The sequence below is a fragment of the Macaca fascicularis genome, chromosome 7, assembly GCF_037993035.2.
Source record: "Macaca fascicularis isolate 582-1 chromosome 7, T2T-MFA8v1.1".
Classification (NCBI taxonomy): Eukaryota; Metazoa; Chordata; class Mammalia; order Primates; family Cercopithecidae; genus Macaca; species Macaca fascicularis.
The window spans coordinates 69,045,548-69,187,108 of record NC_088381.1 but is presented as its reverse complement, the minus strand read 5'-3'; the positions used below and the strand labels follow the sequence as shown (position 1 = coordinate 69,187,108).

The 141,561-nt window shown below is 47.5% G+C and overlaps 2 protein-coding genes, 1 long non-coding RNA gene, 2 other non-coding genes and 1 pseudogene across 10 annotated transcripts in view; 2 read left to right on the top strand and 4 right to left on the bottom strand.

The window, feature by feature from the left end:
* Nucleotides 1–60,845, top strand: part of ALPK3 (alpha kinase 3) — a 61,338-nt gene extending 493 nt beyond the window's left edge. Inside the window, exons 1-15 of one of the 4 annotated variants that reach the window (XM_045395940.2) lie at nt 1–202; nt 5,903–5,941; nt 9,288–9,429; nt 10,056–10,177; nt 21,847–21,964; nt 22,565–23,819; nt 43,832–45,977; nt 46,690–46,837; nt 47,229–47,356; nt 47,490–47,525; nt 50,034–50,314; nt 50,935–51,023; nt 51,830–52,053; nt 54,707–54,755; nt 55,503–60,845. The exon at nt 1–202 is cut by the window's left edge and continues 493 nt beyond it. In XM_045395940.2, the coding sequence (XP_045251875.2) occupies nt 1–202; nt 5,903–5,941; nt 9,288–9,429; nt 10,056–10,177; nt 21,847–21,964; nt 22,565–23,819; nt 43,832–45,977; nt 46,690–46,837; nt 47,229–47,356; nt 47,490–47,525; nt 50,034–50,314; nt 50,935–51,023; nt 51,830–52,053; nt 54,707–54,755; nt 55,503–55,848 (5,325 nt within the window). In that variant the 3' untranslated portion in view covers nt 55,849–60,845. The remainder of the gene's footprint in view (nt 203–5,902; nt 5,942–9,287; nt 9,430–10,055; nt 10,178–21,846; nt 21,965–22,564; nt 23,820–43,831; nt 45,978–46,689; nt 46,838–47,228; nt 47,357–47,489; nt 47,526–50,033; nt 50,315–50,934; nt 51,024–51,829; nt 52,054–54,706; nt 54,756–55,502) is intronic. The other 3 variants (XM_065548340.2, XM_045395938.2, XM_045395939.2) reach the window with 3 other exon arrangements.
* On the bottom strand, nt 39,913–40,030 carry LOC123574986 (small nucleolar RNA SNORA25; annotated as a pseudogene).
* Nucleotides 60,846–73,582: 12,737 nt separating the features above from the next.
* SLC28A1 (solute carrier family 28 member 1) lies at nt 73,583–139,428 on the top strand. Of its 3 annotated transcripts, none has more exons than XM_005560382.5 (18): nt 73,583–73,656; nt 74,614–74,725; nt 75,643–75,731; nt 77,165–77,256; nt 88,082–88,265; nt 97,268–97,409; nt 98,770–98,883; nt 101,816–101,893; nt 111,973–112,053; nt 114,624–114,704; nt 117,642–117,767; nt 127,109–127,239; nt 128,958–129,126; nt 129,253–129,450; nt 137,062–137,143; nt 138,200–138,298; nt 138,388–138,499; nt 138,757–139,428. In XM_005560382.5, the coding sequence occupies exons 2-18, from the start codon at nt 74,630–74,632 to the stop codon at nt 138,827–138,829; spliced, it is 1,947 nt and encodes a 648-aa protein (XP_005560439.3). In that variant the 5' UTR covers nt 73,583–73,656; nt 74,614–74,629; the 3' UTR covers nt 138,830–139,428. The 3 variants fall into 3 exon arrangements, with proteins under 3 accessions (XP_005560439.3, XP_065404430.1, XP_015308803.3); XM_065548358.2 differs by having other exon boundaries at nt 74,586–74,725; XM_015453317.4 differs by lacking the exon at nt 98,770–98,883.
* LOC141407227 (uncharacterized) lies at nt 88,940–97,758 on the bottom strand. The gene is made up of 2 exons (XR_012415310.1): nt 96,370–97,758; nt 88,940–89,790 (listed from the first exon to the last, which is right to left on the bottom strand). It is a non-coding gene; the product is annotated as an uncharacterized lncRNA (long non-coding RNA).
* LOC123574748 (U6 spliceosomal RNA) lies at nt 132,057–132,163 on the bottom strand. Its single transcript, XR_006699951.1, has one exon. It is a non-coding gene; the product is annotated as a U6 spliceosomal RNA (small nuclear RNA).
* On the bottom strand, nt 133,265–133,367 carry LOC123574796 (U6 spliceosomal RNA). The gene has a single exon (XR_006699985.1). It is a non-coding gene; the product is annotated as a U6 spliceosomal RNA (small nuclear RNA).
* Nucleotides 139,429–141,561: the final 2,133 nt, after the last annotated feature.

Genomic DNA, 141,561 nt, shown 5'->3' with positions numbered 1-141,561 from the left:
GCCTGGAGGACGGGCGAGGCAGGGGCGGGTGAGGGCCGGCGGTCGGTGAGGGCGGCGCCATGGGGTCGCGGAGGGCCCCCAGCCGGGGCTGGGGCGCGGGTGGGCGGTCTGGGGCGGGGGGCGACGGTGAGGACGACGGCCCCGTGTGGATCCCCAGCCCAGCCAGCCGGAGCTACCTGCTCAGCGTGCGGCCGGAGACCAGGTGAGTGGCACCGAGGGGCAGGGTGGCGTTGGGCTGGGCGAGGCCCTGGGATCAGTCCCTGTGAGGGCGGCCTGGTCCCTGTAGGCCTGGGCTGGGCCTGCGCCCTCGAGCCCTCTCAGCCCCAAGGCCCAGGGTCTGGGGACATGGTAGCTGGAATAGCCTTCATAGCCCCTTGTGACCCGTCCTGATCCACGGGCCTGAGGCCTCTGGCAGTGCGAAGCTCAAGAGAGGACAAAGGCTCCACTTTGGAGTGATTTCATGGAGTCTGAAGGCTTTCTTTATCTCCCCCGCCCCTACCCTGCTATTCCCTGGCTTGGGATTCCACAGTTAGAGATAAGGAAAGTCAGAGTGGCTGAAATTCCTCCCTGGCAGGTAGGGAGCGGGAGAGAACTGGTGGGGACAGGGAGAGGGTGCTGGGGGGCTGCCCAGAGTAGGGACTACTTAGCTCAGGGTGGGGAGGTTCCCCAGAAAGAAATAAACCTTTGTAAATAAGGTTCCTCTACTGGGCCCAGAACTTGGGTCCTCCCCAGGACCTGAGTTGGGGCTGGTGAGATAGGGGGTGGGATGACATACTGTCTGGGGATGTCGGGAATTAAGGACTTGCAGCTCTGAGGGAGCAAAGTGCCCTGTCCAGTTTGGGGAAGGGAAATGCCAAGGGAGGTGTGGAACTAATGAGCTCTTCACTGGTCTTCCAAGAGTTTAAGAGGTATGGAAGCTTTGGTTTAGCAGCTAGGCCACCCACAGATATAAAGACACAAAGACAATAGACACGCATCCAGGCAATCAAAGGCACACAGACGCACATGGACACGCGCATTGCCATGGAGACAGACACTTCCTGCCCCCTGTGGGCAGCTCAGTTTCCCTCCACTTCTGGAGTCTATTTTCCAAAGGGAAATGTGTTGAGATAGTGGTTGTTTCATAGCCTGAGAACTTGGCTTGTGTATTATACAGAAAACAGTCATTCCTCCAAGAGGCTGTCCAGAGACCTCTTGTTCTCCATTCTTAAAACAGCATAAAAACAGGCATCAAGGACATTCAGGAAAAGTCCTGGGCACTTCCTCGTGAATTGGCTGAGTCCTATTGACCTTGGAGTTGGGAAAGTTCAAATGTAACCGGAACCAGTTTCTGCATAAAACTCGTCAAATGGTGTCATATGTCTGGGGCAGGGCTGAGGACTGATGTTAGTGACTGAGTCAGACTCAACAAGGCCCCTGGCTGCCAGCAAAGAATACCCCTTTTTCCTACTCCTGGCTCTACAGATAAACCGGAATGAAATTTGGACATTAATTCCAGCCCTTAGAGAAGCTGACTCCCTTGTGGGAGCCTCACACTTGTCACAGTGATTTGTCTGGGCTTTGCCTCCTGTGTTTGGCCTTTGTCAATACCAGTGGAACAAACAGAAGAGGCAGAACCAGGGTCCTTCTTGGAGACAGCAGCAATGAAGGAAGGGAGGAAATAGTACCTTGAAAACCAGGCAGAATGGGGAGGGCAGGAGATCTGGGATTTTAGGAAAAGGACTGGAGAGTGGACACAGTGCTGCTGCCTGACTGTGCAGTTGTATGATAGATAAATGTTAATTGCACACCTCATGAGCACAAAGCTTGTGCCAGCCTGAGAGCTAGAGGTGGGATAGAAGTGGCTGGCTTAAGTCCCTTTGGACCTAAATGGGAATGTTCTTAAAAGGAGTCTCTTTCATCAAGTATCTGGAGGGGGCAAGACAGGAGGAGTGGGAGAGAGCTTTGGACTTTGGGCTGTGTTTTGCCCCTGCAGAGTTTTTTACTGCTCCTGCCAGCTAGCCACAGACCCCCAGAGGTTCTGAGAGACAAGGACAGCCAGATTTATCAGGCTTCTGGAAAAGCCTCCGGCCACAGTGGGGAGAATGTGACTGTGGCTGCAGTGGGGAGTGGAGGGGGCGGGGCAGTTCCTGCCTCTCTAGCAAGGCCTGACCTGTGTTGGAGGGAGCCATCGTACTGTCTGCTGTCCCTCAGAACAGCCTCACTGCCTGTGGGGGTGGGGAGAGCTCCCTAGAGACAGGGAGAAAGACAGTCCCTGGAGAATTTTGCCAACTATATTGACTCCAGCCTAGCTGAGCCCTGACTATGCCAGAGTCCTGAGTCCTTGACTGAGAGGCAAGTTCTGTCCCCACTCTCTTGGCTCCAACATGTGGGTCTGCCTTCACACAGATGTGTCATGGAGCTCTCCAGGCATCATTCTCATGGGCCCTTGTAAGGAGGGGCTGTCCCTGGGAGCTGATGGACAGCTGAACTGATGGACAACAGAGACCTTGGTGGAGGGCCCAGAACCTATCTCCCCATGCACCTTTCTCTGCCCCACAGCTCTGAAAGGGTTCTAGTCCATGTCGGTGCAAGAATATTTCCAATGTCCACTGGGGTCAGAGGTCCAACAAGCAGATAGTTCCACCAAACTGTAGGCCCAGCCCCTAGGTCACCCGGCATCTGGGACCTCACCCCCATAGGACAGTGAGATGTGGGTAGGCTAGAGAAGTTAAGGGGCCACAACAGTTGAGTAGAAGCAGTTATGATTAATTAGCTTTTATGGGATATTCAGAAGTTCCAGAAGCCCCTGCCCCCTGGATTCTTGGAGGTCCTGGTCCAGGTGGACTCAGAGAAGTCACAGAACCTGTAGCTCTGCTGTTCAGCGTGGGTCAGCCAGGCTGTCTAGGGCTTTTAGGGAACCTGAGGTATCAGGCCAGGACTGTCCAAAGGCCTTTTATGTCCTGGAATAGATGAAAGCCGGGAGGGATGGAATCTCCCAGCTTCTGTGGTCAGTTCTGGTTTTCCGTAGCCTACTTCACTCTTTTAGTGTTTGGTGTTTTTTTTTTTTTTTTTTTTTGAGATGGAGTCTTGCTCTGTCACCCAGGCTGGAGTGCAGTGGCGTGATCTCTGTTCACTGCAACCTCCGCCTCCCAGGTTCAAGCAATCCTCCTGCCTCAACCTCCTGAGTAGTCTGGGATTACAGATGCCTGCCACCGCACCCGGCTAATTTTTGTATTTTTAGTAGAGACGGGATTTCACCCTGTTGGCCAGGCTGTTCTTGAACTCCTGACCTCAGGTCATCTGCCTGCCTCGGCCTCCCAAAGTGCTGGGATTACAGACGAGAGCCACCACACCCAGCCAAGTTTAGTTTTTAATTATTTATTTTTTATAAAGATGGGGTCTTGCTATATCGCCAAGGTTGATCTTGAACTCCTGTGCTCCAGCGATCCTCTTACCTCAGCCCCACAAGTGTTGGGATTGCAGGCATGAGCCACTGTGCTCAGTCCCAGCTTCACTCCTTTATGAGGAGACCTTTCCTTTCTGGGCCCTGATTTCCAACCCCACCCCCAACTTTTTTTTCCTATTCTGCTTACGTATGAATTCCCATTTTGTGAGATGAAGGTGGCATAAAGAACTCTTTAAAGTTTTTCTGCCCCAACATTTGATGCCTCTCATTCGGCTCCCCCTCAGAGGCAGTAAATGGGGAGCTCCCCTGCCTGGGTGACAGCCCTGAGCCTAGCTGTGGCCCAGCCAGCAGGGCACAGGCAGGTCTTCCACCTTCTGAAGACCAGGTGCCTCCATTAGCCCAGGGTTTCTCCTGACCTGACTAATGATGTAAGGGCGAGGCCTAGAGAGGGCAGGATGGTTGGTCCAGGAGCAGCAGAGCTGGGGGAGGGGTCCTCTGTCCCAGCTCATTTCTTGACCCACGTGTAGGTGGAACTTGTCATTTTCCTTTCTGAATTAGAAAGCTAACTCTCCCCCTCTTCTTCCCAGGGAAGAAGTCCAGACCCAAAGAAGAAGAAATCTCCCAATCCTAAAGGAGAGGGACAAAGGAAATTTATGGTCAGGAAAGGATGGAGTTGGCCAGTGCCTTGGAACCATGGGAGGTTCTGCCCAGGCGGCCTCCAGAGGATTTTTAAAGTTCTGAGCAGAGGCAGCTGCACTCTAGCACACTCCTTTCCATCTTTTCTGGAGCAGCAGCTCCCTCTGGGGAGCAGCACCCTTCCTGCTTGAAAAATGCCTTTCTCTCCCCTGCCCTCTCTCCCCAGGCCCCCCACTCTACTTTCCTCCTCTTTCTTTTTCTTCCTCTCTCTCTCTCTTTTTTTTTTTTTTTCTCTCTCTCTCTCTCTCCCCCTTCTATAGAACAGCAGTTAAATACCCATTGTCTGTGCAGCACTGTGCTAGGAGCCACAGAAACTACAAGAACTAGGTTTGAAGGCTGGATGGGCAGGATTTAATTGAGCAGTAGGAGGGAAGAAGGACTTTCCAAACAGGGAGGACAAAAGGGGTCAGGGGTGAGGAAGGACTTTTCATGCCAATAAGGGACAGGCCTGGCTATGGTGGCACCAGAGCATTGGGAAGTAGAGGGAACCTGGTTGTCGTGGGAGTGTGAGTAGATCAGGGAGGCCCCCACCTGCCCAGTCAAGAAGTGGAGACTCAGTGTCCTCTACACTGGGGGACTGCAGCATTTTGTTAGAGAAGTGGGTTATATGAGGGGTTAAGGAGAAGGGGTTGAGGTGGTCATCAGTGTGGAGCCATGAGGGTCTAGATTGTAGTGCAACAACAAGAGTAGAGAGAAGGGGAGAAAGAAGGGACAAGAATTGTGGACGGACTGGATTTGGGGTTGGGGAAGAAGAAGTAATCCAAGATGGCAGGTTTTGAGCTTAGGAGTTTGGGAGAATGCTGGAGGTATCTACCAACCCAGGAGCCCGGGGTTAGGGGTGAAGCCAGGTTTTAGGGAAAAGGATGGGTTTGGTTTTGTGGTTATAAAGAGATGGGATCCTCATAGAGACACAGACCGTGAGCACCACTGAACAGGCTGGGCTGCTGATAAGGAAGGGAGAGCTCTTCTCATGATAGGGACAGCTGAAGGGAGTGTGGATGGGGTGAGCCCTGACATCTCTCAAGGAGCTGGGATCCAGGGCCCCACTGGAGATTTTTGTATCCGGAATGGAGGAGGGAGAGGGAATAGTTGGCTCATAGTAAGTGGGCTAGAACTCCAGTAAGGGGTGGTCCTATGTGGGTCCTCATCCTAGTGCCCTAAGCAGTAGCCTTTCCTAGCTGCCCCAGGCAGGAGGGATGATCAGGGCCTCAGGCAGAATGGGCCTTGTGTGGACCATGAAGCTGGGTGCCTCCCAGCTCCTGCTGAATTAACTGCTTTGTTTTTCTCTTTTTCACTCTCCCAGCTGGTTTGCCTTGCGTGGCCTCTTTAACCATACTTTAACATATTAATGATGGGTGTTCTCCAAGCCACCTGTCTCTCTCTCCTAGCCTCTCAGGGGATTTCCAGGAATGGGGCTCTTTTCTCCCAAAGGCCAAGAATTGAAGCAGGAGCTTGCCCCCAGGCTGGTATGCTGTGGGGTGGGGAAACATGCCAGGCAGCTGTAAGCCTCCCTCTCTGGGGCAGTGACCCAAATGCCTGGGACGCACCTTTCTCAAAGCACAGCCCCAAGGGGCCTCCTTTCTGCCTAACCATTTTCCTGGACTTTGCTGCATTTAATGAGCTCTTGGTTTCAGATACATTGGTGTCCGGTGGTCAGGCCACTTGCTAAATGGAGCAGGCCAACTAAGACAGCTGGTCCCTTTTAATAGAAAGGCTTCTGGGCCGCAGAAGGTGGCCGATTTTTGCGACTGTTGATTTCGCCTACTTCCTTCTCCTTGCTTTTTTGGCCTAATGATTCCATTTGCTGTTTTTGCTTAGCTTATCAAGCAACCGGTTGTCTCACCCCAGCTCTGGAAGGTAAATGCATATTGCACTACATTTCTCTGACTGCTTTTTTCTTGGGTCTGGGCATTGAGGGGCCACTGAGTGACTGCTCGTGCACTAACCAGGCTGCATGGGGTGAGGGGAGAGCTGGAGGGCGGGTGGGGAGAGTGCAAGAAGGTACTCAGGTGAACATGGCTCTCACAGGGGGCCAGAGTTGATGCTTGCATGGGCCATTTGAGATGGGCACAGGATATCAGGAATAGAAATATGGGCAGGGGTCTCTGAGATGCCTGCAATGACATCTCTGTGTCCCTAGGAGACACGATGGGAACAGAACAGGGAGCCACCAGTCATGTCACATGACCCACCTCTTCCCCATCCCAGGTTTTTTATTTCTTAGAGACAGGGTCTTGCTCTGTCATGTTGCCCAGGCTGGAATGCAATGGCTCCCTGCAGCCTTGAACTCCTGGCCTCAAGGGATCCTCCTGCCTCAGCCTTCTGAGTAGCGGGGACTACAGGAATGCACCATGATGCCTGGCTAATTTTTAAAAATTTTCTTGTAGAGACAGGGTCTCACTGTATTCCCTGGTCTTGAACTTCTGGCTCCAAGGGATCCTCCTGCCTTGGCTTCCTAAAGTCCTGGGATTAGAGGCGTAAGCCACTTTGCCTGGCCCCAATTCTAGGTTTTCATGTTTTTGGAGCCACATATCTAGGTGTGATATCTTATTGTCTATCTTCTTCTAACCATGGCAACTGCCTTTTAAAATTTTTTTCTGCAGTCATTTAAGTTCTCCTTTTACCTCCTGTTTCTCTGAATTTTCCTTTTCTTTGGTTCCTCCCCATCCCTGAAGACTGAACTCTGTGAGATCAGAGAATACCACGTTAGTGTATTCCTGCATAACTTATTCTCTGAATCTGCTGCAGAGTCAGGGCAAGGTCTGAGCAGGCTCATGGTCCAGGTTTGCTGGGTGAATGACTGTCTTCTTGCCTCCTGAACTGAAGGACAGCTCTTTACCCTTGGCTGAACTGACTGTTACAATCAAAATGGGAACATTTCCTGGCTCCTTCCCACCACTTGGGCCTCATCCCAGACTCTGATAGATTTGGGGAGAGTTAGCTACATTTTCTTCACACAGAGAAAGATTCCAGAATAGCTAACTGGTTTCTGAATAGCTAATGTTTACAGACATGATTAGCAACTACTATGTCCATGGTCCTTGATGGGGATGAACACTGAGGAGACTTTGTTCTGTGTGGCTCATGGGTGGAACTGAGGATATCACAACTAATTCCAAGTGGAGTGTGGTAAGCGTTGAAAGGAGAGGACCTGGGCAAACCAAATCTAACCTAAGGGCAAGGTTAGGTTCCGTTGAACATCATGAAAACCAATGATTCTGGTGTTCCTTAGAGACATATGATTAGTCTGTGATATCCTTATGAAGTCATGGAGTTGGAAGGACTCATCAGGGTTGGACAAGACCATTTCCAGATGTGTGGACTTCCTGGCTCTCCAGGGCATAGGGCGCAGCACACTCAGAGTCTATCCCACATTCGAGTGGTTTGGAGGACAGGGACAGAAAGCTTGTCGCAATGAGAAGCTGTGTGACATTCAGCAGAACATGACAGTATATAAAGTGACTCCCTGTGCCTCCAAATGTACCCCAAGCCCACTTCCCTAAAGAGAAGGCTTTCATCTAGCCACACCTTTCGGCTGTTACTTGTTTTCTAATGTAAACATTTTTGTAATACAGCTTAGGACCTAATGTGGAAAGTTTGAGAAGATATGTTCTTTTCCATTCAAAAAGAATAATGAAATAAAATAACTACTTGTTTTTTTCTTTTTTTTTTCTTTTTGAGAAGGAGTCTCTCTCTATCGCCAGGCTGGGGTGCACTGGCGCGATCTCAACTCACTGCAACCTCCGCCTCCCAGGTTCAAGCGATTTTCCTGCCTCAGCTTCCCGAGTAGCTGGGACTACACGCGCCTGCCACCACGCCTGGCTAATTTTTGTATTTTTAGTAGAGACGGGGTTTCACCGTGTTGGCCAGGCTGGTCTCGATCTCTTGACTTCGTGATCTGCCCGCCTCAGCCTCCCAAAGTGGAGGGATTACAGGCATGAGCCACCGCGCCCGGCCCGTTTTTCAATATCTAGCATGAGCATTTGTCTCTGCAAATTTTCTTAAAGCATAGCTTCCCTGTTGTCTCACTTATCCAGTAGCCGAAATGATTTCCTTAGACTTGTCCAAGCGGCTTCATACCTAGGAGTCTCAACTGAATATTGGATCCAGGCTCAAGGTCATGGATGAGATAGTATTCAAATTATGCAGGGAGGACATAATTAGGGATGGTTTGAATTAACTACAGACTCATGGAAGTAGGATTATGTTTACCCTGGTGGTTTCTAGAAACTGTTGATTGAGATTTGATATTTCCCCAAATCAGAAATTGCTGTTAGTATGATAGCAGCAAGAAACATTTTCAGATATTAACACTTCCTGAGTGTTCAGGGAGTTGATAGCCTAGGACCTGAGGACCCTCTATTTCTGAGTGGCTTAAGAAGAAAAGGAAAAGAAGTTTATTGCACAGATGAGTTGTAGGTGACAGAAGGTTGTAGGGAGTGTTACAGAATGTGTCTAACTGCAGACCTGGCTCAAATGTTCAGGTATGTGAGATTGGGATCCCCTTTATGGGTGATCTTTGTCGGGGAGGGACCTTGTCAACTCCAGGAACGCCCAGGTATCTGCATTCCTGTGGTGAAACCATAGCGGGACCCCCATCAGTCCAGAAGTCTTACTTGTTTCCAGATATTCTCTGGGGTACAACCCTTCTCTTCAAACTCAAGTCTAGAATAATATTCACAGAAAAGATACATTGAATGTGGAACCCCTCCCCACAAAGTGTGTAGGGTTCTAGATCCTGTTTGCTTCTGCTTCCACAGACTCTCTTGGCCCCTGGCAGAGAGGCCATGGACAGACAAACATTGCTCTTGGGTGACCATCCCTTCCTCTGAGGCACAGGGAAAGGCACCTTTGAATGATGTGTCTTTCTCACTACAGTTTCTCCTGCTTCTCTTCACTTTGCCCCCCTCACAGTCCTCTCTGCTGCTCACAATGGGATGTATGCCTGGGGAGGGAGGGCCGGGCATGGCTTGTGCACCACACAACCTGGCTATGTGGTGGCGCTTCACACCTAGGAACGCACTGTGTCTCTGCTGGCCCTTGAAAGGGTTTGGCATGGTGGTTTGCTTCCTGGGCCCAGGAAGGAGAAGACTGTAAGCCCTGAGCATTGTTGGTGAGTTTGTACTGGACTCAGTGCTTACTGATGCCCCTGAAATCTGGGAGATGGACTGGAGAAGGGAACTAAAAGTTCTGGCTTTTGCAGGGGTGGATCTGTTTGTGGTTTGGCACTCCTGCTTGTTGGTCCTGGAGCAGCCAACCATGTTTCACTTCAGCATGTGGTATCCAGGGATGGAGCAGGGGAGCCACAGCTGGCTTTCCAAGGATGCTTCTCAGCTTCATTTGGGGTGGGTCTCTCCTTTCTGATACCCTTATGAATTAGAGTTCCCCTTTGGGTCTAGACCCCTAGCATTGGCCAGCTTATTCTTTGTCCATTGTGGGTCTGCACTCACAAATGTAGGAGCTTTTTTCCTAAGCCCAAGCTCTAGGAGCGGCTCCTGTGCTCTTAGGACCTTGAGTCACTGAGGGTTGGCTGGCCTTCCCCTCTTGGCATGAATGGAGGCTCTGCTATGCTGGGGGTTCCATCTCCGAGGCTTGACCTACTTATCTGTGTGTCTCCCTCATGCACCAGTGTCCCTGGAGATGAAAGGTGCAGGGTGAAGTAAGGCCCCCCCCAACAATGATGGGATGGGATGCCTCAGGTGGTAGCATGGCATGCTCAGGAGCCTGGCCCATGGTCAGTAACTTGCCTATTGTAATGGGTCTGGGTCAGGATTCCATTCAACCCCTTGATACCTGGCCCCAGCCTAGCCAAGAGGCACAGGCTGCCTTGAAGAAAGACTTGCCTGGGTGCTGGAGCTCTGGCCGCAGGAAGATGAACAGGCGTGGTGAGATGGAAGCTACCTTGGACAGGCCAGGCTGTGCTGTTTGTTGTGGGGAAGGCCAGCTCTGAATAGCTCTTTGCCTCTCCTAGGAGCACCTTCTGCTCCATCATTGCTCAGCTCACAGAGGAGACCCAGCCGCTATTCGAGACCACACTCAAGTCCCGGGCTGTGTGTGAGGACAGCGACGTCAGGTTCACCTGCATCGTCACAGGTAAGGAGTCTGTATGCTGCATGCCAGGACCTCTGCAGAGAGCAGGGTCCAAGGAGGCTGTGAGGACAGGAATGGTGGGGTGGAAAGGCTGTGTGCACAAAACTATGTGAGGTGATATTTACTTTCTGAGCTTTCTCTCCAGTTTAACCTCCCTGTGTGGGCTGGTGCCTCTTGCTCCTCCCATTCTGGAGCCACATATATACCCTACTCTTCTTTGGAACCTGTCCTCGGTGAAGGTTCCTGACCCTCAGGCATACATCCATGACTAATGGACTAATTGCACGAAAAGAAGTACTCCAATGGAAAGAGATCTTTGAGGCCATCTCCCTGAGTATCCCCATGTTATAGTTGAGTAATTTGACGGTTGGGAGTCTCAAGCCTGAGAGAAGAATTGCATGTGGTGATTCTGACTACAGACCCTGGAGGCAGACTGCCTGGTTTAGAGTCCTGGCTCATCCCCTTTCCAATGATGTCACTGAGCAGATTACATAACCTCTCAGCTGCCTCATCTGTAAAGTGGGGATAATGATAGGATGCACTTCATAGGGTTAATTGAGATTGAATGAGTTAATACATGCAAAGTGTTTGGAGTAGTACCTGATGTACAGTAAGTACCATATAAGTGTTAGAAACTGACTACTGTTATTTGCATTTCACTGAGCTTCATGGTGGAATTTGAAGCAACTGTTTGGCAGAATAGGAAGCAGAGTGATACTCCTTGGAAGGGGAGGATAGTGGGTGGGAGTGCTGGAAGGGTGGTTCCAGACATTGCCTCTCCCCCAGACCACCCAGTAGAGACTCCAACCTGACCAGCCTCAGGGCCTGCAGGACCCATGAATGGGTACCCACCCCTCCCAGCTGTGCAGCTATCAGATCCCAGGCCCAGGCTCCCTCTGGAGAGCCTGTTGTTTCTGTAAGTCAAGGGCATTTGTGGTTTCCAGCTGTGACATTCCCTAATTCTGGGGGACTTGTTTACCCCAGCCAGTAAACAGCTTCTCACTTGGGCAGTTCTCACCCTTACTCAACCCTCTGAGCTGCAGACTGAGAACACTCTGCTCCGAGGGACATAGGTATTCATCCCATATCTTTGTATGGCATATGGTGAATTTCACGAGTTGTCTGTTTCCATTGTCATTGCATTCTTACAAATCCCTATGAAGTAAGTGCTATTTTTTAGTCAAATTTTACCAAGGAGGAAGCTGAAAGAGGTTGATGCATTGCCAAAGTCTGCAGCACTGGTGAGGGAGACACTGCTTTTGCTCTCGGGCATCTGATGCTGCTTCCCACCTGCATCTCTTGTGTTACTGTGGCACTTAGAGTTTCCTAGAAAAACCCAATTCTTTCACAGCTTCGTGCTTCTGCACATCTGATTTTCTCTATTTAGAAAGTCCTTAATGCTTCTTTTTAAAGAAAATTAAATTTTACTTTGTCAAATTAATATATGCACATAATTTAAGACTTCAAATTATACTAAAAGGCATACTTCAAAATACAGCAGTTCACCCCTCTCAATTTGTCTTCCCAGAAGCAACTGTTTTCAGCTTTTAGCTGTTTCTTCTGGCATGTATACATTTCCATCATGCTGAGTACTACGTGAAATTCTTCATATTTAGATGTTCTCTATTATCTTCCTGTTATGGTAGATAAGGAATTAGCTCTTTTATACCATCATTTTCTCTATTTCCCTAAACTTATCTTATTCATATAATTATGTTGACAGCAATTGTGGGACTTTGGTTCTCATCTTCTTAGTTTAAAAAGGTTTAAACAAAAGACACACAGCAAAGGAGATAGAACAATTTATTGCAAAGGAAAAAGAATACTGTAAAAGTTAGGTGCAGAATAGACAGGACACCTGAGAGAGAGAAGATTCAGCTTGGGCTTCTCGTGAGGATGAGACAGCAAAGACTGGTACCTAGGGAAACTACCTTTCTGTAAGTTTTACATGATTATTCATGAGGCGGTAGGAAGAGGTGTTGCTCGTAAGCATGTTCTGGGTGGTCTTCTGGGTGCACATGCGCAGTAGCTGTACATGCTTGTTCAAACATCATGAGTAGCTGGGACCACAGGCGCATGCCACCACACCCATGCTAATGAGACATGCATCTTAAATCTCCACCCAGGGGTGTGTTTTTTACTATTACAATGAGCAAAGGGTGAGTTTGAGGACAGGTAAAATCAAAATGCTCCTGCTTTCTTTCCCTACTGGAGATAGCTTTGCTTTAATGAACTTTACAATGCCCATGCTAGGGCTTAATTGTGTTGACTGTATGGTCCCGATGGTTGCTGTGTCCTGAGGACATGGTTACTTCCTTGACTGTTATTAATGATAGTTTTCTAAAACTATCCTGCTTCAGTTATATCATAATTTTTGCTTAAATCAATTTTACTGTTTACCTTATTATGCCTATGCAATATTATTTGTAACTGAACATTGTAGCATACTATGCATATTTTTTTTCTTTTGTTTTTCCTAAGGTTAGTACTTTCCATAGTTTTTTATTTGTTTCTTTTTTTGGTATCTGTTGCTAATTTTTCTTATACCTCCTAATAGCCTCTTAAGACAATATTCTGCAAGGTCAATGACATCAGTAATCTGGCAGTTACTTTCCTTGGAGATATTCCTCTTGGAGCTCTCCATTCTTCTTTTATCTGAACTGCTAGCCTTTTGGGGCCTGATACACAGCTGTTATCCTGGGTCTTTCCTTTGCTTTTCTGTGGGGTTAATTCAACTTCCTGGATCTCATGTCTTCCTTTGTTGGTTTATTTTTTTGCTTTATTGAATACTGCCCGAGTGGTTTCATCAGGTCCTGAAGATGGTGGAGTAGCAGAGGGCATGGTGATGGCAAGGTCTGGACCTTGCTCTCCCTTGAGTCCCTCTGCTCCAATGTGCCTTCATTTCTCCCTGTATCTGGTACACAGTTGCTATCCTCTAGATTTGCTTTACCTCTCTTCTGTGATAACTTTCCTGCTTTTTGTATTCTACATTTTTTTCTTTCTTGATTTACATTCTTGTTTTGGTAGCTTTCTAGAAAGAGTACATGGGAAACAGATGTTGGATTCCTTGTGTCTGAAAATGTTTTTGTTGGTTGGTTGGTTGGTTTTTTGAGGCAAGGTTTCCTCTGTCACCCAGGCTGGAGTGCAGTGGCATGATCACAGATCACTGTAGCCTCAACCTCCCCGGCTCAGGTGATCTTCTTGCCTCAGCCTCCTGAGTAGCTGGGACCACAGGCATGTGCCACCACGCCCAGCTTATTTTGTGTGTGTGTGTATGTGTGTGTGTGTGTGTGGTAGACTAAGTCCTACTATGTTGCCAGGCTGGTCTCAAACTCCTGGGCTCAAGCAATCCTCCCACCTTGGCCTCCCAAAGTGCTGGGATTATAGCAGGCATGAACCAGTGTACCCGGCCTCTTTTTTTCTACTTTACTTTTTCTTGGGAATTTGGCTGGGTATAGAATTAGAAGCTGAAAATAATTTTCCTTCAGAATTTTAGACATTGTTCCATTATCTTTTTGCTTCCAATATTGCTTTTCAGAGTGAGAAGACAGTTTGATCCTAATTCCTTGCATGTGACCAGTTTTTCTCTCTGGAAGCTTGTAAGAGTGTTCTGGTATTTCATAATGATGTATTTTGATATGGGTCTCTTCACCCTGGAACATGCTTAGATGCTTTCAGTTGGAAACGGAGAGCCTTTAGTTCTGGGAAATTTGATTTTATCCTCCTGTTTTCTGTCATCTTACTTTACGAACTCCTGTTTGGATAGCTGTTCCCCTGGACATGGACTTTTATTTTCTTATCCTTTATTCCCCTTTCATCTATTTGTCTTTTGCTCTACTTTCTGGGAGATTTCCTCAGTTTTATCTTTCAACTCTTCTACTGAATTTTAATTTCCAAGGGTTTTAATTTTTGTCATTTTCTGTAAGCATCCTGCACTTTTCATGAATGTAGTATCTTTTCTTAGCTGTCTGAGACGCTTATTAATGATAGTTTACTAAAAGTTTCCTTTTCCTTGCGTAGTTTTTCTTCTGTCTTGCTTTTTCTCTGTTTAATTTAATTTTGTCATCAATCTTCAATTACAGGCTTTCCTCCCATATCTAGAAATCTTTGGCTGTCAGACAATGAGCAAGAGTAGGAGACTTACAAGCTGATCAGAGGTTCTGAGCAAGGAGGAGGGGCCTGAAAACTTGGCTGTTTACTGTAGGGTGATCTAGGTAGCTACTGTTGGGAACTGCCAAGTAAGTTTCTTTAGTTTCTTCCTCTTGGACTAGTGAGGTTTCCTAGCAAAAGGTTTTCTGGGAGTTATGCAGATCAGAGGGCTGGGTGGGCTCTCAGCATAAGACATTTATTTTATGATACATGGTTATTACATTTTTCTATTTTTCATAGAATAGTCATGCCCTCAGTTATGCTGGCTTATTCTCAGGGCAGACTTTTACATTTCCAAATAATAAACTTCACCTTTGGCTGTGGTGGGGAAGGAGCAGTCATCCAGTGAGATAGAATGGGTGAAGGGTTCCAGAGATCTATTTTCTAAGCACCTTTTAACCTTTCTTCCTTCCTCTTTCTCCCAGTTCCAGAGGTACCAATTTGCCAATTCTTAGGCCCTTTGGGGATTTTCTGGTGTCAAAAGGATAGTTCTCAGTTTTCTCCACTGCTAGCTTAGGGTTGAGCTGTCTTGAGTCTGCTAAGTCAGTTTCCACTTGTCCATCTGCTTTCTAACTTTCAAAATTTTGTTGCTCCTATTAGTCTCCTTGCCTGTTCACTTCATCTTTGTTGATTAAAAAGTCTTTTCAGGGCAGTTTAGTGAGCTTCAGGAAGGGTGTGAAGATAGATGGCATGTTCATTCTGCCTTTTTACCTAGAAGCCTACTCATTTTCTGCCTGGCAAAATCCTTCTCACCTTTCAAGGGGCTTGCCCTCTGGGAGGTCATCTCCGGTGTTTCCAGGAGAGCTCTTGCTCCATCCTCCACCACATAGTTTTTTTGTTTACACATCTCTCTCCCCAACAAGATCATGACATCTACAAGGACAGGGCACACACCTGACACATCATGCCTCTCCAGAGCTGGCACAAAGATGCTCAGTACATATCAGATGACCACAGTGAACCTTGACTGTGCTGATGACAAAACCAGTATCTTTTCCACTTTCCACATTGGCTGTTCATTTCAGCCACAGCTTTGATACCTGGGTAACAGCAGCTGCAGTGGGGACCTGGGACCACTTGAGAGGTGCAGGTGTCAGAGATGGCTCTCCTTCCTCTCCTTTTCCATTCTTTTCTTTGTAGCCACGGAGTTTGAGAGCAATGTGGAGATGCCAGACATGAGTCTGGCTTATAGAATCATGAGTATTTTATCAAATATTCCCAGTGTCATCGTGGAAGTAAGCTGTTCCCTGTTTCAAGCCCAATCCAAAGGAGCAACCTTTTCTGCCACATCTCATGACGACCAGGCAGGGCTGCTCAGAGATTTATTTTATGATATATGGTTGTATATCATACAACCTACCTACTGTGTATATCATAGCACCTACTGTGCCAAGATCTACAACACTACCAATGAAGTCTGTAAGGTTTCTGGGGCTCTGGCTACCTCTGATATCCATACTTTAGTCCATTGTTGATCTTCTCCTCTCCTGCCCCCACTAATCCTCACATACATTCAGAATCTCAGCTTTCCTGAGTTTTGTGTAGTACATTAGGAAAGAGGTCTCTATGATCACCACAGTACACCTCAAACAAGCCTTTTCCAATTAGCAAGGAGAAAATGCAGGCTGTAGGAGAGGGGTGGGGGGAGAGGAGGGGCAACGTGGAAGGTTCTGCAAACTAAAGAGTCAGGGTTAGACACAGGAGCTCTCTAGACTGGAGAGGTGGATCTCTGGCTGAGACTGGCCTCTGTGTGAGGCTGCTGTTTTGCTCCTGGCTTGTCTCCAGAGTGACCACATGTGCACTCTTCCTTCCTCACTGCTGATAGCATTTCCTAAACAAGGCTAGGATGAGTGAGCCCACCAGGGCCCTGCCAGGCAGAGGTGATGCTTTCCTGGTGGTCAGAACTTAGTCCAGGTGAGGGAGAGTCATCTGTGCCAGCAGTGCTCCTGCTGGCTGACCTGTGATGGAAGCCCTTGGGGTCACGGAGAAGAGAGGCAAGGCCCTGGGGTTCTTCCAACTCACAGTAGGCTTATGGGAAGATAGTGGGCCTCCGCTAGCTCCTGTCTGCCCCAGGAGCCCCTCTGGTCAGAGTGCTACTGTCTTCCTTGAGGCAGCCCACTCTCTCCAGCACAGGGGCTTCCCTCCTCCACTCTCCTCAACTCTGTTGTAGATTCTATGTTGTGTGTGTGTGTGTGTTTGCATGTGGGTGCACATGTTCATATTGGGCTGGAAGGAGGAAGCATCAACAGTGGGCAGGTTGTACAAAGGGATTGAGTCTTCTAAAACAGGACCATGTTCCTGAAGAAACTTTTTTAGAGAAGTAAGTCTAAAAATGACTGTTGGGAGCGAAAACTTATATATTGGTCCCAGTAACCCCAGTGGAAAGAGTACTGGAGAAAGGAAAAGGAAACCTAGGGCTTTGCCACATGCTGGCTGTGTGACCCTGGGTGTTACTTAGCTTCTCTGAGCCTCATTTTCTTTTTGTGTAAAATAGGAAGTAAAATACTGGCCTGTGTTATAGAAGAGAGGGATTTGAATTCTGGCTCTCTACTTGCTAGCTAGATAACTTTGGACAAGAGCTTTAATTTCATGAGCTGGGATTTCCTCGTCCTTAAATTGGAGATTAGTAGCAGAGTGCATTCCTCATAGGATTTTTGTGAGGATTAGATGAGATAATACATGAGAAGTATTCAGCTTAGTATCTGGCACATAGTAAGTCTTCATTAATGTTAGCAATCATTTGCACAGGAGTGTTCTGAGGGTCAAATGAAATTCTATGTATTTGAAAGCTTTTTGAAAACTTTACATTTCCATTCATTATTCTTTTGAATCAGAGCTTCTGTGAACTGGGAACGGTTGGGACAAGGCTGCAAGTTTCCAAGGTGGGTTCTTGAGTCAGGTCTGCTGGCTGTGAAACAGATGTCACAGGGTGTGAAGGGGCCGAGGGAAGGCCACAGGCTCAAGTGCTGCTGTGGGCTCTCCTGGCCAGGGCTGGAAGTGTGTGCACACCTGCCTGTGGACATGCACAAATGCATAGTTGGGAGTGAAGGACCCAGAGCCCTCCTGCTTTTATGCATTTTAGGATATAGTTCACATTATTCAGGGCTCAAGGCAATGTGTTCTCCCAAATAAATTTGCTTCCAAAGCTCATTGTGGTTATGAAGCCCCTAAGCTATTGGATTGGTGCCTGCTGTGTAGAGGCAGCACCAGAGGGTGGCATGGAGGCTGAGGCCCCAGCCCTGGGGCTGTGGAGTCCATTCAGCTCCTCTCTCCTTGCCCCACCCCTGCCCTCTTGCCTGAGCATCTGGCTGGACTCAGATGCCCTGGAGACTGAGGCTGTGCTGGGTGGGTCATGGGGTAGGGAGGCTCTGAGCTGGGCCCTTGTAGGGATGAGATCATCTCACAGGATGGTGAGGACACCTGTGCTGGCTCTGGCCACACACACAGTGATGTAACCAGGGGGTTTAGCTCACAGTGGAAACATGGGGCTCGCTTTACAGCCAGGGCTGCCCAGAGTTTGTTCCTGGCCGACACTGCTGCAGTCTCGCCTCCCCTGCTCCCTGCTCCTGTACGCAGTTCCCCAGCATGCCCTTTGCTTGTCACCCTCCCCCTCTCCTGTTGGGGTTCCCTTGTCAGGCATGCCCTTCCCATCCACCTTGTGTGTTCACCCTACTCACTCATTTACTTATCGTCCCACAGATTTCTTTTAAGTAATTACCACACCAGTGTCAGGCACTGTCTTAGGTGGTGGGGATATAGCAGTGAACAAGATACAGTTTCTACCCACATGGGACCTAAGTCTAGCAGGAGAGATAGGCAAGGAAGTAGTCAATGACAGTATTGTGATTAGTGCTGTGAAGCGGAAGTACAGGTGACATGAGAGCTGAGGGGAAGCGGGAGATCAGAGGCACGGAACCCATGTTTCCTGAAATCCTGCCCACCTTCCAAGTTGAGTTCAGGTGCCACTCACTACAAAAGCTTTTCCTGAGTCTCTAGCCAGAGGTGATTGCTCCCTTCTCTGCAGCCCTAAGCACTTAGTGCATTGCTTCATTTATTCATCTATAAATATTTAATGAGTGTTGATTCCATACCAGGGACTATTCTAGGAACTGGGGACACAGCAGTGAATAACACAGATAAGTCCCTGCTGTCATGGAGCTGATGTTTGTCATGGAAAGGATGGACGTAAACCAACACACTCCTAAGTGTATAATATGTCACGTAGCAATGTGTTCTATGAAGAAGAATAAACATAGTAAGAGGAATAGCAAGTGCCTGGGAGACAGTGTTGCTGCTTTACACAGGGTGGTAGGGAAGGCCTCTCTAGAGAAGTGACAGAGCCCTGCAGGAGTCAAGGCATGGTGCTCCTATGGTGTGTGAGGCAAGCCAGCGGGACCACATGAGTGGGTACAGCAAGCTGGGGGAAAGTGGAGGGAGGTGGGGCCAGCATGGTCACAGGGCCCAGATCATGAGGGCTGCGTGAAATGGAGCTCATTGGGGTGTTTTGAGCAAAGGGGCACCATGATCTAACATTATTTAAAAGGATCACTCTGTCTTTTCTGCTGAGAATGGGCTGAAGAGAGCCAAGCAGCGAGATCAGTGAGGAGGTTATTGTAGGAATTGAGGTGTGAGGTGACGGGAATGTGGACCAAGCTGTTGGTGCGGAATGGCAAGGAGTGATCGGATTCTAGATATATTCTAAGGGAGGGCCAGCAAGATTGCTTGATGGAGTAGAGGTGAGACAAGGAAAGGAATACAGGATTGCCTCCAGGTCTTGGCCTGAACCAAATATAGGGATGAAGTTGCTATTTACTAAGATTTGTGGGAACTGGCTTGGAGGGCAGACTAAGGAGCTTGGATGGGACATGGTAAGCTTGATACCTCTTAGACCTTCAAGTGGAAATGCCAGGTATGCAGTCAGAAATAATGACTGGGGTAGCAGACTGGGCTGGAGATAGAAATTTGGGAGTCCATAAGCATACATATATTTGAAAGCCACAGGACAGATTTAGGACCTTCTGGGTTGTGAGTAGGGATAGAGTATGGAAAATGGTTCTGGGGCCTGAGCTCTGGGGCAGGTCTAGGTGGGAGGGGAGGACTGATGAAGAGCTCAGGAAAAGCAGCCAGTGAAGTAGGAGGAGTAGTTAGAAAGAGCGGTGTCCTAAAAGCAAGTGAAGCAAAGGTTTCAGGAAGTGGGTTTGGTACTGCTGATGGATTAGGCAGATGGGCATAGGAATTGGATTTGGCAATGTACAAGTTATGGGTGACTTTGACAAGAGCAATTCTGGTGCAAGAGAGGCTATAAAAGTCTGACTGGAGTAAGGAAAATGAAGACAGTGAGTACAGGCAGCTCTTTCAAAGAATTTTTCTGTAAAGCAGAGAGCAGAGAAATAAGAGCAGGGGTTGGAGGAGGCTGTGGGGTCAAAGGAAGTTCTTTTTAAAGAAGGACACAGTAGAGCAGGCTTGTACGTTGATGGGAAAGATGTAACAGAGAGGAAAAATTTGATGATGCAGGAGTGAGCTGGAATAATTGCTGGAGAAATGTCCTTGATTAGGCACGAGCAGGTAGGATCCAGTGAGGGGAAGCTTTACTTAGGAGCATGGTGTATCTGTAGGCAGTAGGAAAGGCAGAGCACCTGTGCAGATGCTAGGTGCATTGCTGCCTTGTGCGGGTGCATGCCATGTCTCACCTTTTCTTTTTTTTCTTTTTTTTTTTTTTTTTTTTTTGAGACTGAGTCTTGCTCTGTTGCCCAGGCTGGAGTGCAGTGGTGTGATCTCGGCTCACTGCAAGCTCCGCCTCCCGGGTTCACGCCATTCTCCTGCCTCAGCCTCCTGAGCAGCTGGGACTACAGGCATCTGCCACCATGCCCGGCTAATTTTTTTTGTATTTTTAGTAGAGACGGGGTTTCACTGTGTTAGCCAGGATGGTCTCGATCTGACCTCGTGATCCGCCCACCTTGGCCTTCCAAAGTGCTGGGATTACAGGCTTGAGCCACTGCACCTGGCCATGTCTCACCTTCTCTTTCGCACAATAATCTCCTGGAGAGCAGAGACCCTGTCTCATGTGGTTCTGTGTCCTCATAACCCTAGCTTGCTGTTCATGTATACTTAATATATATCTTTGAGTGAATGTATGTTAGCAGTCTCATTTCGAGCAAGTAATGCAGATCAGTCAGCTTAAGATATGAATCAGCATTCATTGGTAAGTCCAGAGGGGCTTCTTATGGAATTGACAAGAGGAGGGCAGCTGTGCCCAGGCAAGGAATGGAACTAGTACTTGGAAATATCTTGGAACTCCCTCTGTCTTCCACTTCTTATTCAATCCTGAACATCGACTTCCTTTTTCCATCTCTCACTGTAGTGTTTGCTTCTCAGTCCACGTGGCAGAACATGGCTGCTCTACTCTTTTGAAACTAAATTTCCAGACACAATGGTAGACTGTCTGTAGGTCCTAATTCCCAAATACTTGGTCAAATAATTAGCTAGATTAGCTGATTTGCTCTCCATTACTGAACCAATCAACTATGGACAGAGAGATAAGGGATATGTGACAGTAACAGCTGGGAGCTCCTCCTGTGGGTGGGCTGGAAGTGCCCGAGAAGGGGCTGGGCAGACACCTCAGTCAGTGTCACTGCAGTGACAGGGTGGGTAGGAAGGGTGTAGATGTGTGGACAGATGGACGATAGGTAAATGAATGAATGGGTGGACAGATAGATGCTTTAGCCATGTTGTCAAATAATCCTAACAGCTCAGGAACCTGAAATGAAAGAAGGAGGGCTCTTGGAAGAGATGCTCATGGTGGGACATGGGGGAGGAGATCTCTGTAGATAGAGCCCTTACTGCAGTTGAGGAAGTAGAACGGGCCACTATAGAAGGAAGCTTATTCCCAGGAGCCAGGGATTTCTGGAAACTCCTTGTCTCCCTTCCCATTAGGAAGCTAGGAAGTTTCTCCTCCATATTTTCCTTCCTACTGCTGAGGGGGAATTGTTTTCAGCTTTGACAGGGACCAGCTTCTAAAAATAAGTTGAGCTATCATACGGTGGCTCTGTTCTTCCAGCAAGCCTGGGGCAGGTGGTCCTGTCCAGTCTCTTCAGGTGGTCTGGAAAGCCATGGCCTCGTGTTCTCTCCTCCTATTATTATTATTATTATTATTATTATTATTATTATTATTACTGAGATGGAGTCTCACTCTATCGCCTAGGCTGGAGTGCAGTGGCGAGATCTTGGCTCACTGCAACCTCCACCTCCTGGGTTCAAGCGATTCTCCTGCCTCAGCCTCCCAAGGAGCTGGGATTACAGGAGCCCGCCACCATGTCTGGGTAATTTTTTTTTTTTTTGTATTTTTAGTAGAGACTGGGTTTCACCATGTTGGCCAGGCTGGTCTCAAACTCCTGACCTCAGGTGATCTGCCTACCTCAGCCTCCCAAAGTGCTGGAATTACAGGTGTGAGCCACAGTGCCTGGCCTCTTCCCATTATTTTGGAACTGGCCTTCCTGCAACCCAATCTCCTGCTTCTTTCTCAGGATACCCAGAGCCAGAGGTGACCTGGTACAAGGATGATACGGAGCTGGACCGCTACTGTGGCTTGCCAAAATATGAGATCACTCATCAGGGCAACCGCCACACACTGCAGCTGTACAGGTGAGGGAGAAGGGCCTGTTTTGCTCTCTTTGCCCTCCCGAGGGCCCTTTGGCTGGGGTCCTGCCCTCAGAAATGGAGTAGTCTAGATGGAGATGCCCAGGCACTCTCTGGGGATGGCGGGCGGGGTTCTGCTGTGTGGTTGAACTACCTGGTGAACCACATCTGCCTTCCAGTGTCTGGGAGCTCCTAAGGCCAGGGTGGGAGTATTCCTGACAGAGAGCTGGTGCAACCAGTGGAGGTCCTGACCTACAGAAATATTTTCCATGAGGTCAGCAGCCAAAAAAAGCAACTGTATCATCATGACTTCACAAGGGGCTGTGTTGGTCACATGCTTCTGAAGGGAGCTCTCCTGGGCCCCAAGTCTAATCCCTCCTGGGACAGTATGGCCTTGGTCAGCCGCCACCCTTTTGCCAGCCTCAGTTTCCTCAACTGTAATGGAGGGTGTTGTATGTTGTGACGTGTGAGATGGGGCGTGGCACACAGCAGGGCTTGCAGTGGGGAGGGGGAAGCGTGCCCGGCTCTGAACGGCTCTGGCTGGGGGGTGTGGGGGCTCTCACCTCCCAGGAGGGGAGAGGTGGCACCTCACGCTCCTACCTCTAGGTGTCGAGAAGAAGATGCTGCCATCTACCAGGCCTCTGCCCAGAACAGCAAGGGCATTGTGTCCTGCTCAGGGGTCCTGGAGGTGGGCACCATGACCGAGTACAAGATCCACCAGCGCTGGTTCGCCAAGTTGAAGCGCAAGGCTGCGGCAAAGCTGCGCGAGATCGAGCAGAGCTGGAAGCACGAGAAGGCGGCGCCAGGGGAGGCCGACACGCTGCGCAAGCTCAGCCCCGACCGCTTCCAGCGAAAGCGGCGACTGAGTGGGGCTGAAGCGCTGGACCCCTCGGTCCCTACCAGGGAGCCTGAGGGTGGGACTCTGGCGGTTTGGCAGGAGGGAGAGACTGAGTCTGCTCAGCACTCAGGTTTGGGCCTGATCAACAGTTTTGCTTCTGGAGAAGTGACCACCAACGGGGAGGCTGCCCCCGAGAATGGGGAGGAGGGAGAGCATGGCTTGCTGACATACATCTGTGACGCCATGGAGCTGGGGCCTCAGAGAGTCCTCAAAGAGGAGAGTGGGGCCAAGAAGAAAAAGAAAGATGAGGAATCCAAGCAAGGCCTGCGGAAGCCAGAGTTAGAGAAGGCAGCCCAAAGCCGCCTTTCTTCAGAAAACTGCATCCCCAACTCAGACGAGCCTGACTCCTGCGGGACTCAGGGGCCCGCGGGCGTGGAGCAGGTTCAGACCCAGCCCAGAGGCAGGGCTGCACGGGGGCCTGGGTCCTCTGGCACAGATAGTACCAGGAAGCCAACCTCTGCTGTGGGCACTCCAGACAAGGCCCAGAAGGCCCCTGCCCCGGCCCTGGCCCCTGGCCCGGGCCCGGGCCCAGGCCAGGAAATGTATTTCTCCTTGAAGGACATGTACCTGGAGAACACCCGGGCAGTCAGACTTCCGGGGGAAGACGGCCCCCAGACCCTGAGTGTCCAGGCGCCTGGAGAGAGTCTCAAGGGGAAGGCACCCATTGGGGCTAGAGATGAGGGGGTGCCTGGTGCTCCTGGCCAGCCCACACACTCCTTCACCCCCCAGCCCACTAGGCCTTTCAACAGAAAGAGATTCGCCCCTCCAAAGCCCAAAGGAGAGGCCACCACCGACAGTAAGCCCATTTCTTCTCTGAGTCAAGCTCCAGAATGTGGGGCCCAGAGCTTAGGGAAGGCCCCACCTCAGGCCTCTGTCCAGGTGCCGACACCCCCTGCCCGGCGGAGACATGGCACCCGGGACAGCCCACTGCAGGGGCAAGCAGGCCACAGGACTCCAGGAGAGGTAAGTGTGGGTGTTGGGTGCCTGGAGGCTGCTCTGGGAAGCTGACCTCATGGAAACTTGCTGCAACTGCTCCAGCAGCCAGTGAGCGGTGGGCTATTTATAGAAAGGGGTGGGGAGGGACTGGAGTGCCAGCTACAGGGACCGCAGGCATGCCCTTCGCCCCAGCCCGTTTCCTGATGCCAGGCATGTGGGCAGCACAGCCTGACTGTGACCCTCTTCTGGGAGTGTAGGAGTTCACAGCCAAGGGGACTGTGCCCTGGAGGGAGATGGAAGAAGATAGTATTCTCTGGGGTGGGAAAGGGGGTCAGTGGAGAGCTTTCTGTGGGCTTTGCTGAGGCAACAGTGTTTCATGGGGGAGATGGAGGAGCAGGTGTGTGCTCTAGTGTACAGCAGGTGGTGGCAACTTGGCTGCTCATGAGATTTTTAACAAAGCTGAATGTCCAGGAAATGCTGGTTAAATGTGGGTTTATCTAAGGTTCTGAAGTCAGGCATACCTATAAGCAAATCTGACTGCCTTAACATGGTGTGATCTAGAGCCAGTTGTAAAACTGGAATAATAATAATAATAATACCTACTTCATAGGGCTGCTGTAAGAATCTGGTGCCCACTAAGAACTAAGTAAGTGGCAGTTGGGATCAGATACGACTATGGTGTGAAACAGAAGAAAAGTGTTTTACTTGATAGCAGGAGTGCCATCACCTTCTAGGGAACAGGTAGCCCACAGAGAAAAGATGATGTTTTGTGTGGAGACAGGGGTAGTGGAGTGTCCACTCCCCAAAGAGGCAATGGGTGGCAGCATTAAGGAGCTTGAGGGGCGGGATTGAGAGGGCAGGAAAGAAACAATTTGTCCCTTTTGGTTATTGCTTCATGTTTCAGGGGCTTAGAGGGCATTATTTCACAGAGGTTTTGGGAGACAGAGTGTTTTATAGTGGAACAGAAAGAAGACAGTGTTTCTTATGAGTGACAGAAGGAGAAATATTTCAAGAGTGGAGCTGGGGTGGATAAAATAGATGGAACATATTTACACTGAGAAATACTGGTTATTTATTTGAAATCCCAATTTAACTGGGTGTCTAGTATTTCTTTCTTTGGTTTTTTTGTTTGTTTTTTGTTTGTTTGTTTTTTGAGATGGAGTTGCCCAGGCTGGAACGCAGTACAGTGGTGCGATCTCAGCTCACTGCGGCCTCCAACTCCCGGGTTCAAGCGATTCTTGTGTCTCAGCCTTCCAAGTAGTTGGAATTAAAGGTATGAGGCACCATGCCTGGCTAATTTTTGTATTTTTAGTAGAGATGGGGTTTTGCCATGTTGGCCAGGCTGATCTCGAACTCCTGATCTCAAGTGATCTGCCCACCTCAGCCTCCCAAAATGTTGGGATTACAGGCATGAGCCACCATGCCCAGCGCAGTATTTCTTTTTGCTAAATCTGATAACCTTAAGTGGAGACAGCCTCTGGTTTTGGTGAGAACTAAGATGAAACTATTTCTTGGGGTAGAGGAAGCAGGAGTTATGGATCCGGGAATGGCTTCATGGGGGAACAGGAGGAAAGCAGTGTTTCCCAGGGATAGGGACAGAGGACAGGTGGTTTCTCGGAGCAGTGAAGGGAAGCACATGAGGGACAAGCTGATACAGCACCTCGCAGAGAGCAAAGGGGAAAGGATGCTTTGTGGAGAACAGGAGGGGCTTTCCCACAGAGAGAACTTTCATGGCGGGAAGGAGAGAAAGACTAGTTTCAAGGGTGACCATGGGAAATGGTTTTATTTCATGGGTGCTAAGGTCAGACTGTAGGAACAGTAGTTCAGAGGGCTTTGGAGTGGAACAAACCTCAGAGACTTCAAACTAGACTTTCTGGAACCTGTTCCTGACTCTTGCCCCCCTCATGCCTGGTCTCATGTAGTTTTGGCCAATGGAGTGGTAAGTTCACAGTGGCCCAGGGAAGGCTTTGTAGGGCTGCTGCAGATGCCTGACAGCCCACAGGCTGGACAGCAGGGCCTTTTGGAAGAGATGGCTCTCATAGGCCCTCATAGCTCATTTAGGAAGGGACCAGGCTGTTGGCCAAGTTAGTGTGCAAATCTAGCTTCTCTGCCTAAAGGGTGAGGAACCCCATACCAGATGGTGGCATCCTCCTGGTAGGGCCAGAGGAAGTACCAGCCCCCTCTTCCTTGCCTCTCAAAGGTAGGAGGAGGGGCTCAGGCAGTGTGGTACCTGAGAGGTTGTCTGTGTTGGTTCCACTGCTCCTACAAAAACCTCATGGTTAGGCCGGGCGTGGTGGCTCACGCCTGTAATCCCAGCACTTTGGAAGGCCGAAGCAGGTTCATCACTTGGGGTTAGGAGTTTGAAACCAGCTTGGCCAACATGGTGAAACCCCATCTTTACTAAAAATACAAAAAATTAGCCGGGTGTGGTGGCTTGTGCCTGTAATTCTGGCCACTTGGGTGGCTGAGTCAGGAGAATTGCTAGAACCTGGGAGGCGGAGGTTGCAGTAAACCGAGACTGCGCCACTGCACTCTAGTCTGGGCTACAGAGACTCTGTCTTAAAAAAAAAAAAAACAAAAAACCAAACCAAAAAAAAAAAAAAAAAAAAAAAAAAACACCCACAGGCACAGAACAAAGCCAAAAACCTTTTTTTTTTAACTTAAAAAAATTGTTAAATAGGTCATACATGTGAAACACGTTTAACATCTATGTATGTATACTTTTAAGCTGTTGCTTTTTAGTGGATGAATTTGATTTTTTTTTTATTTGGGACAGGAACTTGCTTTGTTTGTCACCCAGGCTGGAGTGCCTTGGTGCGATCATGGCTCACTGCAGTCTCAACCTCCTGGGCTCAAGCGATTCTCCTGCCTTAGCCTCCCAGGTTCCGTGCCTGAGACTATAGGCGTGTGCTGCCATGCCTGGCTATTTTTTTCTTTTTTTTTTTTTTTTTTTTTGGGACGGAGTCTCACGCTGTTGCCCAGGCTGGAGTGCAGTGGCGCGATCTCGGCTCACTGCAAGCTCCGCCTCCCGGGTTCCCGCCATTCTCCTGCCTCAGCCTCCTGAGTAGCTGGGACTACAGGCGCCCGCCACCGCGCCCGGCTAATTTTTTGTATTTTTAGTAGAGACGGGGTTTCACTGTGGTCTCGATCTCCTGACCTTGTGATCCGCCTGCCTCGGCCTCCCAAAGTGCTGAGATTACAGGCTTGAGCCACCGCGCCCGGCCTATTTTTTTCTTTTTAAAAAAATTTTGTGTAGAGACAGGGTGTTGTCATGTTGCCCAAGCTGGTCTCGAACTCCTGGGCTCCAGTGATCCTCTCACCTTGGCCTCCCAAAGTGCTGCTATTACAAGTGTGATAAAACAGCCTGGTCTGTTTTTTCATACTCTAATCCTGCCAAATTTTTTTGAAAAAAAAGTTATATTTTTATTATTAAAAAAATGGTCATAGTAGAAAATATGGAGGAAACTGAAAACTTGAAGTAGAAAGTAAAGGCCAGGCACAATGATGCCTGTCATCCCAGCACTTTGGGAAGCCAAGGCGGGTAGATCACCTAGGTCAGGAGTTCAAGACCAGCTTGGCCAACATGGTGAAACCCCATCTCTACTAAAAAAAATACAAACAAAATTTAGTTGGGGGTGGTGGTGGGTGCCTGTAATCCCAGCTACTCAGGAGGCTGAGGCAGGAGAATCACTTGAACCCAGGAGGCAGAGGTTGCTGAGATTGCACCATTGCACTCCAGCCTGGGCAACAAGAGCAAAACTCCATCTCAAAAAAGAAGAAATAAAGAAAGAAAAAAGAAAGTAAAAATCCACCTATTATCTACCATCCAGAGATGATTATCACCCAAGAGATGAAGGGACATCTTGGTGTATCTACCAATCTTTTTATGTGTATATGTAGTTTATGTAGGTTTTTACACTTTTGTTTTTGTTTTTTTTTTTGAGACAGAGTCTCGCTCTGTCTCTGGAGTCTGCGTGGTCTCGGCTCACTGCAACCTCCGCTTCCCGGGTTCAAGCGATTCTCCTGCCTCAGCCTCCAGAGTAGCTGGGATTAGAGGCGCCTGCCACCACGCTTGAGTAATTTTTTGCATTTTTAGTAAAGATGGGGTTTTACCATGTTGGCCACGCTGGTCTCAAACTCCCGACCTCAGGTGATCTGCCCGCCTCAGCCTCCCAAAGTGCTGGAATTACAGGTGTGAGCCAGTGCGCTGGCCTTTTTAAGCATTTAATATGCATTTTTTCTGATCCAGTTTTATATCCTGCTTTCTTTCTTCTTTTTTTGTTTTTTTTTAGATGGAGTCTTGCTCTGTAGCCCAGGCTGGAGTACAGTGGCATGATCTCAGCTCACTGCAACCTCAACCTCCTGGGTTCAAGCGATTCTCCCACCTCAGCCCCTTAGTAGCTGGGATTATAGGCACATACCACCATGCCTGGCTAATTTTTGTATTTTTAGTAGAGATGGGGTTTCACCCTTTTTGGCCAGGCTGGTCTTGAACTCCTGACCTCATGATCTGCCTTAGCCTCCCAAAGTGCTAGGATTAAAGGCATGAGTATCCTGCTTTCTTCTCATCATTTCATGAGCATTTGCCATGATTTCTAAAAAATCTTCAAAAGAACTTTATTTTTAATGACTATATAAGATGATATAGTACAAATATTTTAACCTTTTTTTCATAGTTTTTATGCTTTCCTTCCCTGGTCTTAGATTAAGTAGTAATCTGTATTTTTGCTAATTTTTGTTGTTTGAATTCTTTCATTTGATTTTTAAGTTAATCTGAAAAGTATTTGGGTGTATAATATAGCATCAGTCTCTGGCTTGATTTTTGACTAATAGGTAATTTTCCTCAACATTATTTGTGGAATATTCAAACCATATCTATTATTTAGTTTTTCTTTCCTGATACACTAATTCTTATACATACTAGAGCCAATTTTAATTCCTACATATACATCTGTCATAATGCATTCATCTGTGTGTTGATTTTTTATAAGACAATCTTGTTTGAATTTTTACAGGTTTGCTTTTTGGCAGGGCAAGTTCTTCTCTTACACTCCTTTAAAATTTTTTCTTAACTATTATCTCTTGTTTATTCCTCTAGGAAAACTATAGAATCATTGTTTGAAATTCTCCAAACTCCTAGATACCATTGTTTTTTACTTTATAATTTTTTGTTCACCATTTTTTAAATAGTCATGAATTACATTTAACAAGATTATAAAGCCTGTTAAATCCTTTTGTGGATAACTAAAGGCATATTTGTATTTTGAATGGGCTTTTAGTAAAACTTTGGAAGAACCAATACCTTAGTATTTAGCCTTCTCATTTGGGACCACAGTCTCTATTTCCATGATCCAAATCTTCTTTCTCATCTCTCTTTTTAAGTTCTGTTTGTTTTTTAATTCATTTGAGCCCAGCGTGTCTCTTGTTAGGATTCGTTACTTTCAGGGTCCCTGTTTCTGGGATATTATGCCAGTGCCCTCTTACTCTGTCTTGATTTTCTTTCCTGGGAATAGGGGTACCTCTGGAAGCTCGAGTTAGGCGTCTCTCATGGGTGTGGATGAGGAACAGATGGTAGAGCTGGGGCATCTTGAGTTGTTAAGAATGTCTGCTTCTCCTCCAGCCCAGGCATGCTGTTCACACAGCTCTCTCTCTGGGCAGGAGGTAGCTGATGAATGGAAACTAGCCTTCAGTGCCCTCAAAGTCTGCTTTTTATGAGATTTTTTTTTTCTGGGACTGCCTCAGATCTCTGGAGCTGAGGTACATAGGGGAACATGGTAGAATGCACCATCTGCCAAAATCCTTGGAGAGGACCATGTAGGTGTGGGAGAGCCCTGCTGAATGCTTTGAGACCTAAGTGTCTCTTTTTGAGAAGCCTTGAAGGTCCTGAGGATGATCTTCCAAAGGCATAGGAACTCTCCTCTCACAATCAGGGCTCTTTAGTTTTCAGGGAGGACATGGATATAAATATCTTTTGAGAGCTGTTGAATTGAGGGAGATTGAGGAGAGACATGATCCTTGCCTTGAAGAATTATCTACTGAATTGAGGGGACTGGACTCACTAGAAAGAAGTGCAAAGAGGATGTGGTGAATGATGACAACAGAGGACTTTCAGAGAGGGAGAACGGTGTGGTCTGGAGTCACCAGTGAAGGCATCTAGAAAGAGGCCAGACTGGTTGGCATCATGTATAGATTTATTATGGGAAATGCCATATTAAAAAAAATTAATATAATTTTAAAATATAAAAGATAATATTCTCAGGTGGAAAGGAATTAGCTGAAAGAGAAAAAGGAAGACATTCTGGGAAGGATGAACAGCATGAAACAAAGGTGAGATTGTGGGCTAGAGAGGGAATATAAAACCATCCTATCCTAATTTTGATACCTAAATGCATTGAAAGCTTCTCAACATTTTTTCTTCCTTTCTATGTCTTGTGTACTGCTTTGGTTTGTTTAGCACCAATTGTAACATTATCTAAGGCCAGGAGTGACACAGAAAAGGAAGAGAACTAACAGTTATTCAATATCAGCTTCTGGTAGTGCTGGGTTAGATAATTCAACTACTGAGGACAGCTAGAAAAGCTAGGCAAAATATAAAAATATCTGCTTGAAGGCACTGGAGAGCTGACAAAGCGAAGAATTACTGGGCCAGGATCTGGGAGGAGATAGAAATCTAGAATAGTAGTCCCAGCATTTGACACAGCTTTTGTCCTGGGAGGTATTTCTTATGCCAGAAGAGGAGAATGAGAGACTGAGCAATAGTTTAGATAGTCTCATGAGACTAAGGAGACAAAAATTAGAGCCCATGGTCTCAAGAGTGGGAGCCCTTGTAAGCCCCCTGGGTTTTGGGTTGGGACCCTGAAGGTTTGTACCCTAGGAGAAAGGGGAATCAAGTAAATTACTCTCACAGTATTGAGGTATTGATGAGCTCCAAGTCATGTGGTAAGAAATATCTCAATCCCTGAAATTAGAATTAGGTGGTTCAAGATACTTAGTGCCCTCAGGCACCTGGCAGAAGCAAACAAAAATCATATCTGGGGATGACAGCATCATCTTAAGCCTCAAATTATTTTTAAAAAGTATTTCAAATGTAATATTCAGCATGAAATGAAGATAAGTCCACAGAAGATAGAAATTGGCCCACAGGTTGCTGGGCACACTGGCTCATGCTTGTAATCTCAGTACTTTAGGAGGCTGAGATGGGCGGATCACTTGAAGCCAGGAGTTCGAGACCAGCCTGGCCAATGTGGTGAAACCCTGTCTCTACTAAAAATACAAGAATTAGGCCAGGCATGGTGGCTGACGCCTGTAATCCCAACACTTTGGGAGGCTGGGGTGGGTGGATAACAAGGTCAGGAGTTCAAGACCAGTGTGGCCAAGATGGTGAAACCCTGTCTCTACTAAAAATACAAAAATTAGCTGGGCGTGGTGGCGGGTGCCTGTAATTCCAGCTACTTGGAAGGCTGAGGCAGAGAATTGCTTGAACCTGGGAGACGGAGGTTGCAGTGAGCTGAGATTGTGCCACTGCACTCCAGCCTGGGTGACAGAGTGAGGCTCCATCTCAAAAAAACCCAAAAAATAAAAAACAAAAATTAGCCAGGTATGGTGGCACATGCCTGTAATCTCAACTACTTGGGAGGCTGAGGCACGAAAATCACTTAAACCTGGGAAGCAGAGGTTGCAGTGAACTGAGATTGTGCTACTGCACTCCAGCCTTGGTGACAGTGAGATTCCGTCTCAAAAAACAAAAGAAAAGAAAAGAAAGAAATTGCCCCATAGGTTTCCAACTTTTGGAATTATTAGACGTGAATTGTAAAATTAAAATTAGTTTACCTCCTTCATATATTGAAGGAGATAAAAGATAAGATTGCAAATTTCACCAAATACCTAGAAACTATAAAAAGTGGAAAAGGCCAAGCGCAGTGACTCACACCTGTAATCCCAGCACTTTGGGAGACTGAGGCAGGTAGATCACCTGAGGTCGAGAGTTCGAGACTAGCCTGGCCAACATGGCGAAACCTGTCTCTGCTAAAAATACAAAAATTAGCTGGGTGTGGTGATGCATGTCGGTAATCCCAGCTACTCAGGAGGCTGAGGCAGGAGAATCGCTCGAACCCAGGAGGCAGAGGTTGCAGTGAGCTGGGATCACGCCACTGCACTTCAGCCTAGGCAACAGAGTGAGACTCGTCTCAAAAAAAAAAAAAAAAAAAAAAAAAGAATCATTAGAATTCTGGAATTGAAAAATACAATAACTAATATTATTTATTATAGTTATGGCAGTTTCATTTCTGGATGAGATGGAGTAAATACACTCCATTCTGTATCCCCCACTGAATGCAGCCAAAAATGTAGGCAAAATGTATGATACACCCACTTGACGACTTTGAAAAGCAAATAGTCACGAACAGATTGGGGATGAAGACCAGAACTCAAAGTACCACTGAACCTACAGTGTTTACTATTTTTTTTTTTCCCCTTCTGGCATTTCCTGGGCTAGTCTTAATGCTGTCTGAAACCCAGATGTAAACATTAACATGGGCAGAGAGAGCTCCAGAAGCTCTCTAGATCAGGCGTCAGGAATGGAAAAGAGATTTCTTGGCAGTGACAGTGGTAGCAGTAGAGGCCACAGGCGCCTAAAACTTTGAGAGAAGAGAATCTTCCCTCTCCATTCAGAGGAGCTGTGATCCTAAGAGTGGGACAAGCCCCTGTTCCTTTTTTTTTTCTCCTGGGTCTCTTCCTTGGTGCAGATCACACACTCGTGTGTGAAAGTATGTGGCAGAGAGGGGTAAAAGAAGCTCCAGCTATTTGGCCAGAGGACTGAAAAAGGGGGCCCTATGGGGGAAACTATGGAGAGGGAAAAGCTTGGGAAAATGACCTCTGAGAATCATTAATGACCTCTGGGTTTATAAACTCTTTTTACATTTCTGGGCTCATTCCCAAGCTGTTCCTGCATGGATCTGATTCTGAAGAGCATATGAAAAACTTTGAGAATGAAATACTTGGAGAATAAAAAACTTTGAGAATAAAAGCACTAATGAACCATCATTCAAGTCCCACACTGGCCACTGGGTGGCACACACACATGGCGGATCCAAATAGCCCTGCAGGCTGGGTGTGGTGGCTCATGCCTGTAATCCCAGCACTTTGGGAAGCCGAGGCAGGCAGATCACTTGAGGTCAGGAGTTCGAGACCAGCGTGGCTAACATAGTGAAACACTTTCTCTACTAAAAATACAAAAAATTAGCCAGGCATGGTGGCACATGCCTGTAGTCCTACCTACTTGGGAGGCTGAGGTGGGAGAATTGCTTGAACCCAGGAACCTGGGAGGCAGAGGTTGCAGTGAGCTGAGATTGTGCCATTACACTCCAGCCTGGGTGACAGAGTAAAGCTTCATCTCAAAAACAAGACAACAACAATAAGAAAACCCCAAATAGCACCAGAAAGGCTTGGAAAATATAACCGAGATTGAAGCTATAACCTCAGAGGCCTGAATGAAATTTGTAGCCTGAACACAACTAGGTAGATTGCCTTCCAAGACAAAGATGTTAATACTCTCCATAAGATTTAAACAAGAATCAGAGTCTTGTAATATTTAAAATATCCAAATACAATAAAAGTTATATGGCATATGAAAAATCATGAAAATCTCCACTTGCATGGAAAGACAATCAAAGAGTACCAATGCCACAGTGACACAGATGTTAGAATCATCTGACTTTAAAATCATCTGACTTTACTATAAAAATGTGGCAAGTAAGGGTAAATACTCTGGAAACAAATGGAAAGATAGAAAGTCTCAGCAAAGAGGTAAAAGACTAGCCTGGGGAACATGGCAAAACCCTGTCTTTACAAAAAATACAAAAAAATTAGCTGGGTGTGGTGGCATGTGCATGTAGGCTGAACTATTTGCAGGGCTGAGGTGGGAGGATCACTTGAGCCTAGAATGTTGAGGGTGCAGTGAGCCAAGATCACACCACTGCACTCCAGCCTGGACAAAGTGAGACCCTGTCTCAAAAGAAAAAAAAAAGAAGAAGAAGAGGGAAAAGATATGAAGAACCAAATATCAATTTTATTTTATTTTTATTTTTTATTTTTTTGAGACAGAGTTTTACTCTTGTTGCCCAGGCTGGAATGCCTGGCACACTGCAGTGGCATGATCTCAGTTCACTGCAACCTCCACCTCCTGGGTTCAAGAGATTCTCCTGCCTCAGCCTCCTGAGGGAGTAGTTGGGATTACAGATGTGTGCCACTACACTTGGCTAATTTTGTATTTTTAGTACAGATGGGGTTTCACTGTGTTGGCCAGGCTGGTCTTGAACTCCTGACCTCAGGTGATCCACCCACCTTAGCCCCAAATATCAATTTTAGAACTGAAAATTACAATAACTGAATAAAAAGACTCACTGGTTGAGCACAACAACAGAATGATAGATGACAGGGAAAAGTCAGTGAACTTGAAGTTAAAGCAATAGAAATTATTCAATCTGAACACATAAGCCCACAGAGAGAGAGAGAGAGAGAGGAAGGGAGGGAGAGAGAGGGGGAGAGAGAGAGAGAGAATCAGAAAAATCAATGAACAGAGCCTCAGAGACTTGTGGTGCAGTACCAAAAAGTCTAACACTTGTGTCACTGGATAATCAGAAAGAGAAAGAACAGTGGTGCGGAAAAAAAAATACGTAAAGGAATAATGACTGAAAACTTTCAAAATTTGGCAAAAGTCACAAACCTATAGATCAAGAAGTTCAGCAAACCCTAAACAGAAAAAGACCATAGAATTCCACATCCAGAAACCTCATAGCCAAACTGTTGGAAAGTAAAGACAATGAAAAATTCTTGGAAGTAGCCAGAGAAATGTAATATATTATTTATAGGGGAGCAATGATTTGAATGACTGCAGATTTCTCATCAGAAACAATGGAGGCCAAAAGGAAGTGGAACAACATATTTTTTTAATGCTGAAAAAAAAAGAACTTTCAACCTATAATTCTACATTTAGCAAAAATATCTTGAAGTATTGAAAGTGAAATAAAGACATTCTCAGATAATGGAAAAAACAAGAGACTACATTGTCAGCAGACCTGTTCTAGAAGAATTGCTAGTCTGGGAGCTGTGGCTCATGCCTGTAATCCCAGCATTTTGGGAGGCTGAGACAGACTCACCTGAGGTCATGAGTTCGAGATCAGCCTGGCCAACATGGTGAAACCTCTTCTCTACTAAAAATACAAAAAAAATTTGCCAGGTGTGGTGGGGAGCACCTATAATCCCAGCTACTTAGGAGGCTCAGGCAAGAGAATCACTTGAACCCAGGAGGCTGAGGTTGCAGTGAACTGAGATTGTACCACTGCATTCCAGCCTGGGTGATAGAGCCAGACTTGGTCTCAAAAAAAAAAAAAAAAAAAAAAGGATTGCTAAAGTAAATTTTTCATACAGAAAGGAAATAATACCAGAAGGAAGGAAACCTGAAACATCAAGAATGAAGGAAGGGCAATGGAAATGGTAAATATCCTGATAAATATAATAGATCATTTCATCTTGATTTCTTTAAAATATGTTTGAAGGTAAAAAGTTAAAAAAAATACATTATCTGCTGGAGGTTTTTTAATGCATGCAAATGTAATATATAAGACAAATATAACATAAAGGGGTATAGGGTAAAGAAACCTATATGGTGGTGAGATTACTGTATGGCACTTGAAGTAGTAAAATATTGACTCTAAGTAGACTGTGGAAAGTTAAGTATGTATATTATAAGCCCTAGAGCAACAACAAAAATACTATACAAAGAGATATAGTAAAAATCACACTATATAAGTTAAAGTGGAGTACTAAAAGATGTTCTAATCTAAAAGGAGGCAAGAATAGGGAAACACAGGAAGGAAAAACAGAGGAAACAAATAGCAAACAAATAATAAAATTATTGAGCAAAATCGAAACCTATAAATAATTATATTAAATATAAATGGTCTAAACATATCAATTAAATGACAGATTGTGAGACAGGACCAGAAAAACTTTCCCAACTTGATGCTGTTGATAAGAAATCCACTTCAAATATAATGATATAGATCAGTTACAAGTAAAATAATAGAAAAATATATACCATGCAAACACTAATCAGATGAAAGCTGGAATGGCAATATTAATATCAGACAGAGTAGACTTCTGGGGAAAGAAAATTACTGGCTGGGTACAGTGGCTCACGCCTGCAATCCCAGCACTTGGGGAGGCCAAGGCGGGCAGATCACCTGAGGTCGGGAGTTTGAGACCAGCCTGACCAACATGGAGAAAACCCATCTCTACTAAAAATACAAAAATTAGCCAGGTGTGGTGGCGCATGCCTGTAATCCCAGCTACTTGGGAGGCTGAAGCAGGAGAATCACTTGAACCCAGGAGGCGGAGATTGCATTGAGTTGAGATCATGCCATTGCACTCCAGCCTGGGCAACAAGAGCAAAACTCTGTCTAAAAAAAAAAAAAAAAAAAAAAAAAAATTACTAAGGGAAAAATAGTGAACTTTCTAATGATAAAAGGGTCAATTCAAGAAGACATAACAATAAAAAATATGTATGCACCTAACAACATACCTTCAAAATACACGAAGCAAAACCTGACAGAACTGAAAAGAGAAATAGAGAAAACAATAATTATAGTTGGAGACTTTAACACTCCTCTCTCAGTAATCAATAGAACTAGTAGATAGAAAATCAGTAAGGATATAAAAGAACTGAATGGCACTATCAACCAACTGTCTAATAGACATATATAGAATACTCTGTGTAACAATAGAATACTCATTCTTTTCAAGTGCATATAAAATATTCACCAAAATAGATCATATCCTGGGTCATAATATAAATCTTAACAAATGTGAAGTAATTGAAATAATACAAAGTATGCACTCTGATCAAAATGAAATTAAACTAGAAATCAATGACAGAAAGATAATAGAAAAATTTCTAAACACTTTTAAATTAAAGAACATACTTTTATGGGCCAAGAAAGAAGTCCTAAGGCCAATTAGAAAACATTTTAAATTGAATGAAAGTGAAAATACAACATACCAAAATGTTGGCTGCTGCTAAATCAGTGCCTTGAGGAAAATGTATAGCATTAAAATGTTTATATTAGAAAAGAAAAAAGATCTGAAATATCAATAACTTGAGTTGCTACCTTAGAAAACTAGAAAAAAAAGAGAAAAAAATAAACCCAAAGCAAATAGATAGAAAAGAACAGAAAACAATGAAACTGTGGAGAAAATAAACCCAAAACTAATTATTTGAAAAGATAAATAATATCAATAAACCTCTGGCAAGACTTACATAGAAAAAAAAAAGAAGACACAAAATACAAGTATTAAGAATGAAAGAGGGGCTATCACTCCAGCCCCTGTAAGGATTGACAGGGTAAAAAAAAAAAAAGACTACTATGAAAAACTACACATAAGTTTAACAACTTATATGGAATAGAGCAATTATTTAAAAATTACAAACTACCAAACTTATGCAAAAGTGACTACCCTGCCCCATCCCTGTTAAGGTCCTGGTTTTGTCCCTTGCTCTCCCAAACCAGCGTTCCAGGGCCATGACCCCTTAGAGGGTTATAAACCATACTACTTTTCATTCGGTTGTTCTTTCCTGTTCTTTCCCTTATGTGTTTGGCACTGTGAAAGATGCAAAGGTGAAAAAAACTTTTTATTTTTTATTTTTATGTTTTTATTTGAAGAGACAGGGTCTCACTCTATTGCCCAGGCTAGAGTGCAGTGGTGTGATCATAGCTTACTACAGCCTCCAACTCCTGGACTCAAGCAATTCTCCCACCTCAGCCTCCAGAGTAGCTAGAACTACAGGCATATGCCATCACACCTGGCTAAGTATTTTGTGTTTTTGTAGAGACAGGGTTTTGCTGTGTTGCCAGGCTGGTTTTGAACTTTGGGCCTCAAGCAATTTTCCTACAGTGGCCTCCCAAAGCACTGGGATTCTAGACATGAGCAACCATACCTGGCCATAGACTGAGTCCTTAATATCTGAGAATTTATGAGGGAAGAGGGAATAAGACAGGATGGCAAATTAAACCTACTAATATCATTTGTAGTAAAAAAGCTTACATAGAGCCAACTAGGTTCATTCTGCTCACACCATTTTTATTTTTAAGAAATATATGACATTCCTTCTCATATCTTTACACAGTTCCAGATATAGATGTACACACACACACACACACACACACACCCTCCATCATAATGTTTAGTAAGAGGGGTCAGCCCTTGTAGAATTGTACAGAGAATATTCAGTCATCCACCATGTATTTATTGATTTCCAACTCCTAGGCCTGTACTGGGCCCTCTTCAGAGGGGAAGAGTTCACAGATTAGCAGGTGACATATGCATGAAATAAATAACTACCACACAGAATGGGGGTGTAATGATGGAATTAGGTAAATTTGCTGTGGGGGCCACTAACGTTTTTTGGGATAGAGGAGAGAACTCAGGAAGTCTTTAAAGAAGAAAAGAAAGTTGAATGAGGTCTTCAAGGATGAGAAGGAGTCCTTCAGCAGGGCAAGGAGAAAGGTGAGAATGTCTGGCACAGAAAAAAATACATAAAGGAGTTACAAAATAGCACATTTGTCAGTACAGTTAAGTTAGTGTTGGGCGGAGGGACCCAAGAGATGAACCTGGAGAGACAGATCTGGGACTCTTGCTGAGGGACGGGCCTCACTGATCACACAAGTGTCGATTTCCATATATACTTTCATTTTTAATTGTATTTTTGTTAACTATATGTCACATGCACAAGGTATAAAATTCAAAAAGTACAAAAGATATATAGAGAATATTAAGTCTCCCCACTTTGCTATCCCCACTGCTCAGGTCCTCTTCCTGAAGGCAGTTGCCAAAGCAGGTTCTTTTTTTTTTTTGAGACGGAGTCTCGCTCTGTCACCCGAGCTGGAGTGCAGTGGCCGGATCTCAGCTCATTGCAAGCTCCGCCTCCCGGGTTTACGCCATTCTCCTGCCTCAGCCTCCCAAGTAGCTGGGACTACAGGCGCCCGCCACCTCGCCCGGCTAGTTTTTTGTATTTTTTTTAGTAGAGACGGGGTTTCACCGTGTTAGCCAGGATGGTCTCGATCTCCTGACCTCGTGATCCGCCCGTCTCGGCCTCCCAAAGTGCTGGGATTACAGGCTTGAGCCACCGCGCCCGGCCCAAAGCAGGTTCTTTGGGCATCCTTTCAGAGCTGTTTTCTTTAACATTTGAAAATATGTGTGTGTGTCTGTGTATTTTCCACACAAAGGTTGCGTATTATATTTTCTATCCTTTACCTTGCTTTTTTATTTGGATATTTGTTTTATTTATTTGGAATGTAGATATACCATAATTCATTGGATCAGTCCTGTATTGTTGGAATTTAGGTGATTTCTAGTCTATTGCTATCATAAACAATGCTGCAGTAAATATCCTTGTATATAAGTCCATCTGCACATGAAGGTACACCTGTATGATAAATTCCTAGGAATGGAATTTTTGGGTTAAAGAGTATAAGTATTTTTAGTTTTAATAGATAATGCCAAATTGCCATCTGTAGAGGCTGTGCGATGCCTGTAACCCTGGCCAAGAGAGTACAGCAGTTCACCTTATCCACAAAAGATACTTTCCCAGATCCCCAGCAGATGCCTGACCCTGTGGATAGTACCAAACCCTACATATATTATGTTTTTTCCTATACATACACACCTGTGATAAAGTTTAATTTATAAATTAGGCACCATAAGAGATTAACAACCATAATCATAAAATAGAACAGCTATAGTAATATGCTGGTATCACTACTCTTGCACTTTGGGGCCATTTATTAAGTAAAATAATGGTTACTTGCACTCAAGCCCTGAGATACCAGGACGGTTGATCTGGTAACAAGACAGCTACTTAATGGGTAACGGGCAGCCTAGTGTATACCTTGTGGTTATACTGGAAAAGGGGTTGTTTCACATCCCAGGTGGGATGGCATGAGATTTTATCATGCTGCTCAGAACAGCGCAAATTTTACAATTTGTTTTTTCTTTTTACTTTGGTTAATCTTTAAAACTCTCCCATGGCAACAATCATGGATTACTATGTCATATAACACCTAAGTCTTAAATCTCCACAGGAAAACATACCACCATCAAGTGCCATGGCATCCTATAGAGAACTTCCATCTTTGGTCACAGCATTAAGAGCTCTTGGTTTCACAGCCTCTTTGAAATGACCTATAAAATTTATCAATTGTTTCTTTCTGGAATTTTTCATTTAATATTTTCAGACCAAGATTGGCCACAGTTAACTGAAACCATGGAAAGCAAAACCGTGAATAAGAAGGGGCTACTGTGTGATTAAACTTTTTGCTCTTTGAAGCTAGGGTTTTTTGACTTTATCCTGTCAGTGATGGTAAGCCATTGAAAGGTTTTTTAAGAGGGGAGTGTTACAGTCAGGTTTGTGTTTTGGAAAGGTCATTTGGGCTGCAGTGAGGAAAAGAGTTTAGCAGAGGCAAAGACTAAAGTCATGGATATCAATTAGAAGGCTTTACAGTAGTCCAGGCAAGACAGAATTGTTGGCAGCTCCGATTAGGCAGTTTGCAGTGGAGATGAAGGAAATGGATATTGAGATAAAGAAGTAGGTTCAATAGAACTGAGGGATTGATCTGGCTGAGAGTGCGTTCGGAGTGAGGGTAGCTTTCATCAAGAAGTTCTATTTCCATGAGTCTTGTGAACAGCAACAGGCTTGTATGCACAGTCTGCACCTTCTTTGTAGATTTATAGATCTTATGTCTTTAAACATTTTCTAATCCTAGAATATCAAAAGATAAAAAAGAGGCTGTAGTATATTACTAACTGCTGTTTGTTGGCACCAAGGCAGTTTTGTCTGTTAATATCTGGTTGTCAGAGAAGCTGGAAGAGCATCTTTATTAAGATTCTTCAGTCAGGCCAGGTGCAGTGGCTCATGCCTATAATTCCAGCACTTTTGGAGGCTGAGGCGGGTGGATCATTTGAGGCCAGGAGTTCAAGACCAGCCTGGCCAACAGAGCGAAACCCCATCTCTACTAAAAAATACAAAAATTAGCTGGGTGTGGTGGCACACACCTGTAATCCCAGCTATTCACGAGGCTAAGGCAGGAGAATCGCTTGAACCCAAGAGGTAAAGGTTCCAGTCAGCCAAGATCATGCCAGTGCACTCCAGCCTGGATGACAGAGCAAGACTCCATCTCAAAAGAAAAAAAAAAAAAAAAAAGATTCTTCAGTCAGCCTGTAGTCCCAGCTATTTGGGAGGCTGAGGTGGGAGGATAACTTGAACCCAATAGGTTGAGGCTATAATCCTGCCTGTGAATAGCCACTGCATGCCAGTCTGGGCAAGATGGCAAGAACCTGTCTCAGAAAAAAAAAATCCTTCAGTCAGACTTATTCCTGATACTTGCCCAGCCAATTTTTCCCACATCCATACCATTCATTCAAAATTCTGAATTTAGGCTGGGTGCAGTAGCTCACACCTATAATCCTAGCACTTTAAGAGGCTGAGGTGGGAGCGTTGCTTGAGGCCAGGAGTTTGAAACTACCCTGGCCAACATGGCAAGACCCCATCTCTAATTTTAAAATATAAAATAAATTTAAAAATTAAAAATTTAAAAAACAGAAAATTCCTAATTTAGTAAAGTAACTTTAAATTCTACACTTAATTTACATACATTTTAATTATATATATTTAAAAGTCTTTCATTTTGTGATCTGATTGCTTTGATTTTGTGTGTGGTTCTGATATTTAAAAATATTTTTATGTTATAATTTCAGTTTTATATAATACCATTAATTATTTCATCTGTTCACTCAGTTTCTACTAATTTTTTATGATGAAAAATGATACAGTGTTTTCACTTTTTCTCTGCATTTTCTTCATTCATCTTCTTTTTTATGGGCCAGAGTTTCACTCTTGTTGCCTAAGCTGGAGTGCAATGGTGCAATCTTGGCTCACTGTAACCTCTGCTTCCTGGGTTCAAGCGATTCTCCTGCCTCAGCCTCAGAGTAGCTGGGATTACAGGTGCATGCCACCATGCCTGGCTAATTTTTGGTATTTTTAGTAGAAACGGGGTTTTACTATGTTAGCCAGGGTGGTCTCAAACTCCTGACCTCAGGTGATCTGCCTGCCTTGGCCTCCCAAAGTGCTGAGATTACAGGTTTGAGCCACTGTGCCCGGCCTTCATTCATTTTCTATCTCATATTAACCTAAAGTTTGATTTCTAAGTGATTATCCTTATGTAGGTAAATATCCTCTATTTCTGTTACTTGGTTTTTCAGCTTTGAGTAATGTCTTTGGTGCCTGGCTCTTACAGGTGACACAGTCAAGGAAGTTACTTCACTTGGTTATTTTCTTCCCCTTTCCACTTTGATGCTGGCTCTGTTGTATCTGTATCGTCAGGGCATAGAACATTGACATTCTGATTTGCCATTCTAAACCCCACTTGATTTTAGTTTTGCTTCTACAGTTATATGTTAATATGCATCAATATATATGTTAATGTAAGTGAAATATATTTAGTGCTTATCGTCAGCTCTTTTGCTGTTGTTTCCTCAATCATCTTTTGGTTGACTGCATTTGTTCCCTGGTGATTTCCTCAAGCAGGGCCTGTGGGAACAGTATTCCTTTAGTCTTTGTATGCTAAAACATAATGTTCTTGGCTTAGCAATTTTCCAGAGGTTTCTTCAGGAGTGTAGTTGCCAGTGTTTTCTGAGATCTGCCTCCTCCATTCCATCTCTTCTCCTTGTCTGCTCTGCTCAGCTCCCGTGTCTTCGGCCAGTTTCCACCCAGGCCTCCATGAACCTGCAGCTCTTGTTGCATGTGGACTTACGGGTTTATAACCATGGGATGAGACCTTTGTCTACAGTAGCTGTGATTTTGCCAGCGTCTTGAGACCTGCTGAACAGCTCCACTCCCTGCGCACTGAGCTGTGGCCCTGTTTATTTCCCCATATCACTTTGCTCCTCCTCAGCTTCCCAGTGTCTGCATCTGTTGGCTTTTGGAAGACGTTATCCTTTTGTTTGTTTTTTGAGACTAGGTTTTATTTGCCTCCAGTTCACTAACAAAGGATTTTGCTTTGTTTATTTCATGTTTACTTTAGTGGTTTTGATGATATCTTGGAGGAAAAGAGGCAAATCACTGTTAAACGCCACCATGTTTGACGGGAAGTCCTTTAAAAGTGGGTGGCAGTATGATATAACAACAAAGAGCATGGGATTTGGAGCGAAATACACCCAGCTGCAAATCTGAACTCTGCCACTTACTGACTACCTGATGGTGGACAGATCGCATGCCTTCTTGTCATTGTTATCTCTAGAATGGGGCTGATTCTCCTAAGTATTCATACTGTATGAGGAATAAGTGGGATAATATCATGTACAGGGGCCTAGCATAGTGCTTTGCAAATACATGTTCAAAAGGGTAACATTATAATGTTTCATTAATTTCCTGGCATAGATGCCATTCAGAATTACTTTAATCCTCTCTGCTTTGATGGCATCCATTATTACCACTCACTCAGTGTTACTGATGGAGGCCGGGACATTGAGGCCATTATTGGGACATCCTTTGGCACTGTCTCACTTCACCCATAATTCTATCCAAGGCAAGTAGTGCCACAGGAGAAGGACTGCTCTGGGAGCCCTGGGGAGAGGATATTCTCCTTCATATGGTAGGGGTGAGGGGTGGAATAAGCCATGAGCAACGTCTTTCAGGAAAGGCAGGATTTCTTCAGGAAGAGGTGGGAAGGGCAAGAGCTGGGTCTGGATGCTAGATATTCCCCAGTCCAGATACTGAGATCAGAGATTAGGGTAGGCGGGCATGGATGGGGCTTTGGGAATTTGTCACATGTCTTTGCCTCCCAACTTCCAGCAGACCTGAGAAACCAGGCAGCAAGATTCCCATCAGAGCAGTTGTGGATGAGGTCAGAGGAGGCTGGGATGCCAGATTGGAAAGACATCTGAATGTCCATGTAGTTAAACCCTTGCTTTTGTCCCCGTGTTCTCAGGTCCTGGAATGCCAGACAACCATGGCTCCTACTGTGTCAGCCAACAGCAGCTCTGATGTAGCTTCCATTGGTTGTAGCACCTCTGGAAGTCAAGGTATCTTTGAACCCATGGATATGGAAACCCAGGAGGATGGGAGAACATCTGCTAACCAGAGACCTGGAAGCAAGAAGAATGTGCAGGCAGATGGGAAGATACAGGTGGATGGAAGGACCAGGGGAGACGGAACACAGATAGCCCAGAGGACATGGGCAGATAGGAAGACACAGGTGTATGCTGGGACACAAGAAAGTAAGAGGCCACAGTCAGACAGGAGTGCACAGAAGGGCATGGTGACACAGGGAAGGGCAGAGACACAGCTAGAAACAGCACAGGCAGGTGAGAAGGTACAGGAAGACAGGAAGGCCCAGGCAGATGAGGGCACACAGGAAGACAGAAGGATGCAGGAAGAGACGGGGATGCAGTCAGCAGGGAGTGCGCCCACAGCCACGGAAGGTCAGTCAAAGCAGGAGGCAGTGACCAGCCTTGGCCCACCATCCAGAACCCCCGAACTCCCACCTACAGAGGGTCCTAGAGCTCCTCCAAGTATTGAATGTTTTACACAGATCCCAGAAGGGTCTTGTATCCCAGAAAAATCTGGTTTCCTGCCCAGATCTGAGGAGGCAGCAGTAACAGCCTCCAGGAACCATGAGCAAACTGTGCTGGGTCCCCTGTCAGGGAACCTCATGCTCCCAGCACAACCGCCCCATGAAGGGAGTGTGGAGCAGGTGGGAGGAGAGAGATGCCAAGGGCCACAGTCATCAGGGCCAGTCGAGGCCAAGCAGGAGGACAGCCCGTTCCAGTGCCCCGAGGAGGAGCAGCCAGGGGGAGTGCCGTGTGTGGATCAGGGTGGCTGTCCTCCAGCTGGCCTGAGCCAGGAGGTACCCACAATGCCTTCTCTTCCTGGAACTGGGCTGACTGCTAGCCCAAAGGAGGGGCTGAGCAGTACCCTGACTTCTCAGCACAGGAGCACAGCTGCCTTCCTGCCCTCTGAGGATCAGGCCCTGATGAGTTCTGCCCCAACACTGCACCTGGGGCCGGGGACCCCCACTCAGAGTCACCCACTAGAAACCATGGCCACCAGCAATGAGGGGGCCTGTGCCCAGGTATCAGATGTGGAGGGGCGGACCCCAGGTCCCCGGAGCTGTGACCCTGGCCTCATAGATTCCCTGAAGAACTACCTGCTTCTGCTGTTAAAGCTGTCCAGCACAGAGACGAGTGGAGCAGGGGGAGAGTCCCAGGTCGGGGCAGCTACCGGAGGTCTGGCGCCCTCAGCCACTCTGACACCCACTGTGGAAGTGGCTGGGCTGAGTCCCCGGACATCGAGGCGTATCCTGGAGCGTGTGGAGAACAACCACCTGGTGCAGAGTGCACAGACCCTGCTACTGAGCCCCTGTACCTCCCGCCGCCTCACTGGCCTCCTGGACCGCGAGGTGCAGGCTGGCCGCCAGGCCCTTGCTGCTGCCCGAGGCTCCTGGGGTCCTGGTCCCAGCTCCCTCACTGTCCCTGCCATTGTGGTAGACGAGGAGGGCCCTGGGCTGGCCTCAGAAGGAGCCAGTGAGGGTGAGGGAGAGGTTTCCCTTGAGGGGCCTGGCCTCCTGGGGGCCTCTCAGGAGAGCAGCACGGGTGATCGGCTGGGGGAGGCAGGTGGGCAGGCAGTCCCTGGGCAGGGACCCTCAACAGAGAGCATAGCCCAGGAACCCTCCCAAGAGGAGAAGTTTCCCGGGGAGGCTCTGACAGGTCTCCCGGCAGCTACACCTGAGGAACTGGCTCTAGGGGCCCGGAGGAAGAGATTTCTCCCTAAGGTCAGAGCAGCAGGAGATGGGGAGGCGACCACACCTGAAGAAAGGGAGAGCCCCACGGTTTCCCCCCGGGGGCCCAGGAAAAGCCTGGTGCCTGGGTCCCCAGGGACTCCAGGGCGGGAGAGACGCTCCCCTACGCAGGGCAGAAAGGCGACCATGCTGGAGGTGCCTCGGGCAGAGGAGGAGCTGGCGGCAGGAGACCTCAGCCCCAGCCCCAAGGCTGGCGGTCTGAACACAGAGCTGGCCCTGGATGAAGGCAAGCAGGAGACACTGGCCAAGCCCAGGAAAGCCAAAGACCTGCTGAAAGGTGAGCAATGGGGAGGGAGGCGGGGGATGACTTCACAGGACAGGGCCGCCATGGAGCCACGGACAGCACACCGCTGCTGCTGCTAACAGCACCACCCGATGACAGATAGCATATCCCTCCTCAGGATTCACAAATTACCTTGGTAAAGGTACCCTTCTCTCACAGCCTTTGGAATCTGAAAGGCCTAGTTCTTGTTTTGCTTCTGCCACTCCATAGAGTGGAGATAACAGTACCACCTTTGCAATGGCGTGAGGCTTAAATGGGATGGAATAGATAAAGTGCTTAGCACAGGGCCTGGCTTCAGTAGTGTTCTAGTTCTCCATCATCACCAATCCCCCTTTACAGAGTTGTCGCATGATTACAGAGTGGTGGGGACAGGATTCAAATGCAGGCTTCTAGAGTTAGGGACCTAGAATGCAAACTGAAGTTCCTGTCTCAACTGCTGTCTGGGTCCTCAGCTGGGAGCCCCTCCCAGCCTGGGGTCAAGGTGGAGTAGGGGCTTCTGTCTAGCTGAGATGTGTGCTTTGGGGGTCAGGGCAGAAGCCTGAGATATAGGCAGGAGGCACCTGGGGGCTGTGAGGCACCTTGGTAGGTCTGCGTGGAGACTTGAATCCTGTTTTCTCCCAGCCTTTCCCACCAAGGACACCCAGGAAAGCAAGGATATGGCCAGAGGAGAGGTGGTGTTCCCCTCTTGACTGGACCCTGCTCTCAGCCCCACAGGTCATCCGGAAGATTCGGGTGGAGCAGTTTCCTGATGCCTCCGGTAGCCTGAAACTCTGGTGCCAGTTTTTCAACATTCTTAGTGACTCAGTCTTGACATGGGCCAAGGATCAGTGCCCAGTGGGCGAGGTGGGCAGGAGGTAAGCCAACGATACCACCATCACCTGACCTGGCTCCCTGATTGCAGTAATACTGTTGGGCACTATCCTAGCGCTTTGAGCCTATCGCCTCATTAATCCTCACAATAACCAGGGGAGGTCCTTTTATTTCCATAGTAGAGATGAGAAAATGGAGGCTCAGCATTCTTTAAACCACTTGTCCAAAGCCACACAGCTAGTAAGTGTCAGGACTGCAAACCAGATCTGTGGGCTTCAGTACCAGCTCTTGGCCCTGGAATTGCGCTGCTTCCCCAGAGTTCTCAGAGCTGGGGTTCTCAGCAGCCTCTGAGAGTGGGCTCCAAGGATGCTTAGGACCACAGTCTGCCCCCATGCCATGGTGATGGCCCTTATGAGTAGGGTCTCCAATCTGCAGCGCAGGGGATGAGGGGCCGGCGGCCTTGGCCATCGTGCAGGCCTCCCCCGTAGACTGCGGCGTGTATCGGTGCACCATCCACAACGAGCACGGCTCGGCCTCCACCGACTTCTGCCTCAGCCCTGAGGGTGAGTGTGCCCCGCGGCCCGGGGTCTTAGCCTGGCCTGGCTCCTGGGGGGTGGGCAGCTGTCATCTTTGAGAGAAGGCACTCTCTCGGCACAGCAGCCTGAAGGCGCTGCTTTCTTCTTTTTCTGTATCTAGTGTTGTCAGGATTCATCTCCAGAGAAGAAGGTGAAGGTATGGTGCCCCCCAGGGAAGGTGGGGTGGTCCTACCCCTGCCATCTGCAGGGAGGACCCTCTTTAAGGGCTTGGAGTCTGATCCCAATCCACATACTGCTCCCCTTTGTCTCCTAGTTTAGGATATGGCTTGGGGAGATGATAGAGGAGGACTGCTGTATCAGAAGGTTGTGGGGGAAGAAGTGGCCAAGGGGGCCACTGCACCGGAGTTAGTTCACCCTTGTGCCCTTTGTCCATGTCAGAGTCTTTGATCCAGGGCAGAACCAGCCACCAGGGCATGTCTTGTCCTGCCAGCTCCTACCCAGGATTTCTCACAGTACTCTGTGGACCCCAGCATTAGATTCACACAGGGAACCTGTTAGAAATGCAGTTTCCTGGTCCCTGCTGCACTGCAGACATCTTTAATGACCTAGGAAGCACCTAGGAACATTGCATTTTCAGCAAACTCCCTGGTGATCGTGAAATACCCACAAAGTTTGACACACATTTGAAGGGCTCAAATAGGGATGGATATGTACTGCTCCTGCAAGAGACAGGCTAAGGCTTGGGACTGTGAAGGCAACCAGTGATGAAAAGATGTTTAGAGCTGTCCTTGCTAACAAATGCATTAATTCCTTCATTCACTCACTCTTTTAATCACTCATTTATCCAACTAGTGACTTTGTTTTGAGATGGAGTCTCACTGCCACCCAGGCTGGAGTGCAGTGGCATGATCTTGGCTCACTGCAACCTCTGCTTCCTGGGTTCAAGCAATTCTCATGCCTCAGTCTCCCCAGTAGCTGGGATTACAGATGTGTACCACCACACTCAGCTCATTTTTGTATTTTTAGTAGAGACAGGTTTCACCATGTTTGCCAGTCTGGTCTCAAACTCCTGACCTCAAGGGATCCGCCTGCGTTGGCCTCCCGAAGTGCCAATTAGTGACTTTTGTTTAGTAATCAAATGAAGTTTAATCAATATCAAATATAACCTCAACCTCAAAACTAAATAATAATTATTTAATATCATCAAACATCCAGTCAGATTTCCCCAAATGTCTCATATACGTTGGTTTATTTGAATCAGGAACCACTCATTGCTTTTGGCTGATGCAGCTACCAAGTCTCTCTTAATATTTAACAGTTTCTTCTACTTTATTTGTTTTCTTCCTTTGCCATGTATTTGTTAAAGTCACTGGTATAGAATTTCTAACATTCTGGATTTTGTTGATTGTGTTCCCATTTAACATGCTCCCCCATGCACATGCGTCTTCTAAATTGGTAATCAGATTTAGACGTTCGGTCAGATTCAGGTGTGATTTTTTTTTTTGCAAGAATAACTCACAGGTGCTGTGTATACCTTTTGCATCCTATCTGGAGGCACATAATGTCAGATTGTTTTCGTTTTAGTAATGTTAAGATTGGTCATTGGTTCATTCAGGTGGTATCTGTGTGATTCATCCCATTTTAAAGTTAAAAACAATCTGATACAAACCCTATTGTTATCTAGGGGTTTTAGCAGTCACTGATTATTGCCTAAATCTATTATTTCATTAGCAGTTGCAACATGGAGATAGTTTAATTTGATCTTTTCTTCTTCATTCATTAGCTGATTTTTTTCTGTAAAAAGGGGATGATTATTTGGTTATCTCAATACATAAGTTCCAACAGGAAATGAAGGATAAATATTTGCTCTTTTCCCTTTAGTTACTAGAATAATGAGTTGGTGCCCTACCATTTTCCATAGGTGACCAGTGAGGTTATTGTTTGAGGGAGGAGATTGGATTTTTTTTTTTTTTTTGGGTCACCACTATGAATACATGGATTTTTAACATATGTGATATATTCAACATGTTGCAGTAATTATTTTTGTTGCCAAGATTGTTTCCTTTTTGGCCCAAGGGAGCCCCTTCAGGTTGGCCCCTGTGTCCTTCTGCCAAGTCTCTAATAGCTTTTGCTAGCTCTCTTGCTTTCTGGTCTCACACGATATTTCAGGTCCTTGCTGTACACTTTCTGCCTAGACCTGGAATCAACCATTTCTTTAGAAAGCTCTAGTTTCCCTTTAATGGGAAATTATATTTAACAGTCACAATTTGGGCACTCACTGCTGCTGGATTTGTCCTGCAAACTTTTTGTTTCAGTCAAACATGTTGGTTGAAATGGAGTCATGTATTCATCTAATCAAAACAATGAATTCTAAAACAAAGTAATTCTGGTATTCTGTATTGATTGCTATTGCCACAGAAAACCCCTGCCTTCCACAAACGCATCCTTTGTGGAAGGCAGGGGTTATGTGATGGATACCACACGGGTATCACTAGATGGCAGGGGTTGAATCAAGTAGAGTTTCTGCCCCAAGGAGCTCATAGTCTGGTAGGGACTCAATGTGCCCAAAGAGCAGGCGTGAACAGAAAGTGAGCCCAGCAGGTTGGCAGGGTGGGAGGCTCTTCTGGCCTTTTCCTTCCCTGCAAGCCCCACGTTGGTCAGACAGGAGCTCCTGGTGTCCCACATTTCTCCTGTTCCCCTTCAGTTGGAGAAGAGATTGAGATGACCCCTATGGTATTTGCTAAGGGTCTGGCTGACTCTGGCTGCTGGGGGGACAAGCTCTTTGGGCGACTGGTAAGCGAGGAGCTCCGAGGGGGTGGATATGGGTGTGTCCTTCGGAAGGCCTCCCAGGCCAAGGTCATCTACGGACTGGAACCCATCTTCGAGTCGGGCCGCACGTGCATCATCAAGGTGTCCAGCCTGCTTGTGTTTGGGCCCAGCAGTGAGACTTCTCTCGTGGGCAGAAACTATGACGTCACCATCCAGGTACTATGTCCCATCTTCACGCCCCATCCCTTTACTCACTCACCCCCTACCCTTTCCCAGCCCAGGTCCTGTTGGGATGCCCAGTATCAAGGCAGAAGGCATCTCAATCTCAACCTTAGGAGGCTCCTAGGATGGACCTTGTGGAAGGCCTGAGATGCAGCCCAGAATTCAGATGCTTGGCCTCAGAGAGCTTGAGAGCTTCAAAACAACTTGGGCCATAGTTTTCAAACTCTGTATTTGCAGCAGAAACCTTCCCCCTGCTCCATACATAATCTCTCATGGAAGCCTTGTTTATATGTGGGATGAAAGGGGGGTGCTGTGGGTGGGGTGGACCGTCTTCCTGGTTCTCCACAGAGTGGTCTCTGGGGCACTGTCACATACCATTAGAACTCCTGAAAATAGTTTGGAAATCACTTTGAAAATCTCAGTTTGAAAAGAAGTCGAAAGCCACTTGTTATACAAAAGAGGAAAATGAGGTGCAGAGTGGGGAGCAGGGAGGAGTAAGCCCTTCCTCCCCCAGGGCTGGGATCCTCCTCTCGGTTCCCTAACAGAATAGGGGTAGACACAGTGGAGGACTGGGGAATTTCTTTGCTGACCATATTTGGTTCCCTCATCCACAGGGGTGCAAGATCCAGAACATGAGTAGGGAGTACTGCAAAATCTTTGCAGCAGAAGCCCGGGCCGCACCTGGCTTTGGGGAGGTGCCTGAGTAAGTACGCGGTGAGGAGGACGTGCAGTGTGCAGCACTGTTGCCTTGGGCTTCTGCAAAGACAGTGATTTCACAGCCTCCCAGGGGCAACCTGGGTTATGCCCATGTGCAGATAGGCTCACAGCCCCGTGCTCAGCTCAGTGGCCTCACAAAAATCTAGAAATAGAGACCTCATTTACTTCCCACTTGAGAAAAGCCTCTGCTCTGGACTTGAGTCTCCTCCTGCCCACCCCAGTTCCTCATTCTTTAGCGCCGATGTTGCTGATTGCAGAGTTTGGGCACAGCAGTTTCTGGGACTCCATGAAGGTGATGGGGTGGGCTAAGCTAGACAGGCTGGTCAGGACCCTTCTGTGGTAGGCAGGCGGAGTCAGTGTGGATTTTTGTAGGAGTCAGCTATAAATGGCAATTGTTTCCATTTTGAGACTTGAACTCCAACCTTTGCGTACCTGGGGTCCCACTGGCAGAGAACCACAATCTGGTTGAATCCTCTCTAAAGGTGCTCCTTCTGTTTGACATATACGTGCCTCAGTCCCTCACCCAAGCCACACAATCTGCCTATGCCCATAGCTGGGTTTTGTTCTAATCCCACTAACCAGGAGAATGGACAGGACTCTGAAGCCAAAAATACCATTTCCTTTCCTGAACTCAGGGTGGAGTTGCTTTCCTTTGCTGTCCTTTGGGCTCAGAGTTGAGAATTCCATTCTTGGAAGGGCCCTTCTTTTAGGTCCAATAATACAGAATTGGATGGGAGGGAGGAGTTCTCTGGGCCATACTTCCTGCTTACTGCAAGGTGAAACTATGTTTAGGATCATCCCACTGTATCTGATCTACCGGCCTGCAAACAATATCCCATATGCTACCCTGGAGGAAGACCTGGGCAAGCCCCTGGAGTCTTACTGTTCCCGGGAATGGGGCTCTGCTGGGGCTGTGACAGCATCTAGCAGCTCTGAGGCCATGCAGAAATGCCAGACCTTCCAGCACTGGTTGTATCAGTGGACAAATGGCAGCTTCCTTGTCACAGATTTGGCAGGTATGAAGGTGTAAGGGTGCGTGGGTGTGCATGTGCATGGATGTGAAAGCATGCAGAGGAGGCAGAGCCACAGTGCTTGACTAATCGTTTACAAAGCACCTTTGTCTTTATTCTTTTTTGCTTTTCACAATAATCTTGTAAAGTAGATTGGACAGGGACCATTTTGCACGCAACCCTAATACATACCTCATGTAGCCTAGTCTATCACTGCAGTTGCATTTAAAGGAGCACAGTCCAGGCTCAATTAAAATTAAAAAGGAATTTATTTCAAAGATCATTAGATGGGGTCTAATTCAAAACCCACAACCACCCTTTTCAAAGCCTCCCTTCTTCCCTTCCCTGCAGCTTTGCTGTAGACTTTCTCACTCTCCAAACTTCCCAAACTCTCCCTTCCATTTGAGCACAGTAGCTTTACTGTCTCTCCTCCTCCTCCATCTTTGTTAGCTTTTTGTTATGTAAAGCAACTTAGTCTCGCTTCTTTTCAGTTTTACTCCTATGCCCCTCATTACCCAGAACTCCCCAATAAAGGAAGGCCAGCAGGCATGAACCCTCCTTCCTTCTTCAACCAGCTCTCTCCAGGCCTACTGTCTTTAAGCAGAACTGGACAGGGGAGAGGAACAGAGAAAATGCTTAAGGGAAGGAAAGGTTGCTGGGATTATCATGCATTATTAAATCTTGTCTCTGTGGTAAATAAGTGAGAAAACTAAAGACCAGAGATATAAAACTGACTCAAATGTGTGTTTCACTGGGATTAAATTGTACGATAATTATTATATATATAACTCCGTATACTGGGGGGAGGGAGGGCTAGGTAACATTAAGCCATTATCAGTCAACCTCTTTGTTAACTTACATATTCATGCTTCCATCCTTTTTCCATCCAACCACTACTAAATATTGAAAAAATAAAAAGTTGAATTAGGAATAGTCATTGTCCTCAAGAAGCTGTGATGAGTAGACCAGTTTCTACTATAAGATGATAACGTGGTATAGTAGAAAGGTTTTAGAGTCGGCTGGGCGTGGGGGCTCACACCTGTAATCCCAGCACTTTGGGAGGCCAAGGAGGGTGGATCACTTGAGGCCAGGAGTTTGAGACCAGCCTGGCCAACACAGCAAAACCCCATCTCTACTAAAAATCCAGGCATGGTGGGGCATGTCTGTAATTCCAGCTACTTGGGAGGGTGAAGCTTGAGAATTGTTTGAACCCGGGAGGCAGAGGTTGCAGTGAGCCAAGATTGCACCACTGCACTCCAGCCTGGGTGACAGAGCAAGACGCCATCTCAAAAAAATAATAAAGAAAAAAATAAATTTGATTTATGTCAAAGCCCCATTCTCTTCTAACTGAGTCTGTTTTACAAAGAAGAAAACTGAAGTTCACATTGGTTAGGTCATTCAATCTCTCTGAGCTTCAGTTTCCTTTCCCTCTTTAGGAATAATGTCTCTCCTACCTAGCATTCAGATTTTTTATGAGGATTAAATGAGACTGTATTTGTGAAGACCTTCTACAAACTAAAATTCTGTGCAAATGAGAGAGATCATCATTATTACACAAAATGGAATGCTATGAATGCCAAAAGAGAAATGACAAAGAAATTAATATTTATCACATTACTCCTATGTTTCAGACACTAAGTTAGAGTCCTACACATATTATGATATTCTCAATACCCTGTAAGATGGTCATTACTATCCTTACCTTTATACTTGAAGATTAGAGATATGAAGTGACTTGTCGAGTTCCCACAGCTCAAAAGTGATAGAGCTGAAATGTAAATCTGGGTCTGTCTGACTCTAAAGGCCACAATTGTTATTGTCTATCATATGATGGTACTCAGCCCTGTTAGTGAAAGGCAAGTTCCTAGCAAAATGCTCTGGACAGATTGAAAATGGGGGAAAGAACATCCTAAACCTAATGTGTGAATGCTAAGATACCTGGGTGGCCTGACCACAGTGAAAACGTTTTTCTCTATCATCATTTTGCCTGACTCCAAGGCTGTCTTAACCTGGAAGACCATCTTAGCTTCTTGTTTGCTTGCTGCCTTTGTAAGTGGTGCAGAAACCAATCTTCTGTAGTGTTGCATTTCCGCTGGTCTACCCCTGATTTATCCTCTCATTCCCATCTGTCTCTTTTGTCTGCGCAAACTACTGATCTGTTCAGAGGAAGAAGGTTTTAGCTCAAAGCCAGAGGCCAGTCCAGGTTGTGACCTGGTCTAATCCAGTAGAGGCAGGATTGCATAGCTGGAAGAGTTTTGGCTCTAGGAATCCAAAAAAGCTGAACCCTTATTTTAAGTCAAATGGCCATTGCCCATAGCCAGAGCTCAATTATTGAATGACTGAGTATGACTTTGTTCAAGTCATTTAACTCTGAGCTTATCCTCCTCACTTGTAAAAATACGAATAGTATTCCTAGTAATAATCCAGAGACCTGCACGCTGTGAGACAGGCTGGTGGTGATGACCCATGAGAAGATGCTTGAAGACACACCTGCACTGACACCCAGGAAGTTGATGCCAGCTTGGGCTGGTTCTAAGCCCCCATGTCTCCAGTAGGAAGAGACGTGGTTCTAAGCCCCCCACTATCTCTTCCTGCAGGAGACGTGGGGGCTTAGAACCAGCCCAGGCCGGCATCAACTCCCAACTTTCTCTCTTTTCAGGGGTTGACTGGAAGATGACTGATGTGCAGATTGCTACCAAACTTCGAGGGTGAGTGGTTCTTGGGGACAGAATGCCCTCTGGGGGTCTTCTCTGGGTGTAAAATGTCCTAAGTCCTTCTGGTTCTCCATCCCTGAGGTGCTGGACCTGGGGCCAAGTGGTCCCAGACACACCCATGGCCATGTGGTAACATCCTAGAGGCTACTGGTCCCCACACCTTATCTCTGGCCTGGTGTGGCAGCTATTACTGATGCCACACATGGGGTCCCCTGCAATTCACAGCTTGCACATACTCCTCCCTTCTCGCTTGAGGATGGTTGCCAAGGTGCCGATGAGTAAGGGCCCTGTGATTAGAGTGTGGACCTCAAGTCTGCTCCAATTTATGTTAAGAAGCTAAGCCATCCTTATGCCAGTTAAAGTCCTGCGTGATGGATTCCATGTGTCAGGGTGTAATAAGACCACAGTTTTAAAACTGAGGCCTTGGGCTAGGCATAGTGGCTCATGCCTATAACCCTAGCACTTTGGGAGGCTGAGGAGGGAGGATTTCTTGAGCCCAGGAGTTTGAGACCAGCCTGGGCCAAGTAGACAGACTCTGTCTCTATTTTTTAAAAAAAGAAAAATTGAGGTTTTGGCTGCTGCCACCTGAGGTAGCACCCAAGGGAGACTCCCCATCACCCTCAGATAGGGTAGAATGTACCCTGAGCACGACATCCTGATGATGGCCACCCCAGAGTCAGCCCCGCAAGGAACTGTGTCTGTGGTTGGGACCCCCACTCAGCTCTTCCTGTCTGGTTGCAGATACCAGGGCCTCAAGGAAAGCTGCTTCCCTGCCCTGCTGGACCGGTTCGCCTCCTCCCACCAGTGCAACGCCTACTGTGAGCTGCTGGGGCTAACACCCCTCAAGGGCCCTGAGGTGGCCCACCCCCAAGCCAAAGCCAAAGGCTCTAAGAGTCCATCTGCTGGCAGGAAAGGCTCCCAACTGAGTCCTCAGCCCCAGAAGAAAGGCCTCCCTAGTCCTCAGGGCACCCGGAAGAGTGCTGCAAGTTCCAAGGCAGCCCCTCAGGCCTCAGAGCCAGTTGCCGCTCAGTTGTTGGGACAGCCTCCCACCCAAGAGGAGGGCTCCAAGGCCCAGGGCATGCGGTAGCCTCAAGAGGAGGCTGGGGGCCTCCACCCGGCAGCAGACCAACCAGGAAGCAGCTTGAACCGGAAGGAGACTTTCCAAAAATGGAACTAACTGGAGAAGGTACACGAAGGAGGCACCACTTGGGGACCTCTCTGAGCAGGCTCTCGTGAATCAGCTCCTCATCAGATGGTTTTGGTGCATGGCACATAGCCCACTGGCCTCTTCTGGTGCCACTGTCACCCAAGGTTCCCAGGCCTCAAGCAGGCCCCACCTCCGAGTGCCTGGCAGCCTAGGCCCTCCTTGAAGTTTACACTTTGCCACTGCTGGAGGCTCCCCTGAGTCCTCTGCATGAGTTCTGCACCCCAAGCCCTTGCCCCAGCCCAGTCAGGCAGCAGATGTTATAATCTGAGTGAGGACATGCAGGCCAGCATTTACTCCCCTGCCTTTGCCTGGCCCTGATCTCGCCTGTCCTCAGGGCTCCAGACTTCCTCTGCTAGTCTGGCCTGGTGACTCTCAGGGTATCTTCTCCTTCCAGCTACTTTGGCTCACTGATCTCAGCTTACCCTGCAACTAACCTGTCCTTGAGCCCAGATGGGGCTCAGGGCCCTTCCAGAGCCTGTCACGTCCTTGTGCAGTGGCCTTTGATGATGTGTGTTCATGCTCTTCCCCCTTCACTCACTCGCCTGCTTCCCATGCTCCCTTGCACCCCCTGGCCACATCCCTGTCTTAGGGCCCAGCTGCAGCCTGCTGCCTGCCCTTCATGACTCTGCACATGGCCCTTTGCTTGAGGGCTCCCCACTCCCTGCCTACCAATACCCAGGTGAGGAACAGAACCTCTGGCATCTCACCCCACTTCAGTACTCTCTTCCCCAACTTCTCTTGGGCTCTTTGCTCATGAGGTGAGAGCTGGCATGAGGGCTGTGTCAGCAGCTGTAGCCAGAGACAGGTGTTGACTCTGAGAGACCTTGCACTCCACACTGAAAGGAAGTGGGGTCACAGTGAATTTCACATCCCCTCTCAACCAGGAGTGGAGGGCTAGGTCCCTTCCCCATGGGGAGTACACTTGGGTGTTGGAGGGATGCAGTCTATCCATGCACTTGGGTGGAGGAGAGTCTCTGTGCCTGGGAATTAGGACTCCTGCCCCAACTATAGCTCTTGATTCTGGGGTCCCAGCTCTGGACCTCATGTATGGGCTCCCAAGGACCCAGCAGCCTGGGTCCTTCCAGAGCATCCCTCCCAGAGGCCTGGGATGGGGTAGGTCTGCAGCTAGCCTGCTCCCCTTGGAATGCAATAAAGGCAGCATTGTGTGCCCTGCTTGCCCTCATCTGGTGTGGTTGGAGGTCCACGGAGTCAGGGTCCCCCTCTCCCAGGCAGGCTCTCTGAGGGCATTCTGTAGTCCCAGGCCCACTGGAAAAATGAATCTATATTTTGGTTCCTGGGCCGAAGTTCAGTCGCAGTCTTCTGTGGCCACAGAAAGACAGCCTGTGCTTCTTGCACAATTGAGCTGCTGCTGTGTGCCCCTTAGCAGGGTGTCTGGGGACTTATGCCTTTGGAATTGCTCTTCATTCAGAAGAGGAACACAAAGGAAGCCATCCAGGAAGAAAGCGCAGAGCTGGGGGCTCTGGAAACGCCCTGTGTCTCTGGCTACAGCAAGACCAGCCCAGGAGCCCACCAGCACCTGCCTCTCAGCTACTTGCTGACCACTTCCTGCTTCTCAAGCTGCAGAGAAGCTTTTCATTCCCACCCCCACCCGGAGCCTCCCCTTGCTTACATTTCCCCTGTATGGTAACATCTCTGACTTCTCTACCTCCTCTGTGCTCAGGTCACTCCACATCTTCTGCCCCAGTGTGTCCCCACCTCTCCCAGCCTGTATATCCAGATTACTTTGGTGAACTGAGAGCTGGAGTACTGTTCATTCATTTATTCATTCACCCACTCATTCAGCAGACATATACTGAGCGCTACTTTATGCCAGACCCTGAGCTGGCAGATGTTTGGAGGCAAAGATGTGTGAGGCCATCTCAGGAGAGACTACCTGTTAGGATTCTTGAGTTTTGACCAACAGAAATGAACTTGGACCAACTTAAGCAAGGAAAAAGGATTCATGGGAAAGATGCTCGGATAGCTCACAGAACCAAAAGAATAGCTGAACAATTGGCCTTGGGAAGGGTGGAAGCTGGGGCAGCTCCAAGGCTTGCCTCCCAGGAGCTGCTATGGTTGGCATAGCTTGCCATCGGTTCTAGTGGGTCCTCTTCCACTCAAGATTCAAATTCCAAGTGAAGGAATCTGGCCTGGAGCTCAGGGCTTCATAGAGCGGGAGGGAGGCAGTTTTCCAAAGGATGCGGACTCTTACCAGAAGAATGGTGGAGTGCGGAAGGGTAGAAAGGGTTTGGTAGGCAAACCCTGAAGATGCTCCTAACACACATGCTGTTCTTCCCAGCTCATGTATGATGACTCTCCCACATATAATCAAAACCACATTTCCCTCTGCTTAGGGAATTCAAGATCATATCTAACCTCGAATTCCAGGGGTAATGACACGGCTCCTATTCTCCAAAGTCCATTGTCAATAGGGATAATCTCCCTCTTTCAGTGTTACCACAATTCCATTTTGAAATTCTACAACCTGTAGATTAACCATATTCAACCAAAATTATATAATCCAGCAAGAAAGGAAGAATGGGTAAAGTCTACAGTCCATTTCTAGAACTGGTCATGAGAACTCATGTTTATGATGATGGACTTTTAATCTGGTGGAGTGACCCAAACCTTCAGTTCTGAAGCTCCTTAGTGGTCCTACCTGTGTGACAGGCATTTACTATTGGACATGGCAGTCCCAGGACGAACTCCAGGAATCCCCCCCATGTCCATCTCTACTCCTGCCCCCTTTTACGTAACAGCAATCATATTTTCCCTTGAAAGGGTTAATCATTCTAGATACTCCCATGACCTCTTTATAATGAGCCTGAAATGGCCCGGTGGCTGCCTCAGCTTCCAATTCAGTTGAACTGCTACTACGTCTTTGAGGATGTGCTCCTTGCTGGGGGACTAAACTCTCCACACCAGCCCGGTCCCAAACCTCAGGTGTAAGAAAAACATTGAGATCTAGCAATAGCAGGGCCATCTCTACACTGCGTCCTATCCCTGAAGGAGAAACAGCGCCAGGCATGGTTGCCGGCTCCAAGCGCATGCTGCCTCCTGCAGTCCTGACCCAGCCTCTAGGGGTGTTGTTTCTAGTGCCATAGTTGAATTTTCAACAAACCATTTCACCACACTCTCAAGCCAGCTGCTGCTGGTTTGTGGGTTCCTGAGAGGATGAGTGAATGCCTACCCATCAACCCATTACTCTTCTTTTAGCTGTAAAGGGAATTCTGTGGTTGGGTGCAGTATGTAAGGAGGTCACATGATGTTCATGGCATTTGATAATTCCGTGGATATTGATGGCAGGAGACGCGTGATGGGTTAGAAAAGCAAATTCAAATCCAGAACGAGGGCCCAAAAGGGCCAAGACAAATTACTGCCCCTCTCAGAGCCACAAATGTAGAAAGGGGGAAGCTCAGCAGTATGGCGGGAGGAAGCACTGTGGAGAGTGAGTGAGCTACCCACACATGACCTGCTGGTGCCTTCAGAGCCCTAGCCTGGAGCGACAGTGTCCCATTGATAACAGAGTACACTGGCTATACCAGACTTTACGGCTAGGTGGTCAGATAACCATTTCACGAGGGGCAGCATGGCCAACGAGTGTGCCAGGGCCAAGTGTTTAGGTTCCCCCAGAGCCCAGTGGTGAGCCAGAGGGGCATTTTGCACAAGGATAATGGTTACTTGTCAGCCAGAGCATCGCTTGACTCCAAATCCTGGGTTCTCCTATCATATTTTCTTGTCAGGACTTACTGCAAGCTATATATGGCTCCCCGGTATGCCACCAATGGACAGATACCTCACGTACCATTGACCTGCCAGGTCACATGGCCTGATGGCAGAGCTGGCTGCACGAAAGACTTTCCCAGCTGGAATGCCTTCGCCTGCTCTAGGCCCACCCCAAAGCTGGCAGTGTTCTAGGTCAGTTGGTAAATGGGTTAGAACAAGATGCCCCAAAGTGACATATATTGCTTGGAATTAGGCCTTAGTGGTGAGGGATTCAACATACAGTCATTTGTCCTACATTATGAAGGAAACATTCTGACCTCAAACAGATCCCTCAACCCCTAGAACTTTATAGAAGGGGCAGACCTTGGCATTTTCACATGATTTATCTCCCACTCGGCTTCACATATGTTTGACCAAGGCACTAGGCAGCTGCCGATTTCCCATCCCTCCTGTAGTTCCAGATGAATGGATACAGATCCCTTTGGGGAAGGCTGCAAGGAAAGTTCACAACATGCATCTAAGCGTTAAGTTTTTCCTTCAAAAAGACATTTGACTTCCTCTCCATTTAAGGTCTGGAAATCAAGTGGGAGATATTGACTTTGGCACTTGAGACAGACCTGTTGACCCAGAAATCTTTAGTTAAGGTCATTACTAGGCCATATCCTAGGGGCATCTGGCCTTTTTCATTCCTGGGACCCACAGCTCAAGGTCTGATTTCCATGTCCTGCCCATTACGATGAGCACCCTGTTTTGTTCCTTCTGTCTATCTCAGCTGCTGAGATCAGGGAGCCCACATTCCCAGCAGCTCTTCCAAGCAGCCTCCCAGGCCTAGAGAGGAAAATCAGTGGAGCCTTGTGAATTTATTTGTCATAAATTCACAAGAAGGGAGCTCATCTTCTGGGTCCTGCCAGAGGGCACTGAGGGGGTTGATGGGCTGGGTGCATGCCAGGGACCCAATCAAGCATTTTTATCTTCTGAAATCTTTGAATTCCTGCCTTTCTTGGATGTTTGGTCTTTTGATATAATTTAGCATGGGCCAACATTTGGTCCAGATTAAAATAGTAAGAACTGTATCTGGCAATTTGAGCTTTTACATAGAATGTAGAATCGCTGGTGAGTGAATATATCAATAAAGACAACCTGAACCAAAATTATGTCTTGGTCATACAGCCTTTAAAAGGTCCACCACAGCCTGGGCAACATAGGGAGACTGTCTCTACAAACAAAACAAAACAAAACAAAAAAAATTAACCAGGCGTTGGGGTTCATGCCTATGGTCTTAGCTATTTAGGGAGCTGAGGTGGGAGGACTGTTTGGGCCAGGAGATCGAGGCTGCAGTGAGCTGAGATCACACCACTGCACTCCAGCCTGGGCAATACAGTGAGACCCTGTCTCAAAAAACAAAAGTCCACCAATGTACCCTATGTTTTTTGACAATGTATTTGCCAGTTCATGCAGTTTCTTCAGAATATCACTATTCTCTTTCCTGATCTGATGAAGACTCTCAACCCCTGGGATATGCTAAGTGTGGGTTCTGGTTACTGGTATAACTTGTGGTGTCGGGCAGGAGGGAAACTGTTTGCTTTCTTTTTTTATTATTATTATTATTACACTTTAAGTTCTAGGGTACATGTGCATAACGTGCAGGTTTGTTACATAGGTTATACATGTGCCACGGTGGTTTGCTGCACCCATCAACCTGTCATTCATATTAGGTGTTTCTCCTAATGCCCTCCCTCCCCCAGCCCCCCACCCGCTGAGAGGCCCCAGTGTGTGATGTTCCCTGCCCTGTGTCCATGTGTTCTCATTGTTCAACTATCTCTTATGAGTGAGAACATGCGGTGTTTGGTTTTCTGTCCTTGTGATATTTTGCTGAGAGTGATGGGGAAAGTGTTTGCTTTGTTCTGCAAGAGAGAGGTACACCTTTTCTAGTAGTGGAGTTTGGAAGGAAATATTTCTGGAGGGCTGTCCTATTTATGTCCTTTGAATACTCCCAGATATCATTAATCCAATTGACAGGATGCCACCCTTTTTTGAAACCGAATGAGGTTATGAATTCAATTGGTGGTGAATCTAGCAATTTTGCAGAATCAGACTCTGGGTTTGTTTTTAAACAAACTCTATGGCTCCAAGCCATAAGGGAATTTCTACCCAGTAATAGAAAGGTCCTGAGTTTCATTCCATGCCTTGAGGTGGGAGGATTTTAATGATCATCCTCTAGCTTCGTTTTGTGCATGTGTGACAGGGTGTCACCCAGGCTGGAGTGCAGTGGCGCACTCTTGGGCTCACTGCAACCTCTGCCTCTGGGTTCGAGTGATTCTCATGCCTCGGCCTCTGAGTAGCTGGGACTCCAGGCATCCACCACCGTACCCTGCTAAATTTTTTTTGTATTTTTAGTAGAGTCAGGGCTTCACCATGTTGGCCAGGCTGGTCTCAAACTCCTGGCCTCAAGTGATCTGTTTGCCTTGGCCTCCCAAAGTCCTGGGATTACAGGCATGAGCCACTGTGCCCAGCCCATCGTCTAGCTTTAAAAAGTATCCAGTGATGTACAAAGGCTGCTACTTTCCCATCCCTGAATAGGAACAGGAGTTTCAATGCTCTTCACCCTATCTTACCTCCATAACCAATTCCAAAACCCCTGTTATTTCCTGGGAAAAGGAGAGAATCCATGTCCTTTAACATCTTCCCTGTGAATGTCACCATCAGTTACAGTTCTCTGACTGCCAGCAATAAACTGGCTCTAACTTAAGTAAGAACAAAAGGATGCCAGGGTAACCCACTGGTCTGAAAGAAGAATTGAATGACAAGCCTAGGGGACAATGGTAACCAGGGCAGCTCTGAGGACTTTGGCCTGAGGAACTTGCTGACCATCACCCTAAGTGCACCCTTCTCATGACTCAATCCCAACTGCCTTTTGTTACTGTGTGTCTCCACTCAAGAAGGAGAATTGGATTGGCCTGGCTTGAGTCACATGTATCCCTGAGGCCTGGGGCAGCAGAGGTACTGTGGGAAAGAGGGGTGATTTCTGCCCACCCCCCACCAACCAAAAAAACAAAAAAGCAAAAAACCGGAGGGGGTAGTAATGTTACCGGAAAAACTGGTAGTACAGAATACGAAGTAAGAGAGTCCTAGCTCATTCCAACCCCAGAGAGCAGCCACTGGAAATGTGAAAGATGCTCTCAACACAAGGGTTATCACCATGGAGAGGCCTTCAGGCTGGGGCCCAAGAGGCCTTGATGAGTGGCACTAAATTGGGAAATTTACCCCAGGGGAGGGTCTGGGTTTTAGTTTTGTAACTTGATACCCCTGAGTTGATCACTGAGGGAGGCTATCTCATTCTGGTTAAATTTACAGTAAAATGGAACTTACACATGAAAAACTCACCTTGCTAATTTTCAGTGAGAGGATCACTTGAGCCCAGGAGTTTGAGACCCTGTCTCTATTTAAAAAATCAAATTTGGCTGGGCACGGTGGTTCACGCCTATAATCCCAGCACTTTGGGAGGCTGAAGTGAGTGGATCACCTGAGGTCAGGAGTTTGAGACCAGCCTGGCCAACATGGTGAAACACCGTCTCTACTAAAAATACAAAAATTAGCCGGGCGAGGTGGCAGGCACCTGTAGTCCCAGCTACTTGGGAGGCTGAGGCAGGAGAATCGCTTGAACCCGGGAGGCGGAGGTTGCAGTGAGCCAAGATTGTGCCACCGCACTCCAGCTTGGGCAACAGAGCGAGACTCTGTCTCCAAAATAAATAAATAAAATTTTTTTTTTAATGAGAAATTTAATCATTCAATAGACTGGACACTGTGTTTACCTGATAGTCAATTATCCTCTTCTTCTGAAGGGAATGGTTCAAGAAAATGCAAATTCTCAGATTTGGTGAGCTTAGGATGTCATCGAAACAGGCTCCTCCAGCTCTCTGCTCTGCCCTGCCAGCCGACGCGGGAGGAATGATTGATCCCCAGTGGAATATTATGAGAAGAACTGAGAATAGTAATGTAAAGCTAAATCTTTGTTTTTAGAGAGTCAATAGATAATGTCTAAAGTTGAAAATAAAGGCTGGACACTATGGCTCATGCCTGCAATCTCAACACTTTGGGAGGTTGAGACAGGAGGATCACTTGAGCCCAGGAGTTTGAAGCCAACCTGGGCAACATAGTGAAACCCCGTCTTTAGACAAAATAAATTAGCCAGGTGTGGTGGCGTGTGACTGTAATCCCAGCTACTTGGGAGGCTGAGGCAGGAGGATCACTTGGGCCCAGGAGATTGAGGCTGCAATGAGCCATAATCATGCCACGGCACTCCAGCCTGGGCAACAATAAATGAATAGATGATAGATAGATAGATAGATAGATAGATAGATAGATAGATAGATAGATAGACAGACAGACAGAAGATAAATAAGTAAATTAATAAAAATAGTAGCTATATTGATATTTTAATATCTATCATCTATGTATCTATTATCTATTTTATGTATAGAAGTTGCTAACAGATGCCAGGTGCAGTGGCTCACGGCTGTAATCCCAGCACTTTGGGAGGCTGAGGCAGGAGGATTACGAGGTCAGGAGTTCGAGACCAGCCTGGCCAGCATGGTGAAACCATGTCTGTACCTAAAATACAAAAAATTAGCCGGGTATGGTGGCACATGCCTGTAGTCCCCGCTACTCGGGAGGCTGCACTCCAGCCTGGGTGACAGAGTGACACTCCCTCTCAAAAAAAGAAAAAATAAATAAAAAAGAAAAGAAAAAAAAGAAGTTGCTACTAGAAGTGAAAAAACAAGAATGACTTGTTTGTAATTGGGTGGGATTTGGGGGGCAACAGAGTTGGCCTCTGGCTTCCTGGGCTCTGGTCTCCCGAAGCCTGTCTAGTGGTGAGCTTCCGTTCAACTTCCTTTGCTGGTCCCTTCTTTGGACCTTTCTTGAAATGGAAAGGCCAACAAAGCGACTCCAACCACCTCCTTCTGCTTCAGGAGCTGCCTTAGTGGATTGGGTGCCTCTCAACTGAGGCAAATCCAAGCTGCGTTGTTAAGTTTCAGTGGTGGATACAAGATGTCTGGAATTCAATGGGATGGCAGTGTCTGTCTTGAAGAGGCTCTTGGTGTTTGGGCTGGAGCTACCTCTGGACAGGAGGCGCCCCCTACTGACATCCAGAGGCCCTGGAAACTCACTTCCCATGTCTGATCTCAGAACTGACCGGGTTCAGAGATGGCCCTTTCTTATTATTTCCAAAGGGTCTCAGGGGACACACCACACATGAAGACGAAGGATCCTCACCCTGGAATTTGAAACACATTCCTGGATGGTAGAGTTTCAACAGGACGTGACTACATGGATTTCTGGGCTGAGGTAGTGTCCAGTCAACCACTCTGGACACTGGACTTTTTTTTTTTTTTTTTTTTTTTTTTTTTGAGACGGAGTCTCGCTCTGTCGCCCAGGCTGGAGTGCAGTGGCCGGATCTCAGCTCACTGCAAGCTCCGCCTCCCGGGTTCACGCCATTCTCCTGCCTCAGCCTCCCGAGTAGCTGGGACTACAGGCGCCCGCCACCTCGCCCGTCTAGTTTTTTTGTATTTTGTAGTAGAGACGGGGTTTCACCGTGTTAGCCAGGATGGTCTCGATCTCCTGACCTCGTGATCCGCCCGTCTCGGCCTCCCAAAGTGCTGGGATTACAGGCTTGAGCCACCGCGCCCGGCCTACACTGGACTTTTTTTGAGACTGAGTCTCGCTTTGTCACCCAGGCTGGAGTGCAGTGGCACAATCTCGGCTCACTGCAACATCTGCTTCCAGGATTCAAGCGATTCTCCTGCCTCAGCCTCCCAAGTAGCTGGGATTACAAGCATGTGCTACAACGCCTGGCTAATTATTGTATGTTTAGTAGAGACAGGGTTTCACCATGTTGGCCAGGCTGGTCTTGAACTCCTAACCTCAGGTGATCCTCCCACCTCAGCCTCCCAAAGTGCTAGGATGACAGGCATGAGCCACCGCACTCGGCCTGGCCACTGGCTTTTGAGTGGTTGGAGTAGTGCACCCAGGCTCAGCGTGGGACACATTCCTGTGGAGTCCAGCCAGCTGACAGTTCTGACCAAATTAAATACTCTGTTTTCACACTAAACTGCCTTGGTTCCACCAAACCCCTGATAAAGATTCTCATTGGAACAAAGCTGTGGACAAAGCCAGGGTCCTCCCTAAGACTAACCCACTTCAAGGCAGGCAGAATGCCTACAGGGGAGAAGCCCTGCCTTGTCATGGGCCCATGCCTGCGGTGGTCCACAGGAGCCTGCACCCTGCTTCCAGCCAACAGAAACAATCTATTCCTACCTGTAGTGGATGCTGCTGGTGCCCTGCCCAGATGCCCTTTACCGCAGGGAGCCCGTCCCCCAGGCACTATTAGTTGGTAGCAACTCACAGCTGCCCCTTCTCTGAAGCATGCTGGGGTAGCTCAGAGAAAAAGAATCAGAGAATAAGAATCAACTGCTCCAGGCCAGGCGCAGTGGCTCACTCCTGTAATCCCAGCACTTTGGGAGGCCAAGGTGGGTGGATCACGAGGTCAGGAGATTGAGACCATCCTGGTTAACACGGTGAAACCCCGTCTCTACTAAAAATACAAAAAATTAGCCAAGTGTGGTGGCGGGTGCCTGTAGTCCCAGCTACTCGGGAGGCTGAGGCAGGAGAATGGCGTGAACCAGGGAGGTGGAGCTTGCAGTGAGCTGAGATCGCGCCACTTCACTCCAGCCTGGGCGAGAGAGCGAGACTGTTTCTCAAAAAAAAAAAAAGAAAAGAAAAGAAAAAAGAATCAACTGCTCCAAGAGCACACATTTCGAAGCATTGTCCTGAGCCAAATGGAAACCACCTCACCTGAGAGGCAATCCCCACTTCCACTCTTAATCCTTGCCCCCATCCTTGGCCCATGACTAGCACTGCTACGAAAGGCTGTCCTTGCTTCACCTCAAAGTGGAACTAACTCCATGGGAGAGTTTGGGCTCTAGAGTGTCTCTGTGGGATCAGACTAAAGCCAAGCCTCAGCCGAGACCACACTGCTGCTTCTTCCCCTAGCCCTATTCTGCCTCCCTTTCCCCCTTCTCCCAAGAATACTCCCCCATAAATCACTTGAACAGAATCCCCTTCTCAGGCTAAGGAATCTGCATAAGATCCATCTGGCATCCTGCTGTGCTGGCTCTCGCTGACAGAGAAATTTCACTGGGACTCTTTTCTTTTCTTTTCTTTTTCTTTTCTTTTCTTTTCTTTTCTTTTCTTTTCTTTTCTTTTCTTTCCTTTCCTTTCCTTTCCTTTCCTTTCTCTTTCTCTTTTCTCTTCTTTTCTTTTCCCTTTCCTTTCTCTCTCTCTCTTTCTTTCTTTTTCCTTCCTTCCTTCCTTCCTTCCTTCCTTCCTTCCTTCCTTCCTCCCTCCCTCCCTCCCTCCCTCCCTCCCTCCCTTCCTTCCTTCTTTCCTTTCTCTCTCTTTCTTTCTTTTTTTTTTCAGGATCTTGCTGTATTGCCCAGGCTGGAGTGCAGTGGTATTATCATGGCTCACTGCAGCCTCGAACTCCAGGACTCAAGCAATACTCCCACCTCAGCCTCCCAAGTAGCCAGGGCCACAGGCATGCGCTACCACACTGGTGGCTCTTCTTTTTTCTATTTTTTTTCTTTTTGGAAATAGAGCCTTGCTCTGTCGCCCAGGCTGCGGTGCAGTGGTGTGATCTTGGTTCACTATAACCTCCGCCTCCTGGGCTCAAGCAATTCTCCTTCCTCAGCCTCCCAAGTAGCTGAGACTACAGGTATGCACCATCATGCCCACCTAATTTTTATATTTTTAGTAGAGACTGGGTTTCACCATGTTGATCAGGCTGGTCTTGAACTCCTGACCTCAAGTGATCTGCCCACCTTGGCCTCCCAAAGTGCTAGGATCACAGGCGTGAGCCACTGCATGAGGGCTCATCTTTTCTATCGTGGCAAAACGTATAGCCTTGGAGCAGCTGAATTCTTATTCAGGATATGGGGCTGACTGCCCAGTAAATCAACCCTTGCAAAATTCACACTGAGTCTTACCCAGGAAGTCATTCAGAGGCACAGTAACCCTGATGACACAGAGTCTGACCAGAGAACACAGTCCACAGCAGTAGAGTCCAAGCGTGGGTCCAGAATCCATCCTGCCTGCTGTGCAGCCAATGAGATGGTCACATGGGGCAGACACCTCAAGAGCCAGCTCAGATCTTCCAAATACTAGCATGCAGTGCGGTGGCCCCTGGCTTTACCTCAGGCTGGCCAACTTCTCAATAGTTGCTCCCTTTCTGGTACTGGCTCCCCAGTCACACTCTTCCATGGAGGACAGGTAGGAGAAACGGTAGCCAGTGCCTGCCTCACTGGGTTATTGTGAGGGTTCATTGAGATAGTGCAGGTAAGGCTTTTATCACAGATCCTGGCATCTGCCAAGCTCTTAAGTGTGCCAGCTGGTACCATTGTTGTCACCATCTCCTGGAACTACAGGATCCATCTCAGGGCCCCTCACACACTGCTCTTCCCCTCCAACCTGTGAGCTCCAGTGCCTCTCCATTTCCTGAGGGTGGGGTGGCTAACAAAGCTCTCTGCCCAAGCCCCTGAGTACTACATTTCCAGCTCTCATCCCTGTGGGGACCAGCACGGCCCTGGGGAAGGAGACTGGTGGGAACCAACAGGAAATGCTACAGCTGAGGCTCCCAGCCCATGAGCTGGCCAGTATTGAGCTTCTGTGATGGGTCAGGTTTCCACGGCCACAGAACACAGCCCTGGGAATCAGGAACCTTTCTTGCTTCTATAGGCGTAGTGAAATGGAAAGGAGTGTTTCTAAGTGAGTCATGGTGTCTGATTGGCAGGCCCATCCAGGAAGAACAGTGAGATTACCAGTGAGAGTAGAGTGAAAGACGCAGCCACGCCTTTGACTCCACAGCAGGACACCAGGTGTCCGTTTTTGTTCTACCTAACAATTGTATTGAATTTGTGGTGCCCTACTTGTCAGCACTTCTGTATGGACCCTGCTGGTCTTTGGTAAATTGTTTTCCTGGCTCCTCCCAGGAGGCCTTAAGTCCTCTCCATGATTACTCCTGTAAAAGTATCTGGCTTCGCCCTTAGGCCCAGTGAGGGCCATATCAGACCACTTCTCTGACAGGGGGAGAAGATGGAACAATCACGGAATCATTTTTGCCTGTATAGCGAATCAGCTTATCAACTGTGACTTGATCAATAAGGCAAAGGAAATCCAAATTAATAGTCTCCACGGCCCCCGCCAATAGCTGGAGGAAGTGTACTTTAGAAGGAAGATATAGCTTTTAGTATAAAACCTGTAATAGACAGGAACATCACCCCTGAACCCAAGAGCATAACATGAATTAAGACCCTTGGTTTGCAGAACATCTTGATCTGGATCAAACTGAAAAGGAACTATCTCAGTTTCTCACTATATGAAAAGCTGGTATGAGGCTGGGCACAGTGGCTTACACCTGTAATCCCAGCACTTTGGGAGACTGGGGCAGGAGGATCACTTGAGCCCAGGAGTTCTAGACCTGGGCAACATGGTAAGACCCCATCTCTACAAAATAAGTAAATAAACAAATATTAGAATAACTGGGATGAAATTTTTTAAAAACAGAAAAAAATTAGCTGGCGTATGGTGCACAGCTGTAGTCCCAGCTACTCTGGAGGCTGAGGTGGGAGGATTGCTGGGAGGTCAAGACTGTAGTGAGCTGATTTTGTGCCACTGCACGCCAGCCAGGGAGACAGAGTGAGACCCTGTCTCAAAAATAAATAAATAAACAACTAAATAAATAAAATGCTAATATGAGCTGGAGAGGCAAGAGGAATAGAAGGTAAAACAACAACAAGGGAAATACACTTTATAAGTGCAATCAATTAAATATTAAATATTTGGGAACAGTGATCTCTGAACTGCTTGGGTAAAATTTGCCCTGCCTGGTGGCCTTAAGCACTCCTGCAGGTGGGGCCAGGCATCCTAGTTCTACCAGGCCTCTTGCTGCTGCCGTAGATGAGCCCCAGACTTGGCCTTGCATTTTGTATTGGATAATGACCATGTGTGCCCAGATGTTCTCAGTGAGTAGAGTGGGTCAAGGAGTAAACTAGATCAGAGACCATTGGATAATCATGCCAAGCAGACTGGGGGATTCCAGCCTTTGGGGTACTGGAATGCTTTCTTCTCCTGGGACCAGCTGAACTGGCTCTGTAGTTGCCAGGAGAGCAGTGTGCTCTAACACTTAGGCTAGTCCATTCCCACAGGAAAACTAGAAGAGTTACAAGTAAAGAGTATAAAAGCCCAAGGTATTTCTTTAGTCTTTGTATTTAACTCTATGTCATCATTTTTTTGTTTGTTTTGTTTTGTTTTGTTTTGTTTTTTAAAACAGGTTCTCACTCCTGTCGCCCAGGCTGGAGTGCAGTGGTGTGATTATGGTTCACTGCAGCCTTGACTTCCCAGGCTTAAATGATCCTCCCACCTCAGCCTCCCGAGTGACTGGGATTACAGGTGCACGCCACCACATCTGTCTAATTTTTTCTATTTTTTTTGTAGAGACAGGGTCTCCCTATGTTGCCCAGGCTTGTCTTGAAGTCCTGGGCTCAAGCGATCTACCCGCCTTGGCCTCCCAAAGTGCTAGGATTATTGCTACTTTCCAATATTTCTACTACAGACTACAGGAAGTCCATTTTTCAATGCCAAATGCAGAAGAAAAAGTTGTATGGATGCCCTTTCTGCCAATCATCCCAGGTTTAGGAGAGAAGAATGATGAGGTCATGTTCATGGAACTTGACGAGGAATGAGCCTCTTTATTTGCCCAGTGCTTGGATACACAAATCAATGCAACGAAAGAGACCTTGCCTGTGAAGAGCTAAGAAATGAATGTGGGCAGAATCATGAGAAGAAAATAAAGGGGTTGCTGAGCAACTCTTCTGATAGTTCTTGTGCTTTTGAATGTTTCACTCACTACTTATAAAATAACCTATTATGTCAGAGCCTGGCGAGAAGGAATTCTCTCCAACTCTTTGACTAATCATTCCCTAAAACAGGAGGTGGCCTGCAGAAGAACTAAAACTAGAAAAGTTAGGTGGTTGCCTCTGAGGAATGGGACAGAGTTGGAGGGGCAGAGCAGCCCCTTTACTGTCAACCCCTCTGAGCTCTGCTGGATGGTGAGGGAAATTATCTATGCATATTTATGCGGTCCTCTCCCCACTCTGCCCTGGCCTAGCTCAGCTCTGGGTCTCACTCAGCGGGCCCCAGTGGGTGTGCCGGGCCTCAGAGACTGTTTCCTCAGGAAACAGGCCACCAAGAAGCCCAGGGATGTGCTGAGGTCCTACAGCTGGATGGGCGCAGCCGGGACACCTGAGGTCCTCTAGCTGTTGGTCTTTCCCTGGGGTCTCCACCCCAATCTATCCAGCCTCCCAACTCCCCAGCCTGTGACTTTTCACCAAATTCCACCTGAAAAGGGGCTGGGATCCTTACTGGGGGCTGGGATCCTTGCTGGCCGTGCCTCCTTGAGGGGAGGAGCAGGGGAGAAGCCCGGAGTATCCTGGCCTGGAGGAGGGGAGCAGTGTGTCAGAACAGCCCCGGATGACACCCGGGACAGCAATAACACCTGCCAGCCTGGTGCTGCTGGACTCCCTGCCAGGTACTTCCCAAGTAGGAGCACATTGACTCCTCATAGGTTCTAGTACCCACCACCAGTTGAGGCAGCAAGTTAACTTTTACAGTCAGGAGTAGAGACCTTTGGGCTCCAAGCTCAAGATCCACCCCAAGACACACAGCCCATTAAATCCTTGTTGTAGAGATTAGGGCCAACAACGATGTTGGTTATAAGCTGCAATGTCGGGAATGTTTTGAAGCAAGCATGGTTGCTGCTGGACGTGTTGTGCTCCTGGCTTCCCTCTGGATGCCGACAGAAACAAGGGTGAGAGTTAACGACAGTAGGAGAGGAGGGAAGGCGGGACTGGAGAAAGGAGGGGAAGTGGGTAGCATGGGGCAAAGTGGAAAAGCAGGTGGTGTCCTTTTTTCCTTCACTGGGGCTTGGTGAAGATCCCTTCAAGGACAGCTTCGGGCCCATCCCTGTGGTGACCACCCACAGAGACAGGAGTCCTGCTCAGAGACAACATTTAGTTTTCTTTTTTTTCTTTTTTTTGAGGTAGAGTCTCACTCTGTCGCCCAGCCTGGAGCTCAGTGGCATGATCTCTGCTCACTGCAGCCTCCACCTGTCAGGTTCAAGCAATTCTCCTGCCTCAGCCTCCCGAGTAGCTGGGACTACAGACACCTGCCACTATGCTTGGCTAATTTTTGTATTTTTAGTAGAGAGGGGGTTTCACCATGTTGGCCAGGCTGGTCTCAAACTCCTGGCCTCAAGTGATGTGACCGCCTTGGCCTCCCAAAGTGCTGGGAGTACAGGTGTGAGGCACCGCGTCCGCCCCTCCCCCCGTCTTTTTTTTAAAGGTAGAGTCTTGCTTTTTGGCTAGTTTTCAATCAAGGTAACACATGGGCTCTCAACAGTATGTGGAATACTGCTAGAATAATGAAATTATGAGAACACTGTTACTGTGTGATCCCCTGTTGGAAAATGAATAACATAAAATAATACACATTTAGGAAAAAAAAAGTGGAGAGAAAAGGCTGGGTGCAGTGGCTCACGCCTGTAATCCCGGCACTTTGGGAGGCCGAGGTGGGTGGATCACCTGAGGTCGGGAGTTCGAGACCAGCCTGACCAACATGGAGAAACCCTGTCTTTACTAAAAATACAAAATTAACCAGGCGTGGTGGTGCATGCCTGTAATCCCAGCTACTTGGGAGGCTGAGGCAGGAGAATCGCTTGAATCTGGGAGGTAGAGGTTGTGGTGAGCCAAGGTCGCACCACTGCACTCCAGCCTGGGCAACAAGAATGAAATTCCATCTCAAAAAAAAAAAAAAGAAAAAAAAAAGAAAAATGCCACAAACTCAACAGTGGTCATCCCTGGGGTCTCAGACTCTGGGTATTTAAACCCTTTCTGTATATTTCTCCAGTGTTTCAATGTTTAGTGATGCACTTGTAATGTTTTGGTAATTCAAATGACAGATGAAGAAAAAATGTTTTCAAAGAGAGGGGGTATCCATCCACCATCCTCCCCAAACTTCCAAAACAACCAGGATGTGCCAGTACTAGGAAGTATTTATGCACCATAAAGGATTTTGTCCTGAGTGCATACCATTAATTATTAAAGAGATATTGTCAATCCCATCAGATGAGTTTAATGTTTAGTTTGAGGACTGAAAAACTAAAGCGTTCAGTCCTTCACTTTGCACGCTGTTGGCTTAGGCATTCATTTAACAAAGATGAAATGAAGGGGAAATGGTGTGATTTGGTTTTGTTTTCTTGACAGACCTGAAACACTTTTACTATTTCTGACAGCTACACTGCTTTCCTCATTTTCCAGCATAGGAAAATTGGTTGCTGTTGTAATAAATCCCCATTAGGTGAGAAAGGGAGATAGATCAAGATGCAAAATGAAAGATAAAATGCAAAAAGCTAACAGCCTGGCTGGGGAAAGGAGGCCACGGGAGGCAAGGAGGGGGAGGGAAATAATCACATAGGTGGCTTCCTGGAAGAGGTGACCTTAGTAGGCCTGGAAGAGGTCAGTTTGGGAACTGGGGAGAGGGCAGAGGAGGGCATCTCTGCTGGAGAAGCAGCAGCCAGTGGGCAGGAGCTGCAGGGAGCCAGGTTGCAAGTGGGCCTGCTTCCTGTATCCCTGAGACGGGGTTGGGGTTCCCACCCCGGCTGTGGCCCTGGCCTCTGGGGAGGCGCTGGGCAGAGCTGGGTGGCAGGCCCAACCTACTCCGACTCTGGACTCTGCCCAGGAATTTCTGCTGAAGTGACAAGGCAAGCCAGAGCAAAAGCAGGTTGGATCCAGCTTGTCCCCACAAAGACGTGTTCTTCTCTGTCTCTGAGAGCGACCTGTTCACCGCAGATACGTGAGTAGAAACAGGGCCCTGCCTCTGTGTGCGCCGCTGTGTGTCTGTGTGTGATCTGGGGCATTTCCAGGCTCCGCCTGTGTGTGTGCATGCACGTACACGAGTATCTGAGTATGTCAGCCTAACTGGGCTTACATTTGGATGGAGTAGGGCATTCCCCAAGGGGAGAAAAAGGAGTGGGAACAAGAGTAGGGAGAGAGGAGGTGTTAGTTAGCACTCTTATTTACAGAGGAATTTAAGCCTATGAACTGAGCTTCAGCAAAAAATGAACTATATTGATTTTTGCAATGGAAAAGTCCAGGGGTAGGATTGGTTTCAGGTATAGCTGGATCCAGGGACTGGAATGATGCCTTTAAGGATGTTGCACCTCCATCTTTCAGAGATGGAAAAGTAGAATACAATGAAGATCTCGCTTAATGGTAATAGTTTTAACCCACTGTAGGGAGTGATGAAAGCTAGGTCCTCTCTTCAGAAAAATGCCTGTATCAGATACATATGCATGCTGTATATAATTCCTTACTTTCCTTCTCTATGAAGTGGACAGAATTTGCTGTTTCTGCCTGGAACTCCCAGAGTTCACAAGGACTTGCCTCTCACAGGTTCAGATGTGGGTGCAGGCTGGGGTGGTGGTTCATACCTGTAATCCCAACACTTTGGGAGGCTAAGGTGGGAGGACTGCTTGAGCCCAGGAGTTGGAGACCAGCCTGGGCAACATAGGGAGACCCAGTCTCTAGAAAAAGGAAGGGGTACCTCATCCATGTGCTGGGAAGCCAAGGCTGCAGTCCCAGTCACAAGGAGGGGTGAGCTCTGGGATGGCACAGGTGGCCCCCAGGCAGGGCTCTGGCTGTGCCAGGCATCTGCTCCCCCAACTCCGCCCTCTCCCACTTGCCCAGGCCCCTAACCTGGGCCCTGCCTGGCCTCCCTCTCAGCGCTGGGCCTCGCTGATTTGTCTTTCAGCTGGAAGGTCTGGAACATGGAGAACGACCCCTCAGGACGAAGACAGTCCATCTCTCTCACACCTGTGGCCAAGGGTCTGGAGAACATGGGGGCTGATTTCTTGGAAAGCCTGGTCTGTACCCTTCCCCGTCAGTCATCCTGACCCCTCAACCTCTTTGACTTGAGTCTGGCTGCCGAGGGGGTGAGGCTTTTGCTCACCACCTTCCCTCACACCCCATTCTTCTGCCTCCTTCTCACCTCCTTGCTCACACAGTTAGGAACCTCCCAGTGTGTTGGCCTCCTCAACACAAGGCAGCCCCCTTTATTTCAGTCATTATACATTGACTGAGCACGTACTGTGTGCACTGTAGTCTGAAAGTCCTAGTCTGAAAGGGCAGGGCAGGCCCCAATGAGGAAGTGACATTTAAGCTGTTACCTACAGAATGAGAATAAAAACCAGATGACGGGGGAGGGGGTCTCTAAGGAAATCTCAGCCTTCAAGGAGCCTTGTCCTTGCTTTCAAGTGGCCAGGTCATGTCGAGGCACACCACCCAGAACTTGGAGCCTAGTAGGACACCCTGCACCCTCCCAGCCTGCTCTGACAAAGCCCCCTCCCCTTCACTGCCCTTGTCTCTTGGGGTGCTCCTTTCATGCTGTCATCTGCAAGAATGCCCACCCCCCACCCAAAACAGCTCCACAGACTCGGGGGTGCGTGGTGCCCTGAGGTCATGCGTTGAGGTAGCCCTGCCTGGGGCCTCCCTTACAGGCCTCCTCTCAGTCCCTTCCAGTCACAGCTGGGCAGCAGGTGTCTGTCCCTGCGCAGACCATGAGCTCGCTGAGGGCAGGATGTGTCTGGCAGAGCCCTCTGCACACAGTAGGTGCTCAGTGCCTGCCTTGCAGAATTCAGTTCAGTAGCCTTCTAATTCCTCCCTGTGCCCCAGCCCAGTCCCCTCCTCAGCCAGGGTCTCACCGTGGCCCCTGACCCCTGGCTGTAAGTTCCTGTGGGCAGGTAAGAGGCAGGCTGCCCTGACAGCCCCCTGCTGGCTGTAGGAGGAAGGCCAGCTCCCTGGGAGCGACTTGAGCGCCACCGAGATCAGGAGCAACTGGATCGAGGCGGCGCCGAAGCGCTTCTCCAGATGGTAGGTGATCTCTGGAGAGACAAGGGTGGGCCTGGGGTGGAGGCTGCTTGGGAACAGGATGCGGAGCCGGGCCTACTGGCGGATGGGAGTTGTGGGGACGTGAACCTTTGTTGAAGGAAGGAATAAAGGCGCTTCAGCCAACACGCACAAGCACATTAGACTCAAGGGTGAGCCAAATCATGGGCTCCCCACCTGCTTTTGAGCAGCTCAAATGAAATCCCATCAGGAACCCCAGTATATACCGTGGGGCCTGCTCTGAACCAGCTAGACCTCCCTCTCAACCTCCCCTTCTGCCTTCTCCCCCCATTCAGTCTCTGGGGTACCTTGGGGAGTCCCAAGACTCCGGTTAAAAATCCTGAACTGGGCAAGGCCCCTGATTTTACACGGGGAGGTGGAAGCCCAGAGACGGGAAGGGACCAGCCTGGGTGGCATAGGCAGCAAGTGTCTGAGGTGAGCCTAGAACTCTGCCTCCTGATGTCTGGGCAGTCTGGGTCCTTGCTGGCCAGATGTGGAGCTAAGGACACCGTGATGGGTAGGGGGTGGTGGTGGGGGAGGGATTCCATTTCTCTGCCTGGGCAGGGGGTATGGGAAGAATGCCTCCCCAACCCTCTCAGGAGGTGGGAGGTGGGGACTGAGAGGGGGCGAGAGGCTCCTTAAAATGGCAGCTGGTGGGTGGATTCCAATTAGCATTGAGTAGGCTCAATGTGTGTCCCATGGGCACGTGGATGAACGACAGGGAAGGGGAGGGAGCCATCCGTGTTTGTCTTTCTTTCTTGCTTGCTTTTCCTTCCTTCATTCTTTCCTTCCTTCCTTCCTCTCTCTTTTTTTTTTTTTTTTTTTTTTTTTTTTTTTTTTTTTTGAGGCAGGTCTCACTCTGTTGCCTGGGCTGGAGTGCAGTGGCATGATCTTGGTTCAGCCCCTCCTGGGCTCAAGCGATTCTCCTGCCTCAGCTTCTTGAGTAGCTGGGACCACAGATGCACGCCACCTGCCCAGCTAATTTTTGTATTTTTGGTAGAGACGGGGTTTGTCAGGTTGCCCAGGCTAGTCTCAAACTCCTGGGCTCAAGCGATCCACCCTCCTGGGCCTCCCAAAGTGCTGGGATTACTGGCGTGAGCCACCGCGCCCCCCAGCCACATTTCTGTATGTTGATGAGGTTCTGCCTTTTCAGTGAACTTCCTCCCGAGCCCTGGAGGCAGGGACTATCACTGGGGTAGGGGGGCCTGTAGGTGCTGCCACAGAGGCAGGAAGGCCTGAGCCATTTCTCTGTTCGCCCTGAGCTGGGGTTGCCCTGCAACCCTGTGAGGATGTCAAGGTAAGCCCTGGCTTGCCCCTGTTGCCACTTTACCAGGGACATACCTGAGTGGAGGTGCTGAGGATCTCCCCCAGGTGGGGTCTGCTCATGCACTCATGGACCCTACTGGTCCTGTTCCCAGGAGGAACCTGCAGCCAGCCCTGAGAGCCAGAAGTTTCTGCAGGGAGCACATGCAGCTGTTTCGATGGATCAGCACAGGCCTGCTCTGCACTGGTGAGCCTGGGGCCCAGCACTACCCAGGACACGATGACTCCTGCCTCAGTTATCCATGTCTCAGGGCAGGATTATTCACTTACCCAGTCATTCAACAAATGGTTGTTGAGCACCAACTTAGGGCCAGTTCCCTTGCTGGGTACTGAGGCATCCATTAAACCAGGCCAGATCTTATTCCCAAGGCACTCCCTCATCAGTAAGGGAGGGGGAAGAAATATTTCCACATAATGCAGCATGTCATCTGGGAGCACCAAGGAGGGATGGGGGATGGTCAGGGAGGACTTCCAGGAGGAGGTGACACTGGAGTCTCACAGGCTGAGTAGGAGTTAGCCAGGTGTAGGGGAAGGACACTAAGGAGGGCAAAGGCACTCCACACAGAGGAGTCACAGGAGCAAAGGTGAAAACTGGCAGGGTGTGGGTTTTGATAAACCTCGATGTCTGCACTCTAAGGTCTGGAGGGTAAAGTTCTAGACAAGGAGTGCCAGGGGATGGGGCTGGAGGGATAGGAAAGGGCCCGGGATGGGGAGTGGGTAGGGAGATGGGAGGATGCTCAGGGACTTGGATTTTACCCTCAAGGCCAGAGAGAGCCACTGAAGGGTTTGAACAGGGAAGCATCAAGGTGGAATTCACACTGTGGGACCCTGGAAGGAGGGCAGGAAAGATGGGGAGAAGGAGACATTGAGGGCTGCAGTGCCTGTGTGAGAATGAAGCTGTGGAAGGTGGGCGGGGGCAACAGGAGAGGTCCTAGGGAAGCAATACTAGCTGCACTTGGGAATGACTGGATGTGCAGGACGAAGGAAACCCTGAATCAGGGCTGCCCCAGGGGCCTGCTCGGGTAATGGGAGGATGATGGTGGCTTCCACAGAGCTAGAGAACATGCGTGCAGGAGGGAGTCTTGGAAGGAAGGGGGATAATTCGGGCAGTTTGTTGGAGGTACCACTGCCAGGCCATCTGAGAGAGAGAGGAGGCTCCCCAGGCACACTTGGAGAATGAATTGAGAAGTGGGTCAAGGACAGAAGCCTGGAGACCAGCCATACAGAAGGGGTTGGTGGCAGCCAAAGGAGCAAGGGTTTCAAGGAGGGAAAGATCAGCAGCATCTCTGCAAGACCTGCAGGACAAAATGAGCCACGTCCACCGATTTTGGGACAAGGAGGCCGTTGATGACTTAGGGTGTAGGTGCAGAAACTGAATTTGAGCAGATGGGAGAAGAGGCTGTGCAGACAGCAAGTGTAAATGGCTTTTGGGATCAATTTTTTTATTATTATTATACCTTAAGTTCTAGGGTACATGTGCACAACATGCAAGTTTGTTACATATGTATACATGTGCAATGTTGGTGTGCTGCACCCATTAACTTGTCATTTACATTAGGTATATTTCCTAATGCTATTCTTCCCCCACCGCCCACCCCATGACAGACCCCAGTGTGTGATGTTCCCCACCCTGTGTCCAAGTGTTCTCACTGTTCAGTTCCCACCTATGAGTGAGAACATGCAGTGTTTGGTTTTCTGTCCTTGCAATAGTTTGCTCAGAATGATGGTTTCCATCTTCATCCATGTCCCTACAAAGGACATGAACTCATCCTTTTTTATGGCTGCATAGTATTCCACAGTGTATACGTGCCGCATTTTCTTAATCTAGTCTATCATTGATGGACATTTGGGTTGGTTCCAAGTCTTTGCTATTGTAAATAGTGCTACAATAAACATATGTGTGCATGTGTCTTTATAGCAGCATGATTTGTAATCCTTTGGGTATATGCCCAGTAATGGGATGGCTGGGTCAAATGGTATTTCTAGTTCTAGATCCTTGAGGAATCGCCACGCTGTCTTCCACAATGGTTGAACTAGTTCACAGTCCCACCAACAGTGTAAAAGCATTCCTATTTCTCCAAATCCTCTCCAGCACCTGTTGTTTCCTGACTTTTTAATGATCGCCATTCTAACTGGTGTGAGATGGTATCACATTGTGGTTTTGATTTGCATTTCTCTGATGGCCAGTGATGATGAGCATTTTTTCACGTGTCTGCTGGCTGCATAAATGTCTTCTTTTGAGAAGTGTCTGTTCATATCTTTTGCCCACTTTTTGATGGGGTTGTTTGATTTTTGCTTGTAAATTTGTAAAGTTCTTTGTAGATTCTGGATATTAGCCCTTTGTCAGATGGGTAGTTTGTAAAAATTTTCTCCCATTCTGTAGGTTGCCTGTTCACTCTGATGGTAGTTACTTTTGCTGTGCAGAAGCTCTTTAGTTTAATTAGATCCCATTTGTCAATTTTGGCTTTTGTTGCCATTGCTTTTGGTGTTTTAGACATGAAGTCCTTGCCCATGCCTATGGCCTAAATGGTATTGCCTAGGCTTTCTTCTAGGGTTTTTATGGTTTTGGGTCTAACATTTAAGTATTTAATCCATCTTGAATTAATTTTCATATAAGGTGTAAGGAAAGGATCCAGTTTCAGCTTTCTACATATGGCTAGCCAGTTTTCCCAGCACCATTTATTAAATAGGGAATCCTTTCCCCTTTTCTTATTTTTGCCAGATTTGTCAAAGAACAGATGGTTGTAGATGTGTGGTATTATTTCCAAGCGCTCTATTCTGTTCCATTGGTCTGTATCTCTCTTTTGGTACCAGTACCATGCTGTTTTGGTTACTGCAGCCTCATAGTATAGTTTGAAGTCAGGTAGCATGATTCCTCCAGCTTTGTTCTTTTGGCTTAGGATTGTCTTGGCAATGCAGGCTCTTTTTTTGTTCCATATAAACTTTAAAGTAGTTTTTTTCCCAGTTCTGTGAAGAAAGTCATGGTAGCTTGATGGGGATGGCATTGAATCTATAAATTACCTTGGGTAGTATGGCCATTTTCACAATATTGATTCTTCCTCTCCGTGAGCATGGAATGTTCTTCTATTTGTGTGTGTCCTCTTTTATTTCGTTGAGCAGTGGTTTGTAGTTCTCCTTGAAGAGGTCCTTCACTTCCCTTATAAGTTGGATTCCTAGGTATTTTATTCTCTTTGAAGCAATTGTGAATGGGAGTTCACTCATGATTTGGCTCTCTGTTTGTCTGTTATTGGTGTATAGGAACACTCGTGATTTTTGCACATTGATTTTGTATCCTGAGACTTTGCTGAAGTTGTTTATTAGCTTAAGGAGATTTTAGGCTGAGACGATGGGGTTTTCTAAATATACAATCATGTCATCTGCAAACAGGAACAATCTGACTCCCTCTTTTCCTAATTGAATACCCTTTATTTCTTTCTCCTGCCTGATTGCCCTGGCCAGAACTTCCAACACTGTGTTGAATAGGAGTGGTGAGAGAGGGCATCCCTGTCTTGTGCCAGTTTTCAAAGGGAATGCTTCCAGTTTTTGCCCATTCGGTATCATATTGGCTGTGGGTTTGTCATAAATAGCTCTTATTATTTTGAGATACGTTCCATCAATACCTAGTTTATTGAGAGGTTTTTAGCATGAAGGGCTGCTGAATTTTGTCAAAGGCCTTTTCTGCATCTATTGAGATAATCATGTGGTTTTTGTCTTTGGTTCTGTTTATATGATGGATTATGTTTGTTGATTTGCATATGTTGACCCAGGCTTGCATCCCAGGGATGAAGCCAACTTGTTCGTGGTGGATAACCTTTTGGTGTGCTGCTGGATTCGGTTTGCCAGTATTTAATTGAGGATTTTTGCATCGATGTTCATCAGGGATATTGGTCTAAAATTCTCTTTTTTTTGTTGTGTCTCTGCCAGGCTTTGGTATCAGGATGATGTTGGGCTCATAAAATGAATTAGGGAGGATTCCCTCTTTTTCTACTGATTGGAATAGTTTCAGAAGGAATGGTACCAGCTCCTCTTTGTACCTCTGGTAGAATTCGGTTGTGAATCTGTCTGGTCCGGGACTTTTTTTGGTTGGTAGGCTATTAACTATTGCCTCAATTTCAGAGCCTGTTATTGGTCTATTCAGGGATTCAACTTCTTCCTGGTTTAGTGTTGGGAGAGTGTATGTGTCCAGGAATTTATCCATTTCTTCTAGATTTTCTAGTTTATTTGTGTAGAGGTGTTTATCATATTCTCTGATGGTAGTTTGTAGTTCTGTGGGATCGGTGGTGATATCCCCTTTATCATTTTTTATTGTGTCTATTTGATTCTTCTCTCTTTTCTTCTTTATTAAGCTTGCTAGCGGTCTATCAATTAAAAAACCAGCTCCTGGATTCATTGATTTTTTGAAGGGTTTTTTGTGTCTCTATCTCCTTCAGTTCTGCTCTGATCTTAGTTATTTCTTGCCTTCTGCTAGCTTTTGAATATGTTTGATCTTGCTTCTCTAGTTCTTTTCATTGTGATATTAGGGTGTCCATTTTAGATCTTTCCTGCTTTCTCTTGTGGGCATTTAGTGCTATAAATTTCCCTCTACACACTGCTTTAAATGTGTCCCAGAGATTCTGGTATGTTGTGTCTTTGTTCTCATTGGTTTCAAAGAACATCTTTATTTCTGCCTTCATTTCGTTATGTATCCAGTAGTTATTCAGGAGCAGGTTGTTCAGTTTCCATGTAGTTGGGCGGTTTTGAGTGAGTTTCTGAATCCTGAGTTCTAGTTTGATTGCACTGTGGTCTGAGAGACAGTTTGTCATAATTTCTGTTCTTTTACATTTACTGAGGAGTGCTTTACTTCCAACTATGTGGTCAATTTTGGAATGAGTGTGATGTGGTGCTGAGAAGAATATATATTTTGTTGATTTGGGGTGGAGAGTTCTGTAGATGTCTATTAGGTCCACTTGGTTCAGAGCTGAGTTCAATTCCTGGATCTCATTGTTAACTTTCTGTCTCATTGATCTGTCTAATGTTGACAGTGGGGTGTTAAGGTCTCCTATTATTATTGTGTGGGAGTCTAAGTCTCTTTGTAGGCCTCTAAGGACTTGCTTTATGAATGTGGGTGCTCCTGTATTGGGTGCATATAGATTTAGGATAGTTAGCTCTTCTTGTTGAATTGATCCCTTTACCACTATGTAATGGCCTTCTTTGTCTCTTTTGATCTTTGTTGGTTTAAAGTCTGTTTTATCAGAGACTAGGATTGCAACCCCTGCCTTTTTTTGTTTTCCATTTGCTTGGTAGATCTTCCTCCATTCCTTTATTTTGAGCTTGTGTGTGTCTCTGCACGTGAGATGGGTCTCCTGAATACAGCACACCGATGGGTCTTGACTCTTTATCCAATTTGTCCGTCTGTGTCTTTTAATTGGAGCATTTAGCCCATTTACATTTAGGGTTAATATTGTTATGTGTGAATTTGATCCTGTCATTATGATGTTAGCTGGTTATTTTGCCCATTCATTGATGCAGTTTCTTCATAGCATTGATGGTCTTTACAATTTGGCATGTTTTTGCAGTGGCTGATACCAGTTGTTCCTTTCCATGTTTAGTGCTTCCTTCAGGAGCTCTTGTAAGGCAGGCCTTGTGGTGATAAAAGCTCTCAGCATTTGTTTGTCTGTAAAGGATTTTATTTCTCCTTCACTTATGAAGCTTAGTTTGGCTGGATATGAAATTCTGGTTTGAAAATTCTTTTCTTTAAGAATGTTGAATATTGCCCCCCACTCTCTTCTGGCTTATAGGGTTTCTGCTGCGAGATCCACTGTTAGTCTGATGGGCTTCCCTTTGTGAGTAACCCAGCCTTTCTCTCTGGCTGCCCTTAATATTTTTTCCTTCATTTCAACTTTGGTGAATCTGACAATTATGTGTCTTGGAGTTGCTCTTCTTGAGGAGTATCTTTGTGACATTCACTGTATTTCCTGAATTTGAAAGTTGGCCTGCCTCACTAGGTTGGGGAAGTTCTCCTGGATAAAATCCTGAAGAATGTTTTCCAACTTGGTTCCATTCTCCCTGTCACTTTCAGGTATACCAGTCAGACGTAGATTTGGTCTTTTCACATAGTCCCATATTTCTTGGAGGCTTTGTTTGTTTCTTTTTACTCTTTTTTCTCTAAACTTCTCTTCTTGCTTCATTTCATTCATTTGATCTTCAATCACTAATACCCTTTCTTCTACTTGATCAAATCGGCAACTGAAGCTTGTGCATACATCACATAGTTCTTGTGCCACGGTTTTCAGCTCCATCAGGTCATTTAAGACTTCTCTACACTGTTTATTCTAGTTAGCCATTCGTCTAATCTTTTTTCAAGGTTTTTAGCTTCTTTGCGATGGGTTCGAACATCCTCCTTTAGCTCAGAGAAGTTTGTTATTACCAATTGTCTGAAGTCTTCTTCTCTCAAGCCATCAAAGTCATGCTCCATCCAGCTTTGTTCCATTGCTGGCAAGGAGCTGCATTCCTTTGGAGGAGAAGAGGCACTCTGATTTTTAGAATTTTCAGCTTTTCTGCTGTGGTTTCTCCCCATCTTTGTGGTTTTATCTACCTTTGGTCTTTGATGATGGTGATGTACAGATGGGGTTTTGGTGTGGATGTCCTTTCTGTTTGTTAGTTTTCCTTCTAGCAGTCAGGACACTCAGCTGCAGGTCTGTTGGAGTTTGCTGGAGGTCCACTCCAGACCCTGTTTGCCTGGGTATCACCAGCAGAGGCTTCAAAACCACAAATATTGCAGAACGGCAGATGTTGCTGCCTGATCCTGCCTCTGGAAGCTTCATCTCAGAGGGGCATCCAGCCGTAGGAGGTGTCAGTTGGCCCCTACTGGGAGGTGTCTCCCAGTTAGGGTACTGGGAGTCAGGGACCCACTTGAGGAGGCAGAGTGTCCATTCTCAGATCTCAAATTCTGTGCTGGGAGGACCACTACTCTCTTCAAAGCTGTCAGATGGGACGTTTAAGCCTGCAGAAGTTTCTGCTGCCTTTTGTTCAGCTATGCCCTGCCCCCAGAGGTGGAGTCTACAGAGGCAGGGAGGCCTCCTTGAGCTGTGGTGGGCTCCACCCAGTTCCAGCTTCTGGACCGCTTTATTTACCTACTCAAGCCTCAGCAATGGTGGACACCCCTCCCCCAACCTCACTGCCGCCTTGCAGTTTGATCTCAGACTGCTGTGCTAATAGTGAGCGAGGCTCCGTGGGTGTGGGACCCTCCAAGTCAGGCACGGGATATAATCTCCTGGTGCACCGTTTGCTAAGGCCATTGGAAAAGCACAGTATTAGGGTGGGAGTGTGCCGATTTTCCAGGTACTGTCTGTCATGGCTTCCCTTTGCTGGGGAATGGAATTCCCTGACCCCTTGCACTTCCTGGGTGAGGCGATGCCCCGCCCTGCTAAGTGGGCTGCATCAACTGTCTGACAAGCCCCAGTGAGAGCCCCAGTGAGATGAACCTGGTACCTCAGTTGGAAATGCAGAAATCACCCATCTATTGCATCGCTCACGCTGAGAGCTGCAGACTGGAGCTGTTCCTACTCGGCCATCTTGGAACCAACCTTTTTTATTATTTTTTTGAGATGGAGTCTTGCTCTGTCACCCAGGCTGGAGTGCAGTGGTGCTATCTCGGCTCACTGCAACCTCTGCCTTCTGGGTTCACACCATTCTCCTGCCTCAGCCTCCCGAGTAGCTGGGACTACAGGCGCCTGCCACCACGCCCGGCTAATACTTTTTATATTTAGTAGAGACAGGGTTTCACCGTGTTAGCCAGGATGATCTTGATCTCCTGACCTCGTGATCCACCTCCTCAGCCTCCCAAAGCGCTGGGATTACAGGCGTGAGCCACTGCGCCCAGCCTTGATCAATTTTTATGACGTCAGGCAGGGAGGATGAATGGGCAGCATGTGACCAAGTGTCAAGGATGGGCATGAGTTTGGGGTGGGAGACACTTTGTGTGTAGGAGCTGAGGTGGGGAGTTTGTAGAAGGAATGTGAAGGAATGGGAGATGAAAAGATGACCAATGGAGCAAGGTCCCCTGGCACAGAGTAGAAGAGCTCCCCACCCCACAGGGAGGGGTGGGTCTTTTCAGGAGCAAGTTCACCTCATCCTGACAGGTTGGAATTAAAGAGGGGCCAGGCTTGGCAGGTGGTTCATGCCTGTAATCCCAGCACTTCAGAAGGCTGCAGTGGGAGGATTGTTTGAGCCCAGGAGTTCAAGACCAGCCTGGGCCACACAGCAAGACCCAACCTCTACAAAAAATTTTAAAAATAAAAATAAATTTTGAAAAAAGAAAAAGGAGGATGGGTACAGATGCAGAGCTCATTATAGGTGCTCTGGAGGGGAAAGACAGTGAGAGAGGTGACAGCAATGACCTGGTCTGCTTGGTGAACTTTAAAGTAGGGTCATCTGCTGAGATGGGGTGGGTCCATGTCCCTCACAGCTTCCTCACAGCTTCCTCCTAGAGATGGTGACGTCCACTTTTGGCAGGGTCTGAAGCCAGGACCGTCTCTGTTTCCTTGGCTGCCTCCTTCACTCAGATCCAATTTGTTTCTCTTGAAGAACAATTGAATTATCTCAGTAGAGAATGAAAATTATCCCTCTCATCCTATTTCCACGTTTGCCATGGCTTTCAGGAATGCAAACTGAATCATTAAATGATCTCTTGCAATGGTCAGCAGTGACTGTCTCTGGGTGACTTTGATTTCTCTGGCTTTTCAATATCTTTATTACATCACCTCTTTCCTGGGGAGGCTGTTCACAGATGTTCTGAGAATAGCTGTGATAGAGAAATGAAGCTCACATTCTCAGGACTTGGCTCCTGATCTGTGACAGTGGCTTGCTCACCTCAGGTAGGCCTTCTCCATGGGTACAGCGACAGCCCTGGCACCAGACTAACAAGGATGGCCTTGGTGTCCCCAGTCTTAGAAGAAGGGGGTGCCTCTTGCTGGCTGTTCCAGTCAAAGTCCCAGGGAGTTCTTCAAGGAGCTTAGCTCAGGTCCTGCCCGTCCCCAAACCAATCCCTGTGAATGGATCCTAGATGAATAAAATACTTCCAAAAGTACTACTGTCCTTGTGCCCTGCCTGCAGGACTCCTCCACACTGCCCCCTCTCCCTGAGTCCCTGTCCTGGTCTACCCAGACTCCCCCAGCCTTCCTGGCCCGCCTCAACCACAAAGCACAGGACCTGAGGTGCACAGACCTTCTTGGCCTCCTCGCCCCATGCCCTCCCTGTGTGAGGCACTCATCTTGGCTGGCCTCAGAGGCCTCGCTCTCCAAGTGGGCATCACTGTAGACCCCACCTTATAGGGGTCTTGTGAGGATTCATTGTGAAAGTGCATCTGAAGTGCTAAGCTCACCTCCTGGCGACCACGGATCCTCTCCCTGGCCAGGTCCGCCTCCCCTGAACCTCCACGGCTGGTACCAGCAGCCCCAGCACCACCCTGTGGGGCTCCAGCTGTGTGTCTCAGTGACACCCGTTCAGGTTGGAACTCTGGCCCACAAGCTTCCATATGAGAGAAGGGTCATTTTATGTTTTATGACTCAACTTATCTTCTCCCTCAATTTTATCATTCCAGCGAGTGACGGGAACTCAATTTCTGTCCAGTTGGAATCTTCCTTCATCCCTTCCTCTGGGGGTTACCAGGGGGGCTTATCTATTATTACTCCTCAAGTGTCTCCTGACTTGTCCACTTCTCCAGCTGGTCCTGGGTCCTCCATCCTTGCAGGTGACCATGGTGATGCCCTCTTCCCCATGGTGGGCTCATTCTGGTCTCCCACCTCTCTCCTCTTCAGGCCTCTCATGGAGACCACTTCAGCTGTTTTGGTGCCTGCAGAGCCTCACTGGCTTGCCATGCACCGCGTGGGCATTCCTCTCTCTGCAGTCCTGGGACCTCCCTGGGGCTCCACCAGGAAGCCAGGCACAAGGCTTCGCTGCTTGCAACGCTGCAAACACACCTGGCTTGGCAGCCTTGCCAGGCTCAGGTGCTTTCTCTGTGATACCATTGTCCTTGTTATTGCCTGGTAGCAGAGCGGTTGGGTAGAACTTACCTTTATTCGTGATGTTTCAGATCACATTTTTTATCCATGGTTAAGCATCCTTTCCATTCTTTGAGGATCCTGGATTCTGAAATTCCAAAGCCAGGGAGAGGCCAGGCGCGATGGCTTACACTTGTAATCGCAGCACTTTGGGAGGCTGAGGTGGGCGGATCACTTGAGCCCAGGAGTTCAACACCAGCCTGAGCAACATGACAAAACCCTGTCTCTACCAAAAATACAGAAATTAGCCAGCCTTGGTGGTGGGTACCTGTAATCCCAGCTACTCGAGAGGCTAAGGCAGAAGCATTGCTTTGACCCAGGAGGCGGAGGTTGCAGTCAGCCGAGATAGTGCTCCAGCCTGGGCAACAAAGTGAGACCCTGTCTCAAAAAAAAAAAAAAAAAAAAAAAAAAAAAATCTAGGGAGAGACATCTCCCCCTCAGCTATCCATTCTCACGCGCCTTTCTGAGGCATAAGCATGTACTGGCTGAGTGGCTCAAAGGAGAGAAGGGCAAAAGGGGAAAGGAAACTCTAGGAAGCATGGTCATTGATGAACATTTCAGGATGCAGTCCCAGCACACATATGTGGACTCCTTCATGGAGTAGCTGATGGGCTCGTCTCCTTCCTCCACGGGGCCTAGCATGGCGCTGGACCACAGCAGATGCTCCACTGATGCCCAGCACCTCTTGCTGTTTTGCTTTGCGGCCTCCTTACACATCTCCCTCACATTTGGTAAGCACTTTACAGTTTACAAGGCCCTTTCACAATGCCTTCTGCCAGTAACTCCTAACTACTTTTGACACAGTAGTGATGGTTGTTTTCATTTCCAGATGAGGAAACAGGCTCAGTGAGGTTGGGTGAGTTTCCTGCCCTCCACGATCTAGGTGGAGTAAGGTGGAGTCCGTGGCGGGGCTGCAGGGGCCTGAAGAGGTGATGTCGTGGCCATTGACCCCTCCTCTCTCTCGTCCCCCAGCGTTCGCTGCCTTCCTGCTGGTGGCCTGCCTCCTGGATTTCCAGAGGGCCCTGGCTCTGTTTGTCCTCACTTGTGTGGTCCTCACGTTCCTGGGCCACCGCCTGCTGAAACGGCTTCTGGGGCCAAAGCTAAGGAGGTTTCTCAAGCCTCAGGACCATCCTCGCCTGCTGCTCTGGGTTAAGAGGTGAGTGAGCTCACAGCCCTGAGGCAGGACAAGGGAGGGCCCGTGAGCTGAGGGGTTGGCTCCAGGGTTATGGCCAGGGCTGGAGGAAGAGGAAGGCTCTGTGTCATGGAGAACTCTCCAGGGCCCCAGGGCAGGAGCTTGTGGGTGACTTCAAACATAGCAGCATCTTTTGGTGTTTCACCAGTTCTTAGTCCCAGTTACAGCAGGTGACTGTGGTGGATGAAAACTGAACTCAACAGTTGCCTCCATTCAGGGATCCCAGCTCCTGGAGCAAGGAGGGCCCAAATCAGTACCTCCCTGAGATCACCTGGGCAGTGTGAGACAAAAAGCCGCAGGGACCATCCCTGGAGTGGGATTCAGCAGGCTCGATCGGGGTCCAGGTGCTAGTATTTTTCATTAGCCTCCAGGGAATTCTGATGTAGCCAGCAGAGTCTTATGTGTTTTGTAAGCCAAGGTTCGCAAAAAAAATTGGCTTGGGGGAAGAAAACGGTTTCTATGGCTTAAAAAAAAAGTCTGAAGACCACCAATCTATTTCAGTACTCTATTTTGTTGATGAAGAAGCTGGTGGCCAAAGATACCCAAAGACTAAGTCAGGGGGATGCAAGGGTACAGGGGTGACTCTCACTTTCCCAAAGTGAAATCCGCATACCACAGCAAAATGATTTGAGCCAGCCTGTGGATGAACACATTTAAAATTTTATTTATAAGTACATTTACTGTTACATTTGACTTCTCTTTATTAAATACATTTGTGATTTATTTTTACAATGGTTTTCTATGACAAGTCATTGATGATGGTTTTCCACTTGAGGGACTGATACGAAGTTTCCTTTAAAAAAATGCATGCAGATAAACTGGACTTCATAAAAACTAAAAACTTTTTGATGCAATGCACACTATCCAAAAAGTGAAAAGACAACTCATGGAATGAGAGAAAAGATGTACAAATCCTATGTCTGCATAAAGAAACTGTATGCAGAATTACAACTCAACCATAAAAAGACAACCCATTTGAAGAATAAAAGGTTTTGCTACAGCCAAAAATCACATGAAAATGTGCTCAACATCAGTAGCCATCATGGAAATGCAAAGCAAAGCCACAATAAGATACCACTTCATATTCAGTCAGATGGCCATAATCAATAAGATAGATGATAACAAGTGTTGACAAAGATGTGGAGAAATTGAAACCCTGAGACACTGCTGGCAGAAATGCAAAACAGTGCAGCTGCTTTAGAAAATGGCTGACCAGGCATGGTGGCTCATGCCTGTAATCGCAGCACTTTGGGAGGCCAAGGTGGGAGGATCAAGAGGTCAGGAGTTCGAGACCAGCCTGGCCAACATGGCGAAACCCTGTCTCTACTAAAAATCCAAAAATTAGCCAGGCATGGTGGTGGGCGCCTGTAATCTCAGCTACTTGGGAGGCTGAGGCAGGAGAATTGCTTGAAACCGGAAGGCAGAGGTTGCAGTGAGTCGAGATCGTACCATTGCACTCCAGCACCATTGCTCCAACAAGAGCAAAACTCTGTCTCAAAAAAAAAAAAAAAAAAAAAGAAAGAAAGAAAAAAGAAAATGGTTAGGCAGTTCCTCAAAATGTTAAACATGGACTTACCGTATGACCCAGAAATTCCACTCCTAGGTATATACCTAAGAGAAATAAAAATATATGTCCACATAAAAACTTGTGCACAAATCTTCATATAGCATTAATCATAGCCAAAAAGTGAAAACTACACATATGTTCATCAACTGGAAAATGGATAAAGAAAATCTATATATCCATACAATAGAATATTATTTGGCCATGAAAAGGAATGTAGTCTTGATAAATACTACAATAATGATAAACCTTGAGAACATCATGCTCAGTGAAAGAAGCCAGTTTTAAAGAACCATATACTGCATGATTCCATTTATGTGAAATGTCCAGAATGGGCAAATCTGTGGAGACAGAGAGTTGATTAGTGATGGGAAATCTGTGGAGACAGAGAGTTGATTAGTGATTGCTAGGGTGGATGGGAAGAGGAGGTAGTGACCGCCAGTGGTTTGGGGCTTCATTTTGGGCTGATGAAAATATCCTAGGATTATGATAATGGTTGCACAAATCTGTAACTATACTAAAAACCATTAAACCATACACTTTTAGCCAGGCATGGTGGCTCAAGCCTGTAATCCCAGCACTTTGGGAGGCTGAGGCGGGTGGATCATGAGGTCAGGAGATCAAGACCATCCTGGCTAACACAGTGAAACCCTGTCTCTACTAAAAATACAAAAAAAAAAAAAAAAAAGCTGGGTGTGGTGGTGCGCACCTGTAATCCCAGCTACTCAGGAGGCAGAGGCAGGAGAATCCCTTGAACCTGGGAAGCGGAGGTTGCAGTGAGCCAAGATTGCACCACTGTACTCCAGCCTGCGTGACAGAGTGAGACTCTGTCTCAAAAAAAAAAAAAAAAAAAAAAGAAAAAAAAAAAACCAAACCAACCAACCAAACAAAAATACACTTTAAAAAATTGCTGCATAATATTATTAGGTTGGTGCAAAAGTAATTGTGGTTTTGCCGTTATGCAATACATTTTGCACCAACCTAATAAATGTGCATAGTTTCAGGGTACATGTGATAATATAATACATTCATATAATTTGTAAAGATCAAATTAGCGTACTTGGGATATCCATCAAATTAAATATTTGTCTTTTTTTATATTAGAACTATTCAAATTCTTCTAGCTATTTTGAAATATGCAATACATTATTGTACAGTGTAGCCACCTTACTCATCTATCTGTCACTAGGTCTTATTTCTTCTCTCAAACTATATATTTGTACCCATTAATCAACTTCTTGTCATCCCACCTCCCTCCTCCCCTTTAGAGTCTCTGGTAACGACCAAACTACTGTCTGTCTTCATAAGATCTACTTTTTAAGCTCCCACATATGAGTGAGAACATGCAGTATTTGTCTTTCTGTGCTTGGCTTATTTCACTGAACATAATGATCTCCAATTCCGTCCATGTTGCTGCTAATAATAGGATTTCATTGTTTTTTTATGGCTGAATGATATTCCATTGTGTATATATACCACATTTTCTCTATCCATTCATCTGTTGATGGGCACCTAGGTTGATTCCATATTTTGGCTATTGTGAATCATGCTGCAATAAACATGGAGTGCAGATGTCTTTTCAATATATTGATTTCCTTTTTTTTTTTTTCTTTGCGTATATACCCAGTAGAGGAATTACTGAATCATATGGTACTTCTATTTTTAGTTTTGTGAGGAACTTCTATCCTTGAACTATACACTGTAAATGGGCAAATTGTATGGCATGTAAATTTTGTCTCAATAAAGCTGTTAAAAAATACATGCATTTGGCTGGGCGTGGTGGCTCATGCTTGTAATCCCAGCACTTTGGGAGGCTGAGGCAGGCAGATCATGAGGTCAGGAGATCGAGACCATCCTGGTCAACACGGTGAAACCCCATCTCTACTAAAAATACAAAAAAATTAGCCAGGCGTGGTGGTGGGCGCCTGTAGTCCCAGCTACTCTGGAGGCTGAGGCAAGAGAATGGTGTGAACCTGGGAGATGGAGCTTGCAGTGAGCCAAGATAGCGCTACTGCACTCCAGCCTGGGTGACAGAGCAAGACTCCGTCTCAAAAAAAAAAAAAAAAAAAAAAAAAAAAAAAAAAAAAAAAAAAAAAAAACATGCATTTGATTTTGGCTCCCCCAGGTTTATCCTCCCAGTTGAAACAGCTAAAAAACTGGAACAAATACATGAGACAAGAGCTCTTTGATGTTGGACATCAGTCAATAAAGGACACTGATCCTTGAGAATTAGGAAACAAATGAGGTTAGTCCTGTGTTCTCCCCAGCTGACTGCCTGGAGAGCATTTCCAGACCACAGCACAGGGAAGGAAAACTGAGGTGGGACACCAGCAGATTCCCTAAGTTGAAGAGACAGAGCTGGAAATCTAGGGAAGCCAAGGCAGGCAGGGTTCACATTGCAGAGCACAGAGACACAGCTGAGAGATCACAGAGCAAAGCCCAGAGCTATGCAGAGAATCCTCCTTGAACATGCAGTTGAGTTCCGCTCAGAGAATACAGATGAGGAAACTACCCCAGTACTAGGAAAGAACCACCCAAAAGGAGAAGTGGGAATCATACCTGGAATCACACAGGGCCAGGAATAGTGTCTATTCCCGACAGTCAGGTGAAAAAAACCTCATAATGCACAGGGCATTGTTTAGCGTAGTAAGAAGGTTTTGGCTCAGTAGCAGAGAAAAAAAAAATCAACTCTAGAATAAATGCTTCTCAGGCCCTGCCTAACATCTTAAAGACAAAACCTGAAAAAATTCAAACAGAGCATCAGTTAACCACGGCACAACTTCAGTTGAATATACACAGTTGAAGTCTCCAGAGGGGAAGGAGGGCAGAAAAAAATATTTGAAGAAATTATGTCCAGAAAAAATCCAAATAGGAAGACAATTGGACACCCAAAGATTCAAGAAACTTCATGAACTCCCAGCACAAGAAACATGAAGACTATACCGAGGCAATAATCAAATTACTTAAGAACAGTGATAAAACCTTAACAACAACTAGAGAAAAAAGACATGTGCAGAGAAGCAGAAAGATGGATTACTAGCAGACGTCTTGTCAAAAATGAGTGAGAAAATAGTGGAACAGTCAACAACAACAATAGCAAATACCCAAAAGGCTGACAACCAACAGTTCTTTACCAGTGAAATGTATTTCAAAAAAGAAGAGGAAATAAGAATTCTTTCAGTCATACAAAAGCTGAAATAATTTTTCAGACATAAAAAGCAGACTTATGCTACAAGAAATGCTAAAGGAGTGGCGCACACCTGTAGTCCCAGCTACTCAGGAGGCTGAGAAAGGAGGATCGCTTGAGCCTGGGAGACATAGGCTGCAGTAAGCCAGGATCATGCCACTGACTCCAGCCTGGACGATAGAGGGAGATGCTATGGCAAAAAGAAAAGAAAAGAAAAAAGAAAAGAAAAGAGAGAAAGAGAGAGAAGCCAGTGTTGTGGCTCATGCCTATAATCCCAGCAATTTGGGAGGCCAACTTGGATAGATCACTTAAGCTCAGGAGTCCAAGACCAGCCTGAGCAATATGTTGAAACTCTGTCTCTAATAAAAATACACACACGAAAAATAGCCAGGCATGGTGGCATGCACCTGTAGTATCAGCTATTACACTTGGTTGGCTGAGGCACAAGAATTGCTTGAACCTGGGAGGTGGAGGTTGCAGTGAACTGAGATCACACCACTGCACTCCAGCCTGGGAGACACTGTCTCAAAAAAAAAAAAAAAAAAAAAAAGGAAAAAAGAAAGAAAGAAATGTTAAAGGAAATTCTTTGAAGAGAAGGAAAATGCTACTAGCAGAAATCTGGTTCTACAAAAAGAAATGGGGTCAGGTGTGGTGGCTAATGCCTGTAATTTCAGCACTTTGTGAGGCTGAGGTAGGAGGACTGCTTGAGCCCAGGAGTTTGAGACCAGCCTGGGTAACATAATGAGACCCCATCTCTACAAAAAAATAGATAAATAAATTAGCCAGGTATGGTGGTGTGCACCTGTGATCCCAGCTACTTGAGAGGCTAAGGTAGGAGGATCGCTTGAGCACAGAAGGTCAAGGCTGCAGTGAGCTATGCACAATATGCCTATATGCCACTGCACTCCAGCCTGGGCAACAAAGCAGACCCTGTCTCAAAAAAGACAGAAAGGGAAGGGGAAGGGAAAAGGGAAGGGGAAGGGTAAAAGGCAAGGAAGGAAGGAAGGAAAAAGTTGATTAAAATTTAATCAACTTAGGCCAGGTGTGGTGGCTCACGCCTGTAATCCCAGCACTTTGGGAGGCTGAGGCAGGCAGATCACGAGGTCAAGAGATTGGGACTAGCCTGACCAACATGGTGAAACCCCGTCTCTACTAAAAATACAAAAATTAGCTGACTGGGCATAGTGGCATGCACCTGTAGTCCCAGCTACTCAGGTGGCTGAGGCAGGAGAATCGCTTGAACGTGGGAGACAGAGCCACAGCTCCTGGCCTTGTCATAAATCTTTAATAAGCAAAATAACCCAATTTAAAAATGAGCTCAAGACCAAGCATGGTGGCTCACGCCTATAACCCTAGTAGTTTAGGAGGCCAAGGTGGGTGGATCCCCTGAGGAGTTCGAGACCAGTCTGGCCAACATGGTGAAACCCTGTCTCTACTAAAAATACAAAAATTAGCCAGGCATGGTAACAGGCACCTGTAGTCCCAGCTACTTGGGAGACTGAGGCAGGAGAATTGCTTGAACCCAGGAGGTGGGTGTTATAGTGAGCCAAGATCTCGTGCCACTGCACTCTAGCCTGTGTGACAGAGTGACACGCCATCTCAAAAACAAACAAACAAAAAACACTAAAAGGCTCAAGATATGAACAGACATTTAAAGAATATGCCTAAGTGGCAAATTAGTACATGGTAAGATGCTCAACACCATTTATCAGTAGAGAAATGCAAGTTAAAAACAGAAAGAGATACTACCATATACTGAGTAGAATGGGTAGAATTCAAAAGACTAACCATACCAAGTGTTGGCAAGGATATAGAGGAACTGAATTTTTTTATACTGCTAGTGGGAATATAAAATTGTGCAACTGCTGTAGAAAACAGATTGGCAGTTTCCAGGCCTATCATATAATCTACCTATTTTACTTATAGGCATTCACCCAAGAGAAATAAAAACATATATCCACACAAAGACTTGCACATGAAGTTTTGAATGTTCATAGCAGCTTTATCTGCAATAGCCAAAAACTGGAAATCAACAAAATGTCCATCAATAGGTGAATTGATAAGCACAGTGTGGTATATCCATATAATGGAATACTACTGAGCAATAAGATGGAATGGACTAGTGAATCATGCAGAAACCTAGATAAATCTCAAAATAATTACACTAAGTGAAAGAAGTCAAACAAAAAAGGTCAGGTACTGTATGGTTCTATTTATATAAACTTCTTTCTTTTCTTTTTAAAAAATTTATATAAAATTCTTAAAAATGCAAACTAGGTGGGGTGCGGTGGCTCACGCCTATAATCCAAGCACTTTGGGAGGCTGAGACGGGCAGATCACTTGAGGTCAGAAATTCAAGACCAGCCTGGCCAACATGGTGAAATCCCATCTCTTCTAAAAATACAAAAATTAGCTGGGCCTGGTGGTGCATCCCTGTAGTCCCAGCTACTTGGGAAGCTGAGGCAGGAAAAGCGCTTAAACCCCAGAGGTGGAGGTTGCAGTGAGCTGAGGTCATGCCATTGCACTCCAGCTTGGACGATGAAATGAGACTCTGTCTCAAAAACAAACAAACAAACAAAAATGCAGACTAATCTAGTGGCAGAAAACATGTCAACTGTTACCTGGGAACAGGGAGGGAGGCAAGAAATTAAAAAAGGGATGATGGATACGTTCAATCTCTTGATTGCAGTGACGGTTTCAAAGACTATGCATATGCCAAAACGTATCAAATTGAACACCTCCAATATGTGCAATTGATTATATATCAACCATACCTCTAATAAAGCTGTTAAAAATAAAAAATTTGAAACTAGCATTTAAGTTTTTTTTTTTTTTTTTTTTTGAGATGGCATCTTGCTCTGTCACCCAGGCTGGAGTGCAGTGGCACGATCTCGGCTCACTGCAACCTCTGCCTCCCAGATTCAAGTGATTCTCCTGCCTCAGCCTCCCAAGTACCTGGGATTACAGGCACCCACCGCCACTCCCAGCTAATTTTTGGATTTTTAGTAGAGATGGGTTTCACCATGTTGGCCAGGCTGGTCTCGAATGCCTGACCTCAGGTGATCCACCCACCATGGCCTCCCAAAGTGCTGGGATTACAGGCATGAGCCACCACACCCAGCCATATTTGAGTTCTTATAAAGTCAGTTAACCTCAAGAGAAATAGTAAGTAAAGAGAGGTACAGTTGGCACACAAACAAGGCAAAGATTGTGCACATTGAACTGGAATGAGAAGAGTTTAAAAACAGGAGCAGAAAGAAAAGCAGTAGGCTCTGGAATTAGCCTGCTTGAGTTCAGATCTTTGGTCTCCTGCTTACCAACTAGGACCGGCCTGGATAAAAATGTAAAGTGAATAGACCTTGCTTCCAGAATGCCTGGGTTGAAATCTCAGTTCTGCCACTTTCTAGATGAGTGGCCTTGGGCCAGTTATTTAATCTCTCTGTGCCTCAGTTTCCTCATCTCTATCAAAAGAACGTGTCTCTCAGCATTGGTATAGTACCTGGCATATAATCGGTGCTCAGTGGAACATTAACTGTCATTAGTAGTACCCAGTGAGTTGATGACTGGATTGAACTGATGACCAGATTGGGGTGAGATCTTGAGCACCTGATGCCAAAACCTGAGCTCTCCCACCCTTCAGGCTGCATCCTGGACAAACAAATCCTAGCCCCAGGGAGGGAAGTGTTGCTGTTAAGGTTAGATCCATTCCTTGGTCTCCCTTGGTCTCAGGTGCTCAGCTCGGAGGTCCAAACTCACATCACATGCTTCTAGACATTTTGCAGTCATGGCCGATAGTGTTGAGTCCTGGGCGGCACAGGTCCTTTCTCCCACAAGGTCAGAGGCTGAGCTGAGCATCACTGCAGCGATGAGATTCCTGTAGCTGGATGGAGCCAGGTGCTTGTCACTATGCTCAGCTTGGTACATACATCCCCCTATATAATCCTGTCAGCAACGTTGAGAAATGAAGGGTCTCTGGCTTCATTTGACCCATGAGGAAACTAGACTCAGAGAGGCAAGGTGATCTGCCTGAGGTCACACAGTGAGGTCAGCTCTTCCCAGCATGTGGTTCCGGAGCTGGTGCTCTTTCCACTGTGCTGTGCTCTTTCTCCTCCTCCCAGCCCTGAGCACCTTTTCTCTGGGTTGCTGGGTGCTATTGTGTGTGGGTGGGGTGGGGGTACAGGCTGAGGGTGATGACTTTCTTCCTCTTGCCTGCAGGGGCCTAGCTCTTGCTGCTTTCCTGGGCCTGGTCCTGTGGCTGTCTCTGGACACCTCCCGGCGGCCTGAGCAACTGGTGTCCTTCGCAGGAATCTGCGTGTTCATTGCTCTCCTCTTTGCCTGCTCAAAGCATCCTTGCGCAGTGAGTGCCAGTTGTGGGGCCCAGGGCTGGAAGTGTTTGCCTCTCTCTTCTGCCTCTAGGCTGGATCTGGGTGCTGGGGTATAGGCAGATGCTCCTGTTGGGAGAGCCCCGGAGGCTCAGGGCCTGGAGAAGACCTGTGTGTATCAGGACAGGCTTCCTGTGAAGCGGAAGTCTTCAAACTCCCCAGCAGGGATGTCTCTCCAGACTCAGAGGCCACCAGGACATTTGTTTCCTTGGTGACATGTCCTCTGGTCAGTCCAATCCTGGTCTTCAGGTCTGTAGGCTCAGGAACTACCTCCACCCCAACCACAGAAAACACAGGCCAGAGCTCCAGTCTGTCTGCAGAGCCAAGGGTTTCCTGGAATCATTAGCTTAAAATAGTGCTTCTCAAAGTCTGCGCCCCAGACCAATAGCAGCAGTGCCTCCACGGAACTTACCAGAAATGTAACTTCTTAGGCCCCACCCTAGGCCCACTGCATTAGAAACTCAGGGGCAAGGGCAGCAATCATCCTGTCAGCAAGCACAATTCTGATGTGTACTAAATTCTGATGTAGACTAAATTCTGATATAGACTACATTCTAATGTGTACTAAATTCTGATGTGTACTAAAATCTGATGTATACTAAGGCAGGCATGCACCCATTTGGGAGGTCCCTGCCATGGGCAGATAGAACCTTCTCTCTCTGCCTCTGTAGCATCAGGATCCCTCCCTGTTTCACAGTGTGGCTACCACCTTCCCCAGGCTACCGCCAAGCCTCCCAGAAGGATGCACACCAGAGCTTGGACTTGCTGCTAAGGAATTATTAAATGCTGATCAGGGAACAGCAACCTGAGGAGCCCAGCTCTCATCTGCTGGGAGGGGCAGGGGATGTGGGCATGGAGAGAGTTGGGGTTGAGGTGGATGGGAGCCCAGCCTGTGGAGGAGGGATTGGAGATGGTCAGGCAGACAGGGTTCACACGAGCTGGAGAGGAGCTGGGCCCGGAGCAGTCTGGTGCTGATCCTGAGGCCAGAGCCCCAGGCCACATCTCTGGCAGTGATGACCAGGAGACGAAGTGCCGTGGCATGCCCAAGGCTGGTCAGGTTTCACCTGAGTTCTTGGTTAGAATCTTGGCCCACCCCTGCCCACTGCCCAGGTCCATTCCTGCCAAGCACATGGCCTGTTCTGAATCCCAGGGAGGGATCAGGCAACAGTACTAGGCAACAGGCCTAGTACTCTGTCTGGCTCCAGCCCCATTCTCGGGGCAGGCCAATGCTCCTGGGCTCCCTCGGTAGCCAGTGCCCCCTGCTCTCACCCCCACCCAGCTCCCTGCCCATCCCTCAAGGAGCTGAACTCACCTTTCCGTGGGGTGGGGTGGCAGGTGTCCTGGCGGGCCGTGTCTTGGGGACTTGGACTGCAGTTTGTACTTGGACTCCTCGTCATCAGAACAGAACCAGGATTTATTGCGTTCCAGTGGCTGGGCGAGCAGATCCGGGTAGGTACATGGGACCTGGATGCCCAGAGCATCTTAGGTTACTGGGAGTAGGGGAGAAGCCACTTGGCAGGGCGAAAAGTGGGTGGTGAGGCCATAGAGATGGCTTGGGACCTGGAGGGTAGGGTAGACTGGGGGCTCCATACCAGGTGGGTAGCTGGGGCCCGGGCAGTGCAGCTGCCACTTCCCTCACACCTGGCACTGAGGCCCCAATAAAGTAGTCTTTTCAGAGGCTGGGTCTGCAATCAGCAGTGACTTGGAAATTGTAATAGTTAAAAGTGCTTTAAAAAAAATCTCTCCAAATCTGCAAATGATTTACTTCTGTGTGTATGTGTTTAAAAATAATGTGTATTGAAGTCATACATTTTTATTCTGTTGTTGCTTTTTTTTTTCAAGACAGGGTCTCACTTTTGTCACCCAGGCTGGGATGCAGTGGCACAATCTTGGCTCACTGCAACCTCTGCCTCCCTGGTTCAAGCAGTTCTCCTGCCTCAGCCTGCCCAGTAGCTGGGATTACAGGCACCCACCACCATGCCCGGCTAATGTTTGTATTTTTAGTAAAGACAGGGTTTCACCATGTTGGCCAGGCTGGTCTCGAACTCCTGACCTCAGACGATTTGCTTGCCTTGGCCTCCCAAATTGCTGGGATTACAGGCGTGAGCCACCACACCTGGGCCCATTTTGTTTTGTTTTGAAACAGTCTTGCTCTGGCATCCAGGCTGAGTGCAGTGGTGTGAATATGGCTCACTGCAGCCTTGACATCCTAGGCTCAAGTGATCCTCCCACCTCAGCCTCCCCAGTATTGAGTAGCTGGGACTACAGGTGTAAGCCACCATGCCAAGCTAATTAAAACATATTTTTTCTTTTTCTTTTTCTTTTCTTTTTTTTTGTAGATACAGGGTCTCCCTATGTTGCCCAGGCTGGTCTCGAACTCCTGGGCTCAAGTGATCTCATCTTGAGCCATGGTGCCCAACCAATTTTGTTTTTTATTTTGGTAAAATATACAGAACATAAAATTGACCATTTTAACCACTTTTAAGTGTCATTAAATTCATGCACACTGTTGTACAACTATCATGATTTACTTTTGTCAAAAGAAAATTATAACAAATTTAGTTTAAAGATCTTAATTGGCTTTTACTTGTGATTTTAGAATGAGGCAACACCTCATTCTATAAAAATAGAGTGAGTGTTCCGATGAGTTGGGCAGAGGAGGTTGGCTTTATAGACAGAGAAAGGCTGAAGAAAGCAGAAACAGAAAACAAAAAGCAGATTGCTTGTTTCAAGGTCACTTTCCTTGTAAAGGTCAAAACTGAGGGGACTGCTTGTCATGCTGCATTTGGGGATATGGCTATATGTCTCATTCCCCTGGTTTTTTGGAAGGTCAGGAGACAGCTTAGTTTTGACTTGTGATGTGGAACTTTATAGCATGAGCGATTCCATTTTGGTTTGGTCTGTTGGGCGAAGTGCAGGAGCTCAGTCCAAACCAATGGTCTCCTTTATTTAACACTTAGAATTTTTAAAATCTATTTATTTGTTTATTTATTTTGAAACCAGGTTATGAGACTAGCTACTTTTTCTATTTTTGGTAGAGACAGAGTTTTACCACGTTGCCAAAGCTGGTCTCAAAGTCCTGGGCTCAAGTAATCTGCCTTCCTTGGCCTCCCAAAGTGCTGGGATTACAGGCATAAGCCACCACGCTGACCTCTTTTATTTTATTTTAGTTTAGTTTAGATTAGTTTAGTTTAGTTTAGTTTTGAGACAGGGTTTCACTTCCATCACTCAGACTGGAGTGCGGTGGCGTGATCTTAGCTCATTGCAGCCTCGACTTCCTAGACTCAAGGGATGCTCCCACCTCAGCCTCCTGAGTAGCTGCGACTATAGGTGTGAGCCACTACACCCGGCTAATTTTTGTGTTTTTAACACTTAAAAAAATATAAATTATCAAGGACATAGGTTAAATAGGTTAATCTACTTACCTCCCTCTCACCAGCTTGCAGTTCCCTGTGCTCTGTGCAGGGGGGAGCATGAGAACCCTGCCGGTCCAGGAATGTGCACACCTGCTGGCCTCGCTGAGAGTAACTGCACAGGGTGTGGAGGAAAAGACAGAGAGTTGCTTTTCTGGCTATGTCCCCATTTTATAGATGGGAACACTGAGGCCCGAACAAGAGAAATGACTTGCTGCCCCTGCAGTCACATTGCAAGTTCAGGATATAACACAGGTCTCCTATAGAAGCGTGGCTGGGCTCAGACTCCAAGGCCACAAGCCCGGGATGGGGACAAGATGAGGGGAGGCTTTGCCGTTGGTTGTCAGGGGCCTGAGCAGGCACAAAAGGCACTGCCTTCTTCACACGTCTCATGGTTACTTCCATTGTCTCTTCTTTATTGTCCTAACAACTGTCAGAGCATTTCTTTTTATTTTTTTTGAGACAGAGTCTCGCTCTGTTGCCCAGGCTGCAGTGTAGTGGCACAAGCTCGGCTCACTGCAACCTCTGCCTCCTGGGTTCAAGCAATTTTCCTGCCTCAGCCTCCCGAGTAGCTGAGATTACAGGCGCCCACCACCACGCTCGGGTAATTTTTGTATTTTTAGCAGAGACGGGGTTTCACCATGTTTGCCAACTGGTCTCGAACTCCTGACCTCAGGTGATCCGCCTGCCTTGGCCTCCCAAAGTGCTGAGATTACAGGTGTGAGCCACCGCACCCAGCCTACAGAGCATGTCTTTAAAATTGACCAAAAAGGTGTCTCTTTGGCACATATGCTTAGGAGCGAGTGCCCGCGGCGGTAGCTTTAACACTCCTTGCCAGGTGGTGCCCACCCCAATAAGAGCCTGGGGGGACTACGTCCCTGGGCCAAACCGCCTGTCTCTGGTCGCTGCTTCCTCCCTCCTCCCTTTCCAGCCTCACTGCCTGTTTTTGTTTTGCATTTTTCTTTCAGATCTTCCTGAGCTACACGGAGGCCGGCTCCAGCTTCGTGTTTGGGGAGGCGCTGGTCAAGGATGTCTTTGCCTTTCAGGTCAGCTTGACTCAGGGTCCCAGAGGCCTTTAGCAGCCACTGCCCAACGACTCCAGCTAGAGGGGAGTCTGGGCATGGTGGGGGCCCAGGTGGAAGGGGGGAGTCCTATGGGCAGAGGTCGCCGTACTGGGAAGTTAGTGAACCTTAAGTCTGGAGCCCGGGAGGGGCCCAGCAATGTTCACCTCATGAGATGTTTTTACTATATTTTGTAAAATTTGCAAAAGTAAGATATTTCTGTATGTTTTTTTCTTAGAGATGACCCTCTAAATTATAGAATTACTGAGTAGCTGAGGACAAGAAGTGGGGGTAGGGGTCATGGGGATAGCTCCTGCTGAGACCTTAGCCCCTGATGTGCTGCAGAGACTCTGCGTCTAGAAAGAGCAGTTTCCAGGAAGGCTTAGGCTCAAATGATCCTCTCAGGTGCTCCTCCTTCAGGGCCCCTCACAGGCCACCTCTGCCAGGAAGCCAGCCCTTACTAGTCCCGCTGCAATAGCTCCTTCCTTCGTGTCCTCCTAGACCTATGATCCCACCTTCCCTCCTCCCTCCCTGCCTCCATCCATCCTTCCTTTCTTTCTTCCAACAAAAATCTATTGTGCATTTACTGCACTGCAAAATATTATAGGGGAAATGGAGATAAAGGCACTGTTCTGTTTCAAAGAACTTATTATCTAACGGTGGAGCCTCAACCCTAATTTAAAAACAAAGCAGCCTGTGCAAAGGATGAGGACGCTGCCGGTGGGACCCTTCACTGTTCTGGGTGGAGCTGTGGATGTATTTCTTTTTTCCCCAGTTAACTGTTTAAGCACTGAAATGCCTTGTTTAGTAAGAACTCTAGTGTAGCCCTCCTCTGCCTGCCTTACACTCCAGTTGTCTAAGACCAGCTTGCTCTAGGCTTAAGCTCCACTTGCCAGGCAAAAGAGAGAGACTTGGGGCCCCACTTACCCAGTAGCTAACCCCAGTTTTCTGCCACTGATGCATGGCACTGAGAGGAAAATCAGGGCTACCCACTCTTGGTACATCCGGGACCACCATCACCATGGAGCTGCTATGCAAGACCCCATGTGCAGGTTCTAGAGGTTTCTGCTGTTTTTCATTATGCTGGCCACTGTTCCCAGAGCCTCCCCACCTGCTGGGGGTCTTGGACCCAGGAGACTTTTGGCCCAAGCCATGGACTTGGCTATGGACTTCCGGACTGGCGTTGAGCCATGTCAGGAGTTCAGACCCTCCTGCCTACCCCTGACCCTGACCTCTGGTGAGTTCCCCTTGGAGCCTTAGCGTCTCTTGTGCCAGCAGACTCCCTAGGGAATGTCCAGTCTAACACTGTCAGCCCTAGGAGGAAAGGGGGGGGCCCAGGTTCCTATCTTCTCTGAAGTCTTCTTGCCCCCTGGGCATACTTGCCCATCATGTTTTCTGAGACCAGTTCTGTATAGGGAGAATATTGGGAGGGGGAACCTATGTCAGCCCCGCAAAGGCCCCTAATACCATATTCCTTTAGGGTAACGAGCAGCTGCTCCCTTACCTTTGCATAACCAGTACGGGGGTACTGAGGTTTCAGAAAAGACCAGTAAGGTCTGCTTTAGGGTGACTTCCGGCGTCCACCCAGGCAGGAGGCAGGGAGGTTCCCGCAGCTTCTCATACTTTAAAACACACACACTCAGCCAGGCACGGTGGCTCATGCCTGTAATCCTAGCACTTTGGGAGGCCGAGGCAGGCGGATCACCTGAGGTTGGTAGTTTGAGACCAGCCTGACCTACATGGAGAAACCCTGTCTCCACTAAAAATACAAAATTAGCGGGGTGTGGTGGCATGCCTGTAATCCCAGCTACTCGGGAGGCTGAGGCAGGAGAATCGCTTGAACCCAGGAGGCGAAGGTTGCCATGAGCCGAGATCGCGCCATTGCACTCCAGCCTGGGCAACAAGAGCGGAATTCTGTCTCAGCAAAACAAACACACACACACCCGACACTCTGCAGTTCAGCCTCCCCAGGCAGCTGGGTTCAAGTGCAATAAAGGAGGGGCCTGAGGAGTGCCTATAAGGAGAGATTCTTCCAACAAGAGACCATGAGGGAGACTCCTTGAGGAGGTGGCATTTGATATGGAGTTTAGGACAGAAGAGATTTGGACACATTGAGCTAGACAGGAAGAGGAAATGGCGTGGGCAAAGCGTGGAGGTGAGAAAATACTAGCGTGTCCGCAGTGCAGGGCAGAGTTCAGTGGACGGGCATGTAAGCTGTTTCCCAAAGGGAAATTAAAGCCTAGTTAGCCAAAAAGCAGGGGAAGAGGTGCTGGGCAGGCCACGCAGCTGCTGTCCGCCAGCGCCCCTTCCCCCGCCCACCACCAGGCAGCATCTCTCCTGCGTCATAGCTGGGCTTGCCTCTGCGTCTGCCCCCTGGCCACATTAGCTGTGTCTCCTCAAATCCTGCCTCCCTTTCTGGAAGGATGTGTGCACACCCGCTGCTTGTATCTCTCCCAGAATCACCCTTTAGAATCATGGATTCCTTGACTGTTGGTACCAGGAGGGAGTTCAGTGACGTTTGGGCCTCCCTTTTGTATTACTGATGGTCCAGCCAAGCCCCAGAGAGGAGCAGTGAACTAGCTACAATGGCACAGTGAGTTAGGGCAGAGCCAGAACTAGACCCCCTCCACTGGACTTCTGGTTAAGGGATGTATTCTTCCTCATACTATCAGCAGAAATCAGCGGCCTCATGTCTCTCCTCCAATACAAAAACACTCTGAATAACAAAAATGATCATTTAAAAATGTAGCCATTAGGCTGGGTGTGGTGGCTCACGCCTGTAATGCCAGTACTTTGGGAGGCTGAGGTGGTCTGATGACTTGAGTTCAGGGATTCGAGACCAGCCTGGCCAATATAGTGAAACCCCATCCCTACTAAAAATACAAAAATTAGCCAGGCATGGTGGCGGGTGCTTGTAATTCCAGCTACTCAGGAGGCTGAGGCAAGAGAATGACTTGAACCCGGGAGATGGAGGTTGCAGTGAGCAGAGATCGTACCACTGCACTCCAGCCCAGGCAACAGAGCGAGACTCTGTCAAAAAAAAAAAAAAGCGGCCGGGCGCGGTGGCTCAAGCCTGTAATCCCAGCACTTTGGGAGGCCGAGACGGGTGGATCACGAGGTCAGGAGATCAAGACCATCCTGGCTAACACGGTGAAACCCCGTTTCTACTAAAAAATACAAAAAACTAGCCGGGAGAGGTGGCGGGCGCCTGTAGTCCCAGCTACTCCGGAGGCTGAGGCAGGAGAATGGCGTAAACCCGGGAGGTGGAGCTTGCAGTGAGCTGAGATCCGGCCATTGCACTCCAGGCTGGGCGACAGAGCGAGACTCCGTCTCAAAAAAAAAAAAAAAAAAAAAAGAAGAAGAGGAGGAAAAGGAAGAGGAAGAGGAGGAGGAGGAAGAGGAAGAGGAAGTGGAAAAAGATGCATCAGTGGTGTCAAAAAACTTTGAAGTGGAATGTTCAGTTAAGATAAAAACCATAGTGAGCTGGGTTTATCATTAACCAGCCTCAGCATTTCCCAGCCAAACACTAGCAGTTTCCTGGCCTCTGGTAGGCCCTGTCCTCTGGACAAATTCCTGGACAGTGTATTGGCTGATGCGCCATCCTTAGCAATGCTGGGAAAGATGAAGGAGGACTAGGATAAATGCTTCATGGCCACAGAATTCTCTTTCTCACTAATCACAACATTTTATTCAGCCTCCCACTCTCCCCTGTATCACACACATATGCTTGGAATTTGCCCTCAAGGTAGGGGTGGTTTTGTTGAATGCTGAGCTGAACAGAAGACTCAGGACGTTCTCTCTGTTCTTTCTATGAATCATACAGACCTAGTCCAAGGCCTTTGGCCAATTTCAGCCTGGGGAAGTCTTCTCTGAGCTCACTCAGATTTTCAGAATCCAAGCTGCTTCCTGCTGGGCCGTGGTCCAGCTGCTCTCTTCTGGGGGGAAGTAAAGTCTCTCCCTGGGGCTTCCTCAGCCCTCAGCCTGCCCTGGGCCTGGAGTCCAGTACAGTGGATGTGGACGTGGCAGTCACCCCTTGGCTGGATCAGCTGGATTAGTCATTCCACCTTGGCTTCGACTCCCTTCTAGTAACTTTCCACCCGCATGATCATACTCCCCTGGGTCTGGCTGACCCGGGAGCAGACTCTCATTCTTTCACTATTGTTCTAGCCTCCGGAACAAGCACCCACTGCTAAGCTCAGCAGTGCTGCTCACATTTCTCTGGAGGAACCCCTAGGGTCAAGGAAAATGTCTTCATCTCCTGAGAGTTTCGGGATGTCTGACATAGACTTGTAATCCCCAGTGGTTAACAGTGCCAAATTTTGCACACACACACACACACAAAGATCAAATAAGGACCAAAAGGTATCATTGGATTTGGTAGTTAAGGGGTAACCGGTAACCTTAGTGAGCATGGTTTTCATTGAAGGGAATGGGAAGTAAGTGAAGCCTGGGGTGGGATGGCTGAAAGAAGGGAGATGGGACAGCTGAGGCAGGAGGCATTGTTGAAAATCCGGGATCCAGGCAGAAATAGTAATGAGGGGCAGAGTGCTGAGGCCATTCTGGGCGAAGGGATGGCACAAACAGGAAATCAGGAGGTGTAGCTAGGGGACAGCCAGAAATGCAACTGTTTTGGACTTGAGTCCCTTCCACTTTCTGGCGATGGCACTGGTACAGTGTGCACCGCGGCTGCTGCCCCGAGCATCTTCCAACTTTGGGTTTTTGTGGCTCACTGTGGCCTGGGGCTGGTGACAGGGCACTGTCGACAGTGCTCAGGCCTTGGGGTCTGGGGACATGAGGGTTTGCCCAGACAGCCTTAGGAAGTCAGCAGGAGCCCTGGCTCAGCTTCCTCCAGGGAGAGGAGGAAGCAGGCCATGTCCTTAGTGGGTTTTCTCTGGCCTTCAAAGCCTATTTCTTGGCCCAGGTGATGAAGTTTGCTCAGAGTGTCTAATCTAGGCTCCAGGGCTGTGGTTGTCAGAGTGTGGTGTCCAGGTCAGCTGCACCAGCAGCATCTGGAAAGGCCAAACATCAGGCCCCACTGTAGACCTATTAAATCCAAAATATTTCTAACAAATTCTCAGAGGTGCTGCTGGTCCACGTGCTGAGAACAAGTGGCCTAGAAGAGCTAGAATATCCTTCTTCCTTGAGTTATGGTACTAGCAGGACCAGCCTCCAAAGCCATTTCTACAAGGCAGTGGTCAGGACTTACTTGGCTCTTCCTTGAAGGGGACTGCCTTAGTCCGTCGAGAAGGCCATAATGAAAACCATAGACTGGGTGGTTACAAGCCACAGAAATTTATTTCTCACACTTCTGGAAGGCTGAGATCAGGGTCCCTGCAAGGTTGAATTCTGTTGAGGCCCACTTTGCTCTCTGCCCACTTGGTCGTCTGTGTCCTCACATGGTAAAAGAGGTGAGGGAGCTCTCTGGAGCCTCTTTTGGTTTTTCTTTTTATCTTTTTGAGACAGGATCTCACTCTGTTGCCCAGGCTGGAGTGCAGCGGTGTGATCACTGCTTGCTGCAGCCTCCATCTCCTGGGCTCGTGATCCTCCTGCCTCAGCCTCCAGAATAGCTGGGACTACAGGCGCATACCATCATGCCTAGCTAATTTTTTGAATTTTGGTAGAGACAGGGTCTTACTATGTTGCCAGGCTGGTCTTGAACTCCTGAACTCAAGGAATCCTCTGGCCTCAGCCTCCCAAAATGCTGGGATTACAGGTGTGAGCCACTGTGCCTGGCATGTGGCCTCTTTTATAAGGGCACTAATCCCATTCATGAGGGCTCCACCCTCATAACCTAATCACCCCCCAAAGGCTCCACCTGCTAATACCATCACCTAGGGAATTAGGTTTCAATATATGAATTCAGGGGGACACAGACATTCAGTTTCCAGCAGGGGTGCATGCTGCCCCTGAAGGCAGAGAAACAAGCCTCCAGGACTGTTCCCAAGGGGCATGCTCCCAAGGGGCATGGCAGGACCTTGGCAATCTGCATGGTGCCTGGGAGGTACATCTGCCTCTTTGCAGGTATGTGACCTCGGGTGGGTAGCCAAGATCTCACAGCCTCCGTGTGCCCATTTGTGAAGTGGGGACAGTTACATCCACCACAGATGCCATGAGGATTGATGAGTCTCCACATAGTAGGGACCTGACCCAGGGCAGGCCCTCGTGCCTCCCCTTTCCACAGCAGCACTGCCTTGAGCTGCTGCCCTGTTCTTCTGCCATGTCACATCCTGCAGGCCCCAGAGGTGTTTCCTGGCTGTAAGATGATATTGGCCACAGGGACCTTATTTAGTTTTCTATCCTACCTTAGAAAATTGGGGCCGCCTCTTTTCTCTTTTATTCCCCTCCCCTCCCTAGACAGTCTCCACTTAATCCAAAACATAGCTTCTCTTCCACCATAAATCTCCATCTCACCGATAGAAAATCTTTTGATTCCTGGCAGGAGAAAGTCCCAATGCTGCAGTGGGGTCCTGATGCCCCAGGCACTCTCCTTCCTGGCGTGGGCCCATCCCTGCAGGCCTGCCAGCTGCCTGGCAGTCTCTCTCAGGATCCACTGGACAAGCAGTCTAGACAGTACGTGACCCTCTCTGCATCTCAGTCCCAGGAGTGGCGGAATGATGTCATCATACCCGTGCTGGAGGTGTTTCTAGACCCGGGGTGGGGAGGAGTCATGGGGCAGGAAAAGGGTTTCTTGAGCCAGTTCTGGTGTTCTCTGTCAGATGACTTCCCCACCACAGTGAAGCTGGTGACAGATGACAGCAGAGCAAATCCAGATACCACCTGCAGCATTGGTCTGGGAAGGGACAGGAGAAAGAAAAGGCCTCAGCAGGGCTTGCTTCCCAGCTGCCCGGGGCAAAGTCTCCGTTCTCTTCAGGGTCCATTCTGTAATCCCAGTTCACTTTGAACTAGAGCCTAAATTTGGTTGCTCAAGACTCTCGCTCCTTAAAAAATAAAAGCAGCCCTTTCTGGGCCCCTCACTAGTCTCCAGCAGTGAGCACAGTGCTGCTTCTTGCGAGGGCTGTCCGTTCTTGTGGTCTCTCCTTCTTCATGTCCCACTTCCACCTTGGCTCACTGACATCAGCCTCAGTCCCCACCCCTCCTCTGACACTGCTGTCACCTAGATCATGGGCACCTCCAAGTTGCTAAGTCCCAGGGGTCTAGCTCAGTCCTTACCTTTCCAGAGTTCTCTGATGCCCCTGACACAACTGCTAGTGACTATTCCTTCTGGAAAAATTGCCCCTCGGTTTCCATCCCGCCTCTCTCCTGGCCATCCTCCAGCCCTTGGCTATTTCTTTGTCTCCTTCACAGGCTTCTCCTTCCCCTGTCACCCTTCAGTGACACACTGACCACAGGGCCCTGTCCTTAGCCCCTGCGCTTCTCACTCAGGGTGATTTCCACAGTGAATTGTATCCACCAGCCATCTCTACGTGTCGTTGTTGTTCCTCTTCTAATTTTTTTTTCTTGTTTGTTTGTTTTGTTTTGTTTTTTTAGACAGGGTCTCACTCTGTCACCCCAGACTGGGGTGCAGTGGGATGATCTCGGCTCACTGCAACCTCTGCCTCCTGGGTTCAAGCAATTTTTGTGCCTCGGCCTCCCTAGTAGCTGGGATTATAGGTGCCCGCCACTATGCCTGGTTTATTTTTTTGTATTTTCAGTAGAGACGGGGTTTCACTGTGTTGGCCAAGCTGGTCTCGAACGCTTGACCTCAAATGATCCACCCACCTCAGCCTCCCAAAGTGCTGGGATTACAGGTGTGAGCCACCGTGCCTGGCCTTCTTTTTTAAATTTTTTTAAAATTTTGTTTTAAGAGATAGGGTCTCACTCTGTTGACTGGGCTGTAGTGCAGTGCCATGATCATGACTCACTGCAGCCTCGAACTCCTGGAATCCAGTGATCCTCCCACTTCAGCCTCCAGAGCAGTTGGAACCACATGTGTGTACCACCATGCCCAGTTATTTAAAAAAATTTTGTATGTATAGAGATGGGGGCCTTGCTTTGTTTCCTAGTCTGGCCTCAAACTCCTGAGCTCAAGCAATCCTCCTGCCTTGGCCTCCCAAAATGCTGGAATTAAAGGCATGAACCACTATGCTGGGCCAACCTGTATTTCTTATGAAAGAGCCCCAAGGCCTGGCCCAGATCTCCCTTCTCAGCTCCCAATCCTTTATCCAGCCGCCCACTTGATATTCCACAGGCATCTCAGATTCAAAGTTCAAAACCAAACTGATCTTCCCACAAACCTCTCCTGCCTATGCTCCCTCCCTTGAGAAATGTCCACCTATTATTGAAAATTATAGGAATAGCTGAATGCGGTGGCTGACACCTGTAATCTCAGCACTTTGGGAGAATGAGGCGGGCAGATCTCTTGAGGTCAGGAGTTCGAGACCAGCCTGGCCAACATGATGAAACCTTGTCTCTACTAAAAATACAAAAATTAGCTGGGTATGACAGCAAGCACCTGTAATCCCAGCTACTTGGGAGGCTGAGGCAGGAGAATCACTTGAACCCAGGAGGCGGAGGCTGCAATGAGCCGAGATCGTGCCACTATACTCCAGCCTGGGCAACAGAGTGAGACTCTGTCTAAAAAAAAAAAAAAAATTGTAGAAACAGATGAGAAATTCAGAAATAAAGAAAAAAGAAAACAACATTTACATAGCCCCAGCACATAGGGCAAGTTCTTTGACTATTTGGGAGTGCTTCTTTCTATAATTTTAATAATCCAATTTTCCCACTTAACATTGTAGCGTAAGAATGCTCCCATGCTATTACCAGTTCTACACGACTATTTTAAACTGTTGGGAACACAGGACACAGAATAGAGCAAACATTCCAACACAAAATGGTATAAGGTAAAAAGAAACCTTCCTCTCATCCCTGGCCCCCAAGGCACCCAGTTCCCTCCCCAAGGCACCTGCTGTTGCTGGCCTCTTGCACATCCTTCTAATGATTCCTGCACCCATACAAGATCACACACAATGCCCCTCACACACATGTTTTTGGAGAGGAAGGGGACCTTACTATGTTGCCCAGCCTGGCCTTGAACTCCCGGGCTCAAGCAATCCTCTTGCCTCAGCCTCCTGAGTAGATGGGACTATAGACACATGCCACCATGCATGGCTACCCCCGACCCCGTTTTTAAACCCACATAACAGCATAGCATACACTCTTGTGGTACACCTTCTCTTTTTTTCATTTAACAACATATCTTGGAAATCAGTCCACAGCTGCCCATAGAGAGTTTCTGCATTCTTGTTTCCTGACCTTTAGTGCACTGGTGTATGTCTGTATCCTAAGTGATGCAACTAGTCTTCCACTAAAAGACCTCTCCGTTTTTTGCCAGTTTGTTATTAAACATCAGACTACAGTAAAGAAAGACCAGGGTGCAGAAAAGCAACCTCCTTTTCCATGGGCCTGGAAAGGAGGGAATGGGTGTGAGAAATTCTGAAGGGAGAATGGGTGAGCTTGGAGTGAAGGAAGAGGAGTGTTCAGCCTGATACTCATAATAGGAGATGGGGTGATGGGAGGAGATGCTGGCTCAGGTCCGGGGTAAGCCTAATTCTGAGCTTGTTGGTGCTGAGCGGAAGTGGAGTACCAAAATGGTGAGGGTCCCCTCATTCAGGCCCAAAGCACGAGAGGGAGGTTAAGGCCAGAGTCTGAGGCCAAGGATTGAGCTCATGGAGAAGGGTGCACAATGCCACCCTCACAATGACCCTCAGATGTGGGCATTTTACTCCCATTTTAGAGACAAAGAAGCAGGAGATAAAAGTGGTTCACTCAGGCCCCACCCTACCACAGCACAGGCCTACCTGTGCTGAGGAGAGAGGGATGGTCTGGTGGCTGGTCACTATTTAGAGGGGAGCCGAGAGGACAAGACTGCCTCCAAAGAGGCCCTGCATGTGGAACACCTGGGACTTCATGCACTGATTTCAGAGCATCTTCCCAGATCCTGTCAGGCATCTGAGTGGCAAGGCCTGGGATGGAGTGGGCTGTCTGGGGTCTCCTGGACCCTGCCTGGCACCCTGCAGCCTGCCTGCCTCTAACCTGTGGTCCTATGCTCTCCTTCCCGGCAGGTTCTGCCCATCATTGTCTTCTTCAGCTGTGTCATATCGGTTCTCTACCACGTGGGCCTCATGCAGTGGGTGATCCTGAAGGTAAGTTCCCAGTGCCCATGACCTGGGCTCTCCCAGAGTCACCAGCTCACAGGGTTCACACTCTCCCAGAATGCCTTGCTCCCAGAGCGCAAACCTCCCCAAATACACTGCTCCCCAAGCCCATACCCTTCCAGAATTCCCTGCTCCCAGCACCTCCACCTTCCCAAAATCCCCAGCTCCCAAGTTCCACACCTTTCTGGAATCCCTTGCTTCTGAGGCCCATACCTTCCCAGAATCCCTTACTCTTAGAGTTCACAGTTCACACCTTCCTAGAATCCTTTGCTCCTGAGGTCCATACCTTCCCTGAATCCCCTGCTTCCAGGATCTTCAGCCTCACAGAATCTAGCACTGACCAAATATCCTTTCCCAAGGTCTCCTGTCATGATACCAAGGAGAAATAGCACCAAAGTCTAAAGTGGTCTTTCCTGGAGGAAATGTTGCAGTTTTGAGGCTGAATTGAAAAGGTGTAGAAGAAGAAAAATAATTTATACTGAAAAGATATTGAGAGACTGTAGCAGTGGGCCATATTGGCCAGACTCAGCTGGTATAAATGTTAGATCCTGTGTTTATGTTCATAAAATCTGCTGCACAAAACCAGGATGTAGGAGATAGCATTGGACAGCAACAGATAGCATTGGACCTGGCAAAAGATTCCAAGGTTTTAGTTGATTGAGCTCAGAATAAATCAGCAGGCCGGGCGCGGTGGCTCAAGCCTGTAATCCCAGCACTTTGGGAGGCCGAGATGGGCGGATCACGAGGTCAGGAGATCGAGACCATCCTGGCTAACACGGTGAAACCCCGTCTCTACTAAAAAAATACAAAAAACTAGCCGGGCACGGTGGCGGGCGCCTGTAGTCCCAACTACTCGGGAGGCTGAGGCAGGAGAATGGCGTGAACCCGGGAAGCGGAGCTTGCAGTGAGCTGAGATCCGGCCACTGCACTCCAGCCTGGGCGGCAGAGCGAGACTCCGTCTCAAAAAAAAAAAAAAAAAAGAATAAATCGGCAACATCAGATGGCTGCCAGAAAGGCAAAAACAACCTGTGGTTATTGTCTTTGTTCATTTTCTGTTGCTATAACAGAATATCACAGACTGGGTAATTTATAAAGAAAAGATACTTATTTGGCTCATGGTTCTGGAAGCTGGGAAGGCCAAGAGCATGGCACTGACATCTGGTAAGGGCCTTCTTGCTGTGTCATAACATGGTAGAAGGGCAGAAGGCAGAATTGAGCACACGAGACACAGAGAGAGCAGGGCCAAACTTATCCTCTTTATCGAGTTCACTCCCATGATAACCAAACTACTCCTGCAGTAACAGCATTAATCCATTCATGAGGGCAGAGCCTTCATGACCTAATCACCTCCTCAAGGTCATGCCTCTCAACATTGTTATGATGGGAATCAAATATATATATATTTTTCTCTGGCAATCAAATTTCAACATGAGTTTAGGTGGGGTTATTTAAACCATAGCAGTTGTGTTAAGAGCCCACACAGCATAGCATAAAGGAGGTGATTCTCCCCAGACCTGGAGACTGTGTTCAACCAAGAGGCTATGACAAACTGAACTATAAGCAGGAGAGTGAAAGGGCTTGAAACCATACCCTCTACAAAATGGTTGAAGGAATAAGGAACGAGGAGCCTGGAGAAGAGGAAGTTAGGGGAGGATAGCTGTCTCTGAATACTTACAGAAGAGAGATTAGGGAAAGGGCAGCCTGAGAGGCACCAGCAGTGGATAGAATTCCAGGGAAGCAGATTTCATCTTGATTAAAAAGAAGAACTTTCTAACTGGGCGTGGTGGCTCACACCTGTAATCCCAGCACTTTGGGAGGCCAAGGCAGACGGATCACCTGAGGTCTGGCCAACATGGTGAAACTTCGTCTCTACTAAAAATACAAAAATTAGCCGGGTGTGCTGGTGGGTGCCTGTAGTCCCAACTACTCAGGAGGCCGAGGCAGGAGAGTTGCTTGAACCTGGGAGGCAGAGGTTGCAGTGAGCTGAGATTGTGCAACAGAACGAGGCTCTGTCTCAAAAAAAAAAGAAAAAGAAAAGAAAAGAAAAACGCTTTCTAACACAGTGTTTCCCAAAATCTTTTCCACAAAACTCTAGTTCCACAGCATGTTAGTAAATGTTACTAGGTAAAGGTAGCCTGATCCCATGGTCAAATAATTTAGGGAAACTAGGCTAGACATTATGCTACATAAATTTAAACAAGCTTAATGCAAGACTTCTCAGAGGCTTTACTAAGCTAGTGTATATTGGTAATCTCTAAGGGGTGTGTGTGTGTGTGTGTGTGTGTGCGCGCGCGCAATTCGCAATTCTCAAATATATTTGGCCAGGAAATCCTTTCTGCATTCCTATGGCGAAATGGGTGGCCTTGGGAAGGGGTAAGCCCCTATCGATGAAGGTGTGGAAGAAGATTATGAATTGACCTTTTGGGAAAATGTAGATGAGGGGGTCCTTCACTGGGCTGGGAGTTGGGAGGAAGGTGTGTCAGGTCTTTCACTCCAGCCCCCTTTGACTCTGGGGTTTGCTGATGTCCACCAACAAACAACACTCTGCTTCCTTCTAGATTGCCTGGCTGATGCAAGTCACCATGGATACCACAGCCACTGAGACCCTGAGCGTGGCTGGAAACATCTTTGTGAGCCAGGTGGGTATGGCAGCCTCCTACCCTCATGCTCATCAGCAGCTTCCCCAAAGAGGGCAGCTTCCCTGGATCCCCAGAGCTCTGATTTAGTCCAAGGAAGAGCCGTTTGAACCTTCTCCCAGGGTCCTCAAATTCTGCTGCCCCAGGGCTACGCTGTTTGGGGGATGACTGGGTCGTGCCAGGGAGGATGTCATCTGTCTGGCTTCTCTTACCACTCTAGCCCTAGGCGGTCTTCATCAGCCTGAAGACTCACAGCTCCTACAGATGGAGTCCAGTTTCTCATCTTATACGTGAGGAAACAGGCTCAGGGGATGGGAACCGCTTGACCAAGATCCCACACGTATAAGCCATGGCTTCGAATCCAGGTTTTCTTCTTTCTGGTCAGAGTTTTTTCCACTGCATTATTTTGTCTTGTCTTTTCTCCCTCTTTCTTAAAATGTATTTTCCAAAGTAAATGTGACTCTGAAAGCACCCTCGGTGCTGAGTCCCTTTCAGAAAGCCTGATCCCCTGAGGATGGCCCTCTGGAGACTCTGCCAAGGCCTGTCCTGGCCCATCTGCTTAATGTTTGAGTCACCAAGAGACACTCTTGTCAAAAGATGCCATATTTCACTGTACAGTTTAGGAAACTTTGGGGAATATTTTTATCTTTTTTTCTGTGGTGCAAGTGTGTTGATTTGAAAGTTTTTTTTCTGGTTGTTTTTTGTTTAGTTTTGTCTTGTTTTTAGCCAATGAAGATAGACATACTCTCAGATAAATTGTCAAAAAAGTCCCTTAAGGTGTTCAAAATGAGGCAAAAGAGGAAAACACTATTAAAATGCAAAGCAGTTATTTTATATGAAAGGCTGCGAATGTGTTCCATGTGTTTTGCTGGGAAAATATATAGGCGGGGTGACATTGGGCGACGTGAAGCGCTGCCAAGGTGAATTCATTTCGGACAAGTTGTTGGTCAAACTGACCTAGGTGCCAGGGTCTGTGCCTCATTTCCCCCAAGAAGGGGGAATGGGGAGCCTTCAGGGGTCAGTGATATCATTTCAACCTCTCTACATGTGGCAGGCCTGGGCCCTCTCCTCTTGTCCATCCACACTGCCTCCCTGCAGGATCACATTAGCCCCATGGCTTTAAATGCTCTAAATGCCTCCCAGGTCCTGCTCTGCAGTCCTGACCTCCCATGAACTCAGGAGTGACAGGTCAACTGGCCCCTTGACCGTCCACTTGGAGATTTAAGGGGTGTCTCACATTAAGACGCTAAGTCCAAACAACCAGAACTGTTGCTCCCCTCCCTCATCACCTCTGCCCCTCTGAAGCCCTTCCCCTCTTAGCAGGTGGGAACATCTTCCACAGGATCGTTCAGTTGGAGCTGGAGGAGCTGCCCTGCCTTCCTCCACTTCCCCCACCGCGGCATCCAGTCTATCAGCATTCCCACAGCGCTGCCTCTGTGGCCCATCTACAACCCCCCGCTGCCCGGGCCACCTGCCTCTCACCTGAACACTGCTGTCTCCTCCTACCTCTTCTCCCTGTCCCTACTATCTGTCCTTCACTCATACACCCGAGTGACCCTTCATACACACAAAGCAGATGATTCCACTCCCGCCTAAGCAAGCTCACCCCTCACCCCGGCTTCCCAGCCCCTCTGTGGCACACCTGCCCCCTCTGCCTCCATCTCAGGCAGCTCCCCCACGCCCATCTGCAGCAGACATGCTGACTGCTATGGCTTCTGGACTTTGCAGAGCTTCTTGCTGCTTTAGGGCCTCTGCTGTTCGCTTGCCTGGAATGCTGTGCTATCAAACCATGTCACTGGCTCCTTCAGGTCTCAGCCAACCCTAACCTAACGTCACCTCCTCAGAGAGGCCTTTGCCGATTTCTCAGTTTTTTTGTTTTTGTTTTCTGAGATGGAGTCTCACTCTGTCACCCAGGCTGGAGTGCAGTGGCACAATCTTTGGCTCACTGCAACCTCCACCCCCCAGGTTCAAGTGATTTTCGTGCCTAAGCCTCCCTAGTAGCTGGGATTACTGACATGTGTCACCATGCCCGGCTAATTTCAGTATTTTTAGTTGAGATGGAGTTTCACCATATTGGCCAGGCTGGTCTGGAACTCCTGACCTCAGGTGATTCTACCACTTTGGCCTCCCAAAGTGCTGGGATTACAGGCATGAGACACCATGCCTGGCCTACTCAGTTTTAAACACCCCTAACCAGTAGGCATTCTCACACATATCTTTATAGCTTTCATCACCGTCTAAAATGACATTGCTTACCTGCTTGGTTCCTTGTTGATTATCTATATCCTCCCACCACCTGCTAAAGCTCCCCTCCCGCCCTCCACTGCTCCCAGGATAGAAGCGCCGTGAAGGCAGGGACTTTATCCTGTTGACCCCATGTTCCTATTCTATAGAACAGTGCCTGGAACACAGTAGGCATTCAGTAACTAGTTACTGAGTGAATAACGAAGGGCTTCGGGCTGCCCAGATGCCCAGAAATGCACCCCTCATCCAATGCCGCAGCTTCTTTCTTTCGGTCACCACTGTGGCAGCAGGAGAGCTTGGGCCTGCAGCAGGATCTGCTTCCCATCCATTTACGTGAGCAGGGGTCATTCCTGGAACCCCTCTGAACCTCTTTTGCTCTCCTGGAAAACGGAGATGCCCACTTCTATCTTAGAAGGTTGTGAGTAACAAAGGTGACGTGCCTAGCAGGGTACCTGGCACGTGGCAGGCTGTCGACACAGGGGAGCATTGTCAGGCCGGGAGGGAGGGATGTGGGTCTTTCTGCAGAGATGGGCAATGCTGAGGTTCAGAGAGGCTCAGCCAAGTACGGACACTGGTCTTTACCCCACCCTGCTGCCTCTTACCGTGGGACTCCCAGGCACTGACTGTGACCTATGGAGGGGGAGGGTGTGCCCAACCACCCCCACCCTGCTTGTCTGACATCTTTCCTCTTTGCAGACCGAGGCTCCATTACTGATCCGGCCCTACTTGGCAGACATGACACTCTCTGAAGTCCATGTTGTCATGACCGGAGGTTACGCCACCATTGCTGGCAGCCTGCTGGGCGCCTACATCTCCTTTGGGGTAGGCAGAGCCCTCCTTCTGCTCGGCTATGTTGAGGACCTGAAACCCATCTTTGTGGGAGCCCCACACAGCTCCTGGCCAGAGCAGCCCTGGGATCTTCTCTCTTGGGCCTGCTGTGCTGGCAAGAGGAGTGGCTTCCCCTGAACCAGGCTGGACCATTTGCTCGGGCTTTGTGCATGGCCGCCTGGGGCAAAGCTGCCCGGTGTTCCATTTACTGAGTGCATACTAGGTGCCAAGCAGTATGCTAGGTGTTTTAATAGCCCCATTTTCCAGATGAGAAAATTGAGGCTCCAGAGTAAGTGAGATGCCCAAACCCAGATCTGTCTGACTTCAAAATTCATGCTCGTTTCTCCAGTCTCACACCTGGGCTGTCCCTAGAGATCCGTCCTATTCCTTCCCTCCTCCCCTTCCCCATACTCTCTCTGGGCCCAAGTCCTGCCTCTGCTCCTAAATTATTTCCTGTGCAGTTTACACAGCATAAAGCATTTGTAAGTCAAAATCCAGTGGTCTGAATTAGGCCCTTAAAGCAATCACAGTGCTACTGCATGGCGGGTAGAGGGGAATTTTCAAATGCATCCCTCACATAATGCCCGGTAATAATGCTTTACTTTCGTAAAACACCTTGTGCTTTCACACTTGTGCTTTCACAGGCAAATCTTCAAAGGTCTCAATTTTATTTCCTTAATGATCAAAGAAATTCTTGCTTATTGCAGAAAGGAAAAAGTTTTTAAATCTCTTTCTTAACCCCACTTCCCGTGGGTAACTGCTTCTATTTTTTAATTTTCTATTTGAATTTTTTTTTTTTTTTTTTTTTTTTTTTTGAGATGGAGTCTTGCTCTGTTGCCAGGTTGGAGTGCAGTGGCACAATCTCGGCTCACTGCAACCTCCAGCTCCCTGGTTCAAGCATTTCTCCTGCCTCAGCCTCCTGAGTAGCTAGGATTACAGGCACACCCCACCATGCCCAGCTAATTTTTTTTAAGTAGAGACGGGGTTTCACCATGTTGGCCAGGATGGTCTCAAACTCCTGACCTTGTGATATGTCTGCCTCAGCCTCCCAAAGTGCCGGGATTATAGGCATGAGCCACCTCGCCTGGCCCGGTAACTGCTTTTAATAGCTTAGAACAGCTATTCTCAAAGTGGGGTTCATGGACCAGCATTGTCAGCATCACCTGAGAACTTGTTAGAAATGCAAATTATTGGGCCCATCCTAGACCTGCTGAATCAGAGACGATGGGGGAGGCCAAGGCAGGCGGATTGCCTGAGGTCAGGAGTTCAAGAGCAGCCCGGCCAACATGGCGGAATCTTATCTCTACTAAAAATACAAAAAAATAGCTGGCCATGGTGATGGGTGCTTGTAACCCCAGCTACTTGGGAGGCTGAGGCAGGAGAATCACTTGAAACTGGGAGGCGGAGGTTCCAGTGAGCTGAGATAGCACCACTGCACAGCAGCCTGGGCAACAGAGTGAGACTCCATCTCAAAAAGAAAAAAAAAAAAGAAAAGAAATGATGGGGGTGGGACCAACATACTGCGTTGCAACAGGCCTCACAGGTGATTCTGATGCTCGCCCAGTTTGAGACCCACTGACCTAAAATGTCATTCCAAATCTTTCTGTGTAAGCAGTCTTTTAGGTATATACACCTGAGTACTCACATACTTTCTCTTTTTTTAAAAAATAAAAGATGAGAATCATTGATAAGAAGAAAATAGTTCATAAATTATAAAAAGATATTCAAGCTCACTGATGTTCAAAAGAATTAAAATAATAATAACTTAATTTCTTCTAAGTGATATGCAACCCATTACATGCCTCCAAATGGCAAGAGTATGTGGTACTCACCCACTCATGGTAAGAGTTTAATTTAGTGTAACCTTTTTGGTGAATGACTATCAGTCTATTTATTATATATTTATTTTATTATATATATAATATTTTATTATTTTATCATATATCACTTTCAAAAATTTTATTTATATAAAATATTATATTTTTATTATATAGATCACTTAAAATTATTTATTTTTTCTTTTTTAACTCCCCACATGACACCAACACGTATTTATATGTATTTTGAGACAGAGTCTCCCTCTGTTACTCAAGCTGGAGCACAGTGGTGCGATCGCAGCTCACCATAGCCTCAAACTCCTGGACTCAAGCAATCCTCTCACCTCAGCCTCCTGAATCGCTGGGACTACATACGTGCACCACCACCCCTGGCTTTCTTTTTTTTTTTTTTTTTTTTTGGTAGAGATGGGGTCTTGCTATGTTGCTCAGGCTGGTTTTAAACTCCCTGGGCTCAAGCAATCCTACTGCCTTAGCCTCCCAAAATAGTAGGATTACAGGCATGAGCTACTGCATCCAGCTTCAATCACTTTAAAAATATTCTCTCCCTTTGATCCAGCTAGAAAAATTGTGATATAGGGATATTCTCACAAGTGTTCAAGAAATGCAAAATTTCAGCATTATTTGCAAAAGCAAGAAAACAGGGCAGCCTAAATGCCCGGCAGTACAGTTATGCGCTGGGTGCATTCCTCCACACAAGGCGGTAGCATTCTGCATGAGAGCGAGGTGGCCTGTGTGTGCTGATTTGGAGATTGACCCTGCCATGCCTTCGCCTGACCCCCAGGCTCTCTGGATGCTGTGTGTGTGTGTGTGTGCGCGCGCGCGTGTGTGAAAGCGGGGGATGGGCGGGGGCGGTGACCAGAGAATGAGCTATACTGTCCCCTTCTTTAGTCCCAAATTCCACCTATCTCTCTCATCTCTGTCCCTGGAGATGATGAGGGATGGGTGAAAAAACAGCCAGCCTGCCCTTCCATCTCTCCTTCACTCTGGATGCCTGGACCACACCAAGAAGCTCAGCTCTACATCCCACAGAGCTGTCTGGGAAGGGCCGGCTGTTGCTTGACTTTTCAAGAAGTCCCCTTGTGCTCAGGAGCTTTGGTTTCTGGCCTGGCACCGTCCCATCTAGAATTCTAGAGACTATCATCTGGTTTGCACCTGTCTTGCTGAGGCCTAGAAAGGGCTCATTAAAGCTGGTGCACTCCCCATCTACCCCACCACCAATTGTTTTCGGTAGTGTAGGGGCCAAGGGAAAATTTCCCTTACACCCCCTGAAGGTTCACGGAAAAATCAACTCACAAAAGGCAGATTAACAGGAGAAAGGCACACAAATTTATTTAATGTATACACTTGGGAGCCTTCAGAATGAAGACCCAAAGATACAGGGAAATTTTGTGCTCAGGTTCAACAAAGTATGGACAGCCACGTAGAAACAGAATTGGACAAACGCAGTGTGATCTAATACTGAGTGGAGGAAAAACCGCAAAACCTGTCTGCGTAGACTCTTCTTGGCCTCTCTGAGCATGCATTTCTTCCTTCTGGAAGGGGGGTCTCATGACCTGCAGTCAGACAAGGTACGTCAGATAATTTCTTTATTGCCAGTTTTTACCCAGAAAGGCAGAGAGAAGTTAGAGCGATGTGTTTAGGCTTTGATGGCTGGGTTTTGGGAAAAGGGCTTCTGGTCTCTGTGCCCTGCCTTGGAGAAGAGGAATTCTAGTTTTTATGGCTAGCCTTGAGGGAGAATTGGACTGAGAGATGGGAGGGCAGGAGAGAAAAGCTTCTTCCGAGGCGGCTTCTGAGCCCTTCATCCTGGGTATTGTTTTCAGAGTCCCAAGAGAAGGAATTTGATATTTCAAAAATGGAAACCCAAAACTTTGTTCCTGAAACTTTTCTTCATGGCAGGATATTGGGGGAGGGGATGCCATTATATTTTCAGAATTTAGAGCTTTAAATGTCTTAACCTTGTTCTGGTTCCCTCAGCCAACGAAAAGAATAACCCTGGTGTTCTTCCTAGTCATTACTTAGAACTTAAACACTGGAAGAATGCTTGCCCATTTCCACAGTCTGGCTTAAAACTCAGCCCTTTTTCCTTCCCTTTCTCAGGCAAAAGTCCAGGCCCAGCACTGGGCAATCTGGCTTCCCCATTGATAGGGCCTGGGTACCCACTTCCCTTTAGCTGCACAGAATGGGCAGAGGCAGCCAGGATCAGCCCTAGGTGCCCTTCAGCCTCCATTCACAGTCTCTGATTTGAAAGCCCCAGACTACAACTATAGCTGGCCCAGAGTTTGAAAAGCACCTAACAAACCTTCCTTCCCTTCAATCTCTGGATCTGCCCCCAGTCTTGTCTCCAGAGCAGCTCTCTTCTGCCACCACCTGGCTCATGGCAGTCACTGCACCAGCCCTGCACTGCACTCCCTCTAACTTCCTTCCCCAGTCAGTTCCTCGGTATCTTTGGCTCTACCCTCAGCCCCTGAATCCCAGAAGGGTCTCTCTTGCTCTTTCCTTCAAGCTCCCAGATTCTTTTTTTTGAGGCAGAGTCTCCCTCTGTCGCCCAGGCTGGAGTGCAGTGGCTTGATCTCGGCTCACTACAACCTCCACCTCATGGGTTCAAGCAATTCTCCTGCCTCAGCCTGCCAAGCAGCTGGGATTACAGGCATGCGCCACCACGCCCAGATAATTTTTGTATTTTTAGTAGAGACAGGGTTTCACTATGTTGGCCAGGCTGGCCTCGAACTCCTGACTTCAGGTGATCTGCCCCCCTTGGCCTCCCAAAGTGCTGGCATTATAGGCATGAGCCACTGCGCCCGGCCTCCAAGCTCCCAGATTCTTTTTATTTTTATTTTTTTTTTTAGTTTTATTTTTTTGTTTGAGACAGAGTCTGGCTCTGTCGCCCAGGCTGGAGTGCAGTGGCGCGCTCTCGGCTCACTGCAAGCTCCGCCTCCTGGGTTCCTGCCATTCTCCTGCCTCAGCCTCCTGAGTAGCTGGGACTACAGGCGCCCGCCACCACGCCCGGCTAATTTTTTGTATTTTTAATAGAGACGGGATTTCACCGTGTTAGGCGGAATGATCTCGATCTCCTGACCTTGTGATCCGCCCACTCGGCCTCCCAAAGTGCTGGGATTACTGGCGTGAGCCACCGCGCCCGGCCAGCTCCCACATTCTTAAGACCACTTTGTTGCTCACTCTGGCTCTCTTCTCCGCACATCCCTCCTATTGCTGATATCTGGATATATCTAGACCTCCACTGGCCAATACAGTAGCCCCCAAACACATGGCTATTGAACACCTGAAATGTGGCTAGTCGTATTGAAAAAATTTTAAGATGTTTTATTAATTTTTAATTTTTATTTTGTCATCCATATTGATAGTTTTATATTGATTACATGGGTGGAAAGAAAATATTTTGGATATATTGAGTTAAATATTAAATTAAAAATGAAATTATTAAAATTAATTTAACCTATTTCTTTTTCCTTTTTAAAATGTGGCTATGGCCGGGTGTGTTGGCTCACACCTGTAATCCCAGCACTTTGGGAGGCCGAGACGGTTGGGTCACCTGAGGTCAGGAGTTCAAGACCAGCCTGGGCAACATGGAGAAACCCCGTCTCTACAAAAATACAAAAATTAGCTAGGCATGATGTCAGGTGCCTTTAATTCCAGCTACTTAAGAGGCTGAGGTGGGAGAATTGCTTGAACCCAGGAGGCAGAGGTTGCAGTGAACCAAGATCGTGCCATTGCACTCCAGCCTGGGCAACACAGCAAGACTCTGTTTCAAAAAACAAAGAAATGTAGCTACTAGGCTGGGTGCAGTGGCTCATGCCTGTAATTCCATTACTTTGGGAGGCCAAGGCAGGAGGATGACTGAGACCAAGAGCTTGAGACCAGCATGGGCAACATAGGGAGACCCCTATCGCTATAAAAACTTTAAAAAATAAAAAATTACCTGGGCATGGTGGCATACATCTATAGTCCCAGGTACTGGGGAGGCTGAAGTGGGAGGATCACTTGAGCACAGGAGGTCAAGGCTATTGTGAGCCATGATCATACCATTACACTCCAGCCTGAGTGACAGAGCGAGACCCTTTGGGTCAGAGAAAGAAGGGCCATGGGCAGGTGTGGGCCCTGGGATGCTAGGATGGAAGGCTTTCCTGGCCAGGTGCCTGGGAGGCAGGGCTGGGGAATGTCACAGCCCTGCAGAGTAGTTAGCAGTGGGGAGGTGGGTGTGGGCTGGCCCGGTGCCCAGGGAGTCCTGCCTGTGCAGGACTCAGCCCTTTCCATGATGAACTGGAAACTAGCAACCCCAGCATTTGAGGCTGTGACCACAACTGGGTCACCCAGGGGACAGTGTCCAGGAATGTGACAACTGCAGGGTGTGTTCCCTGCTGTGACTCAGGTTTACAAACCAGATGTAATCTACAAGTCAGAGGAAGGGGCAGGATCCTGCCTAGTGGAAGGAAAATACCAAGATTCCAGGTGTGGCACCATCCCAGCTGGGGCTGGGCAACTGAGGAGGAAGCAGGTGAAGTCGCAAAGCCTGGCCCAGAAAGTCCAGAGAGGACACCTGCCCCGAGTGGGCTTCATCCAGCAAGGGGCAGGGGCCCAGGCTTGCACACCCAGTGCCCACACAGGGCCCTGGGGAGGTATCAGGCTGCTGCCAATTCTTGTTCACGTTTTAAGGAGTTTTGTCGATCATTAAAAAGAAACAACTGGGGTTTAGAAAAAGAAGAAAGACACAATTCCTTGGATTCAGAGTCTGAGAGGGTCTCCAGCCTGGCTTCTCAGCAGCAGGCCTGGCACTTCCCTGAGATGGTAATGAGGGGTGCCCATGATCTGCCCTCTGCTTTTCTTTTTTATTTATTTATTTATTTATTTATTTTTTTTTTTTTGAGATGGAGTCTCACTCTGTCACCTGGGCTGGAGTGCTCAGATCACTATAACCTCTGCCTCCCGGGTTCAATCCATTCTTGTGCCTCAGCCTCCGAAGGAGCTAGGATTACAGGCACCCACCACCACACCAGGCTAATTTTTGTTTTTTTGTTTTTTGGTTTTTTTTTTGAGATGGAGTCTTGCACTATTGCCTGGGCTGGAGTGCAATTGTGCGATCTCGGCTCATTGCAACCTCCGCCTCCTGGGTTTATGCGATTCTCCTGCCTCAGCCTCCCCAGTAGCTGGGATTACAGGCACACACCGCCACACCTGGATAATTTTCTCTATTTTTAGTAGAGACGGGGTTTCACTATGCTGGCCAGACTGGTCTCGAACTCCTGACCTTGTGATCCTCCCACCTTGGCTTCCTGAAGTGCTGGGGTTACAGGCGTGAGCCGCTGCGCCTGGCCTAATTTTTGTGTTTTTAGTAGAGATGGGGTTTCACCATGTTGACCAGGCTGGTCTTGAACTCCTGACGTCAAGTGATCTGCCCGCCTCGGCCTCCCAAAATGCTGGGATTACAGGCGTGAGCCACTGTGTCTGGCCTGCCCTCTGCTTTTATCAGCCTGAGTGTCTGTCTTCAACTTACCTCCTTCCTCCTTTTTATTTTTATTTAACACTTGAGAATGCAGTTGGCTTATTACAAACTTTAAGAAGAAACATCTATTTTGCTTTTTTGTTTATTAAAAAAAATATTGTCGTGGACATTTCGAAAGATACCAAAATGCCTATAATCTTTGGGAGGCCAAGGCAGGTGGATCACGAGGTCGGGAGATTGAGATCGTCCTGGCTAACACGGTGAAACCCCGTCTCTATTAAAAATACAAAAAAAAAAAAAATTAGCTGCGCGAGGTAGTGGGCGCCTGTAGTCCCAGCTACTCAGGAGGCTGAGGCAGGAGAATGGCGTGAACCCAGGAGGTGGAGCTTGCAGTGAGCCGAGAGCGCACCACTGCACTCCAGCCTGGGCGAAAGAGCGAGACTCTATCTCAAAAACAAAAAAAAAAAACAAAAAAAAAAAAAAAAAAAAAGAAAGAAAAGAAAAAAAGAAAAGAAATATACCAAAATGCAGAAAGAAAAGAAAAAAAGAAAAGAAAGATACCAAAATGCAGAAAGAAAAGAAAAAAAGAAAAGAAAGATACCAAAATGCAGAAAGAAAAGAAAATTGGCCAGGGATGGTGGCTCATGCCTGCAATCCCAGCACTTTGGGAGGCCCAGGTGGGCAGATCACAAGGTCAGGAGTTCGAGACTAGCCTGGCCAACATGGTGAAACACCATCTCTACTAAAAATACAAAAATTATCTGGGTGCAGTGGTGCATGCCTGTAATCCCAGCTACTCAGAGGCTGAGGGAGGAGAATTGCTTAAACCTGGGAGGCAGAGGTTGCAGTGAGCCAAGATTGCACCACTACACTTCAGCCTGGGTGACAGAGCAAGACTCCATCTCAGAAGAAAAAATAAAGAAAATCACCCCTGGCCCCACTAGCCATGGACAGTCAATTCATTGCCATTTTGGTATATTTCTTTCTAATCTTTTCATGCATCGTTGTGGAGTTTGTTTCCCTACTGCCCCCAGTTTTGTTTATTCTCTACCTGCAATGTTGTGGGCCCTTTCCCATGTCATTGTGAGGCCTTGATGACCATTGTTTTCAATGACAGCCTGATGATGCTTAGCCAGTCTCCCATTGTTAGATGTCTGAGTTGGTTCTGGTTTCCCTGCTTGGTAAATGATACGGTGATGGGGGAAACATGTCATATTTCTCTGTGGAAAAGAACAGAGAAGCGAAGGGTTTGGGGTCACACTGAAGATAAAAATTTCTGGAAGGGAGAATCCCAGGGGCCGACACTGCTCTGCCATCTTGCTGGAAAGGGTTTTCATAGTGTGGCTCCCAGAAGGAGACTCGGGGCCAAACGGTGGCTGTCATAGGAGGCAGATTTCCTGGGAAGGAGTTCTCAAACTACAGGATTGGATGTGATGGGTTGCCTTGTAATGGTGAGTTCCCTGTCACAGTAAGCATTCAAAGAGAGGGCCTAGAGAGGGAGTACCTTCCTATGCTAGTACATACCTACACTAAGGTGGAATTGGGTTAGCTCTTAAATCCATTTCATTTCAACTCTCAGGTTCTAGAGCTTTGTCTGAAACCATCACAAATTCCTCCACTAAGGGGGAAACCTCAGCTCATGGGGATTAGTGGTCAACAGTGACAGCCTAGAAAGGAAGAAAGAATCTTGAACTTGGAGCCAAAAGATGTGATGGGCTTTAATTCCTTCTCTTCCTTTATTTTGGGAAGCCGTATTTCATCCTTTGGAGTCTCAGTTTTCTTGTCTGTAAAATGAGGATAATAATATTTGTCATTCCTAACTTAGGGAAGCACCAGGAAGAAATAGAAGGTCCTATATATATAGCCTGTGACCTTCGACACATAAAAGGTATTATTATTAGTGATGACAGCAGTTATGACAATGAGGACATATCAGTGGGACAGACTACACATGTGCCCTTGCTGCCCTAGGCCGCACTCCTTGGTCGCCAGCATTTCTTCTGACTGTCCACCTAGAACCCGCACTCTCACTCTTGCAGATCGATGCCACCTCGTTGATTGCAGCCTCCGTGATGGCTGCCCCTTGTGCTTTGGCCCTCTCCAAGCTGGTCTACCCGGAGGTGGAGGAGTCCAAGTTTAGGAGGGAGGAAGGAATGAAACTGACCTATGGGTAAGCACAGCAGGAGGTCCTGCAGAGGGGGTAGTTGTACAAGGTGGGGGGAGCAAAACAGAGGGTACTCTTCTCTCTGTCCTTCACTGTCTTCCACCAGCCCAGGCCCATCTCTCCACTTTCCCTGCCCTGGTTTTGGCTTCATTTGCTATTTTAGTCCATTTTCTGTTGCTTATAACAGAATACCTGAAACTAGGTAAGTTATAAAGAATAAGAATTTATTTCTTACAGCTATGGAGGCTGAGAAGTCCAAGGTTGAGGGGTCGTATCTGGCGAGAGCCTTCTTGCTGCTGGGCATTCTGCAGAGTCCCAAGGTGGCATAGGGAATCACATGGCGAGGGGTTGAGGGGTGCCGGGCAGGGAACTGAGCATGCTAGCTCAGATCTCTCTTCCTTTTCTTAAGAAGCCACAAGTCAAGGCCAGTTGTGATGGTTCATGCCTGTAATCCCAGCACTTTGAGAGGCTGAGGCAGGCAAATCACTTAAAGTCAGGAGTTCGAGACCAGCCTGGCCAACATGGTAAAACCTCGTCTCTACTAAAAATACAAAAGTTAGCCAGGCATAGAGGCTCACACCTGTAATTCCAGCCACTTGGGGGGCTGAGGCACGAGAATTGCTTGAATCCGGGAAGTGGAGTTCCAGCGAGCCTAGATCGCACCACTGCACTCCAGCCTGGGCAACAGAGTGAAACTCCGTCCCAAAAACAAAAAGCAACCAGTCCTACTCCCATGATAACCCATTATCCCATTAATCCATTAATCCAACATTCATGAATGGATTAATCCATTCAGGAAGGCAGAGCCCTCATGACCCAATCACCCCTTAAATGTCCCACCTCATAATACTGCCACACTGGCATTCAGACCATAGCATTTGCAAAAATGCACACTCCAGTTCTCATATCTTAATTTCTAGTCTCTGGCCATCAGGAAACAATGGACTGGGCAAGGCTCGGGGGTGTGGCCTAGTTCTTGGGTCTGTGGCCTGGTGTGTGTACATGTTGAGGAGAGTCATAGAAAGGCCCCATGCCCCCATCTCTATGTGCCTGAGCTCTGACCGCCAGGGTGTCAACCACACATTGACATTCTGAGTGCCATCTTTGATTTCACTCACCTCCTAACATCCTGTCATAGTCTTAATAACTGTTAGGTAACCTTTAAACCTTAAACAATGTTGAAAAGGCACCACATTGGACACATTTGCTTGGGCACAGTGGACGACCCCAACCTCACAACCTTCTGAGGCACTGGAGCAGCACTGTCCCATGGAAATGTAATGTGAGGCGCCTGTTATTTTCTAGTAGTTGTCTTTTAAAAAGTGAAAAGAAATGGGTGATTTTAATAACCCATTTTACTTAACCCTGTATACCCCAAAGTACTGTCATTTCAACATGTAACCAGTATAAGAATTATTGAGATATTTTGCATTTTTTGGTACTAAATCCTCAGAATCTGGTCTGTATTTTGTACAGCACAACTCAATTCAGACAGCCTCCTGTCACGTGTGGCTGATGGCTTCCATCTTGGACAGTTCAGCGCTAGAAACCTGGATCTTATCCCAGTGCTTTGACCAGCCCCTTTTTCTCTCTGGGTCTCAGGGAAAATTAGATTTTCCTGCTCTGAAATGCTCTTCCAGGGTTCCTATTTGAGCCTATAGGATAGGGACCCTTGCTGATTGTGGAGACAGGCCAGTAATGATCATTCTTGATCACAATAACAGAGATGCTCAGAACCTCATAGAAGCAGCCAGCACTGGGGCCGCCATCTCCGTGAAGGTGGTCGCCAACATCGCTGCCAACCTGATTGCGTTCCTGGCTGTGCTGGACTTCATCAATGCTGCCCTCTCCTGGCTGGGAGACATGGTGGACGTCCAAGGGCTCAGCTTCCAGGTGCGTTTCTGGCCACTACACTCAGTCTGTAGAGAGGATGGCCCCAGGTGGGCAGTAAGTGGTGGCTGGAGGCCCAGCAGAGCCCAGGCCCAGCCCTCAGTGCCAGTCATACCCTTGTGCCCTCAGGTCATCTGTTCCTACATCCTGCGGCCTGTAGCCTTCTTGATGGGTGTGGTGTGGGAGGACTGCCCAGTGGTAGCTGAGCTGCTCGGAATCAAGCTGTTTCTGAATGAGTTTGTGGCCTATCAAGAACTCTCCAAGTACAAGCAACGCCGCCTGGCAGGGGTCGAGGAGTGGGTCGGCGACAGGAAGCAGTGGATATCCGTGAGTGTCCTAGTACTCCCAGTCCCTTACCTGTGGCAGGGGGATGACACAGCACAGCCACTCCTGGGGGCCCCTGGCAGCTGCTCTCCTGCTCCCTGGGCCTGGCTGAGACATACTGAGGTGGTGCTTCACCTCCTACATCCTATAGTCCTGGAAGACAAGACAGCTTCGGGCTTCACTGCCATCTTTCTCAAGGCCTCTTAGGAGGCTGAGGTGCGGGGAGAGAGGATTGTTTGGGATGTCTGAAACCTAGCTCTAGATGGGTCATTTTTCACTGTGGCCTTGGGCCAGCCACAGCACCTTTCCTCTTCTGTTGGAAAACGGGGTGAGATGCCTGCCATATCTACTCCAAAGGCATACACATGTGCACCCGATGAGCTGGGAGAGTGAGTGAGATAAAGAGACTTCACTAACACCTTCACTGTTTTGTTTTGTTTGAGATGGAGTCTCCCTCTGTCATCCAGGCTGGAGTGCAGTGGCACATTCTCAGCTCACTGCAACATCCACCTCCCAGGTTTGAATGATTCTCGTGCCTCAGCCTCCCAAGTAGCTTAGACTACAGATGCCTGCCACCACGCCCAACTAATTTTTGTATTTTTAGTAGAGACGGGTTCACCATGTTGGCTAGGCTGGTCTTGAACTCCTGACCTCAAATGATCCACCTGCCTTGGCCTCCCAAAGTGCTGGGATTACAGGTGTGCGCCACCGTGCCCGGCCTCACCTTCACTGTTAATATGATGGATTCAGTGCAGGGGTTGGCTCTTTCTGTTAAAATTTATTTTTAAAAATTATAAAAGCTCTTTAAAATTAACCTTTCTAAAAGAATAGTAACATTATTGAGAATGAAAAAATTACCTATAATCTCACCATTCCAGATAATAGTTATTGTTGTTTCTTACATTTTCTTCCATTCTTTTTAAGAGAGAGTTCGGGCAGGCGCAGTGGCTCCTGCCTGTATTCCCAGCACTTTGGGAGGTCAAGGTGGGAGGATCACTTGAGGCCAGGAGTTCAAGACTAGCCTGGGCAACAGAGTGAGCCCCTGTCTTTACTAAAAATTTTAAAAATTGCAGAGTACAGTGGTGCATGCCTGTAGTCCCAGCTACTTGGGAGGCTGAGGCAGGAAGATGGCTTGAGCCCAGGAGTTTGAGGCTGTAGTGAGCTAGGATTATATCACTGCACTCCAGCCTGGGCAACAGAGCAAGACCCTGTCTTTAAAAAAAAAAAAAAATAGAGGGAAAGAGAGAGAGTTTACATAATTGCTATTGTAGCAACCTAACTGTGCTGTAGCCATTTTTGTTCTTTTGGTTTTTTTTTACTTAGTATTATGACATAAGCATCATTTTTGATATATGTGTCCTAACATATTTACCCAATCCCCTGCTGTTGGGCCATTTGGACAATTCTATTATTTGGTTTTTATCCACATGTTGAAATGAGTATCTTTGTGCATATAGCTCTTCCTTCCTCTCAGATCATTTCTGTAGCATTCCCAGGTGTGGGCTGACTGACTCCCACATGATTCTTTATGTGGCTGCAGCAGCTGAAATCAGCAGCACCAGCTGTGCCTGTGAGCTTTTATTTTACCACACAACTAAACAGCATCGAGTAGCTTCTTTTTAAAAACAAGGTTCACTATTTTAATAAGCAAACAATAGCTCATTGTTTTAATTTGCATTACTTGGGTGACTGGCAACTTTCAATGGGAAGTCCTTTTTCTTGTCTTTTTAATTATTTTTTAAGTTGTAAAGGAATAGATTCTTTAGGTTTTTTAAAAAAGCAAGTTCATGGCCAGGCACGGTGGCTCACACCTGTAATCCCAGCACTTTGGGAGGCTGAGGTGGGCAGATAACTTGAGGTCAGGAGTTTGAGACCAGCCTGACCAACATGGAGAAACCCCTTCTCTACTAAAAATACAAAAATTAGCAGTTGTGGTGCAATGTGCCTGTAGTCCCAGCTACTCCAGAGGCTGAGGCATGAGAATTGCTTGAACCTGGGAGGAGGAGGTTGCAGTGAGACAAGATTGTGCCACTGCATTCCAGCTTGGGCAACAGAGTGAGACTCTGTCTCAAACAAAACAAAACAAAACAAAAAACCAGGCATGGTGGCTCACACCTGTAATCACAGCACTTTTGGAGGCCGAGGCTGGAGGATCACCTGAGGTCAGGAGTTTGAGACCAGCCTACCAACATGGAGAAATCCCATCTCTACTAAAAGTACAAAAATTAGCTAGGCATGGTGGCAAGCGCATGTAATCCTAGCTACTCAGGAGGCTGGGGCAGGAGAATTTCTTGAACCCAGGAAGGGGAGGTTGCAGTGAGCTAGGATCGCACCATCGCACTCCAGCCTGGGCAACAAGAGTGAAACTCTGTCTCAAAAAAAAAAAAAAAAAAAAAAAAGGTTTGTATAGAGTAAAAAGCACAAGTTTCCCCTCACTGCTTACTCTCACCTCTGGTATCGTCTCACCCCCTCCTCACAGGTTAATAGAGAGCACGCCCTTTCCTTTTCTTGTTTTTTCTTATTTATTTTTATTTTTAATTTTTGTGAGTACATAGTAGGTGTATATATTTATGGGGTACATGAGCTGTTTAGATACAGGCACACAGTGTAAAAATATGGAATGCTTCATGAATTTGCACATCGTCCTTGCGCAGGGGCCATGCTCATCTTCTCCATATCGTTCTGATTTTAGTATGTGTACTGCCGAAGCAAGCACTTCATGATCTTTTTTTATGGACTTCATTCCTTCAGCAAGTATTCATTGAGACCATTTAGGTGCCAGGCATTCTGCTAGGCACTGGGGATAAAAAGGAGAATTACACAGACATGGCTCTGGTCTCATGGAAGCGACATCTAGTAAGAGACACAGGCAAAACACAAGCAAGCAAAGGAACAAAAATTAAATTAACCACAATTTGTGGTAAGTTCTATGAAGAAAACAACAAGAGAAAAGAAAAAAAAAACAGGGCAGGTCTTCCTTGGCTGGACTGGTCAGAAAAAATATCCCTGAGGTGTGGCATTTAAGCCAACTTGGAGAACGGATAAGCTAGGACAAGCTGGGAAAAACATTCCAAATGAAGAGGCATGTGCAAAGGCTCTGAGGTTGAAAAGCACTTAGTATGCTCAGAGAGCAGAGGCAATCAGTACAGCTAGAGCAGGTGGTAATTCGCAGGCCAAGGAGCAGTCGGAAATCACTGAAGATTTGACATTTTGAATTTTAAGAAGATGACTGGAGGCTGGGTGTGGTGGCTCACACCTTTAATCCCAGCACTTTGGGAGGCTAAGGCGGAAGGATCACTTAAGACCAGGAGTTCAAGACCAGCCCTGGAAACAAAGCAAGACCCTGTCTCTACAAAAAATTTAAAAATTAGCTAGGTGTGGTGGTGCACGCCTGTGGTCTCAGCTACTTGGGACACTGAGGCAGGAGGCTCGCTTGGACCCAAGAGATTGGGGCTGTAGTGAGCTATGATTTTGCCACTGCACTCTAGCCTAGGTGACAGAGTGAGACCCTGTCTCAAAACAAACGACAGAGAGAAGGAAGGAAGGAAGAAAGGAAGGGAGGGAGGGAGGGAGGAAGGAGGACAGTGAGAGGGAAGGAAGGGAGGGAGGGAGGGAGGCTGGGGCTGTTCTGTGGAACGCAATTGTAGGTGGGCAAGCAGAGAGGCAGGTACCTTCATATTTTTTCCAATAATATTTGTATCAACTCTTTATGTTATAAAGACATTAACTTTTTTCTGTTATATTTTCTACATATACTTTTCCTAGCCTTTTCCTTTTTTGTCGTTTATGTTGTATACAGAAATTTATTTTTTGGTTTTTAAATGTAGAACACTTCATGAGTTTGTGTGTCAACCTCGGTAGGGGCCATGCTAATCTTTGTATCATCGAAGTTTTAGTATATGTGCACAAGATGCAAGCACAGGAATTTGTTGTTTTTTTTTAATTAAAAAAATTGTATTTACTTAGAAACATTCAGAATGTCAACAAAACAGCTGTAACTTTTTAAAAAATTACAGAGTAGTATGTATGTATGTATGTATTTTTGGAGACAAGGTTTCACTCTGTTACCCAGGCTGGAGTGCGGTGGTGCAATTACGGCTCACTGTAGCCTCTGCCTCCTGGGCTCAAGTGATCCTCCTGCCTCAGCCCCTGTGTAACTGGGACTACAGACATGTGCCACCACACCTGGCTAACTTTTGCTTTTTTTGTAGAGATGGGGTCTCACCATGTTGCCCAAGTTGGTCTCAAACTCCTGACCTCAAGCGATCCTTCTGCCTTGGCCTCCCAAAGTGCTGGGATTATAGGCATGAGCCACCACGCCCAGCCCAAGTGGTATTTAGTTAACAGAACAGCAATTATTTTGTGTAAGCTGCATCAGAGACGACTAAAGATGAAGGCACTACCATCCACATACATAACTAATTTATGCTGCACACCAACAAGAGCCTGCTTTAAATTTCCATGCCAATTTATAACCCCCATACTGCACCAGGCAAGGTTGGTGGCTATTGAAAATACCACCAGGATAGGGTTACCTAAAGACACATTAGGTAGTATGTTGACTATACAAAAAAAAAAGACACTGTATGGTTTAAAAACAAATCTTACATGGCCTTACATTTTAATGTATTTCTTTAAAAGGAATGAATTTAGTATGAGGGAGCTTAAATACATTATATACAAGAAAAAAACTACTAGAACTAGCTTATTCATCATCTTCATCTTCCCCATCTTTCCTTCCTCCTCATCTTCTTCCTCTTTCTCATGTTTCTTCTTTCTTTTTCTTGCTTTTTCAGCCTTGACAGCTCCCTTATTTTTGCTGCATCAGGCTTTCCTTTAGCTCAGTATGCAGCAATATTCCTTTTGCATTTTTCTTCCAGCTTCACAGGTGTCTTTTTCTAAGGCTGCTTATCCTCCACAGTGGTTTTATAACTACATCTCTCCTACTTTCTTCGCAACATCACTAGCAGATAGGCTGGGATGTTCTTTGATTTTTGGTGATGCGTGGAATAGAACAAGAAGAGGCCAAAGGAGACCTCTTGGGTGTGTTGGGATGCTGGAACTTCTTTTGTTTTACCCTTTAGGAAGGATGTAAGTTTTCATTTCTCTTTCCTAGCCAGCCTTGTCTGCCTTTGCCACATCTTCAAATTTTCTTTTCTCTTTAGCTGACATGGCACTTCTTTGAAAGCTCTGAGGAGTTGTCTGAAGCATCTGGGTGCTTCTTCTTGTGCCCCTCCCAACAAGCTTGGACAGGGAGTACATATGATGACATTTTGTCTCTTGGCTTCTTAGGGTCTCCTCTGCCCATGTTTAGTTATTTTTCATCAGTGAGGCACAAAGTCACCCAGTGCCTGTCAGCTCTCACTTGACCCAGCTTTTGGGATTTGTTTTTTTAACACAGATTTTATACCAAATCTTTTCTTTTGTGATTTCTTCCATTATTTCTAAACTTAGAAAGTTATCTGGAAAGTGCGACTGGGAACGGTGGCTCATGCCTATAATTCCAACACTTTGGGAGGCCAAGGAGGGTGGGTCACTTGATGCCAGGAGTTTGAGACCAGCCTGGCCAACATGGCAAACAAGAAATGTTTGGCAAAACAAGAAATACAAAACTTAGCCAGGTGTGGTAACACACACCTGTAATCCCAGCTACTTGGGAGGCTGAAGCATGACAATCGCTTGAACCCAGGAGGCAGAAGTTTTCAAAAAAAGGAAAGAAAGAAAAAGAAAGTTATCTGGAAAGTGTTAAATTCCTGAAATCATGTGATGAGATAATTCAGACCATGAGCTTTAGAGTCAGAACTGAGTTCAAATTCTGACACAGCTACCTTCTTGCTGTGTGAACTTCCTTAGTTAGTTAACTTCTCTGAGCCTCGGTTTGCTCCTCTCCAAAATAAGAGTAATAATACTACCTTGTAGTTCTATTTATTATCCTATATTTTCTATCATTTTATGCTTAAAATATTAATATTTATCAAGAATTAATTTTTATATAGTGTGAGGGGAGGCTCTATACCAATTTTTTAAAATAATTTTTAATTTATGTGGGTACATAGTAGGTGTATATATTTATGAGGTACATGAGATGCTTTGATACCGGCATACAATGTGAAATAAGCACATCATGGAGAATGGCGTATCCATCCCCTCAAGCATTTATACTTCGTGTTACAAACAATCCAATTATACTCTTAGTTATTTTTAAATGTACAATTAAGTCATTATTGACTATAGTCACCTTGTTGTGCTATAAAATATTAGCTCTTATTCGTTCCATTCTATTTTTTTGTACTCATAAACTAATTTTGTTTTTGAATTATTTCATTTTGGCTCTTAAAACTTCTTTCTGGGAAATAGGACAGTTGTTAAGAACAAAAGGAATAACTATCATGTTTAAACACTTACTCTCTGTCTGGTGTTTCCCATACATTATATAATCCTTTTTACAGCCCTCTCAGGCAAGTACTATTATTCCCCTATTCCAGACAGGGAAACTGACACTGAAAGAAGTAACTGACTTGCTCAAGCTGATCGTTGGTGAGACAATCCTAGAAACCAGGCTGGCTGGGGTCCAAATCCCTTACTCTTTCCTGTGCACCACACTCCCTCTCTCAGCCTGAGAGCATTCACAGGAATGCTGTGAACTGAAAGCCCAGGACTGCAGGGTCAGGGAAGGGGCTGTCCACCAAATAGCCCTAGGACAGAGCTTAGTAGGGCCAAAGCAAGAGGACTAAGAAAGGCTGAACCCCATCCAGAAAGGCTGGTAATGAAGATTAAAAGGTTGAAGGGGCCGGGCGCGGTGGCTCAAGCCTGTAATCCCAGCATTTTGGGAGGCTGAGACAGGCGGATCACGAGGTCAGGAGATCGAGACCATCCTGGCTACACGGCGAAACCCCGTCTCTACTAAAAAATACAAAAAACTAGCTGGGCGAGGTGGCGGGCGCCTGTAGTCCCAGCTACTCGGGAGGCTGAGGCAGGAGAATGGCCTAAACCCGGGAGGCAGAGCTTGCAGTGAGCTGAGATCCAGCCACTGCATTCCAGCCTGGGCGACAGAGCGAGACTCCGTCTCAAAAAAAAAAAAAAAAGTTGAAGGACAGGCTGGGTGTGGTAGCTCATACTTGTAATCCCAGCACTTTGGGAGGCCGAGGTGGGCGGATCATCTGAAATCAGGAGTTTGACACCAGCCTGCCCAACGTAGTGAAACCCTGTCTCTACTAAAAATACAAAAAATTAGCCAGGCGTGGTGGCAGGCACCTATAATCCCAGCTACATGGGAGGCTGAGGCAGGAGAATTTCTTGAACCCAGGAAGCAGAAGTTGCAGTGGGCTGAGATTACACCGCTGCACTCCAGCCTGGGTGACAAGAGTAAAACTGTCTCAAAAAAAAAAAGGTTGAAGGATAGATAAGAGAGGAGGGCTACGTTTTTGATGTGGTACGGTTTGAATCAACTTAGAGGTGGGAATCACAAGGCTGGGGAAGGGGCAGCACAGTGGGCTTGAAGGTCAATTACATGTAAGAAGTGGATAAAGTTAAGGCCAGGGAGCCTGGGTGTTGTAGGGGTGCCCCAGGCCCATCTGAAGGGAGTCCCTCCTCATGCATCTTCTGTATTTTCAGGTCAGAGCTGAAGTCCTCACGACGTTTGCCCTCTGTGGATTTGCCAATTTCAGCTCCATTGGGATCATGCTGGGAGGCTTGAGTGAGTCTAATCGGGGCCTTACCAGTGTCTAGGAGAGTCAGAGACTTGAACTTGCTGGGAACATGTAGGCCTCAGGTGTCTCATTTGTCTAAAGCTGGACCCAAACAAGATGGCCATAGAGGCCACGTGTGGTGGCTCATGCCTGTAATCCCAGCACTTTAGGAGGCCCAGGCAGGTGGATCACTTGAGGTCAGGAGTCTGAGACCAGCCTGGCCAACATGGCAAAACCCATCTCTACTAAAAATACAAAAATTAACCAGGTGTGGTGGTGCGTGCCTGTGATCCCAGCTACACAGGAGGCTGAACCCAGGCACGAGAATGCTTGAACCCAGGAGGCGGAGATTGCAGTGAGCTGAGATCGCACCACTGCACTCCAGCCTGGGCTACAGAGTGAGACTCTGTCTCAAAAAAAAAAAAAAAAAAAAAATTCATAGAGTTTCCTCCTAGCTCTAGAATTCCCTGATTCTCTGCTGCTGCTGGTGGCGCAGGAGGTTAGCACCTGGGCCTTGAAGGCCAAGCCTAGCTCAGGGACAGGAGGTGTGGTGCTGGCCTGTCCCCAAGGCTTTGGCCTGCCTGTTCCCACACCCACAGGGGACAGGCAGGCAGGCCTGGTGGGGCATAGGGTCAAAGGGTCCGCACAGTTCTCAGTTCTTTACAAATAACATTTCCACTCCTGGCAGCTCCCCTGCCTGGTGGTGTCATCATACCGTTTTACAAAGAAGGAAACAGAGTCTTGGAGAAGTGAAGAGGTAGCCCAAGTCACTCAGCTAGTGAGTGGCTGAGCCTGTATTTAATCCCAGGTCTGCCTGACTCCAAACTCACATTCTTTTCCTGCATCTGCCACTCATGGTGTGTGGGGAGATGTGGGGCATTGCCTGGGGGTCCAAGCCAAAGAGGACTCCTGAGCTCAGCAAGTGGTCAGGAGGACAACGTCTGTCCCTCTGGCCATCTATTAGTAGAAGAGGAAGGGAGATCAGCGATGCAGCCAGAGCTGCAGAACATGGGCAGATAGGGACATAACTTCCCTGGCCCTGAGCACTTCTGTACCCTTTGCAGCCTCCATGGTCCCCCAACGGAAGAGCGACTTCTCCCAGATAGTGCTCCGGGCACTCTTCACGGGAGCCTGTGTGTCCCTGGTGAATGCCTGTATGGCAGGTGAGTGCAGGCCTAGCAGATTCAGAAGGTGGAACCCTGATTTTCTGGCTAGCCCAGGGGCCCTGTCCACCCACCACTTTCCTCCACAGGGATCCTCTATGTGCCCAGGGGGGCTGAAGTCGACTGCATGTCCCTCCTGAACATGACCCTCAGCAGCAGTAGCTTTGAAATATACCAGTGCTGTCGTGAGGCCTTCCAGAGGTGAGGGCCTGGGCTGTGGGACCTGCATGGGACCCACAGTGATGGACAGAATGCCTGAGTGCTTGGGGGAATGCCTTTGGTACCAGGGTGAGGGTAGAAATGTTATGGCTGCAGCTGATGGGGAAGTGAAGGCTCGAGGATCAATGGAGGAAGGGTGGACCGGAGACTGGAAGCAATGTTCCCAGTGTTGCACAGCCTGGTTGTGGCCAGCAGAGCCAGGCCTGGAGCTCACACTGCAATCTTTGCTTTCTTTTTAGCATCAACCCAGAGTTCAGCCCAGAGGCCCTGGACAACTGCTGTCGGTTTTACAACCACACGATCTGTGCATAGTGAGGACAGAATATGTTTGTGCTTCTGTGCTTCTGAGGGCTGTTCTCCCCCAGGAAGCATCTGTCCCCACCTTCCCTTTCCCAGCGCCCTCTTCAGGGAAGCCACAGGACTTAGACCCAGCTCAATCCCACAACTGGGAAGGGGTCATAGAGTGAATGTGCAGAGAGTGAGTGGGGACATAAAGAAGGACATGTCCCACTCCATCCCCCTTTCTGCTCCCCCACTTCCTACCTCCCCCAGTGTGAATTCTCAGGGTCACTTCTGCCTCCTCCCATTTCCTCTCCACATCCAAATATCACCCTGGTCCTCTCTATCCCCCCTCTCCTGGGGTCCTTCACATGCCCCTTCCCTTCTGTTGTGGGCCGCACACCAAAACCTCCTCCCCTCCCCACTTCCTGGGCACTAGGATCTCTCTGTGGCTTCCCCTGCCAGGTGGTGTCGCCCCTTTCTCTGCTTTCAGAGACTCCCTTCCCACCTTTCCTCAGAGCGCTTCCCAAACTGAGGTCCCATGGCACACTGTCCTGGGAGGCGTTCAGAGGATTCCATAATGGACTAGGTTTGGAACCACTGGGTTAAATAAACTTAGAGAGGGCTGTTTAGACTTTTTGTTTGTTTATTTTTTTATTTTTTATTTTTTAACTGTGAACTTGTCAGAGCTTGGTGTGGATATAAGGCTTTTTCCAAATTTACTTGACCATAAAAACCTTTTCACTCTGTCACCCAGGCTAGAGTACAGTGAAGTGATCATGGCTTATTGCAGCCTCAATCTCTCAGGCTCAAGTGATCCGCCCACCTCAGCCTCCTAATTAGCTAGGACTACAGGCACGTGCCATCATGTCCAGCTGATTTATATATATATATATATATGTGTATGTATATGTGTGTGTATATGTGTGTGTATATGTATGTGTGTGTATATATACATATGTGTGTGTGTGTGTGTGTGTATATATATATATATATATTTTTTTTTTTTTTTTTGGTAGAGATGAGGTCTTGCTATGTAGCCCAGGCTGGTCTCAGACTCCTGGGCTCAGGTGGTCTGCCCACCTTGGCTTCCAAAAGCGTTGGAATTATAAGCATAAGTCACTGTACCTGGCCCATAAGAACCTTTTTGATGGAAGTGTCTCAGTGGAAGATTTCGTGGAATACAACTTGGGAAATATTGGCTAATGTTCAAACTGCTTTACTGTAGCCAACTATAATATTAGCAAATGCTTATGTGGCACTGTGTGCCAGGCGCTGTTCTCAGCGCTTTCTGTATTTTACTCAGTCCTTACAACAACTCCATGAGGTAGTGTTACCATTATCACTCGTTGAGGAATCGGAGTCACGGGCAAGTTAAGTTATGTGCCTAAATGGACACAGCTGGGAAGAGGCAGAGGCAGGATTTGAGCCAGGCCACCTAGTTCTGGGTGGTATAGGGGTGCCCCGGGCCCATCTGAGGGGAGCCCCTCATGCGTCTTCTGTATTTGCAGGTCATGACACAAACTGTGATGTAGAGCCTCTCTGTTGGGCTGCTGGTGTTCAGGGAACCCTGATGTATGGCCCACCCTCACCTCCTTCCCTGCCTTTCCTCCCCACCCCAAGCCCTCTGTACCACTAGGTGAGACCTGACATCCCTCTCCTGCCTTCATTTCTGGAGTTCCCATCACCAGCATGCCCTCTCCATCTCCCTACCACCTGTCCTGCTCCCATTTTACCTCATTTTACCCAGCAGCTTTGGTTTCCGGGACTTGTGATGCACCCTGCCCTTGTGGCTGCTGGGCCACTACACCCTCACCCCTACCTGCCAGGTCCAACTTCCTTCCCAGCTCGGGCTGGCCCTGACCTAGGGCAGCGGGAGGATGGAACCCTGGGCAGCAGTTATTCAGCTCAGCACCAGCGAGCCAGGTCCTGCTTCTTTTCCGCCACAGAGTTTGGGCAGCAAAGTTCCAGTGGGCAGCAGCCTTGCTCCTTGTGACCCCCACAGGCTGACCTGGATCCCCATCCTCAGGACCTGTGTTCTTCCCTTAGCTCCACAGAGTGGAGGCTTGGCATGACTCCTGTAGCTCCAACTAGGCTCTTGCCTTCTCTCTGCAGCCCTCCGTCAGTCACTGCCACCTTCTCCAGCTGTCCTTGGGCTGTGGGCAGGGTGCCCTGTTGATGTCGACTACATAGTCCTCTCCCAGGATTGGCCCTCTGCCCCTTCCCTGCCCATCTGTTGGCCTCAGCTCCACCAACTGGGTCATGGAACAGCCCAAGGACTGCCCTTGACCCCCTTCTCTGGACTCCCTGCACACTCATTCCATGACCAGTGGCCTTCCCTAGAAGACTGCAAGCCCCTTGAATATAGGGCTCACAATATACCCTTGTGTCTTAGTTTTGGCTGATATCAAAATACCACATACAGGATAGCTTATATACAACAGAAATGCATTTCTCATAGCTCTTGAGGCTGGGAAGTCCAAAATCAAGGTGCTAGAAGATGCTGTGCCTGGTGAGAGCCTGTTTCTCATAGGTGGTACCTTCTCCCTGTGTCCTCATATGGCAGAAGAGGCTAGTGAGATCCCTGGGGCTCTTGCATAAGGACACTAATCCCATTCATGTGGGCTCTACCCTCATGACCTTATCACCTCCCAAAGGCCCCACCTCCTAATACCTTCACCTTGGGGGCTAGGGTTTCAGCATATGAACTTTGAGGAGACATGAACATTCAGACCATAGCACATAGTAGTGTAAGCTATTAACAA

Bases quoted from the DNA above. Each gene is read 5' to 3' on its own strand.
- SLC28A1 (XM_005560382.5), top strand. From the start codon at position 74,630: ATGGAGAACGACCCCTCAGGACGAAGACAGTCCATCTCTCTCACACCT. The intron at 75,732-77,164 runs GTAGGTGATCTC...TCCTGTTCCCAG, and splicing joins CCGAAGCGCTTCTCCAGATG to GAGGAACCTGCAGCCAGCCC. The intron at 77,257-88,081 runs GTGAGCCTGGGG...CTCGTCCCCCAG, and splicing joins CACAGGCCTGCTCTGCACTG to CGTTCGCTGCCTTCCTGCTG.